General features: G+C 45.4%; 2 protein-coding genes, 1 non-coding gene and 1 pseudogene across 3 annotated transcripts; 1 reads left to right on the top strand and 3 right to left on the bottom strand.

Moving 5' to 3' along the window:
* Positions 1–16,157: 16,157 nt before the first annotated feature.
* On the bottom strand, positions 16,158–18,516 carry LOC140398037 (uncharacterized). Its single transcript, XM_072486257.1, has 2 exons — positions 18,406–18,516; positions 16,158–17,548 (listed from the first exon to the last, which is right to left on the bottom strand). Exon 2 carries the CDS (start codon positions 17,398–17,400, stop codon positions 16,189–16,191), a length of 1,212 nt encoding a protein of 403 aa, XP_072342358.1. The 5' UTR covers positions 17,401–17,548; positions 18,406–18,516; the 3' UTR covers positions 16,158–16,188.
* Positions 18,517–31,540: 13,024 nt separating this feature from the next.
* On the bottom strand, positions 31,541–119,018 carry med24 (mediator complex subunit 24). The gene is made up of 27 exons (XM_072487402.1): positions 118,910–119,018; positions 115,004–115,142; positions 112,699–112,781; positions 110,332–110,370; positions 103,425–103,498; positions 100,607–100,830; positions 98,806–98,917; positions 97,114–97,261; positions 95,240–95,353; positions 92,184–92,231; positions 89,487–89,569; positions 79,498–79,584; positions 76,916–77,027; positions 75,124–75,266; positions 73,970–74,007; positions 72,744–72,826; positions 70,658–70,833; positions 67,551–67,650; positions 65,899–66,074; positions 63,998–64,262; positions 62,527–62,708; positions 60,022–60,115; positions 54,491–54,590; positions 47,262–47,342; positions 38,745–38,893; positions 35,057–35,206; positions 31,541–32,598 (listed from the first exon to the last, which is right to left on the bottom strand). The coding sequence occupies exons 2-26, from the start codon at positions 115,131–115,133 to the stop codon at positions 35,090–35,092; spliced, it is 2,958 nt and encodes a 985-aa protein (XP_072343503.1). The 5' UTR covers positions 115,134–115,142; positions 118,910–119,018; the 3' UTR covers positions 31,541–32,598; positions 35,057–35,089.
* LOC140398777 (small nucleolar RNA SNORD124) lies at positions 73,421–73,530 on the bottom strand. The gene has a single exon (XR_011937558.1). It is a non-coding gene; the product is annotated as a small nucleolar RNA SNORD124 (small nucleolar RNA).
* LOC140398036 (immediate early response 3-interacting protein 1 pseudogene) lies at positions 103,815–104,149 on the top strand (annotated as a pseudogene).
* Positions 119,019–144,179: the final 25,161 nt, after the last annotated feature.

Here is a 144,179-nt window from a genome sequence, read left to right as displayed (position 1 = left end):
TGCTCAGTGACTAAGCCCCCACAGTTCACTGGGGTGGAGAATTCCAAAGATTCACCACCCTCTGAGTGAAAAAATAGCTCCGAATCTCAGCCCTAAATGGCCAACCTCTTACTCTGAGACTGTGCCTCCCCCAGCCCGCACACACACAGCCAGGGAAGATATCCTTCCTGGATCTACCCTGCCTGAGATGGCCAAGATGCAAATTTCATACTTCCTGCTCGTTCCCGTCCCCTAGGGGGACACATGTTGCTGACTGGTAGTATACTCAGCTGAGGGGCAATGCTTGTGGGTGGTTAGCATCTAGGAAGGTCTCGTTCCCATTCGAGATCCAGATCAAGGGGGCGTTGTTACACCTGATCCCCAAGCCGCAGCCATGATCTCCGATCCCAGTCCCGTTCTCCTCTGCATTCTAAGGAGAGAAGTCGGTCCCTCGCTCCTATGATGTGCCATCCAGATCGTCAGATAGATGAAGCCCTTCAACATCAAAGTCTCAATTGTGGTGATGTGCATCAATGTAAATGCATGTAGGCTAGCTAGGCACTAGAGGGAGCACCAGAAACATCACACACACACACACACACTCAACCAATAGATCAGTTCGATAGGACATTACAAATGGACATTCACAATACACACAGAGGTGACACGACCACGGGGGGAATTACACCAACCCATATATAAAGGACACCACACACATGATCTGCTCTTTCCAGTGGAGACAATCAGTGAGTAGAGACAGAGGGTTGATTCAATATTACACCCACCACGTGGATTGCAGCAACTGGTTAGTTAGTCTGGGTAGCTATAGTAGGATTAGCAGTAGTGTCGAACCCGAGTAATAGAAGTGTAAATAGTTTAATAAACGTGTTGAAGTTATCTCCACGTCTGAACCTTCCTTTGTCAAGTGCACCACAAGGAAGCCGCTTATGTTACACCTACAACATAACAAATCATCAATCAAGGTCTTTTTCCATTAAATGGGAATGTCGTTCCCCTCAGAAAGTTTTCAGAAGAGCCCAGGTCCCGGAGAAGACGATTGAAATGGAAGGACTTTGCGAATAGCAGCGCAAAGGGGCCTTCTTCATCTGACCACCTTATATCTAACCCCAGGTGTTTTAGTACCATTTTACATGCATACATTCCACAAAAAAGTATTACTACTGCTCACTTAGCATGATTAAACGTTATTAAATGATTGTAGTGAAACAAACTGTACAGCTAATTCTATGGAGCTTCCTCATTAACTGACAGGGTTCAGTAACAATGCTTGCAATTCTTTGTATTAATATTACAAGCTTGTCAAAATACTGAGATTCTGTTTCAGTGAATTTGTTGAGGAGTGCGGCAGGTAATGTCATGAAGATAATACAATCATGAATTTCTAAAGCTTCCAAACCAGTTGCTTATCTGTTTTGTCTACCGCTTTTCCTCCCAGTTCCCAATAAAAAAGGCTTAACCCAGTGTGTGGGCAGCATGGCGGCGCAGTGGTTAGCACTGCTGCCTCACGGCGCCGAAGTCCCAGGTTCGATCCCGGCTCTGGGTCGCTGTCCGTGTGGAGTTTGCACATTCTCCCCATGTTTGCGTGGGATTTGCCCCCACAACCCAAAAGATGTGCAGGGTAGGTGGAATGGCCACGCTAAAATTGTCCCCTAATTGGAAAAAATTAATTGGGTCTCTAAATTTATTTTTAAAACCCCCACAACGCGAAAAGGCGTAAATGGAATCAAAACAACTGCGCAAGCTGAAACAAATTCCATAAAGTGCACAAAGCCATGAATAGGATCAACTGCATTCATGCGGACAATGGGTCAAAAAAAGTGGGTGTGCCAGGGAATTGTTTGTCTGATTTACCACTGACTTAGCAAATAATGGTAGGATTGGGCAGAATCAAGATGGATTTATGACAAAACTGTTGGGGTTTTTTTGAGGATGTAACAAGCAGATTGGATAAGTGGGTGCCAGTGGGTGTGGTATATATAAATTTTCAGAAGGCTTTCGATAAGATCCCACACAGCAGGTGAGGAAAGAAAACTGGAGCACATGGGATTGGGGGTAATATTCTGGTGCGGACTGATTAACAGACAGAGAACAGGGAGTAGGAATAAATGGGTCTTTCTCAGGTTGCAGTCTAGTACTTGGGCCCCAATTATTCACAATCTATATCGATGATTTGGATGTGGGGGGTACTATAATGCTGAATGGGACTCATTCAGCTGGGTGATTGTTCCATACGGGGTTATAACAGGGGCAGAATGTAATATTTCCACGTTTGATTGATGTCACTGAACTATGTGGGATTATGAGTTATCCCCTACACCCTGAGCTCTTCTTTTATTTAGCAACCTTTGATGCACATCTTGTCAAATGTCTTCTGAAATCTAAGTACCGCATATCCACAGGTCACCCTTTATCCACGTAGATTGGAGTTCTTTGAGAACATAACAAGCAATTAGTCAAACACAATTTCACTTTCATTAAACCATGTTGACTCTGCCTGATTGCACTGGGATTTTCTAAGTGTCCCCCCATAACCTCCTTAATGATAAAGTTTTTCCCGATGACAGATGTCAATCTAACCCCTTTCTTGAATAGAGGAGATACATTCGCTACATTCCAATCTGATGGGACCGATCTAGCATTGAGGGAATTTTGGAAAATTAAAACCAATGCATCTACTATCCCAGCAGCCACTTTTTAAACACCATTGTATCAAGTCCACCTTGACCTGTGGACTGCGTCAGCCTTTAGTTCCAATAATCCTTTCAGTCCCCTGTCCCTGATCTGGTTTGCTTAATATCTGGAAAAAATAGAGTCATAGAGTTTTACAGCACAGAAAGAGGCTCTTTGGCCTATCGTGTCTGTGCCTGCCATCAAGCACCTATCTATTCTCAACTCATTTTCCAGCACTTGGTCCATATCCTTGTGTGCTGTGGTGTTTCAAGGGCTAATCTAAATGCTTCTTAAATGTTGTGAAGGTTTCCACCTCTATCACCCTTTCAGGCAGCGACTTCCAGATTCCCGCCACCCTCTGGGGAAAAAAATGGATATTTCTTCCTCTACGCAATTTACACGTAAGTAGTGGTGAGGAAAATCAAACTTGCTGATATGGACCTTGGCCACAATTTTCTTGCTTCCCATCGTACGCAACTCTGAAAGTTCAAAAACAAACTCAAAGGCATCAGAATGTTCTGACTGATCACTCCAAAATTGCAGAAGTCCAGTGGTGTTTGGCGGGGCCCACAGATTGGTTACTGGTTATTCACAGCAAGGCAAGTCTAAGGTCGATACGCAAGCCTTGCTGTTTGGAAAAAATGACTGGTTTTAGATTAGTCATGGTGTGATAACACTTGTTCAAATTCCCATGCACACTTGCATCACTGGAATCCTCCAGATAAACTGTTATGACTCTTAAAGGAAGTGCCTTTGTGTTGAAAATGAGCATCGTTTGTGTCTGTGGCAGCTAATTTGCTGATGATTTCACACCTTCCATTCTGATTAGAGTGTTTTTAACAGCATAAATACTGGGTTGGGCAAAGCTATGTTGGTGGTTTTGGTTTGAACAGAATGCCGCAGGATTGGTTGTCACCATGACCTGTAGTCCTTTCGGCCCCCCCCCCCCCCCCCCCCCACCCCCCCGCATTCTACTTGCTCCGTCTCACAGCACGCAAACATGTCCCCGTCCTCGCATTCTAGTTGCTCCATCTCACAGCGCACAAACATGTGTTCTGCTAATGCACATCGACTGCAGTCAATTCAAAAACAATCAGTAACTTGAACATTAAAACAAATTTGGAAAGAAAGAGTGGACCCAGTTAAGCATGATGTTTAAATGGGCAGGACTGATACACAATCTGTCGTCAATATAGTTGAAGTATATACTCTACCCCTGAGTTATCATATCCAGTAGGTTCCAGGTGAGCTGTTTTCAGAGACAGTAGAACAGAAATGATACATTTCATAGAATTTTCCAATTTAGAATAATAAGATATCATATGTGCGGTCTTGGACATGTCAGAATAATTGTAATGGAATTAGATGGACAATTGTAGGGAACGGATTTTAAAGATGGGAGTTGATTGTGAACTGAATGTTTGAACTTTGGGATTATAATTCCCTGATCCAATTTTGTAAATTGTCACTTCATCGGGTCTCCAAGGATCTTGCGCAACCTCATTGAGTTCTGATGGGTTGCAGTTTGCTTAGGAAGTATGTTGCTGTGGCAACATGTGCTTTTCCACGCATGTTGTAGTCTGGAGCCACCAACACGACCCCCGACACTCCCAACGAACTGTGGGAGGGTCCCCGGCCCCGCCCACCCCCCGGCCCCACCCCAGCCCCCCATCCCCCAGTCCCCCCAACACCAGCGCAGTGCACGCCCGGCCTGACTGACAGCACACAAGAAATGCCAGATTGGTACCTTGACAGTGCCAACCTGGACACCGTGGCAGTACCAGGATGGCACCCAGGTGTTGCTGCTATGGTACCAGGGTTGCAACAGTAGTGCCAGGGCATGCACCTGGGGGCCTCCGATCTGATGGGAGACCCCCCCCCACGAATGCCATTCCGTCGGGTCCTCGTTTCTGGAGACCTGTACTGAACCGCACTCGCCGGAGGTCTCCGAGGAGAAGGCGATTGATCCTACGTCTCGGGTAACTTGGGAATCTGCGCATCAAAGTGAGACGAGCTAACTCGCTTTAATATGCAGGTTTGCCTGAGTGATCCTGCCCACAATGGCCGGGATTCACATCGCAACGTCTTGCGAGATCGCGTTACACCTCGCGAGGCGTTGGGAGCCGGGAATATCCCGGGAGTGGGGTCTCCTGGCTTCTATCGGTCATGCTGCGCCGTGGTGAGCTGCTTTCCCGGTGCAGCGTGGGTGTTTGCTCACGCCTACCGTGTTCCGGTTTTGGGGGGGGGGGGTCGTTCCTGTTCTTATGAAAGCCAGTTTCTTGTTCCAGACTTTTATCAACATCACCTTAATCCTCTTAAAATGAACCACTAGAATTTATAAAATTATTTTAGAGGAATCTGCAGGCCCTTTCCATATTTTCAACTCAATAATCATACTGAGTAATATCATTCAACGCGCTCGAAAAGAGGTCCGGATTTCGAAGCTTTTCAACTTTGGGAATTTTGGATAAGGGATGCTCCACCTGTATTGTCAAGTGTTTTCGGCATTCCCAAGATTGTGAAAGGCCACAATACAAGCGTAAATCTTGCTTTTTTATTGAGAAATACAGTCAAAAGCAAACTGAACCAGGCCACGGGCAAGAAGAAAATAACGAGTCAAAGAGTGTCCGACAAATTATATACATACAAAAAAGAATTGAAATATAGTGGATCTGCAGGGAATAAATGTCAAATGCTCTGAGTGCATCATCTTGACACCATGAGTGAGGTTGCAGCTGGCCCAATCAGTCATAGTGCCAAGCACCAGCAAATGAGATATTCTTGTCTCTGTCACAGAGAGGTTATGTAACACAGCCGCTACAGTAAAATGCTGAATCACGGCATTTTGTTTTAAAATAGCAGAAAACTATGACGCGGAAGATAAAAGGTTGTGAAACTGTTCAATTTGAAAACGATTGATGTAATTTTGGTTCCTTCCCATGTTTAATGCACAGAACATTCCGGCACCAAAAACCTGAAATGCAGAACAGGTAATTTCTCAAAAAAGCGTTGTGAGAAGGCAGGGGATTCACTCGCAGTTTGCAAATAGGCTGATCACCTGACCAAAGTAAATGGCAGCTAAAATCTCCTTCCCCATTGGCTGCAATGGATTATTTACAATCATAATCTTCATTAAAAAATCCAGCGGGAATCCAGTTGATGTTGCAACAACAAAATGGCAGAGTTAAGCATTTGAGGGGCAGAGTACGGCATCAGCTCTTGTGCACTGTGCTCCAACACCGGTTCTGGTGCAATGTGCGCCAACACCGGTTCTGGTGCACTGTGCTCCAACACCGGTTCTTGTGCACTGTGCTCCAACACCGGTTCTGGTGCAATGTGCGCCAACACCGGTTCTTGTGCACTGTGCTCCAACACCGGTTCTGGTGCAATGTGCGCCAACACCGGTTCTGGTGCACTGTGCTCCAACACCGGTTCTTGTGCACTGTGCTCCAACACCGGTTCTGGTGCAATGTGCGCCAACACCGGTTCTTGTGCACTGTGCTCCAACACCGGTTCTGGTGCAATGTGCGCCAACACCGGTTCTGGTGCACTGTGCGCCAACACCGGTTCTTGTGCACTGTGCTCCAACACCGGTTCTGGTGCAATGTGCGCCAACACCGGTTCTTGTGCACTGTGCTCCAACACCGGTTCTGGTGCACTGTGCTCCAACACCGGTTCTGGTGCAATGTGCTCCAACACCGGTTCTGGTGCACTGTGCGCCAACACCGGTTCTTGTGCACTGTGCTCCAACACCGGTTCTGGTGCACTGTGCTCCAACACCGGTTCTGGTGCACTGTGCTCCAACACCGGTTCTGGTGCACTGTGCGCCAACACCGGTTCTGGTGCACTGTGCTCCAACACCGGTTCTTGTGCACTGTGCTCCAACACCGGTTCTGGTGCAATGTGCGCCAACACCGGTTCTGGTGCAATGTGCTCCAACACCGGTTCTTGTGCACTGTGCTCCAACACCGGTTCTGGTGCACTGTGCTCCAACACCGGTTCTGGTGCACTGTGCGCCAACACCGGTTCTGGTGCACTGTGCTCCAACACCGGTTCTTGTGCACTGTGCGCCAACACCGGTTCTGGTGCACTGTGCGCCAACACTGGTTCTGGTGCAATGTGCTCCAACACCGGTTCTGGTGCACTGTGCTCCAACACCGGTTCTGGTGCACTGTGCTCCAACACCGGTTCTTGTGCACTGTGCTCCAACACCGGTTCTGGTGCACTGTGCGCCAACACCGGTTCTGGTGCAATGTGCTCCAACACCGGTTCTTGTGCACTGTGCTCCAACACCGGTTCTGGTGCAATGTGCGCCAACACCGGTTCTGGTGCACTGTGCTCCAACACCGGTTCTGGTGCACTGTGCTCCAACACCGGTTCTGGTGCACTGTGCGCCAACACCGGTTCTGGTGCACTGTGCGCCAACACCGGTTCTGGTGCACTGTGCGCCAACACCGGTTCTTGTGCACTGTGCTCCAACACCGGTTCTGGTGCACTGTGCGCCAACACCGGTTCTTGTGCACTGTGCTCCAACACCGGTTCTTGTGCACTGTGCTCCAACACCAGTTCTTGTGCACTGTGCTCCAACACCGGTTCTGGTGCACTGTGCGCCAACACCGGTTCTGGTGCACTGTGCGCCAACACCGGTTCTGGTGCACTGTGCTCCAACACCGGTTCTGGTGCACTGTTAGTCCGAGGGTGGTGAATAGTTGTGGTGTCAGGTGGAGGCAGTCAGTAGTAAACTTTACAACTGGTTTGATCCTTCTAAGTTTCCCAGGTTGCCCATTCTGCAAAGAGGTCCAGAATCATTCAAAGACTCCAACTTTACATCGGAGTTGTGGGCAGTTTCTAGTGCAGAGCAATTGCTCAATGGAAGTTGAAACGTCTAGCACAATTCCCGTGAAGTCCTAGTCTGTGGACCACATGGGGGTTGGCTTCTCCATCTGATCTTCCCAGGTCGCCCAGGGTCTGCGACCCTCTGGAGAATGGAAGATCTGGGAAGCCCATTCAGCTAAAGAAACCAAAACTGTGCACAGTACTCTAGATGTGGTCTCACCAAGGTCCTGTCAGACTACGGGTAAAACATCCCCACTTTTATGTCCCTTTCTCCTTGGAATATGGACAAACATTTCATTTGCCTTCCTCATTACTTGCTGTATCTTTCGTGATTCAGTCACGAGGATACCCAGATCCCTCTGAAATGTGACAAAGGGCAGCACCATGGCACAGTGGTTAGCACTGCTGTTTCACTGACCCAGGGACCGGGGTTCAATTCCGACTTTGGAAGGCTGCCTGGAGTTTGAATATTCTCCTCGTTCAGAGGTCGATGCAAACTCGATGGGCTGAATGGCCACCTTCTGCACTGTAGGGATTCTATAAAAGGATCCAAGGAAACATAAATCTATAATTTATTTTAAATTTGTTAATGAAACTGCAGAGTATTTCTGGAATTTTCTGTCTTTCATTGAAAAATATAACGTATGGGAGGATGCCAGCAACTGGGGAAAGTTAAAAAGAAAATAGACAGGAGGAAAGTAGATGATCAAGAGGCATCACATTAGCTGTGAAAAAATATCCCTTTGAAACAGCTAGTCCTGGTCTTTCTGTCCATACTATTATAGCCACACATACCATTTAAAATAATATTCCCATTAACTATCATTATTCTGGTTTAACATACATGTTACAAATGCGGGCATCGCTGGCTAGACGAACATTTATTGCCCATCCTGATTGCCCACTGCGGTTCCTGTGGTGTAGGTACACCCACAGTGCTGTTAGGGAGGGAGTTCCAAGCAACTTAGCGTGGCCAATCCAATTAGCCTGCACATCTTTTGGGTTGTGGGGGTGAAACCCACACAAACACGGGGAGAATGTGCAAACTCCACACGGACAGTGACCCAGGGCCGGGATTGAACCTGGGACCTCAGTGCCTTGAGGTGGCAGTGCTAACCACTGCGCCACCGTGCCGCCCGAGTTCAGGAGATATTCAGTTGGATTGGTTTTGTGGTTGTTTGAGGGCATGGGGTGTTAGCAGAGGAGGTTTGAAAAGAGTTCAATGTCCGCACGATGAGATACAGGTTGGCAGGAAACACAGCAAAGAGTTGGTTACACCAGTCATTAGAGTGCTGTGCCATCATACAAAATAACACTATGATTGTGGGTGATTTGCTCACCGAGATAGCAAATCATTACCGAGGCAAAACACTGGCTTCCAGGGGCTTGTTTAGCACAGGGCTAAAGAGCTGGCTTTTAAAGCAGACCAAGGCAGGCCAGCAGCACGGTTCAATTCACGTACCAGCCTCCCCGAACAGGCGCCGGAATGTGGCGACTAGGGACTTTTCACAGTAACTTCATTTGAAGCCTACTTGTGATAATAAGCCATTTTCATTTCATTTCATTTCAGTCCAGATTTTCTACTGCTTAATTATCGCACACTGCACTCACCTCTGAGCTAAAGCTTACCCACCATCATCAAGGTGGTATTTTCATACTTAGTTATCTTACAAGCAGAGAAATCAGCTTTATACCTGGAGCCTGTGGTGGTCAGCATTCTGCAATCTGAGCTGTCATTTCATTTCGGTTTCCAACAAGTGGCTAATTTTGAATCACAAATTACATATTCAGACTCGCCTGTGACAGACATATTTTGAGTGCTACTTTCAATTCTACTCAGGCATTAGGCACATGATCTGATCCACATTTAAATCTGTCTGCAGTGTATCGAATTCCGTTCAGCCAAATGTATGTCTGTCAGTAATCGACTGACAACTCATTTGAAAGTTTCTGTCTGGTAAAGTGATTGTGTGAACTTCTTTAGATATTGTAAAGCAGAATCGCAGGTATGCACTGAAAACGTGTCTTTATTAGTAATGCGCGGATCTACAGTTTCAGTGCATGAAAGGGTTGTATGTGGCAACAACAAAGAACAAAGAACAAAGACAATTGCAGCACAGGAACAGGCCCTTCGGCCCTCCCAGCCTGCGTCGATCCAGATCCTTTATCTAAACCTGTCTTCTATTTTCCAAGGATCTACTTCCCTCTGTTCCCCGCCCGTTCATATATCTGTCTAGATGCATCTTAAATGATGCTATCGTGCCCGCCTCTACCACCTCCGCTGGCAAGGCGTTCCAGGCACCCACCACCCTCTGCGTAAAAAACTTTCCACGCATATCTCCCTTAAACTTTCCCCCTCTCACCTTGAAATCGTGACCCCTTGTAATTGACACCCCCACTCTTGGAAAAAGCTTGTTGCTATCCACCCTGTCCATACCTCTCATAATTTTGTAGACCTCAATCAGGTCCCCCCTCAACCTCCGTCTTTCCAATGAAAACAACCCTAATCTACTCAACCTTTCTTCATAGCTAGCACCCTCCATACCAGGCAACATCCTGGTGAACCTCCTCTGCACCCTCTCTAAAGCATTCACATCCTTTTGGTAATGTGGCGACCAGAACTGCACGCAGTATTCCAAATGTGGCCTAACCAAAGTCCTATACAACTGTAACATGACCTGTCGACTCTTGTACTCAATACCCCGTCCGATGAAGGCAAGCATGCTGTATGCCTTCTTGACCACTCTATCGACCTGCGCTGCCACCTTCAGGGTACAATGGACCTGAACTCCCAGGTCTCTCTGTACATCAATTTTCCCCAGGACTCTTCCATTGACCGTATAGTCCGCTCTTGAATTAGATCTTCCAAAATGCATCACCTCGCATTTGCCTGGATTGAACTCCATCTGCCATTTCTCTGCCCAACTCTCCAATCTATCTATATTTTGCTGTATTCTCTGACAGTCCTCCTCGCTATCTGCAACTCCACCAATCTTAGTATCATCTGCAAACTTGCTAATCAGACCACCTATACCTTCGCCCAAATCATTTTTGTATATCACAAACAACAGTGGTCCGAGCACGGATCCCTGTGGAACACCACTAGTCACCTTTCTCCATTTTGAGACACTCCCTTCCACCACTACTCTCTGTCTCCTGTTGCCCAGCCAGTTCTTTATCCATCTAGCTAGTACACCCTGAACCCCATACAACTTCACTTTTTCCATCAACCTGCCATGGGAAACTTTATCAAACGCCTTACTGAAGTCCATGTATATGACATCTACAGCCCTTCCCTCATCAATTAACTTTGTCACTTCCTCAAAGAATTCTATTAGGTTTGTAAGACATGACCTTCCCTGCACAAAACCATTCTGCCTATCAATGATAAGTCTATTTTCTTCCAAATGTGAATAGATCCTATCCCTCAATATCTTCTCCAACAGTTTGCCTACCACTGACGTCAAGCTCACAGGTCTCTAATTCCCTGGATTATCCCTGCTACCCTTCTTAAACAAAGGGACAACATTAGCAATTCTCCAGTCCTCCGGGACCTCACCCGTGCTCAAGGATGCTGCAAAAATATCTGTTAAGGCCCCAGCTATTTTGTCCCTCGCTTCCCTCAGTAACTTGGGATAGATCCCATCCGGACCCGGGGACTTGTCCACCTTAATGCCTTTTAAAATACCCAAAACTTCCCCCTTCCTTATGCCGACTTGACCTAGAGTATTTAAACATCCATCCCTAGCCTCAACATCCGTCATGTCCCTCTCCTTGGTGAATACCGATGCAAAGTACTCATTAAGAATCTCACCCATTTCCTCTCACTCCACGCATAAATTCCCTCTTTTGTCTTTGTGTGGGCCAATCCTTTCTCTAGTTAACCTCTTGCTCCTTATATACGAATAAAGGCTTTGGGATTTTCCTTAACCCTGTTAGCCAAAGATATTTCATGACCCCTTTTAGCCCTCTTTATTGCGCGTTTGAGATTTGTCCTACTTTCCCGATATTCCTCCAAAGCTTCATCAGTTTTAAGTCGCCTAGATCTTATGTATGCTTCCTTTTTCATCTTAGCTAGTCTCACAATTCCATCCGTCATCCATGGTTCCCTAATCTTGCCATTTCTATCCCTCATTTTCACAGGGACATGTCTGTCCTGCACTCTAATCAACCTTTCCTTAAAAGACTCCCACATTTCAAATGTGGATTTACCCTTAAACAGCTGCTCCCAATCCACATTCCCTAGCTCCTGCCTAATTTTGTTATACTTGGCCTTTCCCCAATTTAGCACTCTTCCTTTAGAACCACTCTCGTCTTTGTCCATGAGTATTCTAGAACTTACGGAATTGTGATCGCTATTCCCAAAGTAATCACCGACTGAAACTTCAACCACCTGGCCGGGATCATTCCCCAATACCAGGTCCAGTATGGCCCCTTCCTGAGTTGGACTATTTACATACTGCTCTAAAAAACTCTCCTGGATGCTCCTTACAAATTCTGATCCATCTACGCCTCCAACACTACATGAGTCCCATTCAATGTTGGTGAAGTTAAAATCTCCCATCACGACACCCTATTGCTCCTACATTTTTCGATAATCTGTCTACATATTTGTACCTCTACTTCACGCTCGCTTTTGGGAGGCCTGTAGTAAAGTCCCAACAATGTTACTGCACCCTTCCTATTTCTTAGCTCTACCCATATTGCCTCAGTGCTAGAATCCTCCATTGTGCCCTCCTTAATCACAGCTGTGATATAATCTCTGACCAGTAATGCAACTCCTCCACCCTTTCTACCTCCCACTCTATCCCTCCTGAAGCATCTATAACCTGGGATATTTAGTTGCCAGTCTTGCCCTTCCCTCACCAAGTCTCAGTAATACCAATAACATCATATTCCCAGGTACTAATCCAAGCCCTAAGTTCATCTGCCTTACCTGCTACACTTCTCGCATTGAAACAAATGCACCTCAGACCAGCTGTCCCTTTGCGTTCATCATCTCTTCCCTGTCTGCTCTTCCCTTTAGTAACATTGAGTTTATTATCTAGTACCTTACTGGCTTTGGTTGCTGCCTCTTTACTGACCTCTAACTTCCTAATCTGGTTCCCATCCCCCTGCCACAATAGTTTAAAACCTCCCCAACAGTGATAGCAAAAGCACCCCCTAGGACATTGGTTCCAGTCCTGCCCAGGTGTAGACCATCCGATTTGTAATGGCCCCACCGCCCCAGAACAGGTTCCAACGGGTGACAAAGCACTACAGTTTGATTGAAGTAGCAAGGGGGACAGAAAGAAAGAAGGGGTAATTATGGAAGACTGATGGTGAGTTAGTTAAAACGTTAATGTTCTGGGATTGATGCTAAATATTTCACTTGCCTACAGCATCACCAGCCATTAGTGGATGCCATGCCCTCTATGATCCAGAGTGTGCGTTTAACGACCTAATATTCAAGTAAGTGATAGGGAGACTCAGATGTGAAACAGGAAACCCTTGCCTTTGTACTCCAGTTTGTGAAAATCTATCCTACACCTGCCAAAGGCCCCTCCTCACCTTTGATAGACAGATATGATAAACATACTGAACTTACATTATAAAAGCAACACAGCGCGTAGGAGGTGAGGGATCCAGGTGGGAGATATGTGATTGTGAGTGGGGTATTGGAAGGGCGACCGGTAGTGTTGGTAAATGTGTAATCCCCAAATTGGGATGATGTGGGTTTTATGAGGGGGTTGCTGGCAGCAATCCCGGATTTGACCACGTACCAGTTGATCATGGGAGGAGATTTTAACTGTGTCCTGGAGCCGAGGGTGGATAGATCGGGCTCCCAGGTCGATGGGTAGGGTACGAATGGCAAGGGAGCTGGGGGGTTTATGGAGAGTATGGGTATGGTGGATCCATAGCGCTTTCAGAACCCAGGGGGAAAGGAGTATTCCTTCTTTTCACACGTCTATGAGGTGTATTCGAGGATTGATGACTTTGTAGTCAGTCAGGAGATTTTGGTTGGGGTGGAGGGGACAGAGTATGCAGGGATAGTTATCTCGGACCATGCACCCCACTGGCTGAATACTCGGTTCAGTACAGGACGAGAGCAGAGGCTGGGGTGGAGGTTTGACTCGGGGTTGTTGGCGGATGGAGGTTTTTGTGATAAGGTGCGGTTGGCGATTAGGGATTATGTGGAGTTCAATCAGAATGGGGAGTTGTCGCCGGCATTTTTTGGGAAGAACTGAAGGCAGTGGTCCGGGGAGAAATTATCTCATTTACAGTTCGTGCGAATAAGGAAAGGAGGGCGGAACATGACTGTCTAGTGAGAGGGATAGAGGAGGTGGACAGGGAATATTCGAGGGTGCCCACCGTGGAGGGATTGCCGAGGAGGAAAACGTTGCAGGGGCAATTTGACAGGCTGACAATGGGGAGGGCGGTAGGGCAACTGCGTAGGGCAAGAGGGGTGCAGTACGAGTATGGGGAGAAGGCGAGCCGCATGCTGGCGCGCCAGCTGCGGAGGCAGGCTGCGTCCAGGGAAATATTGAAGATCCGGACTGGGGCTGGGGTTGTGGTGTCAGAGCCAGGGAAGATAAATGAGGCAATTAGAGAGTATTACCAGGGACTTTATGAGGCAGACCCAGGAGGAGAGGAGGGGGACATGGGGTGGTTTCTGGACGAGCTGGAATTTCCCCAGGTGGAGGAAGCAAAGAGGCAGGCGTTGGCGGAGCCCCTGGGGCTGAGGGAGGTGCTGGATAGTATCAGGGGTATGAAGTCGGGGAAGGCCCCTGGGCCGGATGGGTACCCGGCGGAATTTTATAAGGAATTTACGGCGGACCTGGCACCACATCTGTTGGGGGCGTTTAATGATGCACTGGAGAAGGGGGAGTTGTCAGAGACGATGACGCAGGCAGTAATCACACTAATCCCCCAAAAAAGGGAAGGATCCGGTGGAATGTGGGTCGTATAGACCCATATCGCTATTGAACACGGATGTGAAAGTATTGGCTAAGTTGTTGGTGGGGAGGATGGAGGATTGTGACCCAGGGGTGGTTGCAGAAGATCAAACAGCTTCGTGAAGGGCAGGCAGCTCGCGAGTAATATAAGACAGCTGTTGAATGTGGTGATGAATCCGTCGAGAGCTCTGGTACCGGAGGTGGTGGTGTCCATGGACGCGGAGAAAGCATTTGATCGGGTGGAGTGGTGGTACTTGTTCGAAGTTTTGGGAAGGTTTGGGTTTCGGCCGAGATTTGTTGCATGGGTGCGGTTGCTGTATGTGGCGCCAAGAGCGAGGGTGAGGACGAATGATAGGAGCTCACGAAGTTTTGACTTACACACGGGTACGAGGCAGGGGTGCCCGCTGTCGCCGCTGCTGTTTGCGCTGGCCATAGAGCCATTGGCGATGGCTCTCAGGGGGTCGGCAGAGTGGCAGGGGATAATGAGGGGGCAGAGGGAGCATCTGGTGCTACTCTATGCCGATGACCTCTTGCTGTATGTTTCGGATCCGCTGGAGAGTATGGGAAGGATTATGGGCCTGTTGGAGAGGTTTGGAGGGTTCTCAGGATACAAGCTGAATGTGGGGAAAAGTGAGGTATTCCCGGTGAATGAGCTGGCACAGCGGGCTAATTTAGGGGGGATGCCATTTATGGTAGCAAGGGATATGTTTAGGTACTTGGGGATTCAGGTAGTGAGGGAATAGACAGGGCTCCATAAGTGGAACTTAACAAAGCTGGTGGAGGAGGCCAGGGAGTGTCTTAAGAGGTGGGATACACTGCACTTAACGTTGGCGGAGAGGGTCCAAGTGTGAAAATGAATATTCTGCCAAGGTTCTTGTTTATCTTTCAGGCTCTCCCGATCTTTATACCAAAGGCCTTTTTTCGGAAAGTGGACACAATCATCTCTGACTTTGTATGGGCGGGGAAGGTGACAAGGGTGGGGAGGACCCTGCTACAGAGGCAGAGGCAGCAGGGGGGGTTGGTATTGCCAAACTTGCTTCATTATTATTGGGCGGCGAATGTGGACAAGGTGCGGCGGTGGTGGGAAGGAGAAGGGGTAGAGTGGGTTAGGATGGAGGAGGAATATTGTAAGGGGTCTAGTTTGAGGGCTATGGTGACGGCAGCATTGCCAATGGCTCCGAGTAGGTATTCAGGGAGCCCAGTGGTGCAGTCCATGGTGAAGATATGGAATCAGCTGAGGAGGCATTTTAGGGTGGAAGGGATGTCGGTGCTAACGCCGCTGTGCGGGAATCATGGGTTTGAGCCGGGGGGGATGGATAGTGTCTACAGAAGGTGGAGGGAAGTGGGGCTGGTCAAGATGAGGGGTTTGTATTTGGAGGAAGGGTTCGCCAGTCTGGAGGAGCTAAGGGAGAGAGTAGAGCTGCCGAGGGGTAGTGAGTTCAGGTGTCTATAGGTTCGGGACTTTGCACAAAAGGTCTGGAAGGGGTTCCCTAGATTGCCGGGATACACCCTGCTGGAACGACTCCTGCTTCCGGATGTGGAAGGAGAGGGAAGAATTGGGGATATGTATAAGTGGCGGGGGAACAAGGAGGCGAGCGGGTGGTGAAGATTGAGGAGAAATCGTGGTGGTGAGAGATAGATCCTGGTCTTCCCTAAGTCCAAAAATGAAAATTTTTAGTATTTAAAGCCTTTTATTGGTTCATTTTGGCAGTATGGCATTTTTAATGACATTACAATTACAATTAAACTAGCTGGATTCTTTTTTCATCTGAGGATACAGTTTAGGTTCTCCTGAAGTACTTGCTTGGCAAGTAGGTGTTGGAGCTTGTCCGCTTGATCCAGCAGCTTGAACTTCCATTGATGTGTCCATGTGAGTTAATTCACATTTATCCACCAATTTACCCTTCACTATGGCCACCGTTCTAGACATTCCCTCCGTATGAGGGAATAAGGTCTTTACTTTGGTCAAATCTTCGCCGTCTGGTTTTGTGCTTCCTTCTGTGATATTCCATTGTGACTTTGGATACTTCATCTGATATTTAATTAACAATTCTACTCTTATCCATCCTTCTACTGATTTTTGAATTATTAGATCTGGACTCCAACCTGGGTCTGATTTAATCAAGATTTGTGGTGAGTTAGGAACTAATGCACAATTATATCTTAGACCGTTTGGAAAGTCAACATGATCAGGTGTTCTCAGAAGTATTGGATCTGTGCTTTCCCAATGTGGTGTCAAATGTATTTCACCCGCTAACGTAGATAGTACTTTTTTCTTTCTTTGGTGAACTAGGTCTCTACCTTCCACACCTCTAGTTATTTCGTTTGGATCAAAGTCGTCTTTCAATGTTAATACATGATTTGTTTTTAGCATCTTTTTAATTTTCCAAGGTCTCTCAACGTCTAATGAATAGTTTGTCACAGGGTTGGTACCAAATTGAATAGCATTAAATCTTGCTTTTTCGTTACTTTGCCATGGACCGTTTATGGCAATGTAATCATTTGTAACTTCTCCCTCTTTTAACAGTCTTACATTTTCCATGACTGGATCTTGAGTCAATTCCTCGTTCCAGCAACCAAATGGTGCAGGTTCAAATACCATGGTTGGATCGACTGGAAAAACACTTTGATTCAAACCGGAACAGTATGGCAGTTTACTGGTGTCAAATAAAATGGATACTGTATTTGGACTTGGGTACCAACAACCCTTTTCAGTATCTGGCTCTCTTGTCTCGAATTCACCTATAATGTATTTTATAGCATAAGCCTGACATCTGCTACTCTGCTGGAGTAGAAATTCCTGTGCTCCTGGCATCATTAAGTCTCCCCATGTATTAATATCCATGTGATTCCAGTCTGTCACAGTGTACATGTAATCGGTGGCTGCATGTTTGAACTGTTTTCTGTAAACATCTCTTGTTTGAAAGACAACTCTTCTTGATTGAAAACAATGCAACATGTTTCCATTAATCCTCCATCCACTACTTCATGGAACTGATCCTCTCAGTACAGGTGGGTTTCCTGGTGGGCAATTTACAGACTCTGATTCTTCGTTGTCAGAATTCATCTTTCTTTTCTTCGACACCGTTTGTGACATTATCCGATTTCTAAAATACATATGATGAATACATTTAAGTTTTTCTTTGGACTTTAAATGTTCAATATTCTCTTTACTATCACGGATGAAGTGCATATCTTTAATGTCTTCTGGAGTCAACGGAGGTGATTTTACCAATTCCGTTTCTCCAACATCAGATTTCCCTGTATTTCTTTTAAGGTGGTGCACAGGGTGCATATGACTCGGGCGAGGATGAGTGGGTTCTTTCAGGGGGTAGCAGATGAGTGTGAGAGGTGTGGGCGGGGGCCAGCGAATCACGCGCACATGTTTTGGGGTTGTAAAAAATTGGGAAGATTCTGGGCGGGAGTGTTCGCGGTCTTAGCCAGGATAGTGGGGGAGGGAGTGGATCCGGACCCTTTGGTGGCGATATTTGGGGTTTCAGAGAAGCTGGAACTCATGGAGAGGAGGAAGGCCGATGTCTTGGCCTTCGCCTCTCTGACTGCACGGCGACACATGGAGTGGCGGTCGGCTTCGCCACCGGGGGTAGCAGCATGGTTGGGTGATCTGTATGACTTCCTGCGGTTAGAGAAGATAAAGTATGAGTTAAGGGGCTCAGCAGGGGTGTTGGGGGATGTTTGTGACCGTGTTTGAGGAGCTGTTCAGCGCAGGGGCGGGCGGGGGAGGGGAGGGGGGGTGATGGGGAGGGGGGAGGCTTCATTTATATATGTCATGAGGTAGAGCAAAGGCAGTTCTACCAGAATTATTTCCTCACATACATTAAACCTTGAAAATGATTGTTCACTTCTTATGCCCTGAAATATTGTTACAGAATCAACTAATGCTGTTTCCCTCCTGGCTAACATACTGGCGGATGATATAAGTGCAGATAGCTCAATATGAACTCACATTAGAAACTCTTTATACAAAGGGTATCTGTCAACAGGACTCCAGCTGATCACTGACCCTGTACACTTCAAGGTTCCAGTCACAGAAACCTTCACTCCCTCTCTGGCTTCCGATTCGGGAAAAAAAGAGCGCTCTCGTGAGCCTAGCTGACTATTACAAACTTGGGTGTGCCACAGCTATCCGCTCAGCTCACTGCCTTGTCATTCGACTTGGCCTTATGCCCACCTGTTTCTTAAAGTCTGCTCCAACTGTCCTGTATTGATGAGCACGATAGTGGGATCCAAGAGTGTAACAATGAAACTGCCTTGTGATCTAGATTGGATCTCTGGGTCTCAAACAAATGCACTCCAACAGTCTCGTGGAACATGGATCAAGCTAACAGTAGATGAAAATTAAATGAAATGAAAATCGCTTATTGTCACAAGTAAGCTTCAAATGAAGTTACTGTGAAAAGCTCCTAGTCGCCACATTCCGGCGCCTGTTCGGGGAGGCTGATACGGGATGTGAGGTCACTTCATTCAGTTCATAAGCTGCTTTATTACTGTTGGCAAAATATATGGCAAACTAAAACCTGAAACTGTTGGTATAAATCGGTGTAACGTCTGTCCACATATGATAACAAAAATAAAGAACATGCATGCACCAGCCCAATGGGTGAACCATTTTGTTAATGTAAAAAGGAATTGTCTGTGCCCTGTTTTAAAAAAAAATAAAATTAGAGTACCCAATATTTTTTTTTTCAATTTAGTGTCGCCAATCTACCTACCCTGCACATCTTTTGGGTTGTGGGGGCGAAACCCATGCAGACACGGGGAAAATGTGCAAACTCCACACGGACAGTGGCCCAGAGCTGGGATCGAACCTGGGACTTCGACACCGTGAGGCAGCAATGCTATCCACTGCGCCACCGTGCTGCCCCCTGTGCCCTGTTTTTTTAATAAGTTATTCATTGACTCGTAGAGAACAAATGAGTTTGTCAATACATGAAATGAAATTAAAATTGCTTATTGTCACAAGTAGGCTTCAAACGATGTTACTGTGAGAAGCCCCTAGTCGCCACATTCCGGCACCTGCTCAGGGAGGCTGGTACGGGAATTGAACCGTGCTGCTGGCCTTCTACTTTCAAAGCGAGCGATTTAGCCCTGTGCTAAATGACTATGCTTTAAAAATATTTAATTGCCTGGCGTATATAAATGCAAGTTCTTTCCTTTAACGTTAAGGTGCAGGCTGCTTTCTGAAATGGGCAGCCATCGCCAACAAATTAACCATTTACTGGCATTTGTGTAAAACATCAGTTTCAAATCCATCTCATCTGTCACGGCATCCACCACCCAGCACTTTTAAAAGCTGAGTTCTCCTTACGCCAAGCCCTTCAAAGAAAAAATAGTCAAGGAATTCTAAAATATCAGACTTGCGGATGAAGAATTGTCTGGAAAAACGCAGCAATATGAAGAATGTTTGGCACAAAAGCCACTGTCAACCGAGGGTGGAAAATGCAAGTGTAAAATAATGAGATGTGAAGGGAATAATGTATTCTGCATAACATCACAATGACAACCAACAGTTTAAAAAAAAATAAAAAATGTTTATTCAAATTTTCACGATATATCAACAACAAAATACAGAAAGAAAAGAACAAACCCCCCCCCCATATACATAAATAATAAATTAACAGCCTTCACCCACACAAAGGCAAATATACACGCCCACTCAAGAAAAAACAAGAAACGAACCAACCCCCCCCCCCGGGTTGCTGCCGATGCTGACCATCTTCTACCGTTCTGCCAGTAAGTCTAGAAACGGTTGCCACCGCTTGAAGAACCCTTGCACCGATCCCCTTAAGGCGAATTTCACCCTCTCCAATTTAATGAACCCCGCCATATCGCTGATCCAGGATTCCACGCTTGGGGGTCTCGCGTCCTTCCACTGAAGAAGAATCCTTCGCCGGGCTACCAGGGACGCAAAGGCCAGAATACCGGCCTCTTTCGTCTCCTGCACTCCCGGCTCCTCTGCCACCCCAAATATTGCGAGCCCCCAGCCCGGTTTGACCCTGGAACCTACCATCCTCGACACCGTCCTCGCTACACCCTTCCAAAAGTCCTCCAGCGCTGGGCATGCCCAGAACATGTGGGTGTGATTTGCTGGGCTCCCTGAGCACCTAACACACCTGTCCTCGCACCCAAAGAACCGGCTTATCCTTGCCCCGGTCATGTGAGCCCTATGCAGCACCTTAAATTGTATGAGGCTGAGCCTCGCGCAAGAGGAGGAAGAGTTCACCCTCCCCAGGGCATCCGCCCACATCCCCTCGTCAATCTCCTCACCCAACTCCTCCTCCCACTTACCCTTTAGCTCCTCCACCGAGGCCTCCTCCTCCTCCTCCTGCATCACCTGATACGTTGCCGAGATCCTTCCCTCTCCAACCCCACACCCCCGACAGCACCCTGTCCTGGACCCCCCGTGGCGGCAGCACTGGGAACACCACCACCTGCCGCCGAACAAACGCCCTTACCTGCATATATCTGAAGGTGTTCCCCGGGGGGAGCCCAAACTTCTCCTCCAGCTCACCCAGGCTCGCGAACTCCCCGTCCACAAACAGGTCCTCCATCCTTCTAAGACCTACCCTGTGCCAGCTCAGAAACCCTCCCTCCATCCTCCCCGGGACAAACAGGTGGTTCCCCCGAATCAGGGACCACACCGAGGCCCCCACCTCCCCCATGTGACGTCTCCATTGCCCCCAAATTTGGAGGGTAGCCGCCACCACCGGGTTCGTGGTGTACCTCATTGGAGGAAGCGGCAACGGCGCCGTCACCAGTGCCTCCAGGCTTGTGCCCACACAGGATGCCATCTCCAGCCCCTTCCATGCCACCTCATCCCCCTCCATCACCCACTTATGCACCATCGCCACGTTGGCGGTCCAATAATACCCACAGAGGTTAGACAGCGCCAACCCCCCCCCCTACTCCTGCACCGCTCCAGGAACATCCTTCTCACCCTCGGGGGTCTTCTGCGCCCATACAAACGCCATAACGCTCTTGTTAACCCGCCTGAAGAAGACCTTAGGGATCAGGATGGGGAGGCACTGGAACAGGAACAAAAACCTCGGGAGCACCGTCATTTTAACTGACTGCACCCTACCCGCCAGGAAGAGTGGCAGCATGTCCCACCTCTTAAACTCCTCCTCCATCTGCTCCACCAGCCTCGTGAAGTTAAGCTTATGCAGGACCCCCCAGCTCCTAGCCACCTGGGCCCCAGGTACCTGAAACTCCCCTCTTTAGCGAGAGCTCACCAATCCCCCTCTCCTGGTCCCCCGGGTGCACTACGAACAACTCGCTCTACCCCATATCAAGCTTGTACCCGGAGAAATCTCCAAACTCCGTAGGGATCCTCATCACCTCCGGCATTCCCCCCACCGGGTCCGCCACATATAGCAGCAAATCATCTGCATAGAGCGACACCCGATGCTCCTCCCCACCCCGCATCAGCCCCCTCCAGTTCCTCGACTCCCTCAATGCCATGGCCAGGGGCTCAATCGCCAGTGCAAAGAGCAGGGGGGACAGGGGACACCCCGGCCTCGTCCCCCGGTGTAGCCGGAAATACTCTGACCTCCTTCTGTTCGTGGCCACTCGCCACCGGGGCCTCATACAGCAGCCTCACCCACCTGACGAACCCCTCCCCGAACCCGAACCTTTTCAACACCTCCTACAGGTACCCCCACTCCACCCTATCAAAGGCCTTCTCCGCATCCATCGCCGCCACTATCTCCGCCTCCCCTTCCATCGCCGGCATCATTATAACATTCAAGAACCTCCGTACATTGGTATTCAACTGCCTCCCTTTCACGAACCCCGTCTGATCCTCGTGTATGACCTGCAGCACACAGTCCTCCATCCTCATGGCCAAAATCTTTGCCAGCAACTTTGCATCTACATTTAAGAGTGAGATTGGCCTGTATGACCCACACTGTAGGGGATCCTTGTTCCGCTTCAGGATCAGGGAAATCAGCGCTCTAGACATGGTCAGGGGCAGAGCCCCCCCTTCCCTTGCCTCGTTAAAGGTCTTTACCAACAGCGGGCCCAGCAGGTCCGCATACTTCTTGTAAAATTCAACCGGGAACCCATCCGGCCCCGGTGCCTTCCCCGCCTGCATGATCCCTAGCCCTTTGACCAACTCCTCCAACCCAACCGGCGCCCCCAATCCCGCCACCTGCCCCTCCTCCACCCTCGGAAACCTCAGCCGGTCCAGGAAGCGAGCCATCCCTCCCTCATCCAATGGGGGCTCAGACCGGTAGTTCCTTGTAGAAGTCCCTGAAGACCCTATTGATACCCACCGCACTTCGCACCGCGTTCCCTCCTCCACCCCTAACTCCCCCGATCTCCCTAGCTGCCTCTCGCTTCCGAAGCTGGTGCGCCAGCATACGGCTCGCCTTTTCTCCGTATTCATATACCGCCCCCTGGGCCTTCCTCCACTGCGCCTCCGCCTTCCTGGTGGTCAACAAATCGAACTCAGCCTGGAGGCTACGCCACTCTCTAAGCAATCCCTCCTCCGGGGCCTCCACGTACCTCCTATCCACCCTCACCATCTCCCCCACCAACCTCTCCCTCTCTCTCCTCTCCCCCCTCTCTTGTGTGTCCTAATGGAGATCAGCTCTCCTCTGACCACCGCCTTCAGCGCCTCCCAGATCACCCCTACTTGCTCCTCCCCATTGTCATTAGCTTCCAGGTACCTCTCTATAGACCTCCGGACCCGTCCGCTCACCTCCTCGTCCGCCAGCAACCCCACCTCTAAGCGCCACAGCAGGCGCTGGTCCCTCTCCTCCCCCAACTCGAGGTCCACCCAGTGCGGAGCATGATCAGAAATGGCAATCGCGAGTACTCCGTATCCTCCACCCTCAGAATCAGAGCCCTGCTCATGACAAAAAGGTCAATCCGGGAGTAGACCTTGTGGACATGGGAGAAGAATGAAAATTCCCTGGCCCCCGGCCTCGCAAACCTCCATGGATCCACCCCTCCCATCTGGTCCATGAACCCCCTCAGCACCTTGGCCGCCGCCGGCCTCCTGCCCGTCCTAGACCTGGAGCGATCCAATGCTGGGTCCAGCACCGTGTTGAAATCTCCCCCCCATTATCAGGCCCCCTGTCTCCAGGTCCAGAATCCGGCCCAGCATACGCCGCATGAACCCCGCATCGTCCCAATTCGGGGCATATACATTGACCAATACCACCCGCTCCCCTGCAGCTTGCCGCTTACCATCACATACCTACCGCCATTGTCTGCCACAATCCCCCCCTCCCCTCACCCCCGCCCGAGACCGCTCGGCTGACCTAATTAAAACAATGCCCAATCAACCCCCAAAAAACAAAGAACCCCCCCTCGAAACACAACCCAACAATCCCCAACCATCCCTCCACCGCAACCCCTCATCCCTGACCTTTAGTCTGAGTCCAGTTTTTTGGCCTGAATAAAATAGTGGTGTCGATTCGTATAGGTGACCCACAGACGCGCCGGCTGCAGCAGACCGAACTTCACCCCCTTCCTGTGCAGCACGGCCTTCACCCGGTTGTAACCGGCCCTCTTCTTCGCCACCTCCGCGATCCAATCCTGGTAGATCCGGGCCTCCGCGTTCTCCCACCTGCTGCTCCGCTCCTTCTTGGCCCACCTTAACACACACTCTCGATCAGCAACCGGTGGAACCGCGTCAGCACCGCCCGTGGCGGCTCGCTGGGCTTGGGCCTCCTCGCTAGCACTCGGTGGGCCCCCTCCAGCTCCAAGGGCCCCTGAAAGGCCCCCGCTCCCATCAGCGAATTCAGCATGGTGACCACGTAGGCCCCCACGTCCGATCCCTCCAGCCCCTCCGGGAGACCCAGGATCCGCAGGTTTTTCCGCCTTGACCGGTTTTCCTCGACCCTCGCCTGCCACTTCTTGTGGAGCTCCTCGTGCGCCTCCACCTTCACCGCCAGGCCCAGGATCTCCTCCTCGTTCTCCGAGACCTTCTGCCGGACCTCCCGGATCGCCGCCCCTTGGGCCGTCTGGGTCTCCAGCAGCTTATCAATTGAAGCCTTCATTGGCTCCAGCAGCTCTGCCTCAGTTCCTTAAAACAGCCCTGGAGAAGCTCCTGCTGCTCTTGCCTCCATGCTGCTTGGTCTCCGCCCGCCGCCATCTTGGTCCTCCTCCCTCGCACCTTTCTTTGCTTCAATGCCACTTTTTTAATCCCCCCACTCCTGGTCCAATCCATACACTAACGGGGGAATGTTGCTGTCCCCTTCCCACACCGGGAAATGTCGAACAAGCGCCGTTACGGGCCCTAAAGAGTCCAAAAGTCAGTTTTTAGCGGGAGCTGCCGAACGTGCGACTTAGCTCCGCATAGCTGCAACTGGAAGTCACAACCTACAGTTAAGCAAGCTACTTGTGACACCTATTATGGAGTTCACGAGGCCAGTTGTAGATTCAAGAGAATCAGGACACTTATTAAGCAAGGGTGATAAAATCAAAGTCACCTTCACTTCCCTAATCTTCTGGTTACACTCTCATATTCATCTCTTGCCGAATATTCAGCAACAAATTAAACCTTGTAAGCTAGTCCTGTTTGCTTGAGAATTGAATTAGCTAAGAGCTGAAAATTCCTTGCATGTTTTCTTGAGGCCAATTATTGCTTCCACTCCCTTGAACTTTCTATCTGTGCCAGTTGATTTTCTGGCTGAAAAATAAGCTGCTGTGCTGTACATTTCCCCTTAAATCAGTCATTCTTATTTTTTGTTCAGTCATGCCTGTCATTGAATGATCTGTTGTATTCCAGTTGTTCTTTTGATCAGTGTGAAGAATTCATCTTCGCTCACAACTTCTGTAAATCCACAGGACGGTCCTGTGACTTCCCTGAATCCTCCTTTCTGTTCTTATGATCCAGCTGTCCAATCTCTTAAAAAGAAAACTGATCATTTTCTCCATGAATTGTAATCCCAATGAACATTCCTCCACTCTGCAAGCTCCCTTCCAAACCACACACCACCCCGATTTGGAAATATATCATGATGTGGAGATGACGGCGTTGGGTGAGCACAGTAAGAAGTCTTACAACACCAGGTTAAAGTCCAACAGTTTGTTTCAAATCACTAGCTTTCAGAGCACTGCTCCTTCCTCAGTTGAATGAAGAGGTAGGTTCCAGAAACATATATATATATATATATGTATATATATCGACAAAGTCAAAGAAGCAAGACAATGCTGTGAATGTGAGCATTTGCAGGTAATCAAGTCTTTACAGATCCAGAGATAGGGGTAACCCCAGGTTAAAGAGGTGTGATTTGTCTCAAGACAGGACAGTTGGTAGGATTTCACAAGCCCAGGCCAGATGGTGAGGGATGAATGTAATGCGACATGAATCCAAGGTCCCGGTTGAGGCCGTATTCATGTGTGCGGAACTTGGCGGACATCACGCGACAATCGCCAGGCAGGAATGTTCCCTTCCTGTCGGGGAACACTTCAGCAGTCAAGGGCATTTAGCCTCTGATCTCCGGTAAGCGTTCTCCAAGGTGGCCTTCAGGACGCGCGATAACGCAAAATTGCCGAGCAGAAACTTATAGCCAAGTGCCGCATAAATGAGTACAGCCTCTTCCTGGTGTTGTAAGAGTTCTTACTGGAAATATGTCGACTTTCCTCGATTGGGTTCCTGGGTCATCCCTGGGTCGTGATTCTGGAACTCCCTCCCTAACAGCGCTGTGGATGTACCTACACCACATGGACTTGAGCAGTTCAACAAAATGGCTAATCAACAATGTCTGAAGGGCAATTAGGGACAGGCGGCAAGCGCTGCCCTTTGACTGCTGGGAGAACCAACAACGCCCACATCTCATGAATGAATAAAGTCATATCTATTTGACCAACATCCACTTTAATTCTTGCCAGATAATGCCAGAATTGGAGATGGGCGCACAGTGCACAGACACCTTTGTAACTCCTCAGAAAATGAAACAGTCCATGCCCACAAGCAGCAAGACCTGGGCATCATTCAGGCTTGGGCTGATAAGTACTAAGTAACATTCATGCCACACAAGTGCCAGGCAATGACCATCTGCAGCATAAGAACATCTGCCCATTTTCCCTTGACATTCAATAATATAAATCCCACACTATCAAAGTCCGAAGGCTTACCATTGACCAGGAACTTAGGTTGGCAACCTACAATAAATCCGTGGCAATAAAGCTGGTCAAAGACTGGGAATTCTCTGATTCCCCAAGTTTGTTCACAATTTTTTTCACAAGGAACTTGCCAAGACTCCTCCAACAGCACCTCACAACCTTCACCTCCCACCCAGAAGAACAAGGGCAGCAAGACTATGGGAACACCACGTGACAGCAACGTCATACAACACACTGTTGTATATCAGCACGCCTTCACTGTTTTTGGCTCACAATCATGGAACTCCCTTCTTATTAGCACTGTGGAGTTGCCTACAGCATGTGGTTTGCAGCCCTTCAAGAAAGCAGCTCATCAGCATCTTCTCAAGGGCAATTAGGCATGGGATACAAATGCTGCCTTTGGCCATAATGTTCTCATCCCATGGAGTTAGAAAAAAAAAAATTACTCTCTGGACTCCTAATTAAAATTCTAGTCCTGAAGGTATTATATTAATCAATATACAAGAATCTGAACTTAAACTTGCCCCGTGACATTTCTAAAATCACTTACTTCTGATCTACCATTTATTCTTCTCAGAATACAATATGTGCATCTTGTCCCTTAGAAAGGTGACTCTTATTCTACCAGCAGTCAAAGACAAACCATAACTTTTTCTAAAGTTGCAAAAACTGCAGTTAATATTGCGGTTAACATGGGCGGCATGATAGCAGTGGTTAGCACTGTTGCTTCACAGCACCAGGGTCCCAGGTTCAATTCCGGCTTGGATCACTGTCTGTGTGGAGTCTGCACATTCACCCTGTGATTGCGTGGGTTTCCTCCCACAAGTCCTGAAAGACATGCTTGTTAGGTGAATTGGACATTCTGAATTCTCCCTCAGTGTACCTACCTGAACAGGCACCAGAATGTGGAGACTAGGAGGTTTCCTCAGTGGCTTCATTGCAGTGTTAATGTAAGTCTACTTGTGACACTAATAAAGATTGTTATTATTGAACTACTCACTACCCTTAAGGTACTTTCAGCATGGTTATTCCCCTTAATACCGTGATGAGTTCTCTTCATTCTACTATGAAGATAACCAAGTTATAGACAATTCACCAAAACATAATGTGTGTCTGGAAACATAAATCTCTAAGCAAGTCACTGCTATATCGCCTTGCCACTCTAACTAGCCACGTGGTGGTCATGTTTGTTACAAGTCAAAATGTTCAAAGGGGTTTTTTCTTGGAATTTGTCACCTACCACGCAGTTCCTTCCTTCAACTTTTGTGACCTCTGCCATTGGTTATCAGGCACTTAACATTCCTTATTTCATGAACACAAGATAATTACGAAGCAAGCCCATCTGAACTCATCTATCCCATAGATCCTTGAGCCCCCTCTTTGCAGCATCCAAATATCAAAGTTAAAATACTTGCACTCTTAACATATTATTCATGACTCCTAGATGCCTCAAAATGCTTTACAGCCAATGAAATACTATTTGAGATGTACTCACTGCTGTACTGTAGGACATTAGCCAATAAGGACAGCAAATGCTCATAAACAGCACTGTGACAAATGTCGGTTTTTGTTATGTCAATTTAGGGGTGAATATTGGCCAGGACATTAGGGATATTTCCCCTTCTTTTCTTTGAAATAATGGCATGGGACCTTTCTTATCCACCCAAGCGGCAGATGGGGGTGAGGTCTTGGTTTACTGTTTAATCTAAAAGATGGATGAATTATAAGTGAAGGAAAAGGCTTTACATTTGACAACTAACCTTTTTGACATGTCCCCTCCGATCTCTCATTTAATTTATTGACGCTATGGAAATGAATATTCTTCTGGGCATTGTTTATAGGGGCTGGTTTAGCACAGTGGGCTAAACAGCTGGCTTGTAATGCAGAACAAGACCGGCAGCGCGGGTTCAATTCCCATGCCGGCCTCCCTGAACAGGCGCCGGAATGTGGCAACTAGGGGCTTTTCACAGTAACTTCATTGAAGCCTACTTGTGACAATAAGTGATTATTATTATTATAGTTTGTTGGTTGACTACTAACTACACTATGCTTTGGAATTAAGCCCATCACACTTTGGTACCCATTTATTTGTCAGCATCTCCAAACTACATAATTTAATTGCATTTTTCTTGGAATCTTCAGGTTTTTAGTGCAAAACCTAATATTACCTAAACACTCCATTGACTTAATCGTCTCATTTATCTTCATTTGTTATCTCTTGCACCACAATCTTTGACCTTTCGCTCTCATTTTACAATGTTATTTTGGGGTGGGGTGGGGGGGGGGTCAGAAACTGTGCAAAACTAATCTTGATCTACCCAGATCATAGAAAGAAACAATTAGGAGCTGCAGATTGTCAGCTGTATCACCCTCACTACACATTCTTTTCAAGTCTGAGAACAGAACCGTTACGTACAGCAGTTAAAGTAAAACACTGAAAGACAGCTTGAGTTTCAATTTTAATAAATAAACCATAATTGGACTGATTAATTTTGTGAAAGCAAAGTCAAATCAAGGACTTCGTTATTATTGAAAATGTTCTAGATGGATTAGCATCCCTCTGGAATTTGAAATCATTCCTCAAAGTAAGTTTGAGTGCACACACTGAGAATTCGGAATTCTCCCTCTGTGTACCCGAACAGGCGCCGGAATGTGGCAACTACAGCTTCACTAAATGAGGAAATCATCTTTGTTGCATTCAATGCATTACAGATATTTGGCCAAAAAATAAATGCGTAGGTTTCTGTACAATTCCCCACCCATGTGCAGCTTTGAAAGCTAATGACTTTACTCGCTACGGTGGTTTAAGAATAGAAAACAAGGTAATATGTTGTTCAGAAAGGTTACTTTTTATTGAGACGATGAAGTCAGTGTTTGCTGTAGTGTGAACTTTCTGCAAATTAAACACAAATTCATCACAGCATCAGATGTTTTCTTTCACAAATACAACTCCCTGAAATTCAAGAGATTTGAACCGGACAGGTGCGTAGGAATTCAACACAAAATGGTTTTAACAGAAAATGTTAACTTGACTCAGTGGACGCCTTAACTCTTCCAAGAATGCAACACCCATGTCGAGAAAGTGGAAGTGGTACATTAATTATAGGCACTGACCTTTTGGGTGACCGATTCATCCTCAGCACCATTTACATGTTTGGGTGGATAGTCATGTGGGGCGACTCAAAAAAAGCAGGACATTCGCCTGGTGGCCTGGCTAGAAGTTACGCTTCAACCAACATTCCCCCCCAAAACACATTAATCAGTCATTCAGCGCATTGCCTTATTCGGGCCCTTGCTGTGGGCTCATTTGTTGACCTAACACTAGTGACTTCACTTCACCATCAGTAAGCAAATTGCAGTAATTTCAGAGTTACATCTGCAAATTTTGAGGAATCTTTTTTTTTCACATTTTCAGCACCTGCTGTACTTTGTTTTTGTAAAGGGGGCCGGTTTAGCTCTCTTGGCTGGACAGTGATGCAGAGCAAGGCCAGCAGCGTGGGTTCAATTCCCATACCGGCTGAGGTTATTCATAAAGGCCCAGTCTTCTCAACCTGCCTCTCGCCTGAGGTGTGGTGATCCTCAGGTTAAATCACCACCAGTCAGCTCTCCCCCTCAAAAGGGGAAAGCAGCTATGTATGGTCATCTGGAGCTAAGGCGACTTTACCGTACCTTACTTTTGTACAGGTAACAATCGGTTGTTCCAAGTGAGCCTATCCATCACAGTATGATCTAAGTTCCGCACACCACTTTCTTCCCCCTCGACTGTCCTAGTCTCGAAGGAGTGGTTGAAAGGAAAAGGTCAATTTTGGAAAAAACTCTGGGAGATTCCTCTCTGACCTTCAAATTTAATGAAGCAGTGGAGAGAACCTGAGATTGCAATCGTTCATCTCCCATACTTATCCTCTTTAATTTCTTTACTATAGTTGAGGGTTCTTCATCTGTATTGGCGATGGTAAATTCCGACTTCCAGTAAATAATTTTCTTTCCCTTACATTTAGGATACACAGCCATCTTTATAATGACTAGAAGGCTAATGGAGTAAATGTAAGACACAACTTCCTCATTCTCTGTTCAACTTTCAGATTCAAAATAGGAAAGTAGTTTTACAACACCAGGTTAAAGTCCAACAGGTTTGTTTCAATGTCACTAGCTTTCGGAGCGCTGCTCCTTCCTCAGCAGCGCTCCGAAAGCTAGTGACATCGAAACAAACCTGTTGGACTTTAACCTGGTGTTGTAAAACCTCTTACTGTGCTCACGCCAGTCCAACGCCGGCATCTCCACATCAAAATAGGAAAGACATCCCATCTTACAGGAGGAAGAGGGAAACACCCAAGGACGCTACTTTTGAGCTTTACACCAGGCACAGTGAACCATTCGTAAATAGAAAATAACAGTTTTGTAGTCATGTTTTTCTGCGACCTACATTGTTTGTTGAGGGTCCCTCGTGACAAAAGTAGGACAACAGCACTGGAATGCCTTTTAAGCCAATAGGGAATTTATCTTGTAGTTGGAATCAGTGTTCATGAGTACGAATTACTAAAAAAATAAATCCACATTTCATCTGGAACATTGTGCGCTGTTGTCCATCTCATTTCATCTGGCCACTGCATAGCACAGCAGTCAGTCCCTGTAGTATCAGTGCCCTTAAGTACCTTCCAAGTTCTGATTCCTTGGGCACACTATTACTACTGCAACAACCTAAATTCATTGTTCTACTACATCAGCATATGTGGTTTTACAAATGGTTAACCAATGACCAAAACCCACTTTTGGTTATTCTGTTTCTAAATCTGCACTATAATTTCTGCTGAAGGTATTGGTGCCCCACACATTAAAGTGGAAATAGCCAGCAAAGTACAATCAGAGATGCTACAGCTTAGGCAAAACAGAACTGAGTGCAGTAGCTGTTACTGCAGAGTTCAAGTAGGAGAGCCTTCACGTCTTTTATTTATTAATCAGGCTGATGTATTATATTGGCAACAAACAATAAAACAGCTTCAAAGTAAATGTAAGAATTATGTTTATTTTGTTAAGCAGCTTAACAGCTAAATAAGACAAAGTATTTGACCATTTAGTTACAAAATAGCATTTTATAACATTTACTATACAGATTTCCAAATACACAGTATGTAACTATTACTGTGGACATGTTATTAAAGCAGAACTCAATCTTGCAAATGATGCACCACAAAACTTGCCAGAAGAGAAACGATCTGCCAATTTCCCTGTGTTCTCTTGTGTTGAGAAACGCAGAGGTATTGTTTGGAAAACAAGAAGTGATCAGCATTTCACCTCCAGTCTCCAAGTTTCTGTCTTTGTCCGTCCTGTCCAGAAGGTGGTAAGTGCACATCCAAGAACATATTCTGGTAATTTGCCCAAGTGTCATCTCTCCCCTGGCCATTGTGATTCATTCTTGAAGAATACAATTGTGTCGTAACATTCTCCCCACCACCACCACCCACCCTCCATTATGCAGAAATACTGAAATTGACTGCATTACCAAAGACTCGAGAGACTCCTGCCTGTGTGCCATCACCAACACCACTCTAACTTGAAAGCAGCTAAATCAGGGAACGACAGAGGCCTGGAGGATAGGATGGTTGTCATCGCAGATTTATTGAAACATTAATTTCAATTCAAAATTTCATATGCTAAAGGCAGAGTGTGTTAAAATCTGGTGAAATTAAACGAACACAGCAGTACACAAAGTGTTAAAATCTAGATATAACATAGTTAATCTTGAACAGGACAAGAGTAAATTTAAATCTTGTTCAAGGGACAATGTGGTTGGCACAAACTCAGTGAATCTATTAGAGCTGAATCACTTCAAATGGGACAGCTAAAACATATCTCTTCATGGTGTGTTCCTTCTGGCATCGATTATACTGACATCGAATGCAATGCTTTAGCCTTTTGATGACATCTGCTGAAAGGACACGGTAATTGAGTAATGTTCGCATTTACCTAGCTTGAAATGGACTGCAAATTCTTTCTGCAAGGTAGCCTTTCCCCATTTTTAGATTCCACATTGCAGCTCGTTAACGTAGATTCTGCAGAAATGCTGTAATAAACAAGATCATTCAGTAATCGACTTGAACCAACAGAGGTTTGACAAATTCGATAGTGCTAGGTCTGAGATTGATGAACATCTGTTGAAAAACAGCGTGGGAATGATTTGCTTAAACTCCAGAACTACACTGCATAATCTGAATGCTCTTGATCAAACTGCTGGCAACTACCATGAAGAGCCTCGCCACAACAAGCTTCAGCAATTTTCAATCTCTGGCTGTTTGCCTGAAGGTGCACATACAAGTAACTTTCCTTCCAAAAATTAAACAATTACATAGAATCTGTCAATATCACGTGGGGTTTGCCAATGTGAACGGTGTTAATTTTAGGAGGTGACTTTAATGCTTGTTCACCTTGAACTGGTTCATGGCTGCATATACTCAACAAGTATTTCAACAGCAAATACTGAAAGGTAACTTTCACCCTATCTGTTTGTGCTTGGCATGGATCTATGATTCCATCCAATCATCTTCTCTTCACCAAAGTCTGAACGAAAACTATGCAAACAGAATTGGATTCAGAAGAATTGTAGATCCTAATAGGAAATTCTTCAATTTTTAAAAAATTATAAATTTAGAGTACCCAATTCTTTTGTTTCCAATTATGGGGCAATCTAGCGTAGGTCAATCCACCTACCCTGTGCATCTTTGGGTTGGGGGGGGGGTGAGACCCACACGCAGACACGGGGGGAATGTGCAAACTCCACATGGACAGTAACCTGGGGCCGGAATCGGACCTGGGTCCTCGCGCCATGAGGCAGCAGTGCTAACCACTGCGTCACCGTGAGATCCCCGGAATTCTTCAATTCTAATGCTGCTACAAAAAAGACATAAAGCGGTATTGAAACATTGTGTTCATGTCACTCCCACTGTCCAACTGAGTACAGTGTAACTGGCTTCATATATAAAATTCAGGTAATCACATTGACATGTTAAGAGGGTGGGAAACAATTGAATTTATTTACCTTTTAAGTTATATTTACACTCGCTTACTACTTTACAGGTTTCTAATGATCTCGCTTAAGTTGATCACTGGAAAGTTTAAAATATGCTCTGTGAGCTGGAATTGACTGGGAAGCAGTGGCTTAACACCCTATGCATCATCAGAAAAAACCTGAGTGGTGCCCAATTTTCTCAGAGAACATCTGAGTGACAAACTGCATCAATGGTGAAATTTAATTTTCACCTCAGATATAACATCCATGGATCAAAAACCAATTGGCTTTATTGTTGGTTCCCAAGTTCAGTCAAGCCAATCTCCTAACTACAATAAGCATGGTAAACTAACAGGTTTTCTCAGCTGTCTTCGGAAAACAGCAATCTTTCAATAAGGTTTTAATGACTTGATGCACATTTTAAACACACATATAAAATGAAGTATGTGACTATAGCACACACAGAACAGGATTGATCAGGGTAAATAGGACATGATAGCAACTTGACAAAGACAAGGATAACGTGACAGGGCGGCACGGTAGCACAGTGGTTAGCACTGTTGCTTCACAGCTCTAGGGTCCCAGGTTCGATTCTTGGCTTGGGTCACTGTCGGGGCGGAGTCTGCACGCTCTCCCCGTGTCAGCGTGGGTTTCCTCCGGGTGCTCCGGTTTCCTCCCACAGTCCAAAGATGTGCAGGTCAGGTGGATTGGCGATGATAAATTGCCTTAGTGTCCAAAGGGGTTGGTGGGATTGCTGGATTACAGGGTTAGGGTGGAGCTTAAGTAGAGTGCTCTTTCCAAGGCCCATGCAGACTCGATGGGCAGAATGGCCTCCTTCTGCACTGTAAATTCTATGATTCTATATATACAGGAAAGGTACAAAATTTGAATCTCAGTGTCCCTACGTGATACCCTGGCTTGTGGCCCTGCGCTAAATGAGGAATGCAATAAAAGTGGAGAACAAGAAAGGACTATTTAACGCAGCAAAACTCATCCCTAGCTTTTTTATTACAGTAACCAACTGTATTCTGAACATTTTGAATGGTTTTGTCTCAACGGCCCTGTGTAATACGCCACAAATACTAAGGTTCCAAGAGACTCAATGAATGAATGTAAACACAAGATGCAGAATATATGTTCCTAGCAGGGGAGCTGAGGTTTGGAGAGAGTGCAGGTTGGAGATGTGGCTGCGGTACTGTAGTCCTGATTTCATAATCTGCAGTCTCTGTCAGCGTGGCTTCCTACGGGATGCGCAGAATTATCCCCAAAATGTATAACGAATAAGTAGCAATACACAATTTAATATCAAATGTAACATTGGGGGTTTTCTGACAGTCTGTCCTACTCCCAGCCGACTGCTTTGACCTGCAAATTTGTTGATTAAAAGTGTGTGAATGATTTAAATCCGTGAGCTGATGTTGACAGGCATTAGCCATAAAGTACATAAGACATAGCCCAATGACAGCAGGTGCATGTAAAGAGTTTGCATTTTTCAGTGAACATTTCTTTCTTTTACCTAGTTAGGTCTGAAGAGGTGCACTGGTCTTCTTCAAAGGGCGGCAATGGCCTTTGCTGCCACCCTGCGTCCCAGTGGGAGGCCCAGATCAGTTATTGCTAGCACTGTTTTTGGCTTGGACATGGCAGGTAGCTTCACCAGTTCAGAAACCTGTTTCAGAAAAATAGGCTTAAATGAGGTCAGGCAGTAAACGCCTTCAAACTGTAAAATAATACACCAAGTGGCAAGACCTCATTCTGAAATCTGTAGACACATTGTACCCCTGAAAAAACTGTATATGGTCAAGACGTGGGTGCAGAAGTGGGCCATTCGGTCCATCGACTCTGCCCCGCCAATCATGACTGAATTGACGGTTTTTACAAGTGCTCGTTCCAGTTTGGAAACCGAAGCTTCCAGGATGCACACCGTCCCCTGCCAGCTTTTGAAAATCTAAACCTCAGGCTGAAACTGGAGGCTGTCTGGAAAGAAATTGAATGTTAAAGGATGTCATAAACTTTTACTCCTTCATGCTGCAATATAATTATAACATCGCTCAAATACAATAAAATAATTAAGAGAATTCTTTTAAGTTCTTATTACGGCAGTTTGTCCAAGATTCTCACAGAATAAGTAATAGCCAATGCAAAGAAAGGAGAACTTTCCCAAGCCAACTCAAAACGCTTTACAGCCAATTCTGAAGTGTAATCACTGTAGTACTGTAGGAAATGCACCAGCCAATATGCGCACAGTAGACTCCTATGAGCAACAATTAAATATATAAACACCAGCTAATGTTGGTTGAGAGATCAGTGCTAGCCAGCACACCAGGAGAAATCCCATCCTTTTCTTGTACCATAGGATTTTATAAGTTCACTTGGGAGGACAGATGGGGCAGATGTATAGCAGCTCTAACATTCCACTCCCTCAATACTGCATTGAAGTACCTGGATTATACGCTCAACTTTCTGGAGTTGAGCTTGAACACTGACTTAGAGGGAAGAGTGCTGGAACTAAGCCAAGGCTGACATTTTACTAAAGGTTATAATGGAAATATTCCATTCGAAGCTCTAATTATGAAGGTGATTAAACAGTGCAAAACAGAAAAACTAATAACAAGAATAGCGGAAAATGTTGTGAAGCCAAACAGATATGAGCACGCAGAAATCCACTGATGGGAAATTTGAAAGATAAATCAAATTTGAAAGGCTTGAATCGACAACTCGTTAAATGCCCGCAGAATCAAATTAGTTTCCACTGACAACAATGGGCATTCCTCAGTTTTGGAACACTCCCTACAGCTCAGCACTGCGCATTGTCACCAAACAATCAGAATCTCGTCATGGCAAGTATTTTTCATCTATCTAGTTGAGACATTGTTTTTGGATTTGTTACGAGAATGCAATAAAGTTAAACATGGCAAATTTACACCTACGGTTCTAGCCATGGTCAAACTCCGACTGGCGTTCAATATTTATGCTCTTACAGGAAGAAGTGCCACATGGGCAAAGAACTGGAGGTAACATGACACCCACAGAACTGTACCCTGTAGAGAGTCAGTGTCTTTAGCAAGGTCAAGGAAAAGGATCAAGTAGTATTACAGAACACAGCTGCCACAATATCACACATCCTTCCATCACACATCCTCAAATTCCAGCATATTTATCTATTCACAACTAGTTGAGTACACATTCCCAATGATCAAGAGAGGAAGTGTTAAATGATCCCAATGAGTTAATATTGTCTGTTAGTGGTGAAATGAATTTCAGGGCACAAATTACATAAACATACATATAAATAATTACATTCTATGTAACAGCTACCATAGATCGTGGTGTATAAGTGGACCTTCAAAGCCTTGAAAAACCCTTGCAAAACAGGAGTCAGTTTGTACACAGAGTATAAAATGTGAACTGCCGGTATTGGTAGTCCCTATTTTGAAAGGTGGGGGGAAAAAGTCTCTAATTAGTCTCAAAAAATGGTAGCCCAGAACAATCATGGACTTCTCCCGTAACACCAGATATTTTTATTTCGTGAAGCGGCTACACCAACTAGCTGTTGTTCTGAAAGCATTGCAGGACTCGGGTTTTGATTTGTCCGTTTAAGTGCATATATATGCAATGCATTTCCAATGACGATGTAAACATTTCTGACTATTTTCAAGGACCCATTCCAATGCAGGCTTCTCAAGATCAGGCCAGTGGTTGGTCCGTGTTCTCTCGGTGCATTTGTTCTTGGGTATCTTCTCGTGGGTGGATTCTTCCTTCCATTCTCGGCTGAGCTTTTCATTAGGACCAAATTCCCTCATTGCAGCACAGTCATCTGACGAGTTAGCAAATTGTTACGACTTTTAGCTTGAAACCAACTTTGTACTTTACCCTTTTTACCTGAGGATCCATGTTGGTATGTCATTTGTCATGCGTGGTCTGTTCTGTGGGGGGGTCTCTTATATCCCCATGCATCTTCTTGGCAACATGGCCTACAATACCTGCTTGATCCAATGTGTTAACTTATACGGTGTGTAAAACATACATTCCTAGGGTGAAAAATTGAGATGTCCTCCTATTCAGAGTACAGATTATCTTATCAGAAAGTGGGGTGGGTGGGGGTTCAACTTATATGCTACGTATGGGTCTAATCATGAGGTTTGGTGTCAATAAAAATGGGATTGTATACGCCGTGATCTACCGTATACTTTTCCTGCTTTTTCAGGTGGATGAATGGCATCTTCGTGTTGTGCAAAATTAGGCTATACACAGGGCAGCACTGTGGCTCAGTGGTTGGCACTGCAGTCTCACGGTGCCCAGGTCCCAGGTTCGATCCCGGCTCTGGGTCACTGTCTGTGTGGAGTTTGCACATTCTCCCCGTGTTTGCGTGGGTTTCGCCCCCACAACCCAAAGATGTGCAGGGTAGGTGGATTGAACACGCTAAATTTCCCCTTAATTTGAAAAAATGAATTGGGTACTCTAAATTTAAAAAAATAATAAAATAAATTAGGCTATACACTATTCAATAAACCATTCATTCCGATTAAGCATTCAGAATAATCTAATTAATTAAAAAAGTTATTCATCAAACTTTCCATGATAGGGAAGGGTGAGAATGGAACTATGTATTCAACTGCCTGGATCCACTCTGCAGTTTGGAGTGAGCACGCGCACACACGGGTCAAGACCATAATTCAGAATGTTGAATGTTTGGCCAATTTTGATGCAGTACATTGACAATCCGGTTGAACAGCCCAAGTGCTGTAAACTTGTGTCGATCCACAATTAAGGAACTTTGCAAAATAGACAGGTTGTGTACACCTATTTTGTAAACACTGTACAGTAAATTCACATCAGCCAGAATTCTCCACAAACCAAAATTTCTACCGATCCCCTAATACCACTTGGATGCAATGGCAAGTTATCCAAAACTGTACCTGTATAACATATTATTTTATACTTTGTTTCAGTGCACTGTTGAAGATTTGAAATTAAAAAGAATAATGTTCTTTACTTTCTGAGTGCTTGCATGTTAGTTCATGCTACAAGTAGTGCGGTGTATTCCATTGGAAAATGAAACTCCCATGAGTGGGAATTTTGATTAATCAAGACCATTTGTTCCCTGCGCATGCCACACTGTACATAGATATTGAACTGTTAATTTGAAGAGCACGATATTTTCATTACTTATGTTGGTGATCAGTCGATCTCTCGATTTGACTTACCATGGTAAAAGGCATGAACTGGAGAACGCTACCACGACTGCCCTGGTCCAAACACTCCACACATTCTTCCATGAACCACTGAACAAACTGGGTGTGTGGACCAGCCACCTTTGAACTCAGTATTGAAGAGATCAACAGGAACAAATTTGCTGAAAAAGAGATTGAGAATACTCATGGGCTAATGTCGCAACTCTTCCAGACCAAGCTGTTTTAAACATTTGTCGGTCCAAGCCTTACATTATTGGAAGAAAATCTCACTTTATTCTCTTTCAAAAGAAGAAATGCTGGGAGGGTCTCCTACAGAGGCATTCATGAGATGAAATGTAACAAGCTACTGGCTTTTACCCACTGAAACAAAATAGATGGGGTTATATATCCTGCTGTCTTGTGTTCCATTGATAAACAGGTACATGATGCAAGGGTCCTTCCTGTATATTCCCCTTTTTTTCTGTTATGTTTTTGCTCCATGGATGATTAATGGATATATATCTTTAAGGGAGCCAGTTTCTTTAATTCAAGCAGAAGAATTCAGCAGCAGGAGAGATCACTGTGTTGGTTTAAACTGGAGTTGCAGGCTGGCCAGCTTCAGTGATAGAGATGGACTGGGACTAGGTTTGATTGATTTGGCTGGTAGTTGTTGAATTAGCCTAAAAGGCTGTACTTTGTCCGGTGACAGGTGGTGATCGGATCTTATTCCACTGAAATGGTTCAGACTAAGGAGATTTCAGTTTCGATTTTGGAAACACAGAGGTAAAAGGTCCAGCTCATCCTCTCCAGAAAGCTGTTGCTAATCCTCTCCAGAAAGCTGTTGTTAACTCTCTCCAATTTCAATAAAAAAAATTAACCCCAGAAATACCCACGGTATGGTCAATTAGTGATTTAGGTGTGATTCAAAATTCCATTGTCTAATAAACTGTTCTAAGAGATACAATAGGGCGTTTGGAACCAAACACAAGACAGAAGGCTCTGAAGAAGAGGGAGATATTGACCAACGAGAAGGCATTGTCTTAGTAACGAGAAGTTTCAGTCCAGTGATGAATGTACTGGACGCAGATTCCTTCAATTGTGCTGTATTAGACAGCGGATGTACATCTACAGCATGTAGAATAGACTGGTTGAAATGTTAGCTGGACTTTTTAAATGACAGAAATCGGAACAAGGTTAAGGAATTTGGAAGTTCCACGAGTTTCAGATTTGGCGATGATGATACTCTTAAATCGCTGATTCCTTCTAAAATCCCCGGAAAGACACATTTTATTAGCACGGATGTCGTATTCAGCGAAATAGCTTTATTACTGAGTTGACCATCAATGAAGAAAACACGTATGAAACTTGACATGAAAAATGACAAGGCACTGTATTTGGAAAAACTCTGGGCTTACAATTTAGACAATCTGGACACCACCATATCCCGTTAATGAACCCAAATTTTTCTTGTACAGAAATTAAGGAAGCACTGTTAGCATCAGAGAGAACAGGAGTCTAGAAGACAAAGTTGATTGTGTTAAAGTTGCATTGGCAATTTGCCCATCCTTCTTCCCAAAGATTACAACTTTTGTTTAGGGATATGAGTATAAGAGAGGAAGAAGCTACCAAACTTACAGAACAGATAAATGTGATACATGTAAGAAATATAGAAGAACACCATTGCAGCCCTTGGCGAGAGATTGAAATAAAATTGTGGCTGTGGCTTTTAAAGTGTGGGATAAAGAAAAGAACGTTTTTATATGACACTTTGTAGACTTGGCAACTAGGTTAAGTTGACAATTATATGTAGTAAAGAAAAGAAAATAATTATGGAACAGATAATGGAAAGATCTACCGCCCCAGGGGATGCAGGACAAGGTAGTGTTGAAAACGGGAGGGGGAGGGGGGGGGGGGGGGGGGGGGGGGGGGGGGGGGGGGGGGGGAGAAAGAGGGGAAGGTCTCAGAAATTTATAAAGAACTCATGGAATGGGAGGGAGCCTCGATAAGGGAGGTGAAGCAAAAATTGGAGGAAGAATTGAGCAAGGAATTAGAGGCGGGATTGTGGGAGGATGCCCTGAGTAGAGTTAACGCGTCCTCGTCATGTGCCAGGCTTAGCCTGATACAATTCAAGGTGGTCCACAGGGCGCACCTTGTGTAACCTTGTGTAACTGTGGCCTGTTTGAGCAGGTTCTTTGAAGGGGTGGAGGATAGGTGTGGGAGGTGTGCAGGAGGGCCTGCAAATCAAGCCCACATGTTTTGGGCATGTCCGAAGTTTAGGGGATTTTGGCAGGGATTTACCGATGTCCTGTCAAAGGTACTGAAGGCACGGGTGGTTCGGAGTCCAGAGGTGGCGGTTTTTGGTGTGTCGGTGTTTGGGGTGAGAGAGGCTGGTGTTTTGGCCTCTGCCTCCCTTGTAGCCCGGAGACGTATCTTATTGGCGTGGAGGGATTCGGAACCTCCGAAATTGGGGGTATGGGTCAGTGACATGGTCAGGTTTCTCAGGCTTGAGAAGATCAAGTTCGCCCTGAGAGGATCGATGCTAGGATTCGCCCGGAGGTGGTAGCCGTTTATCGACTTCTTTAGGGCAAATTAAGCTGTCAGCAGATATAACGGGGTGGGGGGAGCGGTCAAGGGAAAGAGGGCAGTATGGGGGAGGGTAGAGGTGGGAAATAGCCAGTGGGAAAGGGGACTGGGAGACTGTGCATGTAAGCCACACTGGCTGGGTTTGGTTGTTGGTTGGGTGGGTGTTATTTGTTCTGTTGTTTTTTCCACTTGAAAATTGTTGTTAAAATTATATATGCCTTAATAAAATTTTTTTTAAAAAAAAGATAATAGAAAAATGGATAGGGACTGGACTGGGGCCACCAGCAAAGTTCTTCACTGAAAGTGAGGGGGGGGGGGGGGATTTGCCAATGATGAATTTTGGGATGTGAGCAAGAACTTCAACATAATAGTTATGAATACAGTTGCAGAAAGCTCATTTAGTAATGGCGTATGCGAGAGAAGTCATGCTGTGATTGACAAAAGACTTGGTAAAATTTTGGCAGATCGGCCAAATTGTAAATTAATTTCGGCTTTAGCGTGGACCATCCATGCAAAGAATTCACTCCAGATGATTGGGGGTTACAGTCTATATCAGTTGGTTTTTGGTGGAAATCAGTCATGAATAAGATCATCCTCCAGCTTGGGCGTTTTCTACGATTAGCTCTGCTTTTCCTGAGCATTTGAATGCACTGCATGTGGGTAGGAGAGAGTTCCTTAAAGCAGAAATCGCCAAGAATTCTGTGAGCTTTGAGGCACAATTTCTGGCCATCGGAAACTATTTTTAAACAGGGAGACATTGCATATTATAAATGATGGATTCAATGAGTGGAAAGGTTCAGGAAAGGTTGGAGGTACAGGTGGTAAAACCATACCGTTGCAGCATTGAAACCAGATTGTTCATGTACACTCTTCAAGATTAGTGGGCACAGATTACAAGTTTGCAGATTCAAATGGGGTTATTGAAAGTGCTGACGAACCAGGTACTTCTCATGCAAATATGCTACAGAATTATGATTGTGGAAATTGACTGGGTGTCTGAAGAAGGACATAGCCTAATCTGGTTCATCAGAATTACTATTTGTCCCAAAGGACAACTGCCAAAGGTTGGCACCAATGTGATAAACTTGCCAGAAGGGGCCAGTCAGTGGAAAGTCACAACTATTGTTAGTAGAGCAGGTAAGGCCACTGGAAAATATAAAAACTGGTTGAATGTACAAGGTAAAGGAAAGGAGGTTAGGCCCTTGGATTGGGAACATGGAAGTACAAAAATGGAGAGCACAGAATGGTAGTATCAGTTGGGACAGTCGACCTGGCTGCGAACATGCCCATAAGAAGAGATCGAGACTGTTGGAAGAACATCTCATAATAGGAGGGGCAGATCAAGCAGTAGCAGTTTGGAACAAGTTAGGATAGGGGGCACAGCTTAACAAGGTCAATAAATACGGTAGACCAGGAGTGCCACAAGGAACAGTAGCCAATATGATCGCGAGGTATTAGTGGCTTCCAACAAAATGTTAAATTAATAAAAGATGCAAAACAGCAAAAACTGCTAAGTTGTAAAGAATTTGGGGTGCACAGAGATCCCCGATAGTGGACAACGGGTTCTATCTCCTAGATGGATACGCACGGAAAAGGTGCTTTCTGATGGAACTTATCAGGCCAAAGCCAGATTGGTGGCATGAGGTTTTGAAGAAAACCTGGGTGACCAAGATGTAAGGGTAGATACACTGATGACAGGAAAGATTATTTTGAAGAGCTCCTTGGCTCTGTTAACCACAAATATATGGGAATGCAAGTCAATAGATATTAAAGTTGCTTTCTTACAGGGACATCAGCTTCAAAGATAATTTTTCCTTTGTCCTCCAAAAGAGCACCAAGCACAGTAAGGGTACTCTGGAAGTTAAATACATGTGTATGCGGGTTGTATGGCACCAAGAGCTGCACAGGGGCGGCACGGTAGCACAAGTGGATAGTGCTGTGGCCTCGCGGCGCCGGGGTCCCGGGTTCGATTCCCTGCTGGGTCACTGTCTGTGCGGAGTCTGCACGTTCTCCCATTGTCTGCGTGGGTTTCCTCCAGGTGCTCCGGTTTCCTCCCAGTCCAAAGACATGCGGGTTAGGTGGATTGGCCATGATAAATTGCCCTTAGTGACCAAAAAGGTTAGGAGTTATTGGGTTACGGGGATAGGGTGGAAGTGAGGGTTTAAGTGGGTCGGTGCAGACTCGATGGGCCGAATGGCCTCCTTCTGCACTGTATGTTCTATGTTCCAGAATTTGGTATTTCTCAGTGAGGTTGGTTTTGTTAAAGTTGGGCTGTCCAGTTGAAAGCAGACCCTGCAATGTTTTATTGGTACCATGGAGGGGAACTGTCAGACCTGTATGATGCATGTAGATGATGTTTTTGTGGGATGGTAGAAGTCAATTTGAAAATACTGTTATTAAAGGGCTTAGAACGAAGTTCAAGATTGGAGTCAGGCCTCTGGTGCATTCAAATACATTCGGTTAGAAATCCAGAATGGTTTGTATGTCGCTCTACATCAGCAGCCTTACTTGGAGAATATTAACCCCATAGCAATTACTCGTGCTAGGGCCTCACAAAAGGATACGGCAGCTTCTGAAATGGAGTAAGAGTAACTCTGAAGATTAATTGGGCAGCTGAATTGGTTAGCTAGACAAACAAGACCAGATGTCAGTTTTGATGTTTTAGAACTAAGCACTAAAATGAACGATTCAAAACTTGAAGAAATTGTTGGCTTAAACAAAACACTGGCAAAATTAAAATTGGAGATTTGTTTTGAAATTCCCATCTTTAGGCGATATTAGAAAACTGAAATTGATTGTTTATAATGACGCAGATTATGCTAATCTCTGTGATGGCTTTTCCGAGTGTGGGTGGATTTATAATTTTTCTCCTGGGGGAAAAAGGTAAATGTTGTTCTTTGGCATAGGGAACTAAAAAGATAAGAGTGGTTTAAAACTACATTGCGGGCAGCAAGGTGGTGCAGTAGTCAGCGCTGCTGCCTCATGGCGCCAAGGACCCGGGTCACTGTCCGTGTGGAGTTAGCACATTCTCCCCATGTCCCCATTATAGGCCAGTGAGCTTAACTTCGGTAGTAGGGAAGATGCTGGAATCTATCATCAAGGAAGCAATAGCAAGGCATCTGGATGGAAATTGTCCCATTGGGCAGACGCAGCATGGGTTCATAAAGGGCAGGTCGTGCCTAACTAATTTAGTGGAATTTTTTGAGGACATTAACAGTGCGGTAGATAACGGGGAGCCAATGGATGTGGTATATCTGGATTTCCAGAAAGCCTTTGACAAGGTGCCACACAAAAGGTTGTTGCATAAGATAGAGATGCATGGCATTAAGGGGAAAGTAGTAGCATGGATAGAGGATTGGTTAATTAATAGAAAGCAAAGAGTGGGGATTAATGGGTATTTCTCTGGTTGGCAATCAGTAGCTAGTGGTGTCCTTCAGGGATCAGTGTTGGGCCCACAACTGTTCACAATTTACATAGATGATTTGGAGTTGGGGACCAAGGGCAATGTGTCCAAGTTTGCAGACGACACTAAGATAAGTGGTAAAGCAAAAAGTGCAGAGGATACTGGAAGTCTGCAGAGGGATTTGGATAGGCTAAGTGAATGGGCTAGGGTCTGGCAGATGGAATACAATGTTGACAAATGTGAGGTTACCCATTTTGGTAGGAATAACAGCAAAAGGGATTATTATTTAAATGATAAAATATTAAAACATGCTGCTGTGCAGAGAGACCTGGGTGTGCTAGTGCATGAGTCGCAAAAAGTTGGTTTTCAGGTGCAACAGGTGATTAAGAAGGCAAATGGAATTTTGTCCTTCATTGCTAGAGGGATGGAGTTTAAGACTAGGGAGGTTCTGCTGCAATTGTATACGGTGTTAGTGAGGCCACACCTGGAGTATTGTGGTCAGTTTTGGTCTCCTTACTTGAGAAAGGACGTACTGGCACTGGAGGGTGTGCAGAGGAGATTCACTAGGTTAATCCCAGATCTGAAGGGGTTGGATTACGAGGAGAGGTTGAGTAGACTGGGACTGTACTCGTTGGAATTTAGAAGGATGAGGGGGGATCTTATAGAAACATATAAGATTATGAAGGGAATAGATAGGATAGATGCGGGCAGGTTGTTTCCACTGGCGGGTGAAAGCAGAACTAGGAACTTCTTCACCCAAAGGGTTGTGAATCTATGGAATTCCTTGCCCAGTGAAGCAGTAGAGGCTCCTTCATTAAATGTTTTTAAGATAAAGATAGATAGTTTTTTGAAGAATAAAGGGATTAAGGGTTATGGTGTTCGTGCCGGAAAGTGGAGCTGAGTCCACAAAAGATCAGCCATGATCTCATTGAATGGTGGAGCAGGCTCGAGGGGCAAGGTGGCCTACTCCTGCTCCTAGTTCTTATGTCTGCATGGGTCTCACCCCCCACAACCCAAAGATGTGCAGGGTAGGTGGATTGGCCACGCTAAACTGCCCCTTAATTGGAAAAAAAAAGAATTGGTTACTTTAAATTTTAATTTAAAAAAGGAAAACAAAAAGTACATTGGCATCCTCGTGGATGCAGTAGATATGGCACTTTTGTACCCAGGATCCTGACAAACATTTTAAATGGAACAGGGCATTCAGGACCAGTACCTATAGAGGTCACATAGACAAAAGTCCCTTTGGAAGAACGCCCACTCTAAGAAAAGCATCAATGAAAAGAGACTACGAATTGACATAGCAAGTCGACGTTAGGGTACAGGGAGATTGACAAGATCAAGTGGGCTGATAGCAGTTGCCTAATTATCAGACTGTCTGATGAAAAAAAGGGGTTAGTTCAAAGAAGTTATTCGAAAATGTTATTGAGGGTCGTCTTTTCCTATAAGGAGGAGAATGTGAGGGTGGATTAAAAAAATTAAGGGGGAATGGGGTGCATTAATTGTAGAAAATAAAATATATACAGCTGTGTATGTATGGCAGTCAACCAACATCGTCAAATAATGACCAGCTATTATTGTGGTGTGTGGATTCTAGCACACAAACAGAAGCAATGTTTGCCTCGAGAACAATAACAAGACTATAAAAGTACTATATTGGTTGAATGGTGTTTGGGGATTTCTCGAGGGTGTGAAAGGTGCTCGCTCGCTCTTTCTTCCATTCATCCAAATCGGCACAAAAACATCCCAAACACTTTCTTTGAAAGCAAATATGCAGTCTGTAGAAATGGGGACCCACAGCCTGAGTTTTGATTTAAGCCTCTGTCACACAGTATAATGGCATTAGGAGTTTAGCAATAAGCACCCAAAGTAGCGCGTTGCAATCTGAGTCTGTGGAAAATCCGCTGCTGTTACACACACGGCGAATTCCACGGCAAGAGGAAGAAGCTTCTTCCTCATCATTTCCACAATCTATAAGCTGTCACAGAATAAATATGATACACGCCTTCCTACTCTCTCAATTATTTCTCAACTTCCCTTTTTGTAAGTGAGGTCCGTACCCTTATGTAAATTAAAAAACTCATCGGAGAGAGACAACTCACGTACCATAGAACACAGGATGCTTTCCTCCAAGAAAACCCCACCCGAAAATTAAATTTAGCAACATGTTATAATATCTATTAGACTTGCTCAGCAATCAAATGCCAAAGTTGGTGTACCGATTATTCAGCAGAAAATCTGGATACAAAAACGGGTAAAATACCATAAAACTAAGTGAACAAAGAGCAGTTTCCGAAGAAAGGACAAACAATCCTGCTTTTATGCAACAAAGTTTAGTATTTTTTGTACACCCCAAAGCGTTTTACAGACAGTAAACGTTTCTGCCAAGTTGCTGATGTGTATAGGCCTTATTCAGTGTTAAATGCTGCACAATCTTTCAAAAAAAAAGTATCTCACACAATTAAATTTTAGAGGTAACACGGAATTTAACACAGTTGTTGCATAGTCAAATGCCTGTGTAACAACATGGCCCTGAATCAGTTTGGTGGGCATCCATCACTTACCCAATACTCTGTTCAAGGGGTCTCTCATGTTTATGTTGTGAAGCTGAGAGGCAGACAGTGAGCTGCTCATTGTACGGTCACCTGAAAGATTATGCATCCGGAAAATTAAAGGAAACAGAACAAAATGTATTTAAAATAACAGCACGACAGAAGTGGTTAAAAAAATCCAAAATGCAACAATTTCATTTCTAGTTAAAGTAAAATATAAAAGGGAGCATTGGAAAGAAAACTGAATTGCCAAGACAATATATAATTATGCTGCAAAAGTCGATCACAATTATACCCATGGGGTATGTGATCTCTACTCATATTTGTATTAGTCACTGTTTGAATCTTGTACAGAAGTAACATCTGGAAAATTTTCTTTGGCTTTTAAAACAGTGAAAAACAACTTTTGCTTTGTTCTAAAATATTTGGATTGAATGTAGCTGGCATATTTGAAGAAAGTAAACTATTTTCATTGTTAACTGTTACCAGGCAATAGCAAAATGCCTTCAGTAAGAAACTTCTACGGGCTCAGAGCTGAGCCTATGCAAACACCCACTGCAAATATTTCTCAGAATCATGATCAACACCAAACCACCAAGCACGGAGTATAATTTGCCGCAACAACCAGACTTTCAGTTGGCACGCAAGAATGCTGATCTGTAGATAAAATGAAAATTGCACATGCTGAAAATGTGAAATAATATGCAGAATGGTGCTGGGACAGCTTTATTGGAATCTTTCAATAGACCCGGGCAGTTCTGGTCTAACAAAGGTCCCAAGTGGGACATCTTTCTCTTTCATATGTGGATGATCTGCTCTGCTCCTTTACCCAGGGCTCGTATAAGGGTATTTGATGCTCAAAGTGAACTCCCGCCATATTCTAGGACTAATTGGCGGAAGTGATGTCATGGAAAGCCAGTGGAAGTGACATCACAGAAGGTAGCAAGGCACAAGTGGGTTCTGAGGGGAAATAAGTCTTGGGAACCTGGTGATGGACTTAGGGAGCACTGTCTCCATTTGGAAACTCAAACTCCATTATGAACACACCTGAGTAACAAAGGGTTAAAGCTCTACTGTTTAACTTACAGTCACAGTCATTAATAGGTATAATGTGAGAAAATTGGCAATAAATCTTAAGAACAAATCTCTGACCCAACCAGAAGTGATCCCCAGCTCGTGCCCATCGCAGTCAGACTAATGTTTGCTGCTCATGCCCAATTCTTCAGTGAAATCAAGGGAAACTAATGGGGCTAAAGGCTGATATTTCTCCTGGGCCTGATGGATTGCACCCTAGGATATTAAAGGAAGTAACTACAGAGATAGTGGATGCACTGGTATGCACTTCCAAAATCTTTAAATTCTGAACAGTCCCAGATGATTTGAAAGCTGCCAATGTAACACCCTGATTCAAAAAGGGAAGGAGACAAAAGAAAATGAGGTAACTATAGGTCAGTTTATCAGTCATTATGAAAATGTTGGACTCCGTTATAAAGGATGTAAAAGCAGACGATTTAGAAATACATAAAATAATCAAACAGAGTTAGCATGGCTTCATGAAGAGGATATCATGCCTTTCAAATTTATTAGAATGCTTTGAATTGGTAACGAGTAATCTAGATAAAGGGGACTCAGTAGATGTAATATATTTGGATTTCCAAAGAACATTTGATTAAGTACTTCACAAAAAGCTACTTAATAAGATAAAGAGTCCATGATGTTGGGGGTAGTATATTACCTTGGATAGAAGATTGGTTAACTGATAGAAGAGAAAGAGTTGGGATAAGAGCGGCACTTTCAGGATGGCAACCTGCAACTAGTGGAGTGCCACAGAGATCAGTGCTGGGACCACAACTGTTTACAATTTATATTACTGACGTGGACGAGGAAAGTGAACGTGATATTGCCAAGTTTGTGGATGGCACAAAAATAGGTGAGAGGGTAAATGGTGTGAATGAGACAAAGAGTTTACAGGGGGATTACAGACAGGTTAAGTGAGTGGAAAAGAACTTGGCAGATGAAACATAATGTAGGAAAGTGTGAAGTTATGTACCTTGGTAGGAAGAATAAAGGAGCGGAGTATTATTTCAATGGAATTCAGCAGGTAATAGGGCAGGCAAATGGAATGTTGGCCTTTATTTCAAACTGAATGGAGTATAAAAATAGGGAAGCCTTGCTAAAACTGTACAAGGCACTAGCTAGCCCCAAAAGACGTGCTGTTAAGTTATTTGGACATTCTGAATTCTCCCTCTGTGTACCCGAACAGTCGTAGTGTGGCGACCATGGGATTTTGACAGTAACTTCATTGCAGTATTAATGTAAGCCTACTTGTGCCAATAATAAAGATTATTATTATTAGACCACACCTGGAACACTGTGAACAGTTTTGGTCAACTTGTCCAAAGAAAGATATACTGGCATTGGAGGCAGTCCAGAGAAGGTTCACGAGTTGATCCGTGATATGGAGGGATTTTCTTATGAGGTGAGGTTAAGTGGGTTGGACCTGTACTCATTGGAGTTTAGAAGAATGAGAGGCGACCTTCTGGAGAAAAATAAGATTCTGTGAGGGCTTGACAGGGTAGATGCTGAGAGGTTGTTTCCCCTTGTGGAAGAGTCCAGGACCAGAGGGCATCATCTCAGGGTAAGGGTTCGCCCATTTAAGAAAGAGATGGGGAGGAATTTCTTCTCTCAGAGAGTAGTCAATCTTTACCGCAGAGGGCTTTAAAGGTTGGGTCGTTAAGGATGTTCAAGGCACCTTTTTGGACTGTACAATAAATGAAAATGAACGGCAATGTATATAACTTTGAAAATGGCAATAAAAAGGTTTTAAAAAATAAAGTGTGTTCAAGGCTGAGATAGACAGATTTTTAATCAGTAATGGAATCAAAGGTTAAGTGGATAAGGTGGGAAAGTGAAAATGAGGATGATCACATCAGGTGAGTCATAATCTCAGTGAAAGGCAGTGCAGACTCGATGAACTGAATGGCCTACTTCTGCTCCTACGTCTCATGGCCTATATTCAAACCACACCAAACCAATCACAGCTCACTAAAATCCCAGCCCAGCCAATTGCTGTCCTCTTGGATACAATGGCACCATGTGGCAATATCCCGCGATGATGGGATTTGGAGTTTTATCCCCTTGGCCTGTTGGATGAATTATGGGAATGATTTGTTTACAACACCAGGTTAGAGTTCCGCTTTTTAAAAAAAATGCCAGCTATTTCTTGCTGGCCCCTGGAATCTCTCTGTGTATACCTAGTGTGTCTAGTGGTACCGCCAGCACTTGCCGTACCACTTTCTATGCAGTATTTCCACTTCTGTGGCTCGTCACTGACTATCCTCCTGGGGAAAGTGGGAAGGAAACAAAATGTTTCTTTAGGTTTGAGCTGGCTACAAGAGGACATGTCTGGTGATGGACGTTTAGGAGCCTAATCAACTAAAAAGAACAAAAAAACCCTGTCCCTAAGTCTTGGTTTTTCACATTTTCATGTAAATTCTATGGATGAAAATAAATGGCGTGTGACTCGAATTAGAGAGAGGTATAAAATTAGTTGAATATTAACCTAAGAAAGAAGTTTGGGTCTGATTGGTAAGGTTGAATACTGGAAAGTCTATTAATGACCAAAACTTTCCTAATTCTGGCTTTAACAAGATTGGGAGTGGGCAGGCGACCAGTCACCCCACTCCAAGGAGCTTTAAATATGAAGCTGCCAGCCACACTGTCAATTCATCTGACCAACTTTGCCCCTGGTAGGCCAGGCTTCCCAGAGTGTTGGGCCCCACCAAGTCTCCAATTTCCCCAGAGGGTTTGGTCGCCCATCCAATGTACCACTAGCCCCCAGCCTCATGGACGTATCTGGTCTGCAGCCTTCATTGACCAGCTCCCCACCTGACTGGAAGCCAAGCCCATCAGTCAGATTTGGCTTTTTGGGTGCAGAAATGATGCAGTGGTTGGCACGGTTGCCTCACGGCGCTGAGGTCCCAGGTTCGATCCCGACTCTGGGTCACTGTCCGTGTGGAGTTTGCACATTCTCCCTGTGTTTGCGTGGGTTTCGCCCCCACAACCCAAAAGAGGTGCAGGATAGGTGGATTGGCAACGCTAAATTGCCCCTTAATTGGAAAAAATTAATTGGATACTCTAAATGTTTTTCAAAAAGAAATGATCGGTGGCGTCACGTTCATACCTTGGAATTAAAACAATAGACTTTGCAGAGGGAATCTCGACATTTGGGTTTCCTGTATGTTTTGGACCTAGCACACCCAACAAAAACCCAGCCCTGTGAGAACTCTGCAATGGGTAAACAGAAATTGTAGGTGCGCTGATTATAAAACTGTTCGATTTGGAGACGCTTAAATATGGTAATGTACCTCTACGGCAGATACTGAGCTAAACAGAAAGAAGAAAAACAATCCGAGCGTCACTCTGTTAAAAATAACACATCTCTGGAGAACGATAACATAAATATGTCGGCAGGTTTAAAAGTAAATAGCTGTTGGAAATTTTATCTAGAATTCTCTGCATTTTCAGGTTAACAGCTTATTTCTACAGCTATCAAAGGCAATCAATTTAGACACACACATACAAATACAACAGTGGTGTTGATTAAGCATGAAGACATATAAAAATGCATTCTCTCTTTAATCACAATTTTGTGAACTGATGTAAAATCATAGTTTCATCTTCAATTTGTGAGATACTGTCAGGAGGTATGTGTCATGTTGGAGTTTCTCTTCGTGGTTACACTCATTTCTTGTGCTATTGCTCATACAATAGATTGGCCTTTGAATTCAGTTTGCGATACTTTTCTATATGGTTAAGCTGCAATATAATGTGACAGCATGTATAATGTTCGGGATTTAGGAAACTAACGAGGTTTACAGTGAATTTAAGATGAAAACAAAATAATAGACAAGTAACAAGATTAGCAGATGTCCAGAGGAATAATGAGATGCGATTTGCTCAGGAACAAGATTAGCAGGCATCTGGTGACATTGAGGTGAGAATGACTGCACCAGAGATCAGTGGGGCTATACAAATGATAACTTCTAAAAGCAAGGGATTTGAGAAATGCAGACAGCCGAATCCACAGGGCGGAATATCAAAGAGACTGATCAGTATAACTGCTGGCACTTTCATTGGGGAAGGAGGCTAGTTCTCCAACAGTCAGACAGATCAGTTCCATCTATGATCCAAGCCACAGAGGCCCGTTCCATCTCACATTTGGAGCCATGGGCGGGGCCAACAGGAACCTCTTTGGGGACAGCAGGGGAGGCTGGGAGTCGCGCATGTGCTTGAAGCCTTGCCTGCTTTGGGCCCCTTGCCCGATTTGCAAGGCCATCGTGATTCCCGCCACTAGCTTGCGGACTTGGAGAATCCCTCCCAAGAGCTCATAGAGTTGGAGGTAATATTCTGATATGGATAGAAGATTGGCTAACTAACAAGAAGCGGTGAGTAGCGATAAGAGGGTCATTCTCAGGTTAGAGGGAGTGCCACGGGTATCAGTGCTGGGACTGCAGATTTTCACATCATATATTAATGATGTGGAGGAAGGAACAGAGTGTACTGTGGCCATGTGTACTTGCGGATGATATGAAGGTGGGATGGAAGGCAGTTTGCAAGTGAGTAGGCTAAAAATTGGCAAATGGAATTCACTGTGGGGAAAATATGTGAGATTATTCATTTTGGAAGAAAGAATGAGAAGGCCGATTATTATTTAAATGGAGAGAGACTGCAAAAAACTGTAGCCCAAAGGGACTTGGGGGTCCTTGCTTGTGAAACCCAATAAATCAAGCATACAGGTGCAGAAGGTAATAGGGAAGGCAAAATTGAACGCTGGCTTTTATTTCAAGGGGGCACGATTATAATGGTAGAGGTGTTGCTGCAACTGTACAAGGTACTAATGCAGCCACATTTAGAATATTGTGTACAGTTTAGCTCCCCTTATTTAAGGAAATATCTTGTATCATTGGAGGCAGTACATTGGAGATTTAGAGAGGATTACAGAGGATGTTCTTGGGAATGGAGGGACTTCCATATGAGGAAAGATTAACTCCTTGGAGTTCAGAAGAATGAGAGATACTGTGATTGAAACTTATAAAAATCTTAAGGGGTTAGACAGGGTAAATGTTGGGAGGATGTTTCCACTCATGGGTAGTGTAAGACCGAGGTGGAAGATTGAAAACACAGGAAGGACCCAAAAGCAGGGTTAAAAGGTTCCAGGGCACACTGACCACATCTTGTACGGGAGGAAGGGGGAGCAGAGAAGAGATAGAGACTTGTAAATATGTTGGTAGATTCGGGTTGGACTATTGTTATGTGTTATATCTGTCACCGAATGTCTGTGGTCTTTGTAGTGTGCTCCATACACACTGATGCAAAATAACGAAAAGGCAATAAAAACATTTCTAAAAAAAAAGTGTAGGATCAGTTGCCTTGGTCGCAGAATAGGAGGGTGCTCATTTAAGACGGAATCAAGGAAGAATTTCGTCGCTCAAAGAGTGGTGAACCTTTGGAACTTTTTACCCCAGGAAGCTGTGGAGGCCTTGAAGATTTTGAAGACAGAGATCGATAGGTTTTTAATCAGTTGGGGAATTAAGGGTTATGGAGATAAGACAGGAAAGTGGATTTAGTGAGTATTAGATCAGCCAAGATCTTATTAAATGGCGGAGCTGGCTCGAGGGGCTGAATGGCCTACTTCCATCCCTATTTCCTATGGCCTTATTGCGGATATTCTCCTCTAAAAGATGCAGTTTTGTGTCTTTGCTGAACCAGGAGGAGATGTTTTCCCAGACTTGGTCACCTCAGTGGTATTGTGTGGTAACTATTAGCTGGATTCGACCTACAGAGTTACTAAAATTGGATGTTGCTTAGGAAAAGGGGAGTCTCAATAGGTTCAGAGAATGTGGGTATATTTTGGGAACAAGAAGTGACTTCAGATAAAACGGTGTGTTTAGTTATCAATATACTTAAGTGTCAAAGTGTACATTACTCTTTTGTTGTGTATTTTTTTTCTTTTACTTTAAAATATTCTTTATTACTTGTTTAGGCAACGACTGGTCCTGTTCCTCACAGGGGTTCCTCACATTATTCCAAACAAAAATACACCACTAAGAACCAGTGTTTCAAGTTATCCTTTGAGGGTTGGAGACAGGTAATATCTGCGAGGTTCTTAACAATAGCCAATCTTTAATAAAACCCACTGCTCTTTAGGCTGGGCCGGGATTTAAGTCAAGAATACCCACCAGGACTGGACAAGATATTTGGATCCTCTTCATTTGAGCTCAACAGTCGTAACAGTTTTGACGGCTGGCTGTCATCCAGAGGGAACAGGTTGATATAATCCTGTTGAAACAGGAGCCCACCATATTTAATTGTGCTATCAGATTTAGATATTACATTCTACATGTAATTTAGATACATTTAGTGTGATGCAAGCAGATAAGCTATTTTACCACAAAGAACTTGAGAAAAATTTCGCTTTAGATCTTCTGGTAGGTTGGTAAATTTAAGATGGCTTTTCCCATCACATTTGAAAGTAGTTTCCAACCAACAAGCACAGTGCTGCCCTAATGCAGAAATGACTCTTAAGACAACAAATAATATGACTTTTCTTTTGCCTCTACAGTTTTCTTCAAGGACTCTTACCAGGGTACTGTTGGATGAGAGTCAGCTACCCTCAGTACTCGACCTGACTTACGTTCTTCATTTGTAAGAATAAATATTATAGAGATTGAGTGGCACTTGCAGTTACACAACCTATACTTTCTCTCTGAATTGTGTTGAAGTGCTACTAAACTGTCTGCTTCTATCTTTCTCAAATGAATTTGAGTGGAAGGGTCAACCTTATGCAGAGAGGTCAAAGGGGTGATGGGCACAGAAATTTGAAGCTACACACGGTTCAGTCTCAGGATAAGGCAACAATAATTTAGAAGTCAGGAGAAAATAAATTTCTTCACTCAAAGATCTTGGAACCTTGGGAATTTTCTTCCCCAGAGGGTTGTGGATTCTCCATCATTGAGTGTATTCAAGGCTGAGATAGACAGGTCTTTGGATTCTCAGGGAATCAAGGGATGTGGGAAGGAGGCAGGAAAGTGGAGTTTCATAGGTTATCATAGAATTTACAGTGCAGAAGGAGGCCATGTGGCCCATCGAGTCTGCACCGGTTCTTGGAAAGAGCACCCTACCCAAGGTCAACACCTCCACCCTATCCCCATAACCCAGTAACCCCACCCAACACTAAGGGCAATTTTGGACACTAAGGGCAATTTAGCATGGCCAATCCACCTAACCTGCACATCTTTGGACTGTGGGAGGAAACCGGAGCACCTGGAGGAAACCCACACACACACGGGGAGGACGTGCAGACTCTGCACAGACAGTGACCCAAGCCGGAATCAAACCTGGGACCCTGGAGCTGTGAAGCAATTGTGCTATCCACAATGCTACCGTGCTGCCCTTGTTGAAGCAAAAGATCAGCCATGATCGTATTGAATGGTAGAGCATACTTGATGGGCCCCATGTTCTACTACTATTTCCTATCTTCTTGTGGGGTGGCAGTATTAGTATTAAAGTGTATCTTTGGGCCAAAGTACACATGGTAGAGTGGCAGGATGCTCTTCAATGATTGAGCTGCGGGAACATTTTGGAGCGCTGCAGTTGAGACTTAGTCCACATCTTGGGTTATAGCACAAGAACAGCAATCCCTCTCTTTAACTCCAATTAAATTTATTCTTCACCCGCTAATCAAATCACTGCAACATAGAATTTTTAAAAAGTTGGAGAAGATTCAGAAGAGTTACTGGAATGATACCATGCATGAGAGGCATTAGTTATGTGGGCTGATTGGGGAAGCTGGGATGGTTCTCCATAAAAGAGGTTAAAAGCAGATTTAACAGTGTTCAAAATCATAAAGGATTTCATAGCTGGTTGAGAGAAACTATTTCTTCTGGCAGCAGGGTCAGTAACTAGAGGGCACTGATTTGGGGAATTTGGCAAAAGGACCAGAGGAAAGATAAGGAGAGCTTTATTTCACACAACACGGTATGATGATTTGCAATGCACAGTCTGAAAGTGATGGAAGCAGATTCAAAAGGAAATCGTGCCAAAATAATTTACAAGCGAATGGAGAAAAAGCGATAGCTATTTCAAGGTAGAATGTACCGAGCCCTCCAGAGGCAGACGTGAAGGTGGAACTGTGAGGAAATTTAGATGAGAGAGCATCTGGTCAACGGTCTGACACGCTCCCGCACCCAGGCAAACTTGCTGGAGGCAGGTGAACAAAAGCAATGGTGGGTGGCCAATTGAATAATTAAGACCGATTGTGGGCAGATTTGGGATAGAAACATGGAAAATAGGTGCAGGAGTAGGCCACCTGGCCCCTCGAGCCTGCACCACTATTCAATTTGATTATGGCTAATCACGCAAATTCAAGATCCCACTCCTGCATTCTCTCCACATCCCTTGATCCCTTTAGCAGCAAGGACCACATCCAGCTCCTTCTTGAACATAAGCAACGAACTGGCCCCAGCAGCTTTCTGTGGATGTTACTGGAATCATCTGGGGATGGAAAGCCCCCAACCCCCCCTTTCAAAAAACAGCAAAACAGCATCCCCCTACCTGGCAGGTGCCTGGAGGCAGCTTGCCAGGGGATCTGCGAGGCCTGTTTCATTTCCTCCTCTCCACTGGAGGCACAAGCATCAGTGGGCTACAGCAGGCCATCATGTGGAGCCGGGAGGCATGGGGATTCAACATGGAGGTGAGGATGCTGTTCTTTCAAGGCTGTGGGCCCTCTGATTGGACCTACGGTCTCAGGAACCAACTTGCCAGTCTTAATTGGAGGCAGGTATAGAGGCAGCCAGTTAGAAGGCAGCCTTCCAGAAGATTGTGATGGTGGGTGCATTGCTGGTTATTATAGATTCATAGATTCATAGAATTTTACAGTGCAGAAGGAGGCCATTCGGCCCATCGAGTCTGCACCGGCTCTTGGAAAGAGCACCCTACCCAAGGTCAACACCTCCACCCTATCCCCATAACCCAGTAACCCCACCCAACACTAAGGGCAATTTTGGACACTAAGGGCAATTTATCATGGCCAATCCACCTAACCTGCACATCTTTGGACTGTGGGAGGAAACCGGAGCACCCGGAGGAAACCCACGCACACACGGGGAGGATGTGCAGACTCCGCACAGACAGTGACCCAAGCCGGAATCGAACCTGGGACCCTGGAGCTGTGAAGCAATTGTGCTATCCACAAGGCTACCGTGCTGCCCCTATTGCATGGTTAGAAACTGGAAATGGCCCTGCCACACAATTATTCTTAAAAGGGCGTAAGATTCCACACTCCTGAGGAATTAGGAAAAAGAGTTGGCCCTCCAAGCCTCTTCTGCATGATGGGCTGAATGGCCTCCTCGTGCACCGTGCAATTCCGATTCTAGAACACATTCAAGATTCATTTTTAACATTTTCTTTGTTTATTGGTAAAGTCAAAACCTGGACAGAGATACTCTTGCACTATCATATGTCCTTCTACTGTTTTTCCTTGAAGTTTGCTGAATCATTCTCAGCTACAGATTCCCGGGTAGTAGCAGTCTGAGGGGACATTTCTCTGACTCGACAATGAATATCAACTACTAAATTATGAAGACCATTTAAGTCCAGCAAAACCTGCTCTTCACCCATGTCCAAATATGTGCACTATCAGGGATTATTAGATCGTCATTAATATCAGAGCTTCACTGGAATACACAGAGGACAACAGTAACATCCACATTGCTAACGTAGCTAAGATCAAACAGTTCAGTGTGCACCGTTGGTTAGGATTTTAATGTCTGTGTGGGTCAATGGTGCACCGTGTAGTGTATTTAGCCACCAAACCATATTTTTCACTAGCATTTTATTTCTTACTTTTGTTTAAACTTCAATTCCTTCTAAAACTTTCAGGCTATTTCGCAAGTATCCACTTTTTAATCTGGATTTTCTCTATTAATTTTGCTGGTCTTTGTTTTGCACTGCTTTCGCTTTTGAACTTCGTTGTAATTGTGGTTAATTGCTGGGAAGAAATAGGAAGTGGATATACCCATATTATTCAATAATTGATACGTTTTCTTCCCCTAAAAATACTTTCAATTTAATCAAAGTTATTTCTCATGGGAAGATGTGTGTATGCTAAACGAAGGATGGAAAGTAGACTGCTGAGTAATGGTAGGCACTATGTAATCCACAAGTCAGTTAGCAAGTGATATCGGGATCTGTAGTCCACAGGTCCAAAGACAGGGGGCGGGATTCTCAGTCCCGCTGCACCAGATTTCTGGTGCGGCGCACCCGCGGGATTCTCCATCTCGCCAGCCGGCCAATGGGGTTTCCCATTGTGGGCAGTCCACGCCCTAGGGAAATCCCCAGGCTGCCAGTGCAAAGGAGAATCCCGACAACGGACAATCCAGCCAAGGATGGACTTGTCTTCCATTGTTCTCAAATGCGCTATCCATTCTTTGTCATTTTTGGACAAGTGGATGCTTTCAAGACTGAGAGAGGTAGATATTAAGGAAATGGGAGCAAAAGCAAAGAAAATGGTGAGCAGGGAAGGCAGCACACATACAATCGAATAACAGAGAAGGCTCAAGTGGCTAAATGGCCGATGCCTGCTCCAATGTTTCTGGAAATAATTTCATAGAATCACAGTCATTTCTGACACAGTTGGAGGCTATTTGACCCATCGAGTTCATGCAGCTCCCTGTGGAGGAATCCAGTCAGTCCCATGCCCTAGCTCGATCCCTGTGGCCTGCACGTTTATCTCTCAAGTGTCCGTTCAATCTTCTTCCGAAATCATTGACTATTTCCACTTCCACCAGCCTGGTGGGCAGCAGGTTCCAGCTCATATCCATTCACTACATAAAGAAATTCTATCTCACATTCCCCCTGCACCTCTTGCCCTAAATCTTAAATCTGTGCCCCCTAGTCCTTGTATCATCAGCTAATGGGAACAGATTTTCCTTCTCCACCTCATCTAAACCTGTTATAATCTTGTACACTTCTGTCAAATCTCTGCTTAATCTCCTTTGCTCCTCCCAGTCATTCCAACCTAACCTTGTAGCTACAACTCCCTAACCCTGGAACCATCCTGGTAAATCTCCTCTGCACCCTCTCAATCTGGACTTTATATACAGACCCTTTCACGGTCTTGGAACATTCTAAATTGTTTCACAATCAATTCAGTAGTTTGGAATTTTAGTTACAGTTCTAATGTAGAAAACACCAGGACTAAATGTATACACACTGGGACCCAAAAACAGCAATACGATAATGAGATCAGAATTTTTTAAGTGACACTGATTGAGGGATAAACATTGGCCTGGAAACGGGAGGAAATTTCTGTTCTTCAAATGGTGTCTTGGATTATTTTAGAGAAGTGTGTTCTAGTCGTGGTTTGTTTTGACAGAAATGCAAGGATTTGTGAAAGACATATTCCACTTTGTTTACCATAAAACAACAAAACAATAAGTGTGTTTTCATATATGCTTGGAGGTAGTACTCTCTGTGCATTAGCATAATTACAAACTGTTTCTTTCTAAATGCGCTTACAACTTGGAAAAATGAAATCTCCTTTTGGCTCTTTGAGAGCATTATTACGGCTCTCAACAAAACATGTTAATGGGCAGAAGAGTCTTGTTGATATTAATGTTCTTATTAACATATCATCCTAACCGCATCAATTTATAAGATAATTTTGCAAGAGGAAATGAATAATTTACTGTTACAATGGCACCTTTCTCACCTCAATATCCTCTCGATGTCTTTTCCTCTGTTTGGCTGTGGCCTGACTCTTGTTATGTGAGGAATGTGCGCTCAGGGCACACCACACTGATAGCCTGCATTTAACGTAGGAAACAGGTTTAATCATTGCAGCGCCTCTCCTATTAAACATCAGATTAACAAATGAATTAAAACTATGACAAAAAGTAGTGAGACAATATGATCACTTGAAGACAAAGTTTGGGTCTCATCAGTTTGGGACTTTCATTTATTCTTTCATTGGATGTAAGCCAGCATTTGTGCCCATCCGTAATTGCCCTTAACTGAGTAGCTTGCAAGACCATTTCAGAGGGCAGTTAAGAGTGATCCACATTGTTGTGGGTCTGGAGTCGCATGCAGGACAAGACGAGGGCCGTAGCTTTCCTTCCCTGACGGACATTAGTGAGCCAGGTGTGGTTCTTTTTTTACATGATGTGGAGATGCCGGCGTTGGACTGGAGTGAGCACAGTACGAAGTCTTACAACACCAGGTTAAAGTCCAACAGGTTTGTTTCGATGTCACTAGCTTTCGGAGCGCTGCTCCTTCCTCAGGTGAATGAAGAGGTATGTTCCAGAAACATATATATAGACAAATTCAAAGATGCCAAACAATGCTTGGAATGCGACCATTAGCAGGTGATTAAATCTCTTCATTCACCTGAGGAAGGAGCAGCGCTCCGAAAGCTAGTGACATCGAAACAAACCTGTTGGGACTTTAACCTGGTGTTGTAAGGCTTCGTACTTTTTTTACAATCATCAATGACAGTTTCATGGTCACCAATACTGAGACTAGCTCTCCATTCCAGACTTTACCAATTGCAGTTAAATCCCACCAGCTGTCCTGAGGGGGTTTGATCCCGTGTCCCCGGAACTTCAGCCAAGGCCTCTGGATTACTAATCCAGTCATAACACCACCACCCCCCCATTTTAATATTGTAACTGCCCCGTTTGGGGGGCGGGGGAGCAACAATTTTGTCCATGCCTGCATACAAGCACTGCAGCACCTGCCTTTCTAACGTTTGAAACTGAAAAGTTGAGAGAATGGGAAAGTAGAACCTCTGTTCACTCAACCTTTAAATGAAGTTCAGGTGGTTTTCCAATTGTTCAATCCAATGTTATCAGATACACCTTCAAGACACTCACGTCTCACCTTGCTCTGGAGGGAGGTCAGGCCCCATTCCCTCAAGAGTCCCAATTTTTCCAGACAAGTGCTTGGTTCTCCTGTTGCCATTTACAGTTCCCTTAGACCCATCTTTTATTTATTTACTTCCCACCTGCTTTTGGCTGGGATTGTAATCTCTTTTGCCATAGAATGACTCCTCCCTTGCTACCCATCACAAACCTTCCCGTTTCTTATTTCGTCCTCTGAATTCCCCCTTTCCCCGCACAATTTTCTTTCGGTGCTGGCTTAAAGCCTCTTACATTTCTAACTTCTTCCAGTTCTGATATAAAACCATCGCTCTCACCACCATCTCTTCAAGAGCAATTCGAGATGGGCAACAAATGCTGGTTTGGATAATGATGCTCACACTCCAAGAATGGAAGAAAAGCCTCAAGTGTTAACTCTGTGCATCTTTCCACAAAATGCTGCCTGATCTGCTGAGCAATCCAGAATTTATTGACTTTATTCCAGATTTACAGTCAGTTTAGTGCTTGCATGAAGTGAAATTGTTGCTCACTAATGCTGCATTGCATGGAGTACAATCTTACCAGAGCCTGCATATCCTTGACCCTTTCATTAACTATCCATGTGCTTTGACAAGCCAACTCTGTGAGGCAACAAACATTTATTTTTTAAATTTGTGAATTTTCTCCTGCTGATCGAAGTTTCAGGCTTTCGAAGCTTTTCATCTTGCACTCATCAGAACAGACAGATGCCAGAATGCCAAATTTCAAAGGGAACAATAATTTAAACTGCATGAGAAAAGGGGCGATCGGTTGGCAAGTTGGCTTTGATTGGTCAAGAGCGTGGGATGGAGTGCATTAAGCGGCGTAAGGAAATTCTTTCAGCCATTTACTCAGCGTGCAAGCTTGACACCAAAACAGGGTGCATCAAAGCTATCCTGCGTGATAATGCCTAAGCCGATTGTTCTCTGTATCGCGCATACTCACAAATAGGCCAAAGGCCACCACTTTTGGACCTAAAAGTGCCCAGTCGACCTCAAATTACCCTGGGAGGAGGATAGAAGTGAAAAATAAGACTGTGATTTTTTTAATTGTTTGGTACGGACGTATCCAATTATTTCCCGAAAGAGCTGTGTTGGGTTACAGTTCAACCACCTTTCTCAAAGCACATTTTCCTGATTATAATAAGGCTAGACAAACATATGGACATGCAGAACTTTCCCGTCTGTCGGATCGTGGGAATGCTGCAATCCATGTCTACGGCTTTGTACAAACCCATGAGTTTCCTCATCAACCAGAACATTTACAGCATAAAACGGTTTCATTCTTGTGATGTGAATGGTTAAGGAAAATAATGGATTTACTTGGCAAGAGCTCGTCCAGGTGGGTCCATGAGCATCTGCCACTTCAAGGAGTTGGTCAGGAGTCCAGGCAGGATATGGCCCAACAGGCCTAATGTGATCTGTTGCATGTCCAAGCAAAACACACTGTGGAGCAACTCGACAGCTTTGTAACAGTGTTCCTTCCTTGTCTCCTTCAAGAGTTCCTAAAGGACAACCAAATGCATGAATCAAGCAACCTGTCGGTGATGCAGGGGTAATTCCCTCCAAATGGAAGAGAAGATGCAGGTTCGAAGTTTGGGTTAGAGATTATCATTAATGCTGCATAATAGAAAAAAATGACCGAATATACGGAGATTTATTCAATTAACCAGTTACACATTAATACACACAAAGCTGCACAGGCTGTTGGTGTTATAAAGGGAATATCATGGAGTGATACCATGTGGATTATCACCTACAATTTCCGTACCTTCATTGTTGCCGGATCATAATCCTCGAACTCCCTTTCTAACAGCACTATGGTACACCTATACCACATGGACTGCAGCTGCTCAAAAAGGTGGATCACCACCACTATCTCAAGGCAATTACACATGGGCAAAAAAGCCAGTGATGTCCATAATCAATGAAATAATTTTAAAAATGCTAAATTCTGATTCTGTTATGCTACTGGAGTAACTAAAGTAACATTAAAAGAAATCATCGTTGAGGGCAGCAGTTGATATCTTTACAGTTGCAGCGAGGGCATTGCAGATCGGGTAAATCGGACTGTTACAGCTACTAAAACATATGAAAAGAACATCAAGAAAAGGCCTTTCGGTCCATCAAGAGAGCCCTTCCAAATGATTGGAGAACCTCACATGCCAACTATTTACCATTAAATAATGGGGTCTCCTGTGTACAGGTAAAAACAATTCAGCAAGAAACAGCCAATCCATTTCAAGGTATCTCTTCAGAATCAGTTGCTCACTTTTAAGCAACATGATGTTGCAGCAAAATTAGAATTCTTACTTTCAATCAATAAAGAAAAACTTTATTGGTAAATGCATTGGAAAAAATGCATTTACTGTAGAATTTCAGACTGATTTTTTGCTGACGTGATGTAGCGTCCAGCTGTAACCTGTGTCTGCCATAAGCATATGAAGGAGGGACATGAATTTGGTACACATTGTAGATTACTGGCTACTTTAAAGAAACATTTGATAGTGTAACGTACAACGCACCACAACAGATTTTACCCAATAGTAGAATGATAGGCTTCTTGTATTTATAATTCCGACTGACATAGCATGAAGTCAATAAATTGGTAGAGGTGAGAGCTAACGGTTATGTCAATTTACTTCGGAACATGTTCATCTCAACAGAGTGCCTTGCTATTATTATTCCCCAAATTGGATTCAAGGCAATGTCTCCAACACAAATGTAAGAAGCAAATTAAAATTATGTTGGCAGAATTATCAGTCGCAAAATTAGCTCAGCAGGACACACCTACCTTGACCAAGTTATTACAGAACCAGTATACGCCTCCCATATGTAGCAAAGCCTCAAACACATGGATGGAGCGGCTGTCCACCCAGCCTTTATTCAGTATGTCATTGAAGTTATTAATGAGCACTTCTTTAATTGGCTTCTTTACTGGCAGAAGGTTCCGGTATGGGATGGGATCCAAGTTTGCCGAAGGAAAATTGATGGAGGTTGCAGTCTGCTGCAGGACATCAGCACACATCTGCTCCAAGATCAAGCTCATGATAACCACTCTGGAAAACAAGATAGAAGCACTTATAATATCCTTTCCAGACAGCATAGTGGATAAAGACACTGACCCAGCCTTTGCCAATATCACTAAACACTAAGGCTTACAAACCCTGAAGGCCTCATTCCGATCATCGGGGTTTGTGGTGTCGACCTCAGACAACAGTTACAGCTGGTCACAGTACAGTGGACCAGGGAAGCAATAAAATGATCAACTAGCTCTCAACTGATTTTCTAATGATTTCTGCTGGGACAGCACACATGGGTGAAGATTGGACATGGCTGTGATATTAAGTACCAATTTGGATAAGGTACGAGGGAACTTGCACCCATGGAACAACAACACCACCATGAACAGCGCCTCCATAGACAAGGGGAAAAAGTCACTGGTTTTAATAAATCTTAAGTAACTTGTCGCTATTGTCAAAATACATTCAAAGGCATCCACAATTTAACCACAGCACTACCAGTTTATCACAGGACAAATATCAAAAATTGAGACAAATGTGATTCTTTGGGAATTAAAGTAAAATGTTCAAGAGAACACTGATATAACCAACGGCTGTAATTTGTGCTTTTCCTACAGGGAAACACAAAGTTGAGGCAAGATGATTATTGTCGAACTGAGAGCTAATGTCAAATATTATGAATTGGCTTAAAGTTGATGAGAGTAAATTGAAAATGCATTCTTACAAAATTCAGAGCGTTTCTGAAGAGACAATAGATAGTTTCTCAAGGGCTTGAGCACAGGAATGCAAGGAAATTCTTAAAACCGCAATTTGAAACTCTAATTCAACTTTAACTTTAGTTGAAATTAATAGTTGTGGGTGGCATGGTGTCGCAGTGGTTAGCACTGCTGCCTCATGGCACCGAGGACCCAGGTTCGATCCTGGCCCCAGGTCACTGTCCGTGTGGAGTTTGCACATTCTCCCCGTGACTGCGTGGGTCTCACCCCCACAACCCAAAGATGTGCAGCGTAGGTGGATTGGCCACGCTAAATTGCCCCTTAATTGGAAAAATAAAAAAAAGAAATATATAGGTGCTAGATGATCTCTGATCTAGTTGAAGGATTGGTAAGCGAGGAGATTGGGGGAAAATGAGAAGCAAGCAGATTCACACGTCATTCATATTTAAGGTCATTATAACTTGTGTAGAATGGTAAAGGATGTTTGAAAGGAATTTGAGAGCAGCTCTCCATCGCAATAACTTTGGGTATAAAGCTGAATGCAACTGTTTACTTGACAGGAAATGAACAACATGTGCAGGTTAGGTGGATTGGCTATGATAAATTGCCCCTTAGTGTCCAAAACATTAGGTGGGGTTACTGTGTTATGGGGATAAGCTGGAGGCGGGCTTAAGCAGGATGCGCTTTCCAAGGGCCAGTGCAGACTTGATGGGCCAAATTCTATGTAAATTCTATGATTCTATGAACATGAAGGCCGCACTCCTTCCCTGGTTAGCTTACACACAGCTGTGTACAGGTTGCTTCAGGGCAGCGTTGGAGCAAATCATTCACCCACATTTTCAGACCGGGAATGTTTAAGAAAGGGGAACTAAAGTGAGAAAATGAGGCAGTCTTTGGACTCAAACATAGCAGGTTTTCTATATTTACCCCTCAATGCCGGAATGCAATAAAATTACCTTTCATTGTAAAACTGGAGGGTATTCTCTGCATACAGCGGTGTTACAAGCTGGCAAATCATCTGTAGAGGTTTCTCACGTTCCTCCAGGCCCAACATCCTAACGTGTGCCACTAACCAAGCCACGGCACAGATTGCCATGCTGCAAATCTTCCCTTTGATATTATCGGTGATTTTCTGGTTCAGATTGAAAACAGAAGAACTGAGCAACGATTCTTGGAAGTTTACTAGTAACAAACCACATACTAATTGCAAGATATTTGTGCTTTTTATTCTAGCTGACACTAGATTGCAATTGTCTGAATTTATACATAAACCCAACTTTACTTCCTAAACTAAGATACAAGGAGAGTGTGATGATTTTGGACACAAAAGCCTCTCAACTATTCAATTGAGAAACAAGACTTGAAATGGAAAAAGAGGCAACTGGGGCTCAACATGGTTCAAAATAAACAATTAAAGAGAAAAGAATAACAAAAGGGGAACCAAAACAGATAGAAACTGCGGGTTCAGCCTTTGAAACGGAAGCGGAGGTTATGAGTTTAACATCAGAAGAGCTGGAGTTCAGAAGGAACGTCTTTGATTCTGAATTCATGGTTTCTTCAAAAGAATGCAGCAGGTCTCTAGTACACTAAAGGAGGAGGTGTTCCGCCCTCATTTTCCCAGAGAAGTTCTTTTGCAATTCTCTCTCTCTGTCTCATTTATGTTGACTCTTGCTAGGGTGCAACTCCACTGTCATCGGTCGTCCTCCAATATTTCACTCAATTCAGAAGCAGCTCACAGAAGGTTCACTCAACTAATTCCTGGAATGAGGGGCTTATTTTATGAAGATAGATTGAAGAGGCTGGGCCTATGCCCATTGGACTTTAGAAGAATGAGAGGTAATCTTATTGAAACATATAAGATCCTGAGGGGACTTGATAAGGCGGACATCGGGAGTTGTTTCACCTTGTGGGGGGCGACTAGAACTAGGTGACACAGTTTAAGATTAAGAGGTTTCCCCTTTAACACAGGGATGAGCAGAATTTTTTCTTTCTCAAAGTCATTAATCTGTGGAACTCTCTTCCCCAGTTATGTAGTGGAGGTTGGATCATTGAACGTGTTCGAAGCAGAGTTGGGACAGATTTTTGTTAGACAAGGGAGTCAAGGATTATGATTGGCCAACAGGAAAGCGGAGTTGAGGCTGTAATCAGATTAGCTATGATCTTATCGAATGATGGCTTTAATGGGCTGAATGACCTCCTCCTGATCCAACGTCACATGCTGGCAAACTACTCCATAATCTGAGAATCACAAGAAAGTCTCCTCTTTTTCTTGCCTGCAGCCTATCTACTCACATGACAGGAATTACTGAATAGCGATCAGGAGTGGGCCAGGCTAATATTCCATTCTCTGGTTCACTGTGACCCCAGTAAGGCCAGCTAACTTACCACAAGGAATGGAATAGTTTGCGCAGCTTAACTGAGCAGTGACTTTACCAATTAGACCTTGGGGTCCAGAACACTCTCTGATCAGGACACACTTCACAGGCAGTACTCTGGAGTGAGATTTACCGAATGTATGTACTGAGGACATGCACCGCCACATTATATCTGATAAGTACACACCATTAACATCACAGCCCTGCACAGCGTAGCAAAACAACAGTAATACCTGCACAGCTTCAAATGTCAACAGTCCATGCTCCCAGGCATTGAGAACCTCCAGGATAGCTGCTGGTGTACAGGAACATACCTCGTGCCATTTCACCTGGCTTGAAAGCAAAACGAAAAATGAGTGTGGTTACATCAAGGATATGACATATTTTATTATTCTAAATGGTAATATGGTAAGAAATGGTAACAGAGCTGTGGGGAAAAAAACAGTAAATACAGATAGGGTAAAGATATTTATACAAAGCACTGGAGGATGGACATTTAAAAAGACTGAATTAAAAGCAGAGAAAGCACATACGAAAAAAACTAACAATGTCACAGCTTCATAACTCATTAAGTAGCCAATCTACAAATTTGAAGTAGTTCTTTCTGATACTGACTGTAGTTGAGTAATGTGGATTTGGAGTACTGGTTCTTGGAACAGTAAATACTTCCTCCTTCTTTTACTGATTAAATTTCTATTTATTTCAAGAATTTTCACCTACGTATAGAATTTGAGGTCAGAGGATCTACATCAACATGCCATTCAATAGGCACATACCATATAGGCACAGACAATAATTTACAATTAGCAGAAGCTGTGAATGTTTTAGGTGTGTCACAAATTCAACTGTTTAAACAATGTAACTGTTCAACATCTCCATCTGTGACATCCCAGTTGTACCGTGTTGCCTTGAAGATAGGTTGCGCAAGGCAATTTTTGTTTTATCTAATGTGGCAAAATGCCATATCAGTTACTTGATACAAAATTATTATTCAAAAGGTATTCATTGCGCTGAAAGTTACAACTCCCAAAATTTTAATGCAAGAGTTTTGGAAAAGTTGTTTGAATTAAAGGATTATATCAACATTAATTCTATGTATGAAGATGATGTGTTTTCTCCAGAGATTCCTTGTGATCTATCTCCAATGGGCCTGCACCCTAAACTTAGACACAGGCAAGGAGCAATTACAATATAGCTGCAACATTTGAATCCTGAACAAGGAATCATGCACCAAGATTGACAGACGTTGTTTGCTTTGATGATAGATATTGAAATTATTACGAGCAGATTTGAAGAAAGTTCCTCCCAATTAGACTTTGATATTCTATGACTATAAATAAGTGACAAAGCCACATTTGGGCAGCACGGTAGCATCGTGGTTAGCACAATTGCTTCACAGCTCCAGGGTCCCAGGTTCGATTCCGGCTTGGGTCACTGTCTGTGCGGAGTCTGCCCATCCTCCCCGTGTGTCCGCGTGGGTTTCCTCCGGGTGCTCCGGTTTCCTCCCACAGTCCAAAGATGTGCAGGTTAGGTGGATTGGCCATGATAAATTGCCCTTAGTATCCAAAATTGCCCTTAGTGTTGGGTGGGGTTGCTGGGTTATGGGGATAGGGTGGAGGTGTGGACCTTGGGTAGGGTGCTCTTTACAAGAGTCGGTGCAGACTCAATGGGCCGAATGGCCTCCTTCTGCACTGTAAATTCTATGATTCTATGATGATTCTATGATATAACCTGATCCACATCATGAAATAAGGTGTAAAAATATCAGCAAGTATTGAAATCTGAAAGAAAAAAGAGCTGGAAGCACACAAAAGGGGATTTTTAACCGGTATTCGCCATGGGTGAAAATGGTGACGCCCAAGATTCTCAGATAGGCTGATCTCGTTCTCAGGATACCAGCAAGCCCCCCACCCCCATGTAACGAGGTAACCGCTGTTACTTAAATTCATTTTAAGAATTTAACATAGGGTTAAAGGGCTTTCCCCCCAATAAAGAAATCTCCCCTCACTGGCGTAATGCCACATTGACAAGGTTTACAACTGGTATTGAAAAATGCAAAGCAGTCAAGGGGAACCTGCCCGGGATGCAAAGCTAAGTATAGTCCCCGGGGTGAGAGGGACTAGCAATGCCGGGATCGGGCCCTCTGGGGAGCCCCATTGAGGGGGGTAAATTCCCTCTTGTATGTGTGAGGGGGTGGTTGCCCCAGTGTTCTGCCATCTGCCAGCGTGACAGCTGGCGAGTTGCACGTCGGTTTTCTCACAGCAGCCAGTATTCTGTCCAGAGTGCAAAATTCCACCCATAGCATCTGAAAAGGCGACAGATGATGTGTACTGTCAAACCTTGCATGTATCCTACACCAACACAGACATGAGCCACTGAACTATCTGAGAGATTGGGGCAGCACGGTAGCATTGTGGATAGCACAAATGCTTCACAGCTCCAGGGTCCCAGGTTCGATTCCGGCTTGGGTCACTGTCTGTGCGGAGTCTGCACATCCTCCCCGTGTGTGCGTGGGTTTCCTCCGGGTGCTCCGGTTTCCTCCCACAGTCCAAAGATGTGCGGGTTAGGTGGATTGGCCATGCTAAATTGCCCATAGTGTCCAAAATTGTTGGGTGGGGTTACTGGGTTCTGGGGATAGGGTGGAGGTGTGGACCTTGGGTGGGGTGCTCTTTCCAAGAGCTGGTGCAGACTCGATGGGCCGAATGGCCTCCTTCTGCACTGTAAATTCTATGATTCTATGATGATCGCAATCAGACAAACTATTCCAGCGTAAGGGGCCTTGCACTACATCATGCAGAAAATGCATGGAACCTCCGACAACAGCCGGAAAGCGAAAGATAGATTAACCTTTCAGGAATTGGATCTGAAGTACACCCTTCATCAGAACTGAATTCTGACAGGAGATCTATACCTGAAACATCGGCCTGCCTTTTCTTTTACCTGCTGAAGGGCTTGCTTTGTACTTAGCATTATACATTTTTATTTCACAATGGAACTGTTTCATATTACTGGTGCATTCACTGCCCTCCTCCTGCTCTTTTTAAACAAAGTTGTGCTCAAAATCTTCTTTAACTTATTTAATACTGACTTACATAACGCTTGGATGGCGTCTGACCACGTTAAGTATTTTGTGTATAAACTAACATGTTGTAAGACGACAGCAAGTGTCGTGCTGAATCGTGCACAGAGCTGTTCAAACCGGCGAGATATTTAACAATCAGTGGGCAACTGAAGTCAGACAACCCATTCCAGATAATACGCAGGTGTGGCGGAACTCTCACTGCTTTGCATCCAGAAACCAACATCAAACTGAATTATTGAAAAGCAGACAGCAACTTACACAAGCTTCATTTCAGTGGAAGAGTTCAGGTGAGACACCAGCAACTCCACTTTTGTGGGGTCAGCACGGAATCCCTGCTCTGGGTTTAAGATCTTCCCTTCCTCGGGCATGCAGGTCAGCATCCAAGTCTCAAAGAACACCACCTCCCCTGACGTGCTGGGCTCTGACAGAATTACCTAGAAGCAGGGCACAGTCACAGTCACCAGTTTCCCCGGAAAATTAGAATTAAATGATTACAGCAATGAAGCAAGAACAAATCTACATTTATATAGTGCCTTACATGTCCTCAGGATAGTTTTTTACAAAGATTGGAAGATATTATTTTACAAACGTTATTTATAAATCTTGGAACGGAGAAAAGGTGTTACATCATGGTGCCAGATAAAATCTATCAAACAATTTTAAGGCAGCACCGTGGCGCAGTGGGTTAGCCGTGCTGCCTCACGGCGCCGAGGTCCCAGGTTCGATCCCGGCTCTGGGTCACTCTGCGTGTGGAGTTTGCACATTCTCCCCGTGTCTGCGTGGGTTTCGCCCCCACAACCCAAAGATGCGCAGGCTAGGTGGGTTGGCCAGGCTAAATTGCCCCTTAATTGGAAAAAATGAATTGGGTACACTAAATTTATTTTAAAAAACAATTTTAAAACACCATGAATGGACCCAGACCTCCTCAGACTACTGTTACAATTTGACACTACAGCACCAGATTTACAGCTAATGTCAGGGGCCAGAACAGCAAAGGCATTTCTTTCCTCCATTCACCAGACAAGTAAATATATATAAATGCTTTTAGTTTGCTAAGCCATGGAACCAAATATACACAGTAGTTCAATAAATTAACTGCAGTAGTCCATTTTGGGCCCATAGTGGCAGTACAAACTTAACTGTAGATTCTAATGGATGTGGAAGGTCTGGTTTAAAATCTGTACATGCAAAAAAATAACCTTAGTAACACACTACAGCAATCTGCTATATAAAAATGAATGCAAATATGTTAATTGAATCAATTGAAGTTAAGTACATACAGGTGTAGGAGATTTTTTTTCTTTATTCATTCATGGGATGTGACCATCACTGACAAGGCCAGCATTTGTTATCCATCCCTAATTGCCCTTCAACTGAGTGTCTTACAAGGCCATTTCAGAACTCAGTTAAGGGTCAACCACATTGCTATGGGTCTGGAGTCACATGTAACCGTAGCACAGTGGGTAGCAGTCGTGTGTGTACAGGGAGTATAGTAGGGGGCTAAGTACGCAGCCTTGCGGGGCCCCGATATTGAGGACTATTGTGGAGGACAAACCAGCAAAAAATATGTGCAAATGAGACTGAGTTGCTTGGGTTTCAAGGGCTGGGTTGCCGGGGTACAGGGCTGTGGGTTGCAACCCCCCCCGCAAATCCTGATGTGTAAACTGGACTTGTGATACATCATGTTCTTTCAACATTTTACAGGTTAATATTGAGGTACAAAGATTTAATACTTCGCTAACGGTTAACTGTTCTTTGTAGAATTATTTTTTTTAAAGGTATGAGTAACATGGCTTATATATTATTGTCAAAAGTTATGGCAATTTCGCACCATCTAGTGAGGTTTTGACAATCGTATATTGGAAAATAAGGATCAGAAAGATAAGTAGAGACAAAGGAGATATTCAGTCCTTCCAGTTCATGCTTCTAGAGAAACCCAAAGCATCCAAGATAAGAATGGGAATTACGGTTTGCATCCAGCACCTTACATAAAAATAAGTACAAATTACTTGGACAAAGATTTTGCTTGTGATGATGTCGGTGTAGGAATAGTTAACAGCAGCATGTGAAGCTCCATTCAATGACTATGTCGGGTTCAATCCCCGTGCAGAGTGAGGTTATTCGTGAAAGCCCCACCTTCTCAACCTTGTCCCTCGCCTGAGGTGTGGTGATCCTCAGGTTAAACCCACCACCAGTCAGCTCTCCCCCTCAAAGGGTAAAGCAATCTATGGTCATCTGGGACTATGGCAAATTTATGTCATAATGGTCATGTCTAAATATAGTGTGCTTGCCATATATTAGAAATTTCAATTAGAATAGATTTACAAGCCCAGGTTGCACTTACATCAGATCCATAAGTTTGAGCAACATGGCAGAGCATGAGGAAGGAAATGTCAAACAGCAGTGCTCGGACAGAAGCTGCTTTTGCTGGAAACAAGGAAAGAAAGAACATATTAGTTAATGGGTCTTATTTGGACAACCACAGAACGGTACAAATTTCACGCTAAGTTGGTGCAAAACCTAACATGAACAAAGAAAGAAAAGTACAGCACAGGGACAGGCCCTTTTAAATAAGTTAGTGAGCTGGCTTCGCAAAATGCTGACAAGTGGGCACAGTCCACAAAAAGTACCACTTGAGTACCAAAATCATAATTTTAAAAAATAAATGTCCAATTAAGAGGCAATTTAGTGTGGCCAAGCCACTTACCCTGCACATCTTTGGGTTGTGGGGATGAGATCCATGCAGACACGGAATGTGCAAAATCCACATGGACAGTGGCCTGGGGCCGGGATTGTACTTGGATCCTCGAAGCCATGAGGCAGCAGTGCTAACCACTGCACCACCGTGCCGCCCCTCCGAAACTATAATTTAATATCCGTTTTCTATTTCACCCTTACAAATTAACATATTTAAGAACGACCCTTTTCATCCAAGGCTGTATACACCTAGTAAAAATACTCAGTTCCAGTGTACAGTCTTTTTACCAACCTTTGTCAAGGAGTGCAACCACATTAATCTCTGAGGATTAAAGGAAGGTCAGTGATCGTTAAAGTTCAATCATTGTAAAGAAAGTGTAATCAGAATCCTTTTCTTGGGACTTTTGTAACACATTATTCCTTCCTCTAACTACAGGAGCTACTCTGACAGCTCTCTGGTCAGTTTTTCATATTGTATGAAAATGATCCATATGCACTCTCAATGACCAAATGCACTCTTTGCTGTTAACTGATCTCCAGCAGTGTAGATCATGGCTTGGAAAGGCCATGGTTCCAACTTCGAATTGTTATCTAATCACCTCTGCTGGAAAGTGCAAAGGTGCGACAGGCGCCTTGGTGTCCAGTTATGACCATCCCCAGTATTTGCTGTCAAGGCTGACACAAGAATAGGCAGCTAGGCAATATATCAGAGCAAAGACCAAGACTCAATGAGTCACATCGCAACCCAGCGCAGTCCAATGTTTTTGGGAAACAAGGGGTGCAAATAAGTTTTTTAAAAGTTGATTTAAGTTATTCTTGGTACTTAATGCATTTACTTTAAAGATCGTTAGAATGATGCATAATTATACTTACATCCCTCCCCACTGATGTGCTTGGCAAATTCGTTTAACCTGAAAAAATGGAATTGGAGGAAATATAAATTAGACATTAAAAGTTGTGACCCTGATAATTACAAATCAGAATAATCAGCGCGAGCGGAAATCTGACGGTCTCATGGTTCCCACAGACTAACCAGCTTTGAAAACTCCAGAGAGTAGCAATAAATACTAGCAAATCACTCAGGCTGTTGCACTATTTTATAATGTAATGCATGCTTGAATATTACAACATGTAATGCATGATCTGTAATAGTAGACTAGATGGAATGTCCGTATGAGGTTCCAATCCAATTACTGCCTTCGTCCATCTGCTTTCACTATACTGTTGCTAACTCCAAACTTGACACTTCCTATTGTTACGATCCAAGTTGATGTTACAACTGGACGGGATGATCCCAGAATGAAACCCTTGCTCAAAAGACCGTAACTTTCACTTTTTTTCTATGTTCTAGTTGTTAAGCAACACCCTCTGCTGGCCTATTGATTTTTCACACTTTAGCTCTCTCTATCACAATATAATCCCGGTGGAACTGAAACAAACCTCCACAGATACAAACATCTTTGTCCAGAATGAATCCAATTACCTTCCAGGTAAAGAAACATTAAATTAATCCCACCGAAAGCTATACCTTATTTCTAATGTGTATCCACACATATAAATCCCTTCAACCTACCTTTGGTTTCCTAACACTATACACTCCTGGTCATTCTCCATGTACTGTAACCTTCAGCTCATCAAAGCTCTACTGCCTGTATGTAGTCCATCCCATAAAAGTACTACCCATCTATGATCCGTATGCTTGCTAGCCTCTATTAGCCCTCAGAACCCCAGTTATTATAATGTAAACAGAAATTCTGCAAATGTCAATCAGCAAGGGAAAAGTGAAATCAATGTGTCAGATGTTTATTATTAATCTAAAAGTAATCATTCCAGCTATTTATTCCATGTGTTCTCCATCTCTGCTTATGACAGGTCAAATACAACAGCACTCATCTAAGTAATTAAACCATTCAAGGAAGCTTGTTTTCCGAATTAAAACTAAATGGATCTGGTGGATGAATTACATCAGAGGGGAAATTATCAGCCGTAATTACAATATTTTCACTGCAAAGTTACCTTACACTTACTTGACAAATTTCCGAGCAAAGGATTTCAGTTTCCCAGTAGCAGCGGCAGCTGCCAGAAGCAAATCCAAGCTCTTCCCAGAAAGCATATGGCCCAGTACTCCCAGAAGTCCTTCGGGAGATTTGGAATGGTCTGCATCCATGGTCTGATGGAGTATAGTGGCAGAGGTTTAAAATATTGTATCATGTTGTATCAGCATGAATGGTGCTCGACACAAGCCAGTAATGTCTACAATGTTGGCAGCTCTTTAGGATTTGTGTAGGTGAGGTACACCAAGTTACAAACTAGTGATGTTAATATACACGAGAGCTTACACACATGGGATACAATGTCTTGATATGTAATTATCAAGTAGTATCTGAATATGTATAATTTGGCGATTAAACAAAATAGTAATGGCTCAAGGTCTGAGTCACAATATTGGGTCATTTAAATTCCATAAACATGCATCAACAATGCACGAGGAGACTATGCCCAACAATAATTAGACTGGGATGTTAAGTTTTGATTTCCCAGAACCTTCATCAGACAGACTCATAAGTTTAGATTGCAAGAAACACATCAAGAATGTAAATAGTATCTCAGTGTAAGGTCTCCTCTGAAAAACGACACTTCTGACTGTGCAAACCTCTCAATACTACACTGATGCATCAGCCATGATTATGTGCTCACAGCCGGGCTGGTCAAGGATTTGTATTTGGAGGAAGGGTTCGCCAGTTTGGAGGAGATAAGGGAGAGGGTAGAGTTGCCGAGGGGTAGTGAGTTCAGGTATCTACAGGTTAGGGACTTTGCACAAAGGTCTGCTAGGGGTTCCCTAGATTGCCAGGGTACACCCTGCTGGAGCGACTGCTGCTTCCGGATGTGAAAGGGGAGGGAAGAATTGGGGATATATATAAGTGGCTGGGGGAGCAGGGAGGAGAGCGGGTGGTGAAGATCAAGGAGAAATGGGAAGCGGAGTTGGGAATGGAGAGTATGGAGTGAGGCACTGCGAAGGGTAAATGGGACCTCCTCTTGTGCAAGGATGAGCCTGATACAGTTCAAGGTGGTGCACAGGGTGCATATGACTTGGGCGAGAATGAGTGGGTTCTTTCAGGGGGTAGCAGATGAGTGTGAGAGGTGTGGGCGGGGACCAGCGAATCATCCGCACATGTTTTGGGGTTGTGAAAAATTGGGACGATTCTGGGCGGGAGTGTTTGCAGTCTTAGGTAGGATAGTGGAGGAGGGAGTGGACCCGGACCCTTTGGTGGCGATATTTGGGGTTTCAGAGAAGCCGGAGCTCATGGAGAGGAGGAAGGCCGATGTCTTGGCCTTCACCTCTCTGATTGCACGGCGACTAATTTTGCTGGAGTGGAGGTCGGCATCGCCACCGGGGGTAGCAGCATGGTTGGGTGACCTGTATGACTTCCTGCGGTTAGAGAAGATAAAGTATGAGTTAAGGGGCTCAGCAGGGCAGTTTGAGAAAAGGTGGGGGATTTTTGTGACCGTGTTTGAGGAGCTGTTCGTCGCAGGGGGGTGGGTGTTGGGGAGGGGACGTGTGAAAAAGGAGAAAAATCTGTACAAACTGTATAGTTGATTGTTGGGAAGAATTTTTCCCAGGGTGTTTATTTGCTGTAACCTACTTTGATACAAGTTTGAATAAAATGCGTTTAAAAAAAAAAATGATTATGCGCTCACATTTCTGGAGAATTTCTTGAACCCATGACCTTTGAGGGAAGTGCCACAAACGAATAAAGGTTGCCAAAACTCTGTTCAGTATTAAAATGGTCTATGAAAACAAAGCACAGAAAAATCCACCTTTAAAATATTGGTGACCGTGGGTTCTGCACGGAGAATAAGGCCTGGATTGGGCTGGATACTGGCATTTTCAGCAGATTTTAATTGTGGAGCCAACTCCCTGTCTGCTGTTCTGCAACAAGAAGAAAAAGAGGCCTTAAGAAACAGTTTTGGATGACAGAGTAACATGTCTGTATAACTTAACTCCCATGCGTGCAACCTCGGTCACCATCTGTTGACATAACCTTGGAGTGCAGCAAATACATGACAAATTAACAAATGCGCTGTCACCTCTCCAGTCAGGAAACCGATCGTTCAGAAACACCAGTTATCCAAAATCTTTTTGAGCTGACCCTCAAAATCATTGGTACCATTTTAGTACAGTACTTTGAGAAAGGAAACATGAAAGATACAGTATGTTGATAAGTGAAACAATTTTTATTATTGTTTTATAATAGAACATAGAACATACAGTGCAGAAGGAGACCATTCGGCCCATCGAGTCTGCACCGACCCACTTAAACCCTTACTTCCACCCTATCCCTACGTAACCCAATAATTCCTCCTAACCTTTTTGGTCACTAAGGGCAATTTATCATGGCCAATCCACCTAACCTGCACGCCTTTGGACTGTGAGAGGAAACCGGAGCACCCGGAGGAAACCCACGCAGACACGGGGAGAACGTGCAGACTCTGCATAGACAGTGACCCAGCAGGGAATCGAACCTGGGACCCTGGCGCTGTGAAGCCACAGTGCTATCCACTTGAGCTACCGTGCTGCCCAATGTTTCATCATTACGTATGTCCCAGGGATATATTTCTATCAATGTTATTTTCCGGTTCAGACACTTGTGGTTGGGCATTCCAGTGAACATTCTATATTCTAGAAAATTCCAGAGCGGCATGGTGGCACAGTGGTTAGCACTGCTGCCTCACGGCGCTGAGGAACCGGGTTCGATCTCGGCCCCGGGTCACTGTCCGTGTGGAGTTTGCATTCTCCTCGTGTCTGCGTGGGACTCACCCCCACAACCCAAAACGATGTGCAGGGTAGGTGGATTGGCCACGCTAATTGGAAAAAAAAAATTGGATACTCAAAATTTACTTCTTCTTAAATTCCGAAATAGAAGAATGGCTTGGTCTTAAGCCTTCAAGGGTTACTGCGTACAATGAAACATCAATCCAATTTTGATGATGGGAAAAAGTTTTTGTTTCTTCGTTATGAACGCACATTCAAAATACTGAACTGGGACACTTTAATAGTCCTGAGCAATTTAATCTTGTCGACTGATCTTAAGTGGAGCCTCAAATGTCGCAACACCCAGTGGCAAAGTAAGATTGCATCTTTGAAACAGCTCTGGCAGCACGGCGGCGCAGTGGTTAGCACTGCTGCCTCGCGGCGCCGACGTCCCAGGTTCGATCCTGGCCCCGGGTCACTGTCCGTGTGGAGTTTGCACATTCTCCCCGTGTTTGTGTGGGTTTCGCTCCCACAACCCAAAGATGTGCAGGGTAGGTGGATTGGCCACGCTAAATTGCCCCTTAATTGGAAAAAAAAATAAATCTTTGAAACATTCTGAGCATCAGCCTAAATCACTAGGTGACTAGTGTCATTGATCATTCTCCTACCTTACCCAGGTTAGATTTTCTTTCACACTGTACATTATATCTCATCTTCCAAATTCCAGATCACAATCTACCTGCAAGGTAGCCATTTAATGAATCTTGGGATCATAATTTTCTTCTGGTTACCCACTGGAGATAGGTCGGAAAATCAATGCTATCCTTTCCCCAATTTTCATTCAGGTTTCCAGAACTACGTGAAGTAAATTATTCAACAAAATCACAATCTACTACTATTTTCAGACAAAACTAAAATACTGCCGATGCTGGAAGTCAGAAATACCAGAAGATGCTGGAAATATTCAGCAGGTCTGGCAGCATCTGGGAAGCGGGAAAAATAAAGTTATTGCTTCAGGTTGATGACTTTCATCAGCAGTTACTCTCTTCACAGGTGCCACCAGACCTGCTGAGTATTTCCAGCATTTTCTGTTTTATTTTTACTTTATCCTTTTTGAAGGGCAGCACGGTAGCAGTGGTTAGCACAATTGTCTCACAGCTCCAGGGCCCCAGGTTCGATTCCTGGCTTGGTTCGCTGTCTGCATGGAGTTTGTACGTTCTCCCCGTGTCTGCGTGGGTTTCCTCCGGGTGCTCCGGTTTCCTCCCACAGTCCAAAGATGTGCAGGTTAGGTGGATTGGCCATGATAAATTGCCCTTAGTGTCCAAAATTGCCCTTAGTGTTGGGTGGGGTTACTGGGTTATGAGGATAGGGTGGAGGTGTGGGCTTGTGTAGGGTGCTCTTTCCAAGGGCCGCTGCGGACTCGATGGGCCAAATGGCCTCCTTCTGCACTGTAAATTCTATGATTCTACGATTATATCATACCAGAATTTTTTTTTAAACTGTAAAAGATAAAGTGCTTTTCACTGGTAAATTAAGCTGTGTTTTTCAGGCACAGAACTCCTCAAGCAATATATGCTGTGCAGTGAAACATAAGAGGACAAAAGTACGGTCTTTACCTGGCTACAAAATGCACAACTATCTGCCTTACCTTTTGTTGACCAGGTTTTCCATGTTACCATCTGAAAGCAGCCCCAGTTTCCCACATTCCTGAAGTAGGAGGCTGACGCAGTCACAGCTATGATGGGAAGGAGGATGATACATTAATTCAAAGCAGATCGTTTAAAGCTCAACATATATGCCACTGCATTTCTCACTGTCTTCCCCTTCTCTCCCTCCAATCCCTATAGAAAAAAATATATATAAAACCTGCCCCCAGGCTTTTAATTGCATCATGAAATATTCTCTTTTCAGACTATTCACTTGCTGTCACATCTGATGCCTGAAAACCGAGTGTGCAAATGCCGCCCAGTTTAAGAGACAATGGGGCTTTCCTGCCGTCTACTATTGCTACTGTTTGTTGACGATTCCAGTACAGTATGTCATTGCTGAATGACACTGCTTTGTTTTTTAATCATATAAACTGTCAGCAATACAGACCTTTGTAATCATAAGTACTGAATTATGGAGTGGCTGGACACGGTTTCAATGCCGACAGTTCACAAAGCTTTGACAAAGAGTCATCGGACTCGAAACGTTAGCTCTTTTCTCTCCCTACAGATGCTGCCAGACCTGCTGAGATTTTCCAGCATTTTCTCTTTTGTTAAATAATGATACAGCCCGAGTACGATAAAAATTACAGAATTACTGCATCTATCCCAAATCCAAATAAAGTCTCTCAATTGACTCCCCAACTCAGCCTTGAATTGCTGTGGCACTTCTAATTATCAGCTCATGTTTCCGGTTTTTGGAGCTTGTTGCAATCTTTATTACACTGTACGACCTCAACTTATGCCCTTAAGAATCTAGAATATCTGAAAAAAAAAAACCCTGCTAGGTTTTGGATTTTATAAAACTTTAAAATGATTGTTTTGTTTATTTAATCATATATTCCCTGCACCTTTGAACACTGCATTTTCCAAATTCCCACCTCACATGCACAGTAACATGCAACTGTGTAGTTTAGGGGAAGATGAACAAACCCTTGGAGTGGTTTGCGAGTTCACTTTCTAAATGTAATTCGTCCTGAACTCGCTAAAACAGCACTGGCCTCTGGCTTGGTGAAGCACCTTTAGCCCTACCTGTCAATTAAGTATCTGCAAATCAGAAATTTTCATATTTCTTTGCAATATGATTGCCATCCCAAAATTTAGGATACAATTCACAGCTTTGTGCATATGGCACTTTCACCACTAGATGGCAATAAGTACTGGAAATCAAATAAATCAGTAACAAGTATAAACTCAGCTCGGACGCATAATAGTTACGGCAGCTATTCCAACAGATGACCGGAGTTGTCAACAAGGCCAAGTGGCTAAGCGGTTGCAATTGCTTAGATAATTTGTTCAAACTGTCTCAATCAGTTGTAAGCGTTTGTTTTTGAATAGGTGCTAATCATCAGATATTGGGCATTTGAGTCATCACTGGGAACTTGGGAATAGTGTAAAGGCAAAGGGGTCCAAGCAGAGCGGTTCTGAAACGGAGTGGCTTAATTGGGAATTTGGAGAGTGGGAATTCTGAGAAGAGGGGGCAGGACCATAGCACATCTAATTGATATATAAATGACAGGAATATGGATAATAAGAGTTAAGTTACAGCTACAGGGACTGACCTGTGAGGGAGCAGCGGGGCGGAGCAGAGCACGCCCAACACTCGACAGCACTGGAAGAGTTGACGTCAATTTCTGAAAAGTGACGGCAGCACAAGGGAGGGAGCGGGTAGGTGGATGATAAGTTGTTTTCTCCAATTTAAAGCTACATTAAGGTCGGGTAAGAGGTCCAGCTTTAAAATAAAAAAACTTCAATAAATTTCTGCTTGGCATAAACTAAAGATAAGGGTCTTTTAACTAAAGTTATGGCAAGGGAGCTCGGTCCTGTATGTTACACCAGCTGCTGCATGGGGGAATTCGTAGATGCTCCTTGCAGTCTGGATGGTGACATGTGCAGGAAGTGCCACTGGTTTGGTCAACTTGACTCGTGGAGTCACAGAGGGAATGGGCGACCACCAGTCAGAAGAAGGGGGACAGGCAAGTACTTAGAAAAGCCCCAGAGTGCATCTTTTCTGTGTTGGAAAATGGTATGAATGATGGTTTCTCTGGAGAGTGAAGCCAGAGCCAAGTTCACGGCCCTGTAGGTGGCTCAGCTGCACAAGGGGGGAGGAGAAAGAGTGGAAGAACAATAGTGGTAGGTGACTCGATAGTGAGGGGTGCAGACAGGTGTTTTTATGGCCGCAGACATGACTCCAGGATGGCGCGTAGGCTCTCTAGTGCCAGGGTCAGGGATGTCACTGAATGGCTGCAGGGAATTCTGGAGGGATAGGGTGAACAGTCAGAAGTTGTGGTTCACATTCGTGCCAACGACATAGGTTGAAAGAGGGATGAGGTCCTGCAACAGAATTTAGGGAGCTAGGTAGCATATTGAAAAGCAGGACCTCAAATGTTGGAATCTCTGGATTACTCCCAGTGCCAGTGAGTATAGGAATAGCAGGATAGAGCAGATCAATGTGTGGCTGAACAGATGGTGTAGGAGGGAGGGCTATGATTCCTGGATCAGTTTCTGGGGAAGGTGGGACCTGTACAAGTTGGACGGGTTGCACCTGAACTGGAACGGCACTAACATCCCTGGGAGGAGCTTCGCTAGTGCTGCTGGGGCGAGTTAAAATTAATTTGGCAGGGGGATGGGATATGGAGTGGAGGTAGAGAAGGGGGTGATGCACAACCAAATATAGAAGAAAAACCAAGTCAGTCTGGAAGGCAGAGTGATTATAGACAAGTTAAGGCACAAAGGAGTAGTATGGCAAGGCTGGGTGGCATTTATTTTAATGCAAGAAGTCTTGAATGTAAAGCAGATGAGTTGAGGGTGTTGATTATGACATGGGAATGTGATATTATTGCTATCACAGAAAGAGGGGACATGAAAAAACACTGGCAGGTAAAATAAAAGAATATACAAAGGCGTTTATCAAGTATATTAAGGGCAAGAGGATGACCAGGGAAAGAGTAAAGGCCCATTAGATAATGAAAATCGCTTATTGTCACAAGTAGGCTTCAAAATGAAGTTACTGTGAAAAGCACCTAGTCGCCACATTCCGGCACCTGTTCGGGCAGGCTGGTACGGGAATTGAACCGTGCTGCTGGCCTGCCTTGGTCTGCTTTCAAAGCCAGTTATTTAGCCCTGTGCTAAACCAGCCCCTATAAGTACCAATGTGGCAACCTGTGTGTGGAACCAGCAGACATAGGTGAGGTTTTAAATGAGTACTTTGCATCTGTGCTCAGTTTGGAAATAGACGATGTAGGTATAGAAATCAGGGACGGGCACTGTGATGTACTTGGAACAGATTAACATTGAGGAGGGGGAGGTATTAACGGTTTTAGCAGGCTTAAAAGTGGAAATCCCCAGGCTCAGATGATGTGTATCAAAGGATGCTGAGGAAAGGAAGAGAGGAGATTTCAGAAGGTCTGACAATAATCTTAAAATCGTCTCTGGCCACAGGAAAGGTGCCAGAGGATTGGAGGACAGCTAATGTGGTACCATTATTCAAGAAGGGTGGTAGGGATAAATCAGGAAATTTACAGGCCAGTGAGTCTAACTTCAGTGGTGGGGAAACTATTGGAAAAGAATCCTGGGAGACAGAAATCTCCACTTGGCGAGTCAAGGATTAATCAAGGATAGTCAGCATGGCTTTGTCAAAGGGAGATCATGATTGGGATTCTCTGTTTGGGAGCCTAAGTGCTCTTGCTAGCGGGGAATCGCTACTGGTCTTCGCTGGCTGTGTGAGCAGGGTCTGGTATGCAAGTCTTTCCCCTTTACCATGCTAATTTATGCATGGGAGAGAGCTCGCAGGATTCTATCAGAATCGCGGTGTCGGACTGCCACTTTGATTGGTAACCGATGGCAGGCTCCGTCTCCAACACTAATATCCTGCATGGATCCCCCCCCCATCCAGAAGGAGCATCACCCCCCACCCCCCACAGCATTCAAGTATGAGGGTGGCCCAACACCATCGCCCCCTCCCCTCACCCCCAGTACCCACATCAGAAACCCCCAACAGAGGCCCCTGCCTAACACCGGAGTTCCGCAAGGATGTGCGCTCAGTCCTTTACTGTGCTCCCTATACACACGACCATGAGGCAAGATTTAACTCCAACTCAATCTAGAGGGGTCAATTACTAGAGGGCATAGGTTTATGGTGCGAGGGGCAAGGTTTAGAGGAGATGTACGAGGCAAGTGTTTTTTACACAGAGGGTAGTGGGTGCCTGGAACCCGCTGCCGGAGGAGGTGGTGGAAGCAGGGACGTTAGTGACGTTTAAGGGGCATCTCGACTAATACATGAATAGGATGGGAATAGAGGGATATGGACCCCGGAAGTGGAGAATATTTTAGTTTAGACGGGCAGCCTGGTCGGCACAGGCTTGGAGGGCCGAAGGGCCTGTTCCTGCGCTGTACTTTTCTTTGTTCTTTGTCTTTGTTATAAGTTTGCGGACTGTGATGGGCAGTATTTCAAACAACGACAAATCGGATACAGGAGGGACATAAATGGTGTACTGAAAACAACCTCTCTCTAAATGTTGGAAAGACCAAGGAACTGATCATCGACTTCAGGGAGCGTAGCACGACACACACTCCCGTCTGCATCAATGGCTCCGAAGTGGAGATGTTTGATAGCTTTAAGTTCTTGGGGGTCACCCTTACCAACAGTCTGTCCTGGTCCACTCACGTTGATGCAACAGCCAAGAAAGCCCAACAACGTCTCTACTTCCTAAGGAAGCTAAAGAAATTTGGCATGTTTGCATCGACTCTCACAAACTTCGATGTGGAGATGCCGGCGTTGGACTGGGGTGAGCACAGTAAGAAGTCTTACAACACCAGGTTAAAGTCCAACAGGTTTGTTTCAAATACTAGCTTTCGGAGCACTGCTCCTTCACCTGAGGAAGGAGTAGTGCTCCGAAAGCTAGTGTTTGAAACAAACCTATTGGACTTTAACCTAGTGTTGTGAGACTTCTTACTGTGCTCACAAACTTCTACAGATGTGTGATAGATAGCATCCTATCCGGCTGTATCACAGCCTGGTATGGCAACTGCTCGGCCCAAGATCGCAAGAAACTGCAGAGTGTGGTGAACTCAGCCCAACGCATCTCACAAGCTTGCATTCCCCACCATTGATTCTGCATACACCTCCCGCTGCCTCAGGAAGGCAGGCAGCATTATGAGAGACCCCTCCCACCCAGGCATTGCCTTCTTCCAGACCCTTCCATCAGGCAGAAGGTACAGAAGTCTGAAGACTCAGGAGCTGATCAAAGGGATAGGAAGCATGCAGGCGGGGAAGGCACCGGGGCCAGACGGTTTCCCGGTCGAGTTCTATAAAAAATATATGGACCTGTTGGGCCCGCTGTTAGTTAGGACCTTCAATGAGGCAAAGGAGGGGGGGGCTTTACCCCCAACGATGTCCCGGGCACTGATCTCCTTGATCCTGAAGCGGGACAAGGATCCCCTGGAATGTGGGTCTTACAGATCGATTTCCTTGCTAAATGTAGATGCCAAGGTGCTGGCGAAGGTCTTAGCCATGAGGATTGAGGATTGTGTGCCGCAGATCATTCATGAAGACCAGACGGGGTTTGTGAAGGGGAGACAGTTGAACGCGAATGTGCGGAGGCTTTTGAACGTTATCATGATGCCGGCGAGGGAGGGGGAGGCGGAGATAGTGGTGGCGATGGACGCTGAGAAAGCCTTCGATAGGGTAGAGTGGGGGTACCTGTGGGAGGTGCTGAAGAGGTTCGGGTTTGGGGAGGGGTTTGTCAGGTGGGTTAGGCTGTTGTATGAGGTCACGATGGTGAGTGTGGCCACAAATAGGAGAAGGTACGAGTACTTTCAGTTGCACCGAGGGACGAGACAGGGGTGTCCCCTGTCCCCCCTGCTCTTCGCACTGGCGATTGAACCCCTGGCTATGGCACTGAGAGAGTCGAGGAACTGGAGGGGGTTGGTGCGGGGTGGGGAGGAGCATAGGGTGTCGCTTTATGCGGACGACCTGCTGCTGTATGTGGCGGACCCGGTGGGAGGAATGCCAGAGGTAATGAGGATCCTTAGGGAATTCGGGGAATTTTCGGGGTACAAGCTCAATATGGGGAAGAGTGAGCTGTTCGTAGTTCCATCTAGGGGACCAGGAAAGGGGGATTGGCGAGCTCCCACTAAAAAGGGCGGAGAGGAGCTTCAGATATTTGGGGGTCTAGGTGGCCAGGAGCTGGGGGGCCCTGCATAAGCTTAACATTACAAGGCTGGTGGAGCAAATGGAGGAGGAGTTCAAGAGGTGGGACGGATTGCCGCTGTCCCTGGCGGGTAGGGTGCAGTCAATCAAAATGACGGTGCTCCCAAGGTTTTTGTTCCTGTTCCAGTGCCTCCCCGTGTTTATCCCGAAGGCTTTTTTCAGGCGGGTTAACAGGAGTATAATGGGGTTTGTGTGGGCGCGAGGGACTCCGAGGGTGAGAAGGGTGTTCCTGGAGCGGAGTAGAGATAGGGGGGGCTGGCGCTGCCCAACCTCTGTGGGTACTACTGGGCCGCCAATGCGACAATGGTGTGCAAGTGGGTGATGGAGGGGGAGGGGGGCTGCATGGAAGAGGCTGGAGACGGCGTCCTGTGTGGGTACGAGTCTGGGGGCACTGGCAACGGCGCTGCTGCCGCTCCCTCCAAGGAGGTATACCACGAGCCCGGTGGTGGTGGCGGCCCTCAAAATTTGGGGGCAGTGGAGGCGGCATAGGGGGGAAGTTAGGGCCTCGGCGTGGACCCCATTACGGGGGGAACCACCGGTTCGCCCCAGGAAGAACAGGTGGAGAGTTTTCGGGGTGGCACAGGGCAGGGATACGAAAGTGGGGGGACCTGTTTGTGGACGGGAAGTTCGCGAGCTTGGATGAGCTGGAGGAGAAGTATGGGCTCCCCCCGGGGAACACCTTCAGGTACTTACAGGTAAGGGCGTTTGCCAGACGGCAGGTGGTGGAATTCCCACGGCTACTGCCACACACAGTGCAGGACAGGGTGCTCTCGGGGGGGTGGGTGGGAGTGGAGAAGATCTCGGAAACTTACCAGGTGATGCAGGAGGAGGAGGAGGCCTCGGTGGTGGAGTTGAAAGGTAAGTGGGAGGAGGAGTTGGGAGAGGAGATCGAAGAGGGGACGTGGGCAGATGCCCTAGGGAGGGTGAACTCTTCCTCTTCGTGCACGAGGCTCAGCCTCATACAGTGCTGCACAGGGCACACATGACCGGGACAAGGATGAGCAGGTTCTTTGGGGGTGAGGACAGGTGTGTTAGGTGCTCAGGGAGCCCAGCAAATCACCCACATGTTCTGGGCATGCCCAGCGCTGGAGGAATTTTGGAAGGGCGTAGCGAGGACGGTGTCGAGGGTGGTAGGATCCAGAGTCAAACCGGGCTGGGGACTCGCAATGTTTGGGGTGGCAGAGGAGCCGGGAGTGCAGGAGGCGAAAGAGGCTGGAATTCTGGCCTTTGCGTTCCTGGTAGCCCGGCGAAGGATTCTCCTTCACTGGAAAGATACGAGGCCCCCAAGCGTGGAATCCTAAATCAGCGATATGGCAGGGTTCATTAAATTGGAGAGGGTGAAATTCGCCCTGAGAGGGTCGGTACAAGGGTTCTTTAGGCGGTGGCAACCGTTCTTAGACTTCCTGGCAGAATGATAGACATTGGTCAATGGCAGCAGCAGCTCGGGGGGGGGGGGGTTACTTTATTTTTGTTTATGTTATTTACACTGGAAGGGTCTGAGGGGGTGTATACACCTGTTGTCTTAAGTCGGGGTGTTAATGTTAATTTATTATTTAGGCACGGGGGGGGGGGGGGTGTTTAGGGGGTTGCTTTTTTAGATTGTGTTTTGTACTTAACCCTGTTGGGTTCTTTTTTCTTTCTCATTTTGTTATTGATATTTTATGAAAACCTTTAATAAAAATTATTAAAAAAAAAAAAGTCTGAAGACTCGCACATCCAGACATAGGAACAGCTTCTTCCCCACAGCTACAAGACTCCTCAACGACTCCCCCTCGGACTGATCTGTTCCCTGTAAGAACACTATTCACGATGCCCTATGCTGCTCTTGCTCATGTATTTGATTTGTTTGGCCCCTTGTTCCGCACTGTAACCAATCACTGTTTGTCAATGTACCATCTGTCAATGTTCTCTGTTGATTATTCTTTTGTCTGCTATGTATGTACTGTGTACGTTCCCTCGGCCGCAGAAAAATATTTTTAACAGTATTTCGGTACATGTGACAATAAATCAAATCAAATCAAATCAAAAAGCTGAAGAGCAGTCCAGGCAATAGAGTGAAAACTCACTGCATTTTAACTTGCCCTTCCCTAACATCTGCCACCTCAGACAAGAGTTTGAAGCAGCAGCTGTTACACGTGTCAGAGGCTTCCTCAAAAGCCAAGTACATTTCAAATGGCTTCACAGCCCTTGCCAACTCTTGAAATGCAAATCTTCCATCCAATTTTACACAGCAATACATTGCATTAGCCAGTGATTGACAGTTTTATTGGTCCAGACACAAGTGCTTGGTGCATTATTTATCTATCTTTCCCTTCAGTCTTGAATGCATCTCAAGTACCCTGGTTTGATGCTAACCACAATGTTTATAAACACTCTTGCTATGATTGCTCATTACATCAAAAGAAGTTAAGTGTTTTCTGCTGTGAAAATGGAACCCCTGATGAGGGGGGTCTGAGGGGCGGTGGGCCTAATCAACTCCATGCATGTACACTGTGGGGTGGGGAGGGGTGGCAGGATTTGCACTGAGGGGTCACAGTAATGCTCAGGTTTGAATCTCATCATGGCAGGTGGTGAAATCTGAATTCAATAAAAATCTGGAATTAAAAGTCTAATGATAACCACTAAGCCATTGCTGATTGTTGCCATTGCTGATTGTTGTAAAAACCCATCTGGTTCAACTAACGTCCTTTAGGGACAGGAAGTCTGTCCTCCTTACCTGGTCTGGCCTATATGCGACTCTAGATCCACAGTAATATGGCTGACTCTTAAATGACCTCTTAAATGGGATAGGCAATAAATGCAGGTCCAGCCATCCATATCCTCAGTTAGGCCACACTTGGAATATAATGTTCAATTCTGGTAGCCACACTATTGGAGAGGGTAAAGAGGTTTACCAGGATGTTGCCTGGTATGAATGGCATTAGCTATGAGGAGAGGTTGGATAAGCTCAGTTTGTTCTCACTGAAACAATGCTGGTGAAGGGGCAACCTGATAGAAGTCAACAAAGATCTGATGGCCATGGACAGAGTGGATTGTCAGAAGATTTTACTCAGGGTGGAAGAGTCGATTACTCGGAGACATAGGTTTAAGGTGCGAGGCGCAAAGTTTAGAGATGAGTGAAGGAAGTTTTTTTATACAAAGGGTAGTGGAAGCAGGTACGTTTAAGGGTGTCTTGACAAATACATGAATAGGATGGGAATAGAGGGATACGGACCCCAGAAGTGTAAAAGATTTTAGGTTAGACGGGTAGCATGGAGGGCTGAAGGGATTGTTCCTGTATGTACTTTTGTTTACTCTTTGTATCTCGTGAACAAATAAAAAAATAACTTCTCATGTAACGCATCGTCATCCACCCACCCCACCCTCAGCGCATGAGATCAACTTCAGCAGTGAAAATTAGCCCTTCTTTTGCACAATCCACCCGTAACTGGAAACTGCACTCTACCCGTTGATCTAATGTAACAAAAGTATTGGCAGTGCTGTGAGCAAATTCAGGTCATGACATTAATTAATGTATTAACCTGTTTTAGGGTGGAGCATCTTTCAATAGTTGAGAGTTCAACTTCAAAGAGAAATATTTGGGAAAAAAATAGTCAAAACCACCACCCAACGTATGAACACACCCATTACCCAATAAAGGGCCAAAGAGAGTAGCACCACCATGGAACATGGAGGCGCCCAAAGTCCCGGGTGTGTCTGAAAAATCGATGCATCACTTACTTGCATCGCTGGTCTGCTTTGTCCAGAAGTGGAGTAAGTTTGAGCAAAAACTCAAAGGCAGTGTTTACATCGTCAGTAAAGTCCTGTACCCAAAGTAAGCACAAAAATCGTCAGGCACCAAGTTTTATACTCTTATTTAGGTCAGATTACATTTGGGGGTGGGGTGGGGGGGGGGGGGGGGTCTTTAATTTTCCCAGCTGGTCAAGAGAACCGACTTTACTGAATGCATAGAACCAGCCACAGGTGAGCCCTCTCCTGCAATCTAAATTAAATAAGCACCAATTTAACAATGCCTCTGATCTGCCAGCAAGGTACCTGCAATGTTCGACACTATCATTAATGAAGGAGAAAGTGTTGGGGCACATGAAATTAATTCAGTTAAGTTCCATGAGCACTATATGAAGCCAGGGGAAAAACAGCCATTCAAATTCCAGCACCATCACTTCTTTTTCAAACAGGAACAACGTTAGTTGGGCAGCAAATTCTGCGGTTGGGCAAGTGTAGAGATTTTGGGATTCGTCACAACATAAAGTTCCTCTATGTTTCAGAATTTGAGGATCATTTATTAGAATTGTGGGCTGGACTATGTTAATTACCCTTTCAGATTTTTTCCTTCTTTTTTTCACTTCCTCTCTCTCTTCCCCAATCCGCAAAGCAGGAAGAATACGTTTCTGCCTCCTTTTTGTTCTATTTGTTTCACTCTGCAAAGTCTCTGGATATATTCAAGTAGTCGTTAAACTTATTTTGCGATAGCCTATTTCTGTTTTATTTGTATTGTGTGCTTAATTTAAAAAAAAAAATGTTTTTAAAATGTGCCATTCGCAATAGGGACTCAAGCACTTATCCTAACATATGGATGAAGTAGGAGCCAATTGTTGTGTTCCCCCCCCCCTCAAATTGGTTTCTTGCATCCAGTTTGAAGGGAGAAGAGTGGGTCTAAGACTAGTATTTTAAAGAAAGACAACCTGAGTTAGGTGAAGTCAATTGGGGTACGAGACGAGGGGATAAATCAATTGTGCAGTGGCAGACATTTCAGAAAACTGAGATAAGTATATTCCTGCTGTAAAGAAGTCAAAAGGGAGGGGCCACCATCCCTGGTTAACTAAAGAAGTTAAGGAAAGCATCAAAAACACAACTGCACAAAGGTGAGTGGCAGGTCAGATGATTGATCAGAATATAAAGAACAGCAGAGAAGGACTAAAAGGTTAATCAGGAGAACCTGTTCGGGGAGGCTGGTACGGGAATTGAATTGTGCTGCTGGCCTGCCTTGGTCTGCTTTCAAAGCCAGCGATTTAGCTCTGTGCTAAACCAGAATGACAGGGAGTGGGATAGCTTGATCTTGGTTTCGGACAAGGCTCGGCACAACTTCGAGGGCCGAAAGGCCTGTTCTGTGCTGTACTGTTCTAAAGATATTGTCAGGCTTCTTAGTCATATACCAGGCTCGGGTGAGTCAGTGGTTATCAAAATAATTACAATAGATAGAAAATATGCAATTTATTTACAGCCCGGTGACACAAAATGATCACCTCAGAGAAACAAACTAATTCCCAACAGATTGTTGGGTGTGGTTTACCTAATTAGGAATTAAATGCAAGCTTTATATATATTTGATATTTCAACCTGGATCATATCCAAAGTTACGAAATTCTTGTGTAGAAGATGGATGAACACCTGCTGAAGCTCCCTTATAACAGTCGCAGAATTTGCGGATCACAAATTAGAAACCCGTGCTAGGCTATGTCGACTATCCTTTCAGATTTATTTTGGTGCTTTTGGGAAATATGTTGCTTTTTAAGTGTGTTTACGATTGGTTTCCACAATACGGGTTTGTGGATTCCTCCAGCGGTTACACCCAGAGGTCACTGACAATGATGCTGCCGTACCAACATGCATTTGATCTGAATCATTTCCAGAATTTTGGTGGAATTCAAAACACGATTTCACCCTTCATGTCCAACCTTTCATATCTAAATGGAGAGGGGGAATCTACTATGGTCATTAATCTGGTCAATTATATTTACATATGGGGTGCATAGACTGATGAGGCAAATACACGGGTCCACTCTTCAACCAATGAAACTCGCATCCCCGTGCTTAACACATTTGTACTGAATTCTTGTGTGTGTTATTTTTAGGTCAGCATTATGCTGTTTATTTTAAATGGGCAACAAACAGCATTAAAAGAAATAAAGCATTGGAGAGTTAAATGGTCACGGGCATTTCAGTAATCAAAAAATTTCCCAAAACAATGAGAATACAGGTTTGATTCACACAAGTGTTCTTTCTCTCGCCATCATGACTCTCTGCCCCCGTTGCTGCTGCTCTCAACTTTCCTCCAGTTGGTACTAAAATCAAAATGTGCCATTCTGCACAGCCTTCGTTCTTTCGCTGCTCAAATCAAGACTCGCCAAATCGTCTCCTCATCATTCTTTTCCAGGATATCAACACTGTGAAATTATTCACTTCCTTCAGACCTCCTTCCTGATAGTCTGGCATGAGCTCACTCAACCACTGCTTTTTGACTTACCTTGCTCTCTATTCTTTAAGCTGGGTAGTGACGCATACTAGGGGCTTAGGTCCATCATCCAGATTCCTCAATCTAAAAACTAAACTCACTTGGCGATTGAGACTGGCTAAATTCTTGTGGAGGTGCAGAGAGAAAATCTTGGCAAAAGTATAACTCAAAACGCAACTTACTTTATCTCCAAGAGGGTATTTCTTAAGCTTCAGTAATGCTTGTGGAATCTGCAAAGATTAGACACAAGTACGCTGCCATCACTTTCAAACAAAGTCATAGGAAATCTATGACATTCCAAACAAATAATGCCTTCCAATCAAAAACATTATTGAAATCACTTCCATGGTCTTGAATGAAACAAAGTATAAATTGACTTGATTATTCCACCGTTCTTACCACAAGGTATGTTTGTCTGTTAGACGGCAGAAGCATTCGAACAGGTGGCTTGGGAAAGGGATTCTGGAAGACCTGTTAAAGCCAGACGCTGGAGGCATTTAAGAGTAAGATACTTTCATGGGAAACATAATGATATCCTGGAAAGATGTGATGAAATGGGCCAAAGGAATAATCAATAGTGATGTTTATGATCTTGGCTGAATTATCAAGACTACCACAAGGCTGTCATTTTGGATCAATTTGGTTGTTTCAGTCTCTATTTGCTACGCATATCAAATCAAAGAGTCCCTGTCACAGAATCATTCTGGTTCGGACAGAGGACATTCAGCCCATCATGATCATGCAAGCTCTATGCGTGACGGCACTGTGGTTAGCACAGCTGGCTGGGACCTCAATTCTGATCTCGGGTGACTCTCCGTGTGGAGTTTGCACCTTCTCCCGTGTCTGCGTGGGTTTCCTCCGGGTGCTCCGGTTTCTTCCCACTGTCTAAAGATGTGCAGGTTAGGTGGGTTGGCCATGCTAAATTAAAGAATCCCTTTCCCAAGTGTCTAAAGGTTAGGTGGGGTTACGGAGTTACAGGAATAGGGCGGGGGAGTGGGCCTAGGTATGGTGCAGACTCAATGGACTGAATGGCCTCCTTCTGCACTGCAGGGATTCTATGAGATGCAGAGCATTCCAATTCCTTTCTCCAGTTGCCCAAGCAGGTAAGCCATTGCATGGTGCTTTGAAGGCTCGCTTGGCAGACAGCAGGTAACTCATCCCAGTAAAAGTGTGAACAGTTCAATTCATCAGAAAATAACAATGCATTTCCTCCAAAATGCTCATGTGCTCCCATAGCTCAAAAAAAGTGTACATTTACAAGTGACAAAAGTTTAGACTAACGATGTAATAACAAACATATGAAATAAATGTTGCGTGAGGGAGATATTAGGAAATTGGGTCCAGAAATGAGACCCCAATGTAGCAGGCAATTTAGGGGTTAAACAGACCGAGGTAGCAAATTGTAGAAACGGCAGTGGGAAATCAAACAGCCAAAGATAACGCTGATGGGTTCAAGACTGGAAACCCCAGCAGAGAAACTTTGCTTGAGGGTCTTGGCAGAGCTTAAGAGAGTGAGAGAGAAAGAATGCTGTTCTGAACAGTTACAGAGCATTTGGCTTTGGAAATCGACTGAGAGAGGTCATGAAAATTGCCACCAAGGCAAGCTTTTGAAAAGGGTTCTGAACAAATGTCCCTTACAGGAGAAAAATTGCTCCCTAAATGCAAGTATTGCCTTTGTCTGCCAGGGTAAGTGGCATGAGAGCGGCATGTTCTGTAAAGTGATGTTTAATGGGAACTAGTGTGCTAAGGTTAAGAAACTACAGATAATGTTATTGTTAGGGTTGAAGTTTAAAAGTTTAAATATTCTTTTCTTTTGTTTTAATAAAGTTTGTTTATAAAATAACCAAGCCCTATTTCTTATATTATCACTCCTGGAAAGAATCGATTTTCCCGCACCATTTTAAAACTTAAAAGAATTATGGCACCTAGTGCACAGGGCCCATTTGACCAATCCAGGATGAGCAGACTATTTGCGGGTGTGGAGGAGTGTGAGCATTGTGGGTGGGACCGGCTAACCATAAACACATGTTCTGGTCGTGTCCAAAGCTCTCGGGGTTCTGGGTCTCCTTCTTTGGCACCATTGCGGTCATCCTACAAATTGAACTGCAGCCTTGTCCCCTTGGGGCCATAATGGGTGTATCAGACCTGCCGGAGCTGCAGACTGGAGAGGGGTGGGGGGCTGGGCCTCTAGCCTTAACCTCGCTGATTGCTGGAAGGTGAGTTGTGATGGGTTGGAGCTCAGTTTCTCCACCCAGTGCTTTGATATGGCTGAGGGATCTTTTGGAATTTTTGTACCTCAAGAAAGTTAAGTACACTGTGAGGGGAGCAATTGAAGGGTTGATTTGGGATGGGGGGGGGGGTTCTGGTGTGGTTTCTGTTTGGTTTTCTCGAGGGGGGGGAGCTGTTATTATTTTTCTCACGTATAAAATTTAAAAAGCTGAATAAAAATATTTTTTATGGCTCTGATTCGGTTTCTTAGCTACAGTTGGGAGCTTATCAGGCATCAGTAACATGGGCCATTTGGTCACAGCCTGCTTCACCACTCAGTACGATCATGACTTATCACTGACTTCAACTCTATATTTCTACACTATTACTATATCCTTAAAGCCTAAATATTCACGTATACAACATACATCCCAATTTATACATCTGAATAGGCATAATCCAAATGGGAAATATATCATACTCAAATATCTCATATCTAAATATTCTAGTATGCTGTGCATGGTAAATCTATATATTCATGGAAGTGATATTGGCTGCAACTTGTAAAAGCACAAATATGTTTTCCAGATATCTGTGTATTCTGGTCTTTTGTACTTAAAAAAAAAAATTTAGAGTACCCAATTTTTTTTTTCAATTAAGGAACAATTTAGTGTGGCCAATCCACCTACCCTGCACATCTTTGGGTTGTATGGGTGAAACCCACGCAGACATGATCTTTTGTACTATTAAGCAGCCTGTTCAGATATTTTTTGGTCAAAAAAGATGCCAAAACTTCCAGTTTTGAACTGGGTATTAATATACTGTACTTGTAAATGCCAAACTGAACTGTTTAACAAGATTCCATTTATAGCTAGTGTGAAGCAGCACGTTATAGCTTGTATACATCCTGTTTCTCTGTAACACAATGCCACATAATTGCAGCAGCATGCAATATCCTTCAAATCTGGCATAGTCTTCTTTTCGAAAAACTAATATAAATTAACTGAGTCATGAAAGGTTACACATTTACCTTGAGGAACGTGAATGCCGTCCACTTTAACTCTTCCGTTCCTTCTGGGGATTCAATAAGACCCACAAAACAGGCCTTCCAGATTTCCAGTAAAAAGTGAGGTGAGGGAATTCGCTAAGAAAGAGGAAAGGTAATGCTCCATAAGAGTATTGTCTGTTTAGGATAAAACATTGTCTGATCAAAATCACTGTATTGGAAGCACAGTCTGATTCTCGAACATCTAATGTCTCAACACAGAAGATACTGCAGTGACATCTGCACATTGCCTAATCCTAATGCACAAGTGCATCAATCTACAGCAAGAGTACTAATAGGTATACAAGACTAAACAAGCTACAGAGCACTATGTTTGTAGTCCTGCTGGGATCACGTTTCTCTTATAATTACATTTAGTGTGTTCGCATTGAGGGAGCGTGTATCTGTGGCACCAACTGTTTGAATTTAAAAGGCCATGACCGGTTCCTTTTCTGTAGTGGCAGAATGATAGCCTCATGAGATAAGACGTTAATGTTAATAATGCAGCAGGGGCTTACAGACTTGTGCCAAGCTCCTATAGAATGTGGACTGCAGCAGAAGCCGCCACCTTCTCAAGGGCAATTAGAATGGGCAACAAACATGCTGGGCTAGCCAGTGACACCCCTGTCCTGTGAAAGAATTAAAAACAGCTCCCAAAAAATCAACCCAGAAAAAGAACAATGTTGACTGGTTGCATTCATATTTGTTTTTATAAATCTTCCATTATCCAATTACCCACAGACTCCATATGTTATTACAGCATTACGGCCTCTCGACTGTTTTGTCCTTTGATGATCAAGTGTCTCAAAACATCACTTTGGATACTCTCCTCCCCCACTTCAAAATCTGTACACAGTCTGTTTGAATCATTGGTCAAACTGCTTTCCTTTTCCTAAACATCATGGGCGAAATTCTCCCCCAACGGCGCGATGTCCGCCGACTGGCGCCAAAGACAGCGCCAATCAGACGGGCATCACGCCGGCCCAAAGGTGCGGAATGCTCCGAGGGATTTCCGCCCCGCCAGCTGGCGGAAATGGCGTTTGTTGCCCCGCCAGCTGGCGCGGAAATGCGGCGCATGCGCGGGAGCGTCAGCGGCCGCTGTCAGTTTCCCGGCGCATGCGCGGGAGCGTCAGCGGCCGTTGTCAGTTTCCCGCGCATGCGCAGTGGGGAGAGTCTCTTCCGCCTCCGCCATGGTGGAGGCCGTGGCGGAGGCGGAAGGGAAACAGTGCCCCCACGGCACAGGCCCGCCCGCGGATCGGTGGGCCCCGATCGCGGGCCAGGCCACCGTGGGGGCACCCCCCGGGGTCAGATCGCCCCGCGTCCCCCCACAGGACCCCGGAGCCCGCCCACGCCGCCTGGTCCCACTGGTAAATACCAGGTTTATTTACGCCGGCGGGACAGGCAATTTCTGGGCGGGACTTCGGCCCATCCGGGCCAGAGAATCCAGCGGGGGGTCCCGCCAACCGGCGCGGCCCGATTCCCGCCCCCGCCCAATCTCCGGTACCGGAGACTTCGGCGGGGGCGGGATTTACGGCGGCCAACGGCCATTCTCCGACCCGGCGGGGGGTCAGAGAATGACGCCCCATGTTCTTAAATGGGCATCAAAATAAAGACGCGGGGAAAATATTACAGTGTTTAATACCCTTGGGAATGATGCTGTAGCTCCAATATAATTCCTTAGCAGTTCATGACATAAAGCTTTATTTAGAAATCATCCAATGTTTGACCCCATATTACGGCGGAACAATTTTGGACACTATGTAATTATAAGCGACAATTTCAGCGTGACAATAGGTCAGTGCCGATACCCACTATTTTGATAGGATAATAATTTTTAAATTCCACGGGATTCCAGCTACCTGCATCCTTTTCACCATGATTAGCTGTTCCACGAGTGACTGGGTGTCAGATGTGAGGTTCAGAGTACCTTCCAGCATGATTAGAGCATGAACAGTGGGGAATTCCATCTTAGTGTTCTGCTCAGACTGAGTTGTTATGACCGGAATACTGCAAACAAATGACACAGCTTAATATACAACTTTGTGATTTTTAGACAGATTCAAAATATTCAAAAATAAATTGTTCCTATTCAGTGTACAGCCAACTTAAATAGTTCTATATGAGTTTTGAACGAGTCAAAAAACTTTTCAGCATTTCCCCTTCGATGTTTAAAAACATTGCGTCAAAGTCAGAATTAAGACCATTCTCCCTATGTCTGCGTGGGTCTCAAACCCACAACCCAAAGATGTGCAGCATTGGTTGATTGGCCACACTAAATTGCCCCTTAATTGGAAAAAGATAATTGAGTATTCTAAATTTATAATTTAAAAAAATTAAGACCATAATGTACAGAATTGTCAAAACTAGTTAGCCATATCCCAATGACAAAAAGGAAATCTGAAAAAAGTATAATATATAAGAGCTTCATCTGCATGGAGATTGTTTCAAACAATGGTATTATATTGAATCAACATATTATGGCAGAACAGGTGCAACAATATCGCTTTAGTCTTTATTCCACGTAAGAAGCAGGGCTTACTTAGGTAGATACAAACAGAAATGTCGCAGTCCCAAGCCACCTGGGTCTGAAATATTTCAAATAGTTTTCAACCAATAATCCATTCAAAAGTTATTTCTTTAAAACACATCAACTGTCATTTTTAAATTTTGGAGTGAAAAAATAAGCACACATTAAAAATGTTGATAAAACTATGCTGCTTATGTGCTTGTTGATTTCTTACCAGAACTGCAAGTAGTGCTCAGTTTATGTAGTAGGGAGTATCAGCAGAAACTACTTTATGAAAGGCTAAGTAAAAGGATATTAGAGGGTGAAGAATGACTTGCATTCATATAGTATCTTTCAAGATATCCCAAAGGGCTCCAATGGTGGTGGGGGGGGGCAGTACTGGTTGGACAGGGGGAATTCCCATTAGCTGTCTGGGGGGGTGGGGGAATGCCAGGTGTGGGTGGGTTGGGAATCCCATGGAGATTGTGGTTAATTGGGCTGGGGGTGGGTGGGGGTGCTGGTCCTTTGTGTTGGCCACTCTGGGCTTTTACAATAGTCACCCAGAAGTTAGGTGAGGTTTTAATTCTTCTAACATTTTCTGAGTAACTAATGGTTTAACCATGTCGCAACCATCTAAAGTTTGTAATTTAATTCACAGTTGCGGACGGTTTCTATTTCAGTGATTTTTGCTACTTCTCTTCATCCGAAAGGTGGCACTTCCGACAATGCAGCGCTCCCTCCGTATCGCACTGGAATATTTTCAAAGTCTCTGGAGTGGGGTTTGAACACCCCGCTGACCACAGGTGGCAAGTATTATGGTCTGCTGCACTTAATCGAATGGCCAATCATCTTTCTGTGTTCCACTCCTGTGGTGCTTGAGATCATGAAATTTTATCCCAGTGTCCAAAATCCTCAGTCCATATTCCCTCTTCAATCATGACAGGTACAAGTAAACTTGCAATTTTGGCTTCAAATCCAAGTGAAGACAGGACAACTGGAAATTATACTGACAGGTCATAATAGGAGAAATAAGGGCTAGCCTTACCTCTTAACCAATTCAATGCATTCTTCTAGCCGCAGTCTGAGCTGCTGATTGCTTATCTTGCTGTGGTTTTCTGTGAGCTTAATGAGTGCCTGTTCCATATTAGTCCATGTAACTAAACAGGCAGAATACAAGAAAACTTTCAGTTTTTGTCTGAGAGAGACCTCTTAAAACTAACTTTACACCAATCACAATTCCTAGTCACTGAAAGTCACTTAGCCTGTACATCTCTACAAGATCATGTCACAGATCATTTGTATGATGGATGAGATAAGGTGTACGAGCAAAAATAGCATTAAACGGAGAACCTTGTACAGAACATTGGTTAGGCTGCATCTGGAGTAGTCTGCGCACTTTTGATACCCTTGCCTCAGGAAGAATATTATTGCCACAGAGGGAGTGCAATGAAGGTTCACCAGACTTGTTCCCAGGCTGGCGGGATTGTCCTTTGAAGAAAGATTGGGGGAAACTGGGCCTGTATTCTCTAGGATTTCCAAGAATGAGAGGTGATCTCATTGAAAGTTACAAAATACTTAAAGGGATAGACAGGATAGATGCAGGCAAAATGTTCCTCCTGGTTGGGGAGTCTAGAACCAGGAGATACAATTTCAAAATAAAGCCGGAGCCACTTAGAACCAAGGCGAGGAGAAATGTTTTTACTTAAGAGGGTTGTGAATCTTTGGAGTTCTGTACCCCAAGAGGGCTGTGTAAGCTCAGTCACTGACTATGCTTAAAGCAGATTGACAGATTTCCAAATACCAATGACAAAAAGGGATATGGGGATAGCGCTGGAAAAAGGCATTAAAGTGGATGATCAGCCATGATCGTATTGAATGGTCTACTCCTGATCCCATATTCCCAAAAAGACAACTGGTCCCTCATGTAACAAATCTTTAAACTGCAGAAGGAGATGAATTATAATAATCTAAGTATTGTCACAAGTAGGCTTATATTAACACTGCAATGAAGTTACTGTGAAAAGCCCCTAGTTGTCACACTCTGGCACCTATTCGGGTACACTGAGGGAGAATTCAGAGTGACCAATTTCGCTGATATCACGTCTTTTGGGACTTGTGGGAGGAAACCGGAGCACCTGGAGGAAACCCACGCAGATACAGGGAGAACGTGCAGACTCCGCACAGATAGTAACCCAAGCCGGAAATTGAACCTGGGACCTTGGTGCTGTGAAGCAACAGTGCTAACCACTGTGCTACTGTGCCGCCCTTCATTGGATGGTGATGGAGTTACAATTACAGTGATACTATTCACAAGCTAGGAAAATACTTTACTAGCTCCGTGAAAGACAGAAAGTAAATCAGCCGCCTCACTAATTGACACTGGAGTGGAATTTTCCAGCTAAGGTACGGTTCTATGGATGCAATATACTCTAGTTATTTGCCCACAGCCATTCATTGCACCCGGGACTGGATAGTGAATGCCTGCCGACTCTTCAATCAGAGAGGGAATCACAGCCAAATCAAATCCTATTCTCAGCAGCATACAATGTTTTCAAACAAGTATCATTGGACAGTGATCAGAGGGGAAACAAAGAACGACTTTCACCAGTCTACCCAAGGCCATTGAAGCTAACAGCAGTACCCCAGCTGGTGCTTCTGCTGTGTCCTTCTAATTAAACAGCCAAGGAGGGATTGAAGCTTGTTGCCCTCTGGGCTGTAAAGCTCACTATTACACTGCTTGTTCCATTTACTCATTAAAGCTATCACGTGAGCAGTCTTTTTTTTTGGTCAAAGTGAAGTAAAACAGATAACTTATCTGTGTCAGCAATTGAGCCTGGCACGTGTACCTTGTTCTTCCAACCGTGCAATGTGAAGAAGGGCCCTATTCTTCCTCCTGTTCACAGTCTTTTCAATCTGATTAATACAAAGTTGGAGCTGTTCTTCTCCAGGGGCTGCATCTGATCCCTCCTTCAGCCTTTCAGTACAATAAGCAGCACATCTCAGCAACCATGCTAGCGTGCTCAGCAACGATCGGCAAAGACTAATACATTCCTCTGCTTTCCCATGGCAGCTGGAGGGTTAGAAGGCAATATTAGGTTCTGACATATCTATGTTGAAGACTCTGGAAAATAATCCAATTATGTCGGAGTTGTGGGAATGTGAATTTCCAAGTCTGTCCAAATTATTAAACCCCCAAAACCTGGTTATTTATAAAATAAAAATGTGAAAACTGCAAATACTAGAAATTTGAAACAGAGCGAAACACTAGAAATACAGGGTAGATTGGTCAGTGTCTACGAAGAAAAAGGACAAGTTATGATATTTTTGGTACCTTCATTTCATCACTGTCTGCTCAAGGGTACACATCTAAAACACCACAGCCTGTCTTTTGTCTTCACAGATGTTGACTGAGCAATGCGTTTCCAGCATTTTCTGCTTTCAACTTACTGGGTAAATTGATTTCTGTGGCGAATTATATGAACCCTGGTCCAGGTAAAAGGCCATGTAAAGCAGCATACATTGCAATGATTATACAATCCCTAGCCCACTGTATTTAGCACTGCAAAATAGAGTCCTGCCACACCAATAAAACTGTCTGAACGTCAGTTTCCTGGGGTGAAAAATGATCAAGCCACTCACCTGGACAAATTCAAAGTTAAAGCAAAAAACAGATAACGCTCTCGTACATCACTCAATTCAATCAAACCAAGTTTGCAACTATTGTGAAAATATTTAGTGACTTGTTTAAAAAAAAAGCAGAAAATTGCAAAGCACATCGGAAGCGTAAGTGGGCAGATTATGCCAAATACAGTTTAAAATAATGAAGTGGTGATAATAACAATTCAGGAATGCCAGGCGGTAAGGCTGGACAATCAAATCATTATGCCAACCAGTACATGCAAAAAGCAATCAAAAGGCGAACATGATTTGGGTTTTATCGGAAGAGACATGAAATATAAAAGGACAATTACACCGGACTGGAAATGCCACATATGAAATATTTTAATCAATTTTGTGTGCCCCACTTTAGGAAATATGCATTGGATTTGGAGATAGACTGGTGAATCGTCGTTGGAACTATAAAATAACTTGGGTATGACAGGAGAAGGGATAGATTTGAGTTATATTTTCTGTGGATGAGGAGCTTAAAACTATTTGATTGAGATGTTTAAAATAATAAATTAGCTGTCAGGGTTAGAACAACTCTTTCCTATAGTTCTAGAAATTCAGATCAAGGGGGCAAAATCATAGCAATGAATTGGTTAAATATGAATCCAAAAACAAATTCTTCTCACAAGGAATTGTTAGAATTTGTGGTGCAGTGCCCCAAAATGCCATCAATGTAGAATCAATTTTGATATTTAAAAGTGAGATAGACACCTACTCAGAAATAAAGATAACAATAATCTTTATTGTCACAAGTAGGCTTACATTAACACTGCAATGAAGTTACTGTGAAATGCCCCTAGTCGCCACATTGCGGCGCCTGTTCGGGTACACAGAGGGCGAATTCAGAATGTCCAAATTACCTAACAGCATTTCTTTCGGGACTTGTGGGAGGAAACCGGAGCACCCGGAGGAAACCCACGCAGACACAGGCGGAACGTGCAGACTCCACACAGACAGTGACCCAAGTCGGGAATCGAACCTGGGACCCTAGAGCTGTGAAACACCAGTGCTAACCACTGTGCTACCGTGTCTACCCACTCCATATTAAGGGATATGGAGAAAGACTGGGAACTGGAATTTTAAAAGTTGAGCTACCAGGGCAAACTCAATGCAAAAAAGCCAGAAACAGTAAAGGATGGGTCAAAAGGTCCATTCCTGCTATTATATTATGATTCTACTAAAAATACAATTCTCTCTAAAAATATTTCAATGCTATTTGCACAGTGTGTTCCATTATGCACCAGCCTGTGCATGAAGCAGTTAAATCCAAGTTAAATCCAATTCACATTCCCTCCCCTGAGCTTCTGTCTGCGCCTCGAACTTAAGTGTTTGCTGTTATGTCATGCAGATTCTTAGGTTTCACGTTGTCTGTACCCTTTAGAATCGCGGATCAGATTTCCTCTGAGCCACCTTCCTCCAGCACAAACATTGTCAGGTTTCTTGATTTCTCCTCAAATCTTAACTGCTTAATCCCAGGTGTCAGCTTAGTTAGCCTCCTGCCTATCTTCTCCAAGTCTTACAACACCAGGTTAAAGCCCAACATGTTTGTTTTGAACACTAGCTTTCGGAGCACTACTCCTTCCTCAGGAGGAAGGAGCAGTGTTCCTGAGGAAGGGGCAGAGCTCCGAAAGCTAGTGTTCGAAACAAACATGTTGGACGTTAACCTGGCATTGTAAGACTTCTTACTGTGCTCACCCCAGTCCAACGCTGGCATCGCCACATCATGAGCGAAATTCTTCATCCCGCCCCGCCACATTTCTGCCCCGACCCGCCGGCGGGATGCTCCGTAACACCGGCCGGTCAATGGGGTTTCCCACTGTGGGGCAGCCCCACGCCGTCGGGAAACCCCCGGGCGCCGGCAAAACGGAGACTCCCGCCGGCGGAGAATGATGGCCCATATCTTCTACAAAGCAGTACCTTTCACTTTGTGCTCAAAGGGTAGAGCAGTACTGGAGTTGGGGAGAAGAACAAATAAGTGCATGAACCACTACAGACCTGAGTCGATCACAGAACATGTCCATTAGTTCCAGCAGAGCTTTAACACACAGTTCTCTGGAGTAATCTTCGAACTGAAATACAATAAATGTTTATTCGTTTTAAATATAGTAAACTTCAACTTGTAATATACATGGCTCTTGGATTAAGTAGAACATTAGATATTTTGAAGGCACTTCACCATTTTACTTGCATGCAGAGAATGAACAAAATTATTTGAATAAAAGCAGCGCTGTTTGGTTTCAACTGTTCAAATTAATTTACACTTGTATGTCTGTCCATTGTAAGTTCAAATGGAGAATGAGAAAATAAGGAAAATAATTCTCTTTTCTTTCGAAATTAACAATAGAAAATGTTGGTTCATTAGCAAAGGACCCTCTTGGGGGTCGGTGGAGCTGGCTGTTTGTGCGGCTTTGCTGAGATTCCCAGTGGGCATGGCCGGTCCTGCCAGCATGGCGTTCACCCTGTACTCGCTGCTCCAGGCTGCTCTGCTCTGGGTCAACGCCGTGGCCGTGCTGCATGAGGAGCGCTTCCTCAACAAGATTGGCTGGGGGACAGACCAGAGTGTTGGTGGTTTTGGAGAAGAGCCAGGGATTAAATCACATCTAATCCGATCCGTACGAATGGTGATGAGGCTGCCGTTGATAGAACTGAACTCCGTAACAATTGTACTCTTGTTATTTTTCGGATGAAGGATTGGAAAAGAGCATCAACACTCTCCTCTATGGTGAAGAGAGAATGCAGAATTTTCTACATTAGTGGAGATTTGCAACATATTTTGCTGTTTAACTCCATGATCTCCCTCAAAGCTCCTTTGAACTGTCGTAAAAGCAAACTTATGGCATTACATATTTCAGTGTTTTGTAGACATTAAAAAATGAAAAGAAAATGGGATCGATGAAATAAATAATTTGAACTTTTAAAAAAAAAAAAGCAAAGGACCCTCTTAATTTTTCTTTGCTGTCTACAAATTAGTTTGTTACACATGCAATGCGGTCGCACTTGCACATGTTAAAGGGAGGTCTGTTGTGCACAGCCTGTTTTCGGAACATAGAGCTCAGGAGCAGAAGGAAGACATTTGGCCCTTCAAGCCTGCTCTGTCAGACAATAAGATCATGGCTGAACTGGTTGTTGTCCCAACTCTGCTTTCCCATAACTACCAACTCTCTTGTCCACCAAAATTCTATCTAACTCTGCTTTGAAAGTATTCAGTAACCCACTGCTTTCTCGGTAAGAGAATTCCACATACTAATGATCTTTTGAGAGAAGAAAAAGAATTCTCATCTCTACTTTTTAGTTTCAAACTGCATCCCCTAGCTGTAGTCTCCTCCACAAGAGGAAACATCCTCCTGGTATACGACCTACCAGGTCTCCTCAGGATCTCATGTTTCCGTAACAGCCTCCCCGAACAGGCGCTGGAATGTGGCGACTAGGGGCTTTTCACAGTAACTTCATTTGAAGCCTACTTGTGACAATAAGCGATTTTCATTTTTCATTTCATTTCAAAAAGATCACCTTTCATTTTTCTAAACTCCATTGAGTATAATCCCAACCTGTTCAACCCTTCTGAAGACAAGCCCTTCATTCCAGAAGTGAGTCAAGGGAGCTTTCTCTGAACAACTTCTCATTCAATGATAATTATTTTCAAATAAGGAGACCAAAATGGGATACAGTACTCCAGCTGTGGACTCAACATGACCTAATACAACTTCAGTAAAGCTTCACTACTTTTAGATCCCATTCCCCTTGCAATACGCACCAACATTCCATTTGCCTTCCTAATCATAGAATTTACAGTGCAGAAGGAGGCCATTCGGCCCAGCGAGTCTGCACCTGCTCTTGGAAAGAGCACCCTACCCAAGGTCAACACCTCCACCCTATCCCCATAACCCAGTAACCCCACCCAACACTAAGGGCAATTTTGGACACTAAGGGCAATTTATCATGGCCAATCCACCTAACCGGCACATCTTTGGACTGTGGGAGGAAACCCACGCATTCACGGGGAGGATGTGCAGACTCCGCACAGACAGTGACCAAAGCCGGAATCGAACCTGGGACCCTGGAGTTGTGAAGCAATTGTGCTATCCACAATGCTACCGTGCTGCACAGTCACTTGCTGCACTTCATATACAAGGACACCCAGATCCCTCTGCACCGCAGAGTTCTGCAATCTCTCAATACTGCTTTTCTCTTCTTCCTTCCAAAGTGGACAAGTTCACATTTTTCCACCTTATACCCCATCTGCCAAATCTTTGCCAACTCACTTAACCTATCTGTAACGCTTTGTGGGCTCATTTCTTTCTCTTGCCAACTTACTTTCTTACCTAGGTGTGTGTCTGCAAATTTAGCTACCATTTAGTCCCTTCATTCAAATCATTGATATAGATTGCAAATAGTTGAGGCCCCAGACTGATTCCTGTGGCACATCACTAGACACAGCTCGCCAAACCAAAAAAGACCCATTTATCTCTACTCTCTGCTTCTTCTTAGTTACCAATCCCCTATCGATGTTAATATGCTACCCCTACACCATGTGCTCTTACCTTGTGTAGTAACCTTTGCATGGCACCTTATCAAATGTATTTCGGTAATCCAAGTGCACCATGTCGACATGTTCTCTTTTACCCACCATGTTTGTTACTTCCCCAAAAAGCACTAATAGATTAGTTGGACACAATTTCTCTTTCATAAAGCCATGTTGACTCTGCCCAATCACGTTACGATTTTCCAAGTATCCTGTGAAAATCTCAATAATGCATTGTAGCAATTTCCCCATGACAGATGTTAGGTTAACTGACCTATAGTTCCTTGCTTTCTGTCTCCCTTCTTTCTCGGATAAAGACGTTCCATTAGCTATTTTTCAATCTGCTGGGCCACTTTGTAGCCACTTCATTTAAGACCCTAGGATGCAGGCCATCTGGTCCTGGGGAATTATCAGCCTTTAGGTCAAATAGTTTTCCCAGCATTTTTTCCCTGGTAATGGTGATTGTTTTACGAAGTATCTTTGTGACGTTTTCTAAATCTTTTACAGTAGACAGGCACAAAATACTTGTTCAACACCTCCACGTTTTCCATGATCAAATCCCCAGACTTACCACCTCGAGGATCAACGCTGACTTGAATTATTCTTTTCCATTCTAAATACTTGTAGAAATCTTTCTATCTGTTTTTATATTGAGCTCGCTTTCTCCATGCTCTACTTTCTTCCTTTTTAAAAAAAAGTCATTCTTTGCTAGTACTTAAAATCTAACCAATCTTCTGACCTACCATTAATCTTTGCAAATTTGTACAGTGTTTCTTTCAAGTCTTAACATGAAATCCTAAACTTCCTTATTTAGCCACAGATGATGCATCATTCTCAAACAGCCTTTTCACTGGAATAAATCTTTGCTAAGTTACTAAATATATCCTTAAAAGTCTGTTACTACATCTTTACTGTCCGACCTGTTAACCTATTTTCCCAGTTCACATTAGCTACCTTTGCCTTCATACCCTTGTAACAACCTTTATTCAGGTTTACAACACGAGTCTTAGATCCTTACTTCTCTCCTTTAAACAGAACGTGAAATTCTATCCTGTGATGATCGCTGTCACAAGGCTCCTTGACCATGAGATTATTGATTAATCCTGCCACATTGCTCACTATCAGCTTTGGAATAGCCTGCTCTCTCATTGGCTCGAGAAAGAACTGCTCTGAGGCACTGTCCTGGGTACAGTCTATGAACTCATTTTCCAGGCTGCATTTGCCAATCTGATTCACCAAATCGACATGTAGATAAAAGTCACTCATGATTATTGTGGTACCTTTCTTACACAACCCATTTCTTTCTTTCTGTATATTCTGCCCTATAATGTGACTACTGTTAGGAAGCCTATAAACTACTCCCACAAGTGACCTCTACCCTACCTATTTCTTATTTTTACCTAAACTGATTCTACATCATGTTCTTTCGAGTTAAGGTCATCTCACTCTACTGTATTAATGACATCCTTAGTGAACAGAGGTAACCAATCATCTTTTCCTAGCTTCCTATCTTTTTGAAATGTCAGGTCACCCTGCAACCACTTTTGTGTAATGGCTATTAGATCACACATATTTATTTCTATCTCTGCTAACAATTCATCCATTTTGTTACGAATGCTGTTTGTCATCAGTTTTTCAACCATTTTTGCAATCTCTGGCCTTATCTGCTGGTGCACTCTTAGGTTTGTTCTCTCTGTCCCTTCCTTTTTTTTTCAATTAAGGGGCAATTTAGAGTGGCCAATCCACCTACCCTACCCACGCAAACACGGGGAGAATGTGCAAACTCCACACGGACAGTGACCCAGAGCCGGGATCGAACCTGGGACCTCGGCGCCGTGATGCAGCAGCGCTAACCACTGTGCCACCGTGCTGCCCTCTGTCCCTTCCTGTCGCACTCTGATTATCCCAAATCGCTAACCTGCTCTATTACCTTTTTGTTTCCCTGTGATTTACCACATAATCCCCTTCCCCTAATATTTAGTTTAAAGACCTCTTCACCACCAGTGAAGTACATTGAGAAATGCTACATGGCTTTGTACGGAGCATCTTTCATCAGTGTCAGAGGAGACAGATGCATGTGTTGATGTAAAGCCTCAATCAGAAATGGAAATTGATGGATAAAATAGTCCCCATAATTGGAGTTAATAAAACCTAAGGGGGTACCAGGGTGGGGTGCGGGGAGAGGGGTGTTGGGGGGGGGGGGGGGAGCTGAGGATAATAACTTGCAATTGGCTAGAGTCAGGTTAAAAAAAGAGAGAATGAGGTGAAAACTGGTAGATGATACACTGCATACATAAATCAACTTGGAAAGACAGAAGTGTGTTTTCTGCATAGATGCACATGCCTGCTTAAAGCTGTGAGCAATGAAGTGGAGTGAAAAATACAGGAAAATGAAAGCATTTCATAAGGTTTGAAGTCCATATCAGAATCATAGGAATTTACAGCACAGAAGGAGACCATTTGGCCTATCACACCCACATCAGCCAACAAGGAACCATCCAGCCTAACTCCATTTTCCAACTGTTGCAGATTATGATACTTCAAATGTCCAATTTAAAAAAATATATTATAATGATTTCCTTCTGTGCCAACTTTGCAACCCCACCTCTCTCTGGGTGAAAACATTTCCCTTCAATTCCCCTTTAAAACTCCTACCTCTTACTCCAAAGTGCATGTCCCTGCTTATGGACACCTTAAAGCAAAGGGAATAAGGCTTTCCTATCTCCACTCTTATCTGGACGTGTCATAATTCAATTAAGTCTCCCCAAGTCTCCTCTGTTGAAAGAAAACAATGCTAACATATCCAATCTTTCCTCATGACTAAAATTCTCCAGTCTAGGCAACATATAAAATTATGAAGGGAATAGATAGGATAGATGCGGGCAGGTTGTTTCCACTGGCGGGTGAAAGCAGAACTAGAGGGCACAGCCTCAAAATAAGGGGAAGTAGATTTAGGACTGGGTTTAGGAGGAACTTCTTCACCCAAAGGGTTGTGAATCTATGGAATTCCTTGCCCAGTGAAACAGTTGAGGCTCCTTCATTAAATGTTTTTAAGATAAAGATAGTTTTTTGAAGAATAAAGGGATTAAGGGTTATGGTGTTCGAGCCGGAAAGTGGAGCTGAGTCCACAAAAGATCAGCCATGATCTCATTAAATGGCGGAGCAGGCTCGAGGGGCCAGATGGCCTACTCCTGCTCCTAGTTCTTATACTTGTAAATCTCCCTCCAGTGCAATCACATCTTTCCCAAAGTGCGATGACAGCAAACCAACTGTGACCTAACTTATGTTTTACACAGTTCAAGCATAATCTCATTGTTCTTATATTCTGTGCCTTAACTCATAAAGGCAAATTTCCCATCTGCCATCTTGAGCATCACATCGCTCTGTCCAGCCATCTTCAGGAAACTATGACCGTGCACTTCAAGTCCCTCTATTTCTCCACGCTTCTCAGTATCCGATCAATTATTGTGCAGTTCCCTGCCTGGTTACCTTCCCCAAATGCATTACCACACACTTCACTGGCTTGATCTTTATTTGTCATTGTTCTGCCCACCTGACTAATCCATTTGATAACTTCCTGCAATCTACAGCTTTCTTCTTCAGTATCAACTGCATGGCCAATTTTATTTTGCATCGCCTGCAAATTTCGTAATTTCTCAGGTTCAAATCATAAATATAAGCCACAAAAGTACCGAATCCTGCGGAACCCCACTGGAAATACTGTTCCAGTCACAAAAACACCCATCAACCAATGCCTCTGATCCAATTTTGGATCCAAACGGCCACTGTCTTGGATCCATGTACTTTTGCGACCAGGCTCCCTTGTGGGACCTTGTCAAAAGTTTTGCTAAAATCCATCTAGACTACATCAAATGCACTCCTGCCATCGACCCTCCATGTTGCCGCCTCAAAACACGTAACCATGCTAGTCAGGCACGATTTTCCTTTAACAAATCTGTGCTGGCTGCCTTTGATTAATCCTGTTTTTCCCAAATGAAAATGATATGCCTCCTTACTGATGTCAGATGTGGTTGGACATTGTTCACGTAGCTGCACTCTTGGGCTTCACCACAGTAATTAAAAATGGACCACATTCTGGCTGGATAGGCATCTCAGAACAAATGCTCCAAGAGTAGTTAACAATATTTCCAAACAGTGCTGCTGCCAAAATCCGATCAAGTGATATTCTATTTAATCAGCTAACATTCTCTTCATATCAGAGCATGAGTGGGGAGAGAGATCGGGAGAAAGAAGGGGTATAGAGCAGAAAGAACAGCATTGCCTCTCATCGTATATACCAGAGGGAGTCTCTGAAATCAGGTACCAGATGTACCAACAGATTTCTGCGTTCTAAAATCGCTCCACTATTCAAATACAGACCTTTCCAATGGCAGTCATCACACTTGCATAAGACACCATCTGCAAAAGCAAGTGGAAGAAAATGAGAGACTAAAGTAATAGCTTTTCTGAACACAATGAAGTTATGATATTTATCTTAATGGAACTAAAATGAGGAGGAAATAATTTAAAATAAAATGGAAGAGAACAAAATTGAAAGAGACACTTACAAGATCATGATTAGATTTCAGTTTCAGTTTTCTGTAAAGCCTTTTCTTCACATTTAATGTGCAATATGATGCCAATCAACCAATAAAGGAAGGGCATTCCAGATGATAGATGGTTTGTTGTAGAAACATGAGTGGACAGCAAAAAGACTCGTGAAATTCCTGCATTTTATCTTGTGTATGTTTTTTTTTTTAAAAAGAGTTTGTAGGTTGATATTAACTGGCCCATTAATGCTCCAAGCCACAGCTAAGTATGTCTATAATGCCAATGGGGTCCCTTTAAGGGGCTGTCTTTTAATTATTTCCTCAATTTGTTGATCTAGTTTATTGGTTACCTCAAAATATTGTGTCAATGGGAACCACGGGCGAGATTCTCCGACCCCCCGCGGGTCGGAGAATCGCCGGGGGCTGGCGTGAATCCTGCCCCTGCCGGTTGCCGAAGTCTCCGGCACCGGATATTCGGCGGGGGCAGGGATTGCGCCACGCCGGTTGGCGGGCCCCCCCGCTCGATTCTCCAGCCCGGATGGGCTGAAGTTCCGCCGTTAAAATGCCTGTCCCACCGGCGTAAATTAAACCACCTACCTTACCGGCGGGACAAGGCGGCGCAGGCGGTCTCCGGGGTCCCTGGGGGGGGCGCGGGGCGATCTGGCCCCGGGGGCTGCCCCACAGTGGCCTGGCCCGCGATCAGGACCCACCGATCCGCGGGCGGGCCTGTGCCATGGGGGCACTCTTTCCCTTCCGCCTCCGCCACGGTCTCCACCATGGCGGAGGCGGAAGAGACTCCCTCCACTACGCATGTGCGGGAATGCCGTCAGCGGCCGCTGACGCTCCCGCGCATGCGCCGCCCGGAGATGTCATTTCCGCGCCAGCTGGTGGGGCACCAAAGGCCTTTTCCGCCAGCTGGCGGGGTGGAAATTCGTCCGGCGCCGACCTAGCCCCTTAAGGTTGGGGCTCGGCCCCCAAAGATGCGGAGCATTCCGCACCTTTGGGGCGGCGCGATGCCCGTCTGATTTGCGCCGTTTTGGGCGCCAGTCGACGGACATCGCGCCGTTTCCGGAGAATTACGCCCCATCTATCTGTTCTTAAGAGAAAATGCCAAAAATCACCCTATTCAAGCACAAAAACTATTGTTGAAAACCATGGTTTTAATGAGCAAATCTACTTTGAACAGAGACCCTCCACCCCCAGTGTTCAATCATGGTACATGACCTTGTGAACACTGCATTTGTACATAAGACCATAAGAAATAGGAGCAGAATTAGGCCACTCGGCCTATTAAGACTGCTCCGCCATTCAATCTTGGCTGATATTTTTCTCATCTTCATTCTCCTGCCTTTTCCCATAACCCCTGAACCCCTTATTAATAAATAACCTGTCTTAAACACAACCAGTGCTTCAGCCTCTACAGCCTTCCTCAGCAAAGTGTTCCACAGATTCACCACCCTCTGGCTGAAGAAATTCCTCCTCATCTTTGTTTTAAAGGATCATCCCTTTAGTCTGAGATTGGGCCCTCAGGTTCTAGTTTTTCCCACTAGTGGAAACATCATCTCCACGTCCACTCTATCCAGGCCTCGCAGTATCCTGTAATTTCATTAAGATCCCCCCCGTATCCTTCTAAACTCCAACGAGTACAGACCATGAGTCCTCAACCGTTCCTCATACGAAAAGCTCTTCATTCCAGGGATCATTCTTGTGAACATCTTCTGGACACCTTCCTTAAGATACGGGGCCCAAAACTGCTCACAATACCCCAAATGACTTCCGACCAGAGCCTTATTCAGCTTCAGAAATACATCCCTGTATTCCAGCCCTCTTGACATGATTTAATCTGCACTTTTCTCAGTTGCTGAGACTAAAAGGCACCGGTGCTCTGTTTTAATTCTCATCAGTAATGAGCAACAGCACAAAAAGACAGATTTCCACTCGCAATATGTACAACAATAAGGAGAACAAGTCTGGGCTTCAAGCGCCAAACATCATGGATCGGGAGCCACGTATGACTCACAACCCAAAGGATGGGCGCCACTGATTTTATAGCATTTACAGTGCAGAATGAGGCCATGAGGCCCACCAAGCCTGCACCGGCACTTGGAAAGAGCACCCACTTAAGCTCACGCCTCCACCCCATCGCCCAGCAAATCCACCTAACCTTTTGGATACCGAGGGGCTCCAGTCACATTACCTGTGAACTAATGGCATACTTCAAATAGGACATAATCAGAGGATTGGGGGATGGACCAACCAATGCCTGTTCCAGGAGATGATCTAGAAGAAATTGAAACAAGATCAGAGCAACGTTATTTAGTGGAAAAAAAAACCTCTAAAAATTGTTTAGGGCATTGGATACCCTTTAGTACAATAACCTGTCAGTGGATGCTTTTCCAGCTTAAATATAAGAATTGCATTCATCTGGCCAAAAAACATTAAAGAGCAAAATGAAACTGGATTTCAAAGCAGTTCCTCCTGTGACAGAATTATAGAATTCATACAGTGCAGAGGCCATTTAGCATACCAACCCTCTGAAAGAGTGTCCTATCTAAGCCCACTCCCCTACTCTAACACTCTCAAAACTGCACATTTTGGATACAAAGTGGCAATTTTATAGTAAGTTTAAACTCTACAGAAGCTACAGGGGGCTTTTCCATTGCCCAGAATCACCACTCAACTGCTCGAACAATTGCTTTACAGCTTATCTTACTCCTCAACCTAATTCTCTTTTAAAATAAATTTAGAGTACCCAATACTTTTTTTTTTCCAATTTAAGGGCTATTTAGTGTAGCCAATCCACCTAGCCTACATATCTTTGGGTTGTGGGGTGAGACCCACGCAAACACGGGGAGAATGTGCAAACTCCACACTGACAGTGTACCGGGGCCGGGATCGAACCTGGGTCCTCAGCGGCGTAAGGCAGCAGTTCTAACCACTGCTTCACTGGGCTGTCAAAGTGACAATTTTAATATAGCCAATCCACATAACCTGCACTTCGGGGCGGCACTGCTGTCTCACAGCGGCAGAGAACCGGGTTTGATTCTGACCTTGGGTGACTGTGTGGAATTTGTACATTCTCCCTGCGTCTTGTGTGGGTTTCCTCCTGGAGCTCCTGTTTCCTCACACAGTCAAAGATGTGCATGTTAGGTGGATTGACCTTGCTAAATTGCCCCTAGCTGTGTGGGCCTAGTTACGGTGCTCTTTCAGAGGGTCGGTGCAGACTTGCTGGGCCAAATGGTCTTTTCTGCAAAGTAGGGATGCTATGATCTTTGGACTGTGGGAGGAAACTGGTGCACCCGGAGGGATCCCATGCAGATACAGCAAGAACGTGCAATCTCTACACAATCACCCAATGCCGAACTTGGTCCCAGATCCCTGGCATAGTGAGGCAGCAGGACTAATGTCTGTGTCACTGCGCTGTGATTGTGTTAAACCCATTCTTATCACGTATGCTGACCTACTTGATAGTAAAGTCCCAGGTTTGATTTTGCACTGTACGTTAGCTGATTGTAGCCAAAGTGGTTGAAAGGACTTCAGCTGAGAAGGAAGAAGGAAATCAATTTGGGTTCCTGCTCTCAATTCCTATCTAATAGACCTGCCCGAAAGTGGGTGCATATGGGCAAAAGTTCAGCTTAGGATCAGATGGGCGTCAACAGGATCAAATCAAAATGTCTGCAGAAATTCATTGTTTAGATCCATGCATGGACAATGGACACTTGAATAAAATGGACACTTGAATAAAATAATCAGCCAATTGGTGCCTGTAAGGCAGTACCCAGTATTTCAGTGTCTACAGTAACCTGATAGAAAAGTTATAGATTAAAACTCCATTCTAGAAAAAAACACATATTCCTGTTCAATTATTGAGTACAAGGACAATTCTTAATAGAACCACAGAATCCCTACAGTGCAGGAGGCCAATTGGCCCATCGAGTCTGCATTGGCGCCGTGAAAGGGCACTCAATCTAGGGGCAATTGGGCATGGCCAATCTACCTAACCTGCACATCTTTGATCTGTAGGAGGAAACTGGAGCACCCGGAGGAAACCCATGCAGACATGGGGAGAAAGTGCAAACTCCACACAGTTACCCGAGGCCTGAATTGTACCCAGGTCTCTGCCGCTGTGAAGCAGCGGTGCTAACCACTGTGCCACAGCTAGAACACTGTTCTGAAGGATCTACACGAGAAACATTAATTTGTGTGTTCTCTCCATAGATATTACCTGAATGTTTCCAGTAGACTTGCGAGAAAGGCAGACATGTTTTTGCTCCTGATCATCTGCCCAGTTAGTTTAGCTCCAGATACTGATTAGATTCTTTCACATAAGCAGCCAAATTAAATTGTTATAGGTTAACAAAACCGACAAATGAGCCATTTCCTAAATCTGTTTTAAAATGATTTAGACTCATCCATTAAAAAGCTTTTTGCATTACAGTTTTAAACAGCAAAGCAATCACGTCTCCGTAACTCAAAAATATGTTTAGAGTTAAGAGTCTGACCTGAGAGTCCAAGGAGGTCCCACGTGGGACCTTTTGGGAAAAGTTTTTTCATGTTTATGGCCCATTGATAATCTGTCCATCGCTCTTTCCAGGCCTGAAGAATGGCCTGCCTCAGGTTCACCACCTTCATCTGTCAGCCCTAGTACCAGCAAAGGGAGAGGAAAAATAAAACAGCTTCATCATGCCAACCATGTTGATGTTATTACCATATGACAATGCAAGCAAAACAATCAAGGTGCCTGAGGGATACAAAATAATTATGATTGGGGCACCGAGCAATACCGTGGCTTTGTGTATTGCACAATGTACAATGTGATTTGGTCAGTATTAAAACATTCCGAATCAGAAAAGTTTATGAATGCAGATTTCAGGTTCACTAAAGCTAAACTGTGGATGGCTGAAATATTAATTTTCAAATTAACTGAGAAAGACATCCATCTGGGTTTGAAGCACAGTCTGTAATGAGATATTGTTGGTTTGGGGTGCCAGCCTGTAATGGGTTAACCTGGGTGTGAAGTGCCCATCTGTAATGGGTTATCTTGGGTGTGGCATGTCAATATGTAATGTGTTATCCTGGGTGTGGAATCCCAGCCTGTAATCAGTTATTCAGGATGTGGAGTGCCAGCCTGTAATCAGTTATCCTGGGTGTAGAATGCCAGCCTGTAATCAGTTATCCTGGGTGTGGAATGCTAGCCTGTAATCAGTTATCCTGGGTGTGGAGTGCCAATCTATAATGGGTTATCCTGGGTGTGGAATGCCAGCCTGTAATCAGTTATCCTGAGTGTGGAATACGAGCATGTAATCAGGTATCCTGGGTGTGGAATGCCAGCCTGTAATCAGTTCCAGGGTGTGGTGTGCCAGCATGTAATGGGTTATCCTGGGTGCGGTGTGCCAGCATGTAATGGGTTATCCTGGGTGTGGAATCCCAGCCTGTAATCAGTTATCCAGGGTGTGGAATGCCAACCTGTAATGGGTTATCCTGGGTGTGGTGCCAGCCTGTAATGGGTTATCCTGGGTGAGTGCCAGTCTGTAATCAGTTATCCTGGGTGTGGAATGCCAGCCTGTAATCTGTTATCCTGGGTGTGGAGTGCCACCTGTAATCAGTTATCCAGGATGTGGAGTGCCAGCCTGTAATCAGTTATCCTGGGTGTAGAATGCCAGCCTGTAATCAGTTATCCTGGGGGTGGAATGCCAGCGTGCAATCAGTTATCCTGGGTGTGGAGTGCCAGCCTTAATCAGTTAGCCTGGGTGTGGAGTGTCAATCTATAATGGGTTATCCTGGGTGTAGAATGCCAACCTGTAATCAGTTATCCAGGGTGTGGAATGCCAGCCTGTAATCAGTTATCCAGGGTGTGGAATGCCAGCCTGTAATCAGTTATCCAGGGTGTGGAGTGCCAGCCTGCAATGGGTTATCCTGGGTGTGGAATGTTAGCCTGTAATGGGTTATCGTGTGTGTGGAGTGCCAGCCTGTAATGGGTTATCCTGGGTGTGGAATACTAGTCTGTAATCAGTTATTCTGGGTGTGGACTGCCAATCTATAATGGGTTATCCTGGGTGTGGAATGCCAGCCAGTAATCAGTTATCCTGAGTGTGGAATACGAGCATGTAATCAGGTATCCTGGGTGTGGAATGCCAGCCTGTAATCAGTTATCCAGGGTGTGGAGTGCCAGCCTGTAATGGGTTATCCTGGGTGTAGAATGTTAGCCTGCAATGGGTTATCCTGTGTGTGGAGTGCCAGCCTGTAATGGGTTATCCTGGGTGTGGAATGCCAGCCTGCAATGGGTTATCCTGGGTGAGCAATGCCAGCCTGTAATGGGTTATCCTGGGTGAGGGCCAGTCTGTAATCAGTTATCCTGGGTGTGGTGTGCCAGCATGTAATGGGTTATCCTGGGTGTGGAATCCCAGCCTGTAATCAGTTATCCAGGGTGTGGAATGCCAACCTGTAATGGGTTATCCTGGGTGTGGTGCCAGCCTGTAATGGGTTATCCTGGGTGTGGAATGCCAGCCTGTAATGGGTTATCCTGGGTGTGGACTGCCAGCCTGTAATCAGCTATCCTGGGTGTGGAGTACCAGCCTGTAATCAGTTATCCAGAGTGTGGAATGCCAGCCTGTAATCAGGTATCCTGGGTGTGAAATGCCAGTTTGTAATGGGTTATTCTGGGTGTGGAATGCCAGCCTGTAATCAGGTATCCTGGGTGTGGAATGCCAATCTATAATGGGTTATCCTGGGTGTGGACTGCCAGCCTGTAATCAGGTATCCTGGGTGTGGAATGCCAGCCTGTAATCAGTTATCCAGGGTGTGGAATGCCAGCCTGTAATGGGTTATCCTGGGTGTGGAATGTCAGCCTGTAATGGGTTATCCTGGGTGAGGAGTGCCAGCCTGTAATCAGTTATCCTGGGTGTGGAGTGCCAGCCTGTAATCAGTTATCCTGGGTGTGGTGTGCCAGCCTGTATTGGGTTATCCTGGGTGTGGAGTGCCAGCCTGTAATGGGTTATCCTGGGTGTGGAGTGCCAGCCTGTAATCAGTTATCCTGGGTGTGGTGTGCCAGCCTGTAATAGGTTATCCTGGGTGTGGAGTGCCAGCCTGTAATCAGTTACCCTGAGTGTGGTGTGCCAACCTGTAATGGGTTATCCTGGGCGTGGAGTGCCAGCCTGTATTGGGTTAAACTGGGTGTGGAGTGCCAGCCTGTAATCAGTTATCCTGGGTGTGGAATGCCAGCTGTAATGGGTTATCTTGAGTGTGGAATGCTAGCCTATAATCAGTTATCCTGGGTGTGGAATGCCAACCTGTATTGGGTTATCCTGGGTGTGGAATGCCAGCCTGTAATCAGTTAGCCTGGGTGTAGAGTGCCAGCCTGTAATCAGTTAGCCTGGGTGTGGATTGCCAGCCTGTAATCAGTTACCCTGGGTGTGGAGTGCCTGCTTGTAATCAGTTACCCTGGGTGTGGAGTGCCTGCTTGTAATCAGTTACCCTGGGTGTGGAGTGCCAGCCTGTAATCAGTTACCCTGGGTGTGGAGTGCCAGCCTGTAATCAGTTACCCTGGGTGTGGAGTGCCAGCCTGTAATCAGTTACCCTGGGTGTGGAGTGCCTGCTTGTAATCAGTTACCCTGGGTGTGGAGTGCCAGCCTGTAATCAGTTACCCTGGGTGTGGAGTGCCAGCCTGTAATCAGTTACCCTGGGTGTGGAGTGCCAGCCTGTAATCAGTTATCCTGGGTGTGGAATGCCAGCCTGTAATCAGTTACCCTGGGTGTGGAGTGCCTGCCTGTAATCAGTTACCCTCGGTGTGGAGTGCCAGCCTGTAATCAGTTACCCTGGGTGTGGAGTGCCAGCCTGTAATCAGTTACCCTGGGTGTGGAGTGCCTGCTTGTAATCAGTTACCCTGGGTGTGGAGTGCCAGCCTGTAATCAGTTAGCCTGGGTGTGGAGTGCCAGCCTGTAATCAGTTAGCCTGGGTGTGGAGTGCCAGCCTGTAATCAGTTACCCTGGGTGTGGAGTGCCTGCCTGTAATCAGTTATCCTGGGTGTGGAGTGCCAGCCTGTAATCAGTTACCCTGGGTGTGGAATGCCAGCCTGTAATCAGTTACCCTGGGTGTGGAGTGCCAGCCTGTAATCAGTTAGCCTGGGTGTGGAATGCCAGCCTGTAATCAGTTACCCTGGGTGTGGAGTGCCAGCCTGTAATCAGTTACCCTGGGTGTGGAATGCCAGCCTGTAATCAGTTAGCCTGGGTGTGGAATGCCAGCCTGTAATCAGTTACCCTGGGTGTGGAATGCCAGTAATTGGGGTCCACATTAACTATGCAGCGGTGTTAGTTTATGATTAATTATGATAGGAGGTGCCAAGCTGCAAGACAAGCCCTCCTTCCGAAAGCAAGGTAGCGCGAATTAAGCAGTAAAGGAAGGCGCTTTACCTGATAATATTTCTGACTAAACCCCAAACCCGGCACCGCTCCCGCCGACTGGCGCCTCAAGCCAAACGCGCCGCCATCTTGCCCAGCGCGCGGGCACGGCGCAGCAACGCCGGCGGCGATTGGGGCAGCGCGAGGCGGGCCGGGCCAATGGAGTCAATGAGGTGGCGGCGCGCGCGCGGCCTGCCGGGGGCTGTAGTCCGCCGCCGCCGCCGCGCTGCGGGGAAGGCGGGGGCGGGAACTACAGCTCCCAGCGGGCCCCGCGAGCGGCTCCCTGTCACCTGCCTGGGCAGCGCAGAGGATGGTAAGTCAGGGCTGTTTGTGCGGCTGAAAATCCACGGGATCGGGGGTTTCAGATTGTAGCGGGGCGTTTGTCCGCGGACTATAGTGTGTGCGTGTTTGCGAAGGTGCATGGTGTGCCTTAATGCATGAGACCGCCTGCCTTCCACTGCTGTGGGTTGGGTGTCTATTGCTATTGATGATGGTGGGGATCCAGATGTTGTGCCTCCCCCCCCCCCCCCAATTTGCAGCACTCGCACCCCTCCCGAGGCTGCTGCGCCTTTCTGCACCATCGGATCCTGATTTTAAAACGGTTGCACCATTGCAATCCTACCTTCCTGCGCCCTGCCTGCAGGTTGGCTGCAGTGACAGATGTCCCATTGATCCTGCTGTGCTCCCCGGCAATGGGGGTCAGCTTGTTTACAATGGGTGAGGGGTGGGGGGGGATAGGAGCGAACAATATATTCCATCCAAGAGAGATCCCCCCCCCCTCCCCTCCCCCCCCCCCCAGCCCCACAAATAAAATGTGGTTGCCCCATCATCGTTCTGACTCAGTACGTGACAAAGTCCATTTATGAGTCCCTTTTTTTATGGCCAGCAATTAAAGCTACGGTTTATTTCCTCTTCCATTAAATACTCAGCCCAGAGCTGAGCGCAATATCTAAAACCTTGCTCAATGTGTCGAAATTTTCCATTGCAGTCGTTAAACGTGCTTTCGTTATTTTTTTCTTCATATTTCCTCCAGTTGGAAACATTCCCTATTTGTTTTGCCGTCCTTGCTCTCCCCTCCCGGTCTGAATTTGCTTCAGGTGCCGCCCCACAGGTGCCAGCAGCTCTCCACTACCTCACCAAAGGGGACATCATGGACAGACTGCTGTTAGGGACATCACAGCCAGGCCCAATACAGCAGCCAATTTTAGCAGGGGCAAGGAAGCTGGCTGACTATTTTTTCCTCTCATCAGCTTTGGAGCACTTGAAGCCAAAAGGTTCATAGATTATTATGGAATTTACAGTGCAGAAGGAAGCCATTCGGCCCATCGAGTCTGCACCGGCTCTTGCAAAGAGCACCCTACCCAAGGTCAACATCTACACACTATCCCCATAAGCCAGTAACTCCACCCAACACTAAGGGCAATTTTGGACACTAAGGGCAATTTCTCATGGCCAATCCACCTAACGTGCACATCTTTGAACTGTGGGAGGAAACCGGAGCACCCGGAGGAAACCCACGCACACACGAGGAGGATGTGCAAACTCCGCACAGACAGTGACCCAAGCCGGAATCGAACCTGGGACCCTGGAGCCGTGAAGCAATTGTGCTATCCACAATGCTAACGTGCTGCCGGGTGTCCTTTCCAGCACTCTTGGCGGCTTTAGCTAACTCAGCACAGGCAGCCTGCAATCTGTCCCCCATAGGTTTGACCACCAGGGAAAATGGTTGTCCCTGGGACAGAAATGCCAATTCTCAGTGTTGTATGATGTTTTGTGCTGCGCTTTGTACTGCCTTTTGGTTTAGTTGTTAATTCAAGGTGCTATCAGGTGGACATGAAAGATCCCATGGCACTGTTGGGAAGAAGAGCAGGGATGTTATCCCTGGAACCCTGGCCTCAGTCAACGTGACAAAAGAAAACAGATGATCTAATTAATATCACAGTTGTGTTTGTGGGATCTTGCTGTGCACACATTGGCTGCCACGTTTCCTACATTACAACGGTGACTACAGTTCAAAAGTACTTAATTGCCTGTAAAGCACTTTGAGTCCTTAGGTGGTCGTGAGAGAAAAACACATTGTTATTTTTGATTTTCGTGCCTATTTTCAAAATTGCTCTGACAAGTGTGAGCATCCGCTATTAAATTAATGACTGCCTTTTCTGAGGTGGACTGGGAGGGGGCGAGCAAGTGTAACAGAAAGAAATCCAGCAAAACTGCAGGGGGAAAAGCCACAGAGAGTACCAGGAAGAGCATGAATAAGAGAGATCAAATGAAAATTCAGGAATTATACAGCAGGGCATTAAGTATTTGTAAGAGAGGTTAAAATATTGGGTGTAACCCTTCACCGCACTACGTGAAGTCAATTAGGTTAATTTCAACACAGCTCTTAGTGGAACGAGCTCAAGGCTTAAAAAAAAACTACTGGATTTTCCATTAAATAGGCAATCACCTACATTTAGTCGACATGGTATGAGAAATGAATGTATCAGACTGGTAGAGTCGTGCTGTTCGTTTTTGATGCTGTACCTGACCTGGGATGTTTGACACTGATTGTTACAAAGAGGAAAGTGCTCCATTTCCCAGCGCTAACATCCTTTTCTTTGAGCAACACAAAAAAAATCTCCATTTATGACACAACAATTTGTTTTTATTAATATCTTTAACGTAATGGAACGTCTCAAGGTGTTTCACAGGAACATTATGAAACAAAATATGACGCTACGCCACCTAAGGAGGTATTGGGATAGATGCCCAAAAGCTTGGTGAAAGAGGTCGGTTTTAAGCAGCGACTTAAAGGAAGAAAATGAGATGGGGAGGCAGAGAGGTGAAGCCTTGCCAACTGACGGCTTGGCCACCAATGGATGAGCGATTGAAATTGGAGATGCACAAGAGGCCAGAATGAGAGGAGGGTTGTGGGGATGTTGTGGGCTGGGGATCCAATAGGAATCATTCAACAGTTTTCAGGGCCTCGCACTCACAGGGATTGTATGTTGCTGAAGCTGTGCTACAGTGCTGAAAGCCCACCTCTGGCTTCTGCTTCTTGCAAGCATGGCTGCACAAGCACCCCTCCCTCCTGCACCATGGGATTGTCAAATCATTCCTATAATGCCTTAAATTATGCCATCGCTACTAGCCAGGGGCTTCAATATTACGAGTCACCAGAAGTGTTTGCATGGGGGTCGCCACCAATTCCTTCACTCCATATTGCTTAGCTCCAAGCAATAGCTTGATTTGGCTGCTGAAGCTTTAATTGTAGTCAAAGGCTGTCGGAAAAAATTCGCTCAGTGCACATATTGTTGGGAGCTGGTTGGAAGCTGCTAGAATTTGAATAGCAATAAAACATTAATATCCCCCAGCTATACCACGTCTGAACGCATATTGCTCTGTGATCTGCACGATTCCTTACTGCTCTTCCGTACTGACAAGAAGATTGTATAACCTTTATCTAATCTGCTGATCTGTCAAAACGACAAGAATGCCTGCATTTTTCTGTTTTGTATTAGGACATGTTGTCACTTGCTCTAATTGCACCTTTTCAAATCAAAGGCCAATAATGTAGTAAATAACAAAACAGTAAGGGAGAAGGTAGAGACCTCCCTGATGGGCACTATTTTAAACTGACCTTTTGCAAAATTGATCAAAATGATGTATAGTGAGCAGCATTGAGAAAATAGCTTCCTTCCGCACATTTTCATATTTATTCCCAAACCTCCTTAGACTGAGAGTAGGGAAAGTCTAAAAGATCAGGTATGCAAATTTGTAATATAGGATTGACGCATGAATGTAATTGGGATGAAGCTGTCTTTTTTTTCTGGAAGGGACTTGAATATGCATCAGAGATTTCATTGAAAAGTGGCACATCAACTTTGCATCTTAGAAAGTGCGCCATTGCTTTGAGGCTTTAACAATAGGAAAATTACGTTTGCCAACACAAAGAGTACACTAACCTTTTTTGAAAAATGGAGTGTGGGGGGGTTATGTCGTGCTGGTAATCTGTCACTGTGAGGCGAGATCTACCAGCCTCACCACCCCCAACCAGGTGATGCAACAAGGTTGTTATCTTGCGAGATTTACGATGCTCTTGAAATCTTGTGAGGCTTCGCAACCTGGATCCCGTGCACTATGGGCGTGATCGAGATTTGCATATTCAAGTGAGTAGTTAGTCTCACATCAGTATGTCTACGCTGGAGTTACCCAAGGCGCAGGATTGAACTGCGTCACCTCGGAGACCGCCCCGTGGTGCCGCTTTGCACTGGTTTCCACAAACATGGAGCAGGCCTACCGGCACTTGGAGGGGTCTCCCAGGCAATAGTGTGTCCCTGGAGTGGTCGGGCACACCCGATGCCACCTGGGCACCATGGCACTGCCAGCCGGGCAACTGACAGTGCTACCTGGTGCCAGACTGGCAATGCCAGGGTGCCCAGGCGGAACTGCCAAGATGCCCAGGTGGCACCCTGCCCATGCCAGGGATCGGGCCCGGGGTGCCCTGTCCTTATGGTATGGGGGTGGGGGGGGCGGTGCTCGAGGACTCCCTAATTTGTAAGTTGGGGCATTGGGAGGAGGGTCTGGAGGGCACGTTGAGGGTGGGGTGGAGATTGGAGCACCATTATTAAATGGGGCCCTGATCTCTTCCGCCACTGGGGAGCTGAGCTTGTTAGTGCAGAAAATTAGCCTAAGTGCGGCCTTGGCGGGGCATTCCTCACTGAGGCCTGAAGAGGAAGCAGAGTCCCATTTAATAGGGGGGGGGTCGGTCTTGGTGCTGCAAGCACCAGGCAACAGCCCGCTACAAGTGCCCAAAACAGGCCCCCCCCCCAATCAAATCGCGCCCTGTGTATTTGGGTTGGAACAGTGTTTAGGAGGAGCACCAAATATCCAGCTTTAGGAGACCAATTTACTCTTTTCAAAGAAAGGATGTTTAGAGCAAACGTATCAAGTAAAATTGATTCCTCTACCTTAAACGGAAACAACTCTGTTGTATGTATGAATTTAGCCAAGACTTACTGGTTCATTTCATTCAAAAAGTGAAGGTCAAACAAAATGCTATTTAGCCTTTTTAATTCTTGTGGGCTGAACTACTGCTGTTCTAATTTTGAATACATTTAGCATTTCATGTAGAGAGCATAGCATGGTCAGTCTGCATTCAACAACTCCAGCAACAGATGAAGCTTAACGCTTGTTACAGATTCAGGTTTGCTAAAACATGTTGTCTTGGGCTCAGTGGCATCAGTCACCACTCCCTTCACACTCCACCTTAAGCAGTCTCAAGTATCTTGCTTTCTAAGGGAGTTGACTCAGATTGCCCTACATCTACTTCAACAATCCTGGGACCCAGGGGTGTAACTTAAATACTCCCTTGTATTCGGGACTGGATATCGTTACCTTTTATTTCTTAGATCTTTCTGAAAATAACATTAAGTCAACATTGGCTGATTTGAATCATTAAGCTGCAAGATCGCAAACATGCAAAGCAATGGTTATAGTTAAATACTCCTAGTTTAATTAATGCATCTTGGGCGGGATTCTCTCAGCCCGAGAACCCCAGAGACCGGCCCTAATCGCGCCATGCTGCCCCGACGCCGGCACCTGTCGATTCTCGGCCCGGGATGGGCCGAGCGGCCGTCGTAAAAAAACCCGAGTCTCACCAGCGCCGTCCACACCTGCTCTCAGCTGGCAGGAACTTGGAGTGGAAGGGTCGGGGGGCGGCCTCTGGAGGGGGGATGGGGGGGTGGGCCAACCCCAGGGGGGGGGGGGTCCTCCAATGTGGCCTGGCCCACGATCGGGGCCCACCGATTGGCGGGTCGGCCTCTCTGGCTGGGGGCCTCCTTTCATCTGCGCTGGCATCTGTAGCCCTGCGCCATGTTGCGTCGGGGGCGGCGCGTTGAAGGGAGCCACTGCGCCTGCGCGGATCCCGTGGTGTCCAGTTCAGGACAGGATCAGCAGCTGGAGCAGCGTGAACTGCTCCAATGCCCTGCTGGCCCCCTGTAGGAGCCAGAATTGCTGATCCTGAGGCTGTGTTGACGCCGTTTAGTAACGCAACGGCGTTTCTGACGCCGTCAACAATTAGCCTCAGAATCACAGAATCCCACCCCTTATATCTGCACATCACATGAAAATACTGAATATGCTATTCAGCCACGTTTCAACAGAATATCCTGCAGTTGAGGGAACTATCTCCTCTTTTTGTAGTCTCCTATTTTTCACAGGCCTGTGATACGTCACTTGCTTGCTAAAGTCCAGACTGCCTTTTGGGTGTCTGGCAATTTACCTAACAATTCGCCGTCTAGAATAAATCAAAAACCTTCCACCACAATGGGTGTGAAATGTTCATTGATTACACAGACAAGTCAGTAAATGACTTATTATTTAACCCTCTATCAGGACTTCACTAAACATGGCTCATTTGCACCTCAACTACCGGCTCATTCAAACAATCCTTTTTTTCCCCCTTGAAGTAATAGACAAGGCCCGTAAGCTACACTTTTAAAGTAACTCTTTTAAAAAATTCTTTCCATGTAAAATGTGACATTAATAATTTATTGTATGGATGTAACTGACCCGAGTAGTCAGCAGTTTTCTTTGGCTTGATAGCAAAGACGGGCTTTTCATAGTAACTTCATTGCAGTGTTAATGTAAACCTGCTTGTGACAATAAAGATTACTATTATAAAAGAACTGTCACTCAGTTTACCATTTTGGCAACTAATTAACTGGAAAAAGATAATTTTACTGTGCATTACCTCTAGCTCTTTGGGTCAGCACGGTAGCACAGTGGTTAGCACCGTGGCTTCACAGCGCCATGGCCCCAGGTTCGATTCCTGGCTGGGACACTATTTGTGCGGAATCTGCACGTTCTCCCCGTGTCTGCGTGGGTTTCTTCCGGTTGCTCTGGTTTCCTCCCACAAGTCCCGAAAGACATGCTGTTAGGTAATTTGGACATTCTGAATTCTCCCTGTGTACCCGAACAGGCGCCGGAGTGAGGCGACTAGGGGCATTTCACAGTAACTTCATTGCAATGTTAATGTAAGCCTACTTGTGACAATAAAGATTATTATAAAAAATTATTATTACCTTAAATCTGTCTTATTTAGTTCCTGATTCTGCCAATGGAAATAGATTCTTAGTTACTCTTCTAAAAAAAAACCTTCTTTAGTTACAACAACTCTTGCAAATTTCCCCTTAACTTCCTTGGCTTGAAGGAGAACACTCTCAGATTCTCTAGATTGAAGTCCTCCATTGCCTGTCCCATTCCAGCAAACCTTTTCAAAGTGCAATGGAACTCTTGTGTTTGCCTGAGTGGACAGATCAGACCTTGCTCGAACATCTAATCCAAAAACAAAATGCTTGCTCTAGCATTGCAGCAGTCTTCCAGAATTTCACTGAACCGTCAATTCAGATTATGTGCATATGTCTTGGAGTGAGGTTTGACCCCTTGACCTGCTGACTCCGAGAAGCCTGACCGCCAAACTGACAAACAAAATTCAATAAATTCTGTTAAATAATAAAATGCCGCCTCAGTAGCAGAAACACTGGTGCGCTCATTGATTCTTCACAGTATAACTAGAGAGAAAAATACACACGCATTGCACAAAGGCCCAGGAATCAATGTGGCCTTTAACATGCTTTGCTTAATTCTCACTCTTCAAAACCTGGTTTCCATTCTGTTGTGTGTGAATAAAATGCTGAAATACGACTGTCAGTCAGAACAGATTTATACATGGATCTTACACGCTGACAGGCAGAAAAAGATAGAAAGTGATCGGTATACACTGGGATGGAACCAGAAATATAAATCAGCTGATGGCCAGTGCACCCAAATTTTAAGCGTTCCTGGCATGCACGACACTCTGAAATCCAGCACAGCGCCAGCATTTGTGAAGGGCCTGGTGTTACATCTCCACCCTCAAACTCCATAAGGGAGCAAATTTATCTTAACGATCAAGAGTTTGGATACCTGCGTGGTACAACCTGTACCATTTCATATGAGGAGTGGTTGAGGCATCTGGTGTGTATTCGCAGTTTAGAAGGATGAGGGGGGAATTTTATTGAACTTACAGGGTACTGAGAGGCCTGGATAGAGTGGACTTGGAGATGATGTTTCAATGAGTAGGAAAAACTAGAATCAGAGGGTACAGCCTGAGACTGAAGGGACGATCCTTTCAAACAGATGAGGAGGAATTTCTTCGGGCAGAGGGTGGTGAATCTGTGGAATTGTTTGCTGCAGAAGGAAGTGGAGGCCAAGTCACTGAGTGTCTTTAAGACAGAGAGAGATAGGTTCTTGATCAATAAGGGGATGAGGCGACAATAGCAGGTCAGACTAGGAATCCCACGGCAAGTAACTGACCTTCCGACCCACCCCCTCTGCAAAGCCTGTTCGCCATCTACAAGGCACAAGTCAGGAGTTTGATGGAATAATCTCCGCTTGCTTGGATGAGTGCAGTGTGAAGATGCCTTGCAGGTACTCACCAAGGCTTCTTCGACAGCACGTTTCAAACCCATGAATTCTATCACCAAGAATGACAAGGGAAGCAGATACATGGGAACACCACTGCCTGCAGGTTTTCCTCCAAGCCACTCACCATTCTGACTTGAAAATATATTGTTCTTGCTTCACTGTCACCGGGCCAAAATCCTGGATCTCCCTCCCTAATAGCACTGTGGGTGTACCTACACCACACGGACTGCAGTGGTGAATTCAAGAAGCCAGCTCACCATCACCTTCTCACGGGAAATTAGGGTGGCACGATGGCGCAGTGGTTAGCACTGTTGCTTCACAGCACCAGGGACCTGGGTTCGAGTCCCGGCTTGGGTCACTGACTGTGCAGAATCAGCACATTCTCTCCGTGTCTGCGTGGGTTTCCTCCAGGTGCTCTGATTTCCACCCACCAGTCCCGAAAAAGTGCTTGTTAGGTGAATTGGACATTCTGAATTCTCCCTCAGTGTAACCAAACAGGCGCCGGAATGTGGCGACAAGGGGATTTTCACAGTAACTTCATTGCAGTGTTAATGTAAGCCTACTTGTGACATTAATAAAGATTGTTATTATTAATATAGGGATGGGCAATAAACTCTGGCCTAGCCACCGACACCACATCCCATGAACAAATTAAAAAAAACATTTTGGGGATAGGGCGGGGAAGTGGACCTAGGTAGTTTGCTCTTTCGGAGGATCGGTGCAGACTCGATGGGCTGAATGGCCTCCTTCTGCACTGTAGGAATTCTATGGATTCTAATTAACAGTGTGTCCGTTTCCCAGAGTAGTACTGTATTAGTTGAGGTGGTGAAATATCTTCCAGATGCACATACAGAGATATGGACATTTTGGTGTTGCTCTCACAATTGGGATACGTCGCACCATATTTCTTTTGGGACTTTCCAAACCCAGCTTTCACAGAAAAGCGCTGTGCAGTGTCCCTCCGGGAGCTCCGCCAGAGCCAGGGGAAGCCAGGACACACCTTTTTAAAAATAAATTTAGAATACCCAACTATTATTTTTTTTCAATTAAGGGGCAATTTAGCGTGGCCAATCCACCTAACCTACACGTGCAAACTCCACACGGACAGTGACCCAGGGTCGGGATTCGAACCCGGGTCCTCAGCGCCGCAGTCCCAGTGCTAACCACTGCGCCACATGCCACCCCACACCTTTTTTTATGGCACTTGCGGCCATATGGTAAGTCCAGTCTTTCAGTGTTAGTCAGTGAATGGGTAGGTTGGGTTAGGTGGGTAGTTGAGTTGGATTGGGCCGGGTGGCAGTCAGTTAGGTGGGGAGATAGTTGGGCCGGCTGGTTGGGGGTGTGGTTGGTTTGGGTGGACAGGGGATAGTCTGGTCGGAGAGTAATCAGATCTAATTGTGGGGGGGGGCTAGTCAGGTCGGGCTGGTCAGGGTGATAGTTGGAGGGGGGGTCAGTGTGAATGATTGGAGGGTCAGTAATGGAGTTTCCCATGAGTCAGACTAGGTTTTAATGTATCTAAAATTTCCTGGATAACCATACAGGTAAATATTTTAACTAAGGCTTGGAGACATTTGCAGAGGGTCCTGGGGAGCAGGGGAATTTTCTATCAGAAATTGAAACTTCCTGGGCAATCCCCACATAGGTCAGCGCATCAGGACTTCTGAGCGGTCCCGGTGCACATCTTTGCGTTGGGGGGGGGGGGGGGGGGGGGGGGGGGGGGGCGGGTGTAATCTGAGAATTTTCTTCACGACTATGCAATCAAACCAACTCCAGGGGATCACTTTAGTCACGTGTTTCCTATAAAACCTACCTCCACATGTCTGCCTCGGCAAGAAACAGGTCCAGCTCTCAATTTATGAAATTTAGTGAAGATCAGCGTCAACCACATGAGATGGCAGCCTGTTCCTGAGGGCTACCATTCTCTGGAATAAGAGTCACCTCCCTGCATCTAATCTAGATTTTCTATTTAAAATTGTGACCTCTGGTCTTCCCTTAAGTCTGCACTCCTATCAAGTCTGGAGTTCCAAATATCTTGATAACTAAGATGCTTTAGTTGGCATTAGTCTGACAGCCCAATATCACTCATTATGTGAGGAGACCAAAACTGAACATAGTATTCCAAGGTCTTGTGAAAGACAAGATAGTGTGCCTGGTCTTATAATCAACTGCCCTGTGAAAGCGGCCCAACTCTCTCTTTCCTTCGACTATCGCTTTAGGGCATTGTTCATGTGCCTTTAGGGAAATATACATCCAGATCTCTTTCTCTCATTTACTTTAATACTTCTACCGCAAGAGTGTCTTATCTGTCGCGCATTCGATTTGCCGGAATTCAAATCCTTCACTTTTCCAAGTTAAACATTATTTACCAATCAAGAGGCCTATCTCCCAACACATTCTCCGAATTTGAGACTAAGGGCACGATTTAAACCGAATTGCAACAGTCTCGTGTTGAGCGCGTTTAGCCGGGTTTTTCACAGTGCTGAGAAAGACCACGCTGAGAAAGGGCTATCGAACGGGACTCTGTTTCAATCCGGGGCCTCAACAGGAAACATCCCGCTTCCCGCACTGAGGAGTTCCGCTCGCCAGAACTCCTCCGTACAGGAGGAGATCAGGACAGCATATTTAAATGGCGTCCAATCTCTTGATCCACCCGACGCGACCCACAAAAGCCCCAACTCACCTTTAAGGCAGTCCTTGGAGCCACCCCGCACACGGGCAGGGCACCCCCGGGCCGATTCCCAGTATGAGCAATGTGCCTGCTTGGCAGTGCCCCAAACAGCCTGGCAGTGCCTATTGGGAACCTTGGCAGTGCCAGCACATCACCCTGCCCGGAGGCCAATCAGCCTGAGGCCTCCGATTTCCTGGGAGGACAGCCCCCCCCCCAAAAGTGCCATTGCGCCTGGTCCCTGTTTGTGGGGACCAGTACTGAATGGCGCTTGGCTAAGGTCTCTGAGCAAAGGGGTTAGATCCCAACACCTCGGGTAGATCAGGTGAGCTGCATATTAGAGTGAGGGTGTGATTTAACCAAATGGGAAGTGTATCCCACAGCGAGTGCATTTAGCAGCGCAGAGAAACACATGCTATCCAACGTGACTCCAGTTAGACACGGGGCCTCAGAGGGGAACGTAGGGGCGAGGCCACACTTAGTGTCGTTTGTTTCAGGGTACCACCCGCCTGATCACCGCTGTGCAAAGAAATGCCAGCCTGGCACCCAGGTGGCAAAGCCAGGGTATCACCCTGCCCAGAGGCATGCACCTGGGTCCGTTCCGTCTGGTCCCCATTTGTGGAGACCATTACTGAACGGCGCTCGCCTGAGGTCTCCAAGGCGAAGGGGGTGGATCCAAACGCCTTGATTACCTCAGGGAACTGCATATTAGAGTGAGACTAGCTGTCTCGCCCTAATATGCAAAATTACTGAAAAGTGATCCCGCCCACAATGGGCGAGCTTCACATCATGACGTCTCGCGAGATCGCGTTCAATCTCGGGAGGCATGGCAAACCGGGTAGATCCTGGGGGCGGGTCTCCCAGCATTTACCGGCAACGTTGCGCCACAGCGCGCTGCTTTTCGGGCGCAGGGTGGCTGGTTGATCGCGCCCACTCACTCTAATATGCAGATTTGCCAAATACTGATCCCATCGCGATGTTTCACGAGATCATGTTAGATCTCACAGGGCATGGCGAACAAGGTAAATCCGAGAAGAGGCCTCTCCCGCCATCTATCGGCCGTGTCGCGCCCCGTTCGGGCAGGGCTGGATTGTTTCCCACTGCCATGACAGGTGGGAAAACACGGCAAGTCTTCCGGCCCCGACCTCATTCATTATGCACCCAAGTGTTTCACGCTATGTTTTGTAGCGGGGCAGGGCTGGATGGTGTGTAGTCAGTTGTCGTGTCCAGGTGTCATATTGAAAAGCTTCTCAACATTACTGACCACCATTGAAGAAAGAAGGTGAACCTCCTGAAAATGAAGATAGATCTCCGGGAGCACTCTGAGACTGGAATGTGGACCTCCTGAGAAAGAAGATAGATCTCCGGGAACATTCTGAGGCTGGAAGATGGACTTCTTCCAGGACATCAAATCTGGAAGGTCCACCTGCAGATACACCCGGGACCCACAGCTTTGGTGTTACAGGGTCCAAGGTTGGAGCAGCCTCCATCAAGATCAGGATCTGAAAATTATGAGGTGGTTACCTGAAAACCGACATTTGATTTGATTTGATTTGATTTATTGTCACATATACCGAAGTACAGTGAAAAGCATTTTTCTGCAGCCGAGGGAACGTACACAATACGTACACAGTAGACAAATAAAGAATAATCAACAAAGTACATTGACAAATAGTGATTGGTTACAGTGCGGAACAAGGGGTCAAACAAAGCAAATACATGAGCAAGAGCAGCATAGGGCGTCGTGAATAGTGTTCTTACAGGGAACAGATCAGTCCGAGGGAGAGTCGTTGAGGAGTCTTGTAGCTGTGGGGAAGAAGCTGTTCCTATGTCTGGATGTGCGGGTCTTCAGACTTCTGTACCTTCTGCCTGATGGAAGGGTCTGGAAGAAGGCAAAACCAGCGTGGGAGGGGTCTCTGATAATGCTGTCTGCCTCCCTGAGGCAGCGGGAGGTGTAGTCAGAATCAATGTGAGGGTGGCAAGCTTGTGAGATGCGTTGGGCTGAGTTCACCACACTCTGCAGTTTCTTGCGATCTTGGACTGAGCAGTTGCCATACCAGGCTGTGATACAGCCGGATAGGATGCTATCTATGGCACATCTGTAGAAGTTTGTGAGAGTCAATGGAGACACGTCAAATTCCTTAGCTTCTGTGGGAAGTAGAGACGTTGTTGGGCTTTCTTGACTGTTGCATCAACGTGAGTGGACCAGGACAGACTTGGTGATGGTGACCCCAGGAACCTAAAGCTATTGATCATCTCCACTTTGGAGCAATTGAAGCAGATGGGGGGGGGGGGGGGGGGGGGGGGTGGGGGGGGGTGGGGGGGGGGGTCGTGCTACGCTTCCTGAAGTCGATGATCAGTTCCTTGATCTTTCCGATATTTAGAGAGAAGTTGTTTTCGGTACACCATGCAACCAAGTGATCTATTTCTCTTCTGTAGTCTGATTCGTCGTTGTTTGAGGTACGCCCCACCACAGTCGTATCATCCGCAAACTTACAGATTGAGTTGGAGTTAAGTCTTGCCACACAGTCATGTGTGTACAGGGAGTACAGTGGAGGACTGAGCACACATCCTTGCGGGGCCCCCGGTGTTGAGGACTATTGTGGATTATCTCGGTCATAAAGAGCAATGGTTCCAACAGGAACCTTTGTGGGACAACACTGGTCTCCAGACTGATTCGAACATATCTATAATTGCTATTTGCTCACATCCATTCAGTCAGATCCCAGTCAAGCTCAATATATTACCATTAATACCAGTGCCTTCAATCATGTGGTGAAGCCTCTTGTATAGTTTCCTTTCATGCATGTTGCTAGAAAGGGCAGATTCAAACATAACCATTGAAAGGGAATTGGAATAATGCTTGAACAGGAAACATTTGCAGGTGTATGGGGAAAGAGAAGGTAAATTGGATGTCTCACCAAGACACAATGCTGATTTTATGATGTGGACAAGAATGTGAGTGTGGGAATGATGAAAATGGGAATAATTGCATTAAGATGAATATAAACTTAAAGAGTGGATTTCAATTACGCTCTTGATGCCTGTCAGCCTTGAGGGGATTCATCTCAATCTCCACAAACCTACTACACCCATGCACATGGACTAGCAGAAGGCATTGCTAGACATCAATCAGGAGCAAGAACATCTGTTGATTTCCCCTTCTCTAACCCAGAAGTTCTTTCCTCAAATTTTCATGCCTGTACCAGGCTAAGATTAGATTGGGGATACAGATTGGGGAATAAAATCTTGTATCTTCTTGAGTAGAACCATCAGTATTACTGGGAGAAGCAACATTATTATTAACAGTGTAAGTATTTAGCACAATTAATTGCCTCTGTGTAAAGGGTGGGGATTTTCATTGATGGGTGGAGGAAGATTATATTTATGATGTGATGTTGTTACACCACCAGGATTGCAGTGGATTAGTGACAGGTAATAATATACCTTAGAGTATGGTAAATTCCTTTTAACTTGCACATGTCGGGAACCAAGTGAAATCCTTAAATTAAACGGAGTCTTGATTTTTCTTCACAGTCTGGAATGTTCTTTCTGTTTTTTTGACCAGATGGATTAAAGAAGCAGACTCTGCCATGGCTGTTCAGAGGATACTGAAGTATTTCAGAGTTTAGCTGCCTTCACAGCCAGACAGAGCAACGCACGGTAGCACGGTGGTTAGCACTGTTGCTTCACAGCGCCAGGGACCCAGGTTCGATTCCCGGCTTGGGTCACTGTCTGTGCCGAGTCTGCAGGTTCTCCCTGCGTCCGAGTGGGTTTCCTCCGGGTGCTCCGGTTTCCTCCCACAAAGTCCCGAAAGACATGTTTGTTAGGTGAATTGGACATTCTGAATTCTCCCTCCGTGTACCCGAACAGGCGCCAGAATGTGGGGACGAGGGGATTTTCACTGTAACTTCATTGCAGTGTTACTGTAAGCCTACTTGTGACACTAATAAAGATTATTATTATTATAAAGAGAGAAAGATGAGATTTGCATTGATAAAGTGTCTGCGATGACCTTGGGATGGCTCAAAGCAAGTCATTACTGCCCAAGAAGTGTGGTCACAGTTGTAGAGAAATAAAGCAGCCAATTAGAATGCAGCAGGTTCCCACAAATAGCAATGAAAAAAATGACCAGATAATCTTTTTTAAATATTATTGGTTTATGGTTAAATATTGCTCACCTCGGCAGGGAGAACGTTTTAGCTCCTCTTCCAAGAATGCTGTTGGGATCCTTTATATCCACTGGTCTGATTATTTCCTTTAACATTTTGCCTTGCCTCACAGTGACCTATCACGTCACCGCATAAGCTATGTATAAAATTCTTGATCAACAAGGGAGTCCAAGGCGGCACAGTGGTTAGCACTGCTGCCTCACAGCGCTGAGGACCCGGGTTCGAATCCCGGCCCCAGGTCACTGTCCGTGTGGAGTTTGCACATTCTCCCCGTGTCTGCGTGGGTCTCACCCCCACAACCCAAAGATGTGCAGGTTAGGTGGATTGGCCACGCTGAATTGCCCCTCAATTGGAAAAAGAATAACTGAATGCTCTAAATTTAAAAAAAATAAGGAAGTCAAAGGGTATAGGAGCGGGCAGAAAAGTAGAGTTGAGGACACTGTCGGTTCGGCCATGAACATATCAAATGGGCAGCACGGTGGCGCAGTGGTTAGCACTGCGGTTTCACGGCGCCGAGGTCCCTGGTTCGATCCTGGCTCTGGGTCACTGTCCGTGTGGAGTTTGCACATTCTCCCCGTGTTTGCGTGGGTTTCGCCCCCACAACTCAAAGATGTGCAGGGTAGGTGGATTGAACACGCTAAATTGCCCCTTAATTGGAAAAAATTAATTGGGTACTCTAAATTTTTTTTAAAAAAATGAACTTATCAAACGGCAGAGCACACTCGAGAGCCCCAATGGTCACATCCTGCCCCTAATTCATATGTGCGTATATCGAAACACCATCCTCATATCTCTGTGTAATTAAAAATGTGATTATATCTGACTAAGCACACATACCATGGCCCTCAAGCTAAGTTACAAACTCAAATTAAAAATGAATGCATCCAATTAACACAACAACCCTCCTCTGTCGGCTAAAGTATTAACTGATGCACTGTTTCATTTTACCGTTGAATTGACCTGTTTAAATTTGGTAATGTTGTCTGTTTGGGATGGTATCTTCCCACTACCTGATAAATGGATGGGTTTCATTTTGATCTGAGAGTTGGTGAGGGGGAGGGTGGGTGGGGTAGTGCTAAGAACAGTAGCAACATGCATTTATTTACACAGCACCTTCAACACCATCAGAAAACATTTCACAGAGAGAGAAAGAAACAGAAAGACATTGGGAGCAGGGGATGCGTTAAGGGAGGTGGCGATTGGCTTGACTGAAGAAATTGGTTTGGGGAGCTTATGAAAGGTAGAGGAATTTACAGAAGAAGTTGAGAGGTAGGTGTAAACTGCTAAACCATGGAGGGACCTGTAGATAACAATGATAGATTTGGTGAAACAATAAAAAAATCCTATTAAACAGGACCTTTTTTTTGCCTTCGTGAGGAAATGCCAGCCGAGGCCGCTCTTACATTCATTTCCTGCATTGGCAAGTTTTTCTCGTCAGTGCAGGAACAGATTGGGGCGCCATTTTTAAATGCGGTCCCGATCTCTTACCCTCCCACCATAGCTTCCGGACTCCCCCGCCCCTAACGTACTAATTAGGGGGTCCTGGAGACCCCCTCGCCCCCTCAAGGGCGGGGCACCCCCGGGCCCGATCCCCGGCATAGGCAACCTGCCTCCAATGCCACCTGAGCATCCTGGCAGTGTCAGGTTGGCATTGAGAGTGTCATGGTACCACCCTGCCCAGAGCCCGGCCACCGAGGGGCCTCTGATCTCCTATCAGACTGTCCTGTGACCATTAGATCTCACGAGCCATCCTGAGCGTCGTAAACCTCACGATATTTACCGGCTTCGTCACGTCACCGAGTCGAGTGCGACGAGGCCGTAAGGTTGAGGCCAATAGCTCAATGATTATGAAAGCGCTGGATAAGTGGCTAAGTGGTTTAAAGAGAAGGCTAGCCGGATTATTCTCAGGGTGACAGGAGATGGACAGATAATGTAATCTTGCTAGTGTCACCCAGGTCCAAGAACAAATTTAAAAGTCGAGGACAGGATGCAGTTAAGAGGGACTGAACTAATCTCCTCTTGGAGAGGCAAGGAGCAATGAAGGATAGTCAGCATGGCTTTGTCAAAGTGAGATCATGTCTCACAAATTTGATTGAATTTTTCGAGGTGGTGACTAGCTGTGTCGATGAGGGCAGTGCAAGTTGATTTTAGTCCAGATGGACTTCAGTGAAGGTTTTGACAAGGTCTCGCATGGGATGCAGGGCAATTTGGAAATTCGTGGCAGGAGGCAGAGAGTGATGGTCGAAGGTCCGTTTTGTGACTGGAAGCCTGTGTCCAGTGGTGTTCCGCAGGGATTGGTGCTGGGTCCCTTGCTGCTTGTAGTGTACATTAATGATCTGGATATGCATGTAGGAGGTATTAATGGTATGTTTGCAGATGACATAAAAATTGTTGGTGTGGTGTATAGCGAGGAGGAAAGCCTTGCCTTACAGGATGATATAGTCGGACTGGTTAGGTGGGCAGAATAGTAGCAAATGGAATTTAAGCCCGAAAAGTATGAGGTAATGCATTTTGGGAGGATTAACAAGGCATGGGAATATACAATGAATGGTAGAACTCTAGGAAGTGCAGAGAATCAGAGGTGACCTTGTTGTGCATTTGCATAGGTCCCTGAAGATAGCAGGACAGATAGATAAGGTGATTAACGAGGCGTATGGGCTCCTGCTTTTATAAACTGAGGCATAGAATATAAGAGCAGAGAGGTTATGATGGAGTTGTATGAAACAATGGTTAGGCCCCAGCTGGAGTACTGAATGCAGTTCTGGTCACCACATTATAGGAAGGAAGTGATTGCACTGGAGAAGGTGCAGAGGAGATTCACGAGGATGTTCCCTGGGCGAGAGCATTTCAGCTATCAAGATAGACTGGATGGGCTGGGGTTGTTTTCCTTGGAGCAGAGAAGGCTAAGGGGGAACCTGTATAAAATTTTGAGGGGCATAGATAAGGTGGATAGAAATGAACCTTTTCCCTGAGCGGAGCCGTTAAAAACCAGGAGCCACAGGTTTACGGTAAGGGACAGGAGATTTATGGAGATGCGCGGGAAAAGCCTTTTCACCCAGAGAGTGGTTGGCATCCAGAACTCACTGCCTGAAGGGGCAGTAGAGGCGGAACCCTCCCAACATTTAAGAAGTGTTGAGATGAGCACCTGAAATGCCAGAGCATACAAGGCAATGGGCCAAGTGCTGGAAAATTAGTTTAGAGCAAATAGATGGCGGGCACGGACAAGCTGGGACAAAGGGCATCCACTGTAAAAACTTTGATTCTTGGGACGTCAGGAGGCTAAGGAGGACAATAAGGAAAGACCGATGTCCAGCCATGATAAAGGGAGATGAGAATTGGTTAGTCAGGATGAAGGCAGGCAATGTTCTCAAGGTGGAATGAAGGGGTTTTGATGATGGGCAGTGCGAATGTTTTGAACTGCAGCTCTGGACTTAGCATGATGTCAAGATTGTACATAGTCCGGTTTAGCCTAAGAAAGCTGGCTAGGAAGAGAAAGGTGCCAGTGACAAAAATTGAGCTTTTGTTGGTGACTAAAGAGAAATTGGAGGAAATTTGGGATCATTCATGACTTAACAGGAAATCAAACTGATAGCACAGAGCTGGGTTCCGGGATGAAGCCATGTGTAGAAAGGCACAAATGGCTGTCATCAGCATCTATTTGGAAATGGCCCTGTGCCTCCAGATGGGGCTGGTTTAGCACACTGGGCTAAATCGCTGGCTTTTAAAGCAGACCAAGGCAGGCCAGCAGCACAGTTCAATTCCCGTACCAGCCTCCCCGAACAGGCGCTGGAATGTGTCGACTAGGGGCTTTTCACAGTAACTTCATTGAAGCCTACTTGTGACAATAAGCAAATTCATTTCATTTCATTTCAGATGGTACTGCCAAGTGGTAGATTGATGAAGAATGAGCCAAGATTTGATCTTTGGGGGCGGCATGTGGTGCAGTGATTAGCACTGGGACTGCGGCGCTGAGGACCCGGGTTCGAATCCCGGCCCTGGGTCACTGTCCGTACGGAGTTTGCACATTCTCCCCGTGTCTGCGTGGGTTTCACCCCATAACCCAAAGATGTGCAGGTTAGGTGGATTGGCCACGCTAAATTGCCCCTTAATTGGGGGGAAAAACAATTATTGGGTACTCTAAATTTAAAAAAAAAGAATTGATGTTTGGGGAATTTTAGTGGGTTATTATCACATTATTGTTTGTGGGACCTTGCTGTGTGCAAATTGGCTGCCACACTTCCTACGTTTACAATGGTGACGACAATTCAATAAGGACTCTGGTGAAGAGCTTTGAAGAAGAGTCATACAGACTTGAAACGTTAACTCTGTTTCTCTCAGACCTGCTGCTAGACATGATGGACTAAGTCCCCACGCCGGCGGGAGAACCGGCGCCAACCACTCCGGCGTCAACAGCCCCCGAAAGTGCAGAATTCTCCGCATTTTCGGGGGCTAGCCGGAGGGGTTGGCTCTGCTCCAGCTGGTGCCGAAGGGACAGCGCAAGTTCAAGCATGCGCCGAAGGGACGGCGTGATCTCGCTCATGCGCGGAACCGGCGCCGTGGTCCCACGCATGCGCAGACCGGCTGGCGTTTTTTGGCGCATGCGTGCCGGCCATGGCAGAGCCCTACAGGGGCCGGCGCAGAAAAAAGAAGTGCCTCCATACAACAAGCCCGCCCGCACATCGGTGGGCCCCGATCGCGGGCCAGGCCACCGTGGGGGCCCCACCCCCCGGGGTCGGATCGCCACGTGTCCTACCGAGGACCGCCCCCGCCGACTTACCTGCCAGGTCCCGCCTGTATGTGAGTTCAATGATTCACGCCGGCAGGACTGGCCTAAAACGGACAGCCGCTCGGCCCACTGGGGCCCGGAGAATCGCCGGGGGTGAGGCCACCCCCGCCCGAAAAACGGCGCTAAACAATACGGCCGCCGGCTTTGGGGCGGCGGGGTGGAATTCGCGCCGCCCCCCTGGGGATTCTCCGGCACGGCGGGGGGGTGGGGGGGGGTTGGAGAATCCCGCCCACTGAGTTTATCCGGCATTTTCTGTATTTACTTCAATAAATTGGCTGTAATGCACGTTGGGGCATCCTGAGGTCATGAAACATCCTCTGGTAATGCAAGTTTACCTTTCGTTTAGAGAAATGAATTATTGCAACTTTATATATTTTAATGAAAATCTTCGTGCTGTCATGTTTTAATTTCGATATGCTTTCTGTCGCGGGATTATGGTTGAGGAGATTGTTACTCTGACGATTAAGTAAAAGGAAATGTTCTTCACAAATAATTTATACTGTATAATAATACAATCTTGTAGCCTGCTTTTCAAAACAGCCATTTAATATCACACCACCTGTCTCATGGTACCATGTGTATGTCTTCAGATCAAATATCTCAATTACTCACTCAGTCCTTGGTTACATTATGATAACCTTACTATCACATCAAAGCATGCCCAAATGATAATCCATCGTTTCTAATTACAGATTACACATTAAACAAAATAGCGCATACCGGGAATGTGTTACAAATCTGTGATTCAACCTCAGGGCTCAGGGTGTGTACAGACCATTCATTATTCCATCTCAGAATTTATACTGTACAACGTCTGAACCCCTCCTTCCCCTGCCTTGGCCTCCTTCTGTGCTGTAATGACTCTATGATTACCTTCATTTCAGCCTAATAACTTTGCCCCAACCTCCATTATTCTGTTTTCACGTTTCCATCCTGTAGTGACACCGCTGTCTGTTTTGTCCTGTCTGTTGACACACGTGTTTGTGTGATTCTTCATGTGCCACAATCATGTTATCTGAAGTTTCTGTTTGTTTTCATACCAAACATATTCCTTTCCTTCAGGCAGAAGCTGCCATGAACTCTATCTGCCTCCACATCAACTGGCCTCCTTTCCAATGCAAGTCACACATGCTGAAAATCTAAACAAGCTCTTCTGAAACCAGACACAATGGGGGCGATTCTCCAAAATGGAGACTAAGTGTTCACTCCGTCGTGTTTCACTGGAGTGGTTCATGCCGCTCCAGCCTCCCTTCCCGGCGCCAACTGGGTGCCGCGCCAAACTGCGCATGCGCGGGAGACTTCTTCCGCCCGCCAGCCCCTATGCAACATGGCGTGGGGGTTCAGGGGCCAGGCGCGCAACAAAGTAGGCCCGGGGGGGGGAGAGGTTGACCCGCCGATCGGTGAGCCCCGGTCCTGCGGGCCAGACCCCATCGGAGCCCCCCCCCCCCCCGGTGAAGGAGCGCTTTTCCCCGCCCCACAGGCCGCCCCCCGGCCCTTCGCGCAGAGTTCCCGCCGGCAGCGACCAGGGGTGAACAGCGCTGGCGGGACTCTGCCGTTTCCGCGCGGCCGCTCGGCCCATCCGGCCCGGAGAATCGGCGGCCCCGCGCCTCGCCAAATGCACCGGTGCAAATGGCGCCGATTCTCCGCACCGTCGGGGCGCGGTTGCGGCGTTTCTCCGGCCTGGCGCAGGGCTCGAAGAATCGCACCCAATATAACTGGGCCATACACCACAGTTTGCCATAATAATAATCTTTATTGTCACAAATAGGCTCACATTAACACTGCAGCGAAGTAACTGTGAAAAGCCCCGAGTCGCCACATTCCCGACGCCTGTTCGGGTACACTGAGGGAGAATTCAAAATGTCCAATTCACCTAACAAGCACGTCTTTCGGGACTTGTGGGAGGAAACCGGAGCACCCCGAGGAAACCCACCCAGACACGGGGAGAACGTGCAGACTCCACACAGATAGTGATCCAAGCCGGGAATTGAACTTGGAACTGTGAAGCAACAGTGTTAATCATAGAATTTACAGTGTAGAAGGAGGCCATTCGGCCCATCGAGTCTGCACCGGCTCTTGGAAAGAGCACCCTACCCAAGGTCAACACCTCCACCCTATCCCCATGACCCAGTAACCCCACCCAACACTAAGGGCAATTTTGGACACTAAGGGCAATTTATCATGGCCAATCCACCTAACCTGCACATCTTTGGACTGTGGGAGGAAACCGGAGCACCCGGAGGAAACCCACGCACACACTGGGAGGATGTGCAGACTACGCAAAGACAGTGACCAAAGCCGGAATCGAACCTGGGACCCTTGAGCTGTGAGACAATTGTGCTATCCACAATGCTACCTTGCTGCCCCTGTTCAGGCTCATGTGCTGGAGTCCAGTGGTATGCAATATCTTACATTTTATCTAGTTGGGCATGAGGGGCTTGTTGTTGGGGCGTGCAGGGGAGTAATTGCCGTCTGCTCAGAAACTAGCATTTTTATACCAACCGCGATTTTATATACACTCCGATAGGAAAGACTCTGGTTTCCAAATCCAAAATGTTGTGGGTTCACAACTTGCTCCAGGACTTGATCAAATAACCCAGAGAGCTGACACCTAGCAACTGCAACTGCTGATTGAGTGGAAATTTCTCATGTTGAAATACTTCCCGTTTCCGTAACCTCTTGCTACCCTTTGAGAATCCACTCCAACTCTGGCCTCTTGCTTCTGCCTCACTCCTTCTGCCCCACCATAGGCACCAAGTTCCTTCTCCATCTAGCTCTCAGGTCCGGGATTTCTTCACTAAATGTCTCAGCCTCTCCACTTCTCTCTCTTCCTTTGAAACTCTCCTCTCTAGCTACCTCCCTGACCTGGAGTTTAATTGCCCCCTCCTCAAATAACTTAGTGTCAATTTTTGTTATAACATAGAATTTACAGTGCAGAAGGCCATTCGGCCCATCGAGTCTGCACCGGCTGTTGGAAAGAGCACCCCACTTAAGCCCACACCTCCACCCTATCCCTGTAACCCAGTAACCCCATCTAACCTTTTTTGGACACTAAGGGCAATTTTTCATGGCCGATCCACCTAATCTGCACATCTTTGGACTGTGGGAGGAAACCGGAGCACCCGGAGGAAATCCACGCACACACGGGGAGGACGTGCAGACTCCGCACAGACAGTGACCCAGCGGGGAATTGAACCTGGGACCCTGACGCTGTGAAGCAACTGTGCTAACCACTGTGCTACCATGCCGCCCTTGACTCCCCGAACCAGTTTTGGGACATTTTCCTACACTAAAGATACTGTAAAAGTGCTCGTAGTAGTATTAAGTTATGACCCTTTGAGCGTTTAAACCCCTCCTCAGTATTTTCTGTCCCCTGCATATCGTCAACAATCCTTCCGAAGTCGGAAATTTCCAGGGCTGTCCAATACTCTCGTGTCAATCACCGAACATGGCCGCTTGTGATAATTAGCTCCAATGCATCCACATCGTATTAGTCAGCAGACTGATGGGTTAGGAATTCAGGTTTTGCAGCGCGCTGTTAGTTGTGTTGAGGTAAACAAGCCACTCTCTCCAAACACCTGCCCCATTTTCAGTTACTGGGAAATGCGGGCAAGTATCAACTTGTCCCTCACTTCAGTGCCGAAATGGGAACAGCTGTACTTTCCATGTGCTCAGAAGAGTCAGCACCTGTACAGCCCTTCAAAGAAATGATTGCTTTTGTTTGTCAATTAATGGGATTTGAGGATAAGATTTTTCTTTTGCTGTTCTGGTGGGATGTGACAGAGACGAAAAAAAAAGAGTTTTTAATGTCTCTTTATACCTGGTGCCAATATTGGAACACCTTGAAACAAGTCTTTGACAGTAATCCTGGACACTCCCTTCATTATATGTACTTCAATGAAGTCGATATAGCTCATCCTCTGAACTATGCCATTCAGTCTGAAAGAAAGAAAACCATGTTCTGCAGAGATGTTAATGCCAGGTCTGTACTCAGGAACAATGCCGTCGCTCAGCCAACAGGCGGGATTCTCCGAGCCTACGCGGCAAAATCACGAAGAATAAGTGGAGAATGGGCGTTGACGCCAAAATCCGGCGCAATGCCGCTCCCAGAATTCTCTGGTCCCCGGAGAATTGCCACAAATCGCGCGCGGTCCAAGCAGCGCGGGTAGGGGGCCATTGACAGAAGCCCCCGTGGTGATTCTCCGAGGACAACTGGCCGAGTTCCCGACGGCGTGTTTCTAACCATGTTTTGCCTGTCGGGAATGGCCGATGGCGGCTGCGGATTCAGTTCGTGGCCGTCCTGGTGGGGGGCGGGGAGATCCTTCTCCGGGGGGCCTCGCAGATGGCCAGGCAAGCGATCGGGCGGCACTGATCCGCGGGCGCGTGCGATCTCGGTGGGGGAGACCTACATTCCTGGTGCCACTCCGCGGGCTGAGTCCATCATGTCCCACGGGCCGGCATGCGCGGACTCCCGACCGGACTGCCGACATGTCACTGACCGGGTGAGTTGACAGAGGATCACATATCTACTTTGTGCCTGGAAGGCTGTTGTCTAACTCTGGGGAGCATTGTCACGAGACTGGAAGAACTGTGCATAAGAATGCTACCATACACAATCAATGCAACTACACTCTTATGTGGCAATAACTCTCTGTGACTGAAATGACCTTTTCATGCTGACAACAATGCCATTGAAATTACGCAATTATCAGCAGATGTCCAAAGTCCAATTAATTTTTATTAGTGTTGGAAGTAGGCTTACATTAACACTGAAATGAAGTTACTGTGAAAATCCCCATGTCTTTCTATGGACTCGATGGGCCAACTGGCCTTCTGCACTGTAAATTCTATGATTCTATGAAAACTAGGTGAATATCTGTTATGGAGTGGAGAAGGAACAAGACAAATTAGATTAGAGCCATATACCAAAGATGTTTTGTTCCCAAAATATGTTGCTGTTATCCCTTCTTGTCTCCTTGCTTCATGGGGATTCATAATGACACAGAATGAGGCCATTTGGCCCATTGAGTCCTTGTTTCAGTCATGCAGGTTTACAATTGGTTTCAGTGTCAAAAACTTTGAAATTGAGATTGAAATATTTTTTGTTTGGCAAGGCTGCTAATGGTCGTGGAGCCAAGGCAGGTAGATGGAGTTAAGATACAGATCAGCCATGATCTTACTAAATGGAGGAACAGGTTCAAAGAGCTG

This window comes from Scyliorhinus torazame, chromosome 21 (assembly GCF_047496885.1).
Source record: "Scyliorhinus torazame isolate Kashiwa2021f chromosome 21, sScyTor2.1, whole genome shotgun sequence".
Taxonomy (NCBI): Eukaryota; Metazoa; Chordata; class Chondrichthyes; order Carcharhiniformes; family Scyliorhinidae; genus Scyliorhinus; species Scyliorhinus torazame.
The sequence above is the reverse complement of the archived record's forward strand: the minus strand, read 5'-3'. Positions and strand labels throughout refer to the sequence as shown.

Excerpts from the sequence above, each read along its gene's own strand:
- med24 (XM_072487402.1), bottom strand. The coding sequence starts at position 115,133 with ATGAAGGTGGTGAACCTGAGGCAGGCCATTCTTCAGGCCTGGAAAGAG. Across the intron at positions 95,354-97,113 it reads TCATGGTGAAAAGGATGCAG|CGAATTCCCTCACCTCACTT; the intron begins GTAGCTGGAATC and ends CCTCTTTCTTAG. Across the intron at positions 66,075-67,550 it reads TGACATTTGAAGCTGTGCAG|AAAATCACCGATAATATCAA; the intron begins GTATTACTGTTG and ends AATCTGAACCAG.
- LOC140398037 (XM_072486257.1), bottom strand. The coding sequence starts at position 17,400 with ATGTTGCATTGTTTTCAATCAAGAAGAGTTGTCTTTCAAACAAGAGAT.